We start from the raw sequence: 141632 nt of genomic DNA on the forward strand, positions 1-141632 counted from the left end.
AAATTTATCGATGTATCAGCTGTTAAAGAAAATTATGACCTTAAAGGGGCCTAAACTCAAGCACCTTACCTGCTACACTGGTCACTGGCAAAAGCCCAGTCAAGCAACTCCAAGGATCTGTAAGAGCCAGTGTGGTTGCTCATGAAGACAATTGGGTATCTTTATATCTAAGTCGTAACATGCAATGTAGATAAAAACTAGACAAAAGCTCACTCTGTCTAATGTAGAAGTCACAAGTAACAGTCACTTCATGACAATCATTGAAATCTTACCTTTTGTCTTGTGCAAAAGAGTATGATCAACTTGAGTTCACCAGGATCAGACCCAATAAACTAACATTTAACTTATCTTAACATTATCAGATTAGCAGAAGCGAATATCCAGGCCCAACATTACATCATCGAAGACACTATTGATTGAGGCCAAGACTAGTTTGCGAATTGTGGAGTCAAGCTAAGGTGGTAATGCAAAAGCTCATTATAAAATGTTAGAATGATACTCCTATCAACTTGAGTTTCAAAAGAGGTTAAATGTCCAAACATGATATTAAAGCTAAACCGAAAGTATGAGGTCAAAATCTGTGCGCCACCCATTAATAGAAGTTTCTATGCGTAAGGCTTTAGACAAGGTAACCTGCTTGCACATAAGAGGGTGTGATGAAGATAGAAAGCTAAATGTCAAAGTATAGTGTCTGCTTAAGCTTTAAGACGAGGTGCTCATTAGACACAACACTATATGACTTTATTTTCAGGAGCATTAAATGCCAAAGAAACACTAACCAAAAGCAAAAAAAAAAAAAAAAAAAAAAAAAAAAAAAAAAATGCAAACATAGAAGCCATGTTTGACTTGATTTAATCTTTCTTTGGCCTAACATGTGCGTACGTATTATTGTGAATAAACTTTCTATGACTCTTTATGTTTTCACTCTAGGTGATGACCAGACGAGAATGTCGAGATACAATTTAGTTTAAATAAAAACCACCAAATAATGTATACAGCTGAGCATGCGGTAAACTTCACATTTGTGGGATATGAAACCATAAAATGGATTCTCAACTAGTTAGGCCCATGAAGCCTCAAGTATGCTGGTCAAGGATAAGGCAAAAGAGTAAGCAACTCAGAAAACACCACTGTAAAGAGGAAGTACCAGAACACAAGTATCAGTGTGGTTGCTGTGAGTCAGATTCTCTGGTAAACAGTTAGAGAGGAGTTCCATAATGTGCCAATTAGACAAGTATGGTGACAAGTTCATTGAAGGCAATGAAGTTTTCAACTCCTCTCGAAATCGTTGAAGATCGGGCATATGTGGCAAGGATGGGAGGCAAGTAATAAGTTCTGCATGCAATTTCTGAAAATCAGCATTTCTAAGCGCACTCGGCAAGTTCAGATCCACAACATTTGGAACCTTCATAGCAGTGTAAATGGTTAGAGAGAGGAAAAGGAAGAAGCCAATCAAATGCCTGCACAGAGGAGAGAGAGATTGAATGAATGATGGGGAAGATTCCACAAAGATCTAACTATAATAAGAAACTAAAATGACATCAATACCACTGTAACATAAGCCCATAGTTATGATAATAATAATAATAAAAGAAGGGAAAGCAGAAAAGATAAACGAGACATCCAAAAAATCAATATAACGATGACTTTCCAACACAAAGTCAATGCCTGATAAGCCTATATGTGGTAGTCTCTTATCAAGCTCTTTATTCTAAAACCAGCAATTAATATGAAGCCACACCTCAAAAATAAAAGTTAGCACAATGTCACCCAACATCTTTTATACACTATCAAATGCAAGGCCATCAAATAGTGAAACATGAACCCATTATATTGTTCCTTTCAAAGGAATTATGATTATCTTTCATCACTTCATGTTCCTCTCCAGGTGACTTTTCAGGCTTACACAGCATGAAGGTGTCCAAACATTGCAAATGATGGTACTAACCACAGGTCCACAACACTGATGAAGCTTTGTAATTAGTCCTACTAACCACCAATATCAATGTAGAAAGATGGTAATGAACATTTTGAATAAACATTAAAGGCTACCTTTCAGCAGGATAACCTTAATACATCAACTCCTTTACCAATTAAAGCATTTCTTTTTTGATGTATGATGTCCCCCTCTGTCATTTGTTAGTACTGGAATTAGATTGAAGAATTAAGTTCAGATGAAAACTAAATTACTTTTGAGTGCATAATGAAACAGAACGAGGTAAGATTTTGAAGGCAGTAATTCATAAAGCTCATTTATTAGCTCTGAAGGTACTAGCTAGATGATTGTGTTATGAGGAACTTGGCTTCTTGTTTGAAAATAACTAATAAAAAAAATGTCTTGCCCTGTACCAACACCCCGGAAGGAGAGTGAATACCCTGAGCTCTGGCATTGGCAAACTAGATCTAATGACACTTAGTCCCCTCAAATAATGAGGGAAAAACTTGATGTTGCCATCCATGGAACCAAGGGTCATTGCTTTACAACTTTCCGGTTCACTATCTTTCGTGACATGAAAAACATGAGGTTCCATGATACAGAAATATAGTAACAGTGAGAAAAAGAAAAGCATGGCTGAAATAAAACTCTTACGTCCAAACGTTGAGGGTCTCATTGTGAATGGAGAAAACGCTGAGCAGGGCCTGCTTCAAAGGCCATTCAGCCCTGTAATGACCAAGGATATACTCATTATCCTTCAAATATCCGGGCAGCGCGTGGTACTCCACCAGCTGGTATTTCACCTTCTTCCACAATCTCTTTCCTTTCCCGTCTCCCGACGAAGAACGCGATATCAAATTCTCATCCGATCCACCGCACGATTTCACCGCACCACGATTTCCTTCATTCTTACCCATTCTGTGTCACCAACCACGAAATAAGCACAAAAATCAGGAAATGCACACAATTCATCAAGAGCTAATATTTCAAATTCAGCCAAAGAAAGAAAATTCAGCAATTTCGGTTGCGTAATTAGAATGAGAAAAGCTACCTAAATTGCAAGGAAGAGAGATTGTGCGAGCAAACGTGCACGCTAACAAATATACATGACAAGATTCAGTGTGTATGGCTTGGGTTGAACGAATCAAGAGCTCTTGTTTTGTCTTCACGGCGGATGCCACGAGAAATTACGAGCGGAAAAAGTTAGGAATCGAAGTAGTGGGAGGCGCTAATTAATGATGCAACAGAAATCTGCAATTGAGCAAATTCGTTTTGGCATTTATGGAGATGGAATAATAATTAATTGTGAAATGAAAATAAATACGTGGTGAATGGTGATGGAGGAGAAAAGTGACGCTTCACAAAAATGCGGAGATGCTGAAAATATTCTGTGTTTGCATTCCTCGTTTTGAATTTCGCACCATTTCTAAGATATTTTTCTCGGCCGAGGGCCAAAGACCGACATCATCTAAGACGCGATTTTAAGGTACTGCACACAACGACTCTCTCACCTGTGTAACACAAGACTTGGAGGTGTCATTTGGACTGGGTCGACCCAACTCCAAGCTCGGCCCAAATCCATACTACCTACACCAATCTGGCCCAGTTGGCTTTGCTCACCTTAGATTTTGACATAACTATTTTCAGTCATTAGATCATTAAGATTTACGACTCATTTATTATTTTATTAAATGAATTTAAGGTTTTGAGTTTAAATTTCATATGAAATGAAATAATTTTCGAAATTCAAACGTGTTCTACATATAATTTAGACATTTTTACTAGTTCGTATTTTATAATTTAAGAGGGGTTTATAGCCTAATTCATCTCCATTTATATATGTAGAGAGGGGTTCAAATGAGAACGAAAATTTAAAATAAGATTATTCTGAACTCTTGGATAATGAAGATTTACTGTTTATGCAGCACAGCATCTTGATGGATGAGATGTATCATTTGGGTTCGAATTTTGGAGGAAGTGTTTTTTTTTTTTTCATTTTTTTCAAAGCAATTATTTGCACAAATAATAATGCAATAATATTATACGTCAGTGCAATGTTCTCAGTTCTAATTTTAGATTGTGATTTTCACATAACAAAACTATTTTGTGTTAGCATGCGAGTATTGTTTCCTTCTTCAAAATATATATGTGTGACCATTTTGAAGAAGGAAACACAATATTTGGCCACTAATTGAAAAAACACAAAATCTGGTCATTTTTTTTAAGTTTTAGGACTGTTTTGCCCTTAATTAGGGCGGACCAGATTCGGGTCGGAATTGGGTTTGCGCGTAGGCTAGGCACACATGGCACTATTAGTGCCATATACATGTGTACTGATATTATTTAGATGGGTACAGTTATATGACCATTTTGAACACTTCTTCGTATGGTTTAGATTATCCATTTAGGGTTTAGATTCCTCATTTATGGTTTAGATACCCATTTGAGTGATGCACGAATGATACTTATGGTCATATTAGTGCAATTAGTGACATATACTCTCTTATGTATTGTTGCATGAATGATACTTATGGTCATATTAGTGTCATTAGTGCCATATACTTAGATTTTTTTTATTTGTCGGTTGGATTAGTGCCATATGTGCCTAACCCGCGCGCAAACCCGAATCCGACCCGAATCTAGTCCGCCCTAATTAAGGGCAAAACAGTCTTAACACGTAATAAATGGCCATATTTTGTATTTTTTTTTCAATCAGTGGTCAAATATTATGTTTCCTTCTTCAAAATGGCTGTTTCAAAAGCACTATATATATATATATATATGGGAAGGCTAAAATAAGAACGCTTCTTAAAATATAAATTAGGAACCATTTTCAGTCCTTAGATCATCAAGATCTACGGTTGATTCATCACCTTGTTGGATAAATTCATGGTCCTGAGTTCGAATCCCAAAGGTAGCAAAAAATTATTTTTCGCAATTCATGCCTTTATACAGTTTATTCATGCGTGTTATACATAAAATTCATGCATTTTTGCTGGTTCGTAATTCTTAAAATAAGGGTGGTTTATTGAATAACCGCCCTATATATATATATATATGAATGAGATCATGTAATACCCAAGCTTTAGGTAGTATGCCGTACCAATTCTGGACCATACATTTTGTCCATGTGGCACACCAAGAACGCGATTCGTTATCGATGCCTTCTAAGGCAAAATACAAATAGGGGTAAAATGGAAATAAAAAATTTGGATCGCAAATAATTAAACACGGATATTCATAACATTGCACACAAAAATTGCATCACACTATACGAACGGTCAGGTACCTTTCGTCACCCCCCCTCTTCTAAATGATACATATAATTAAATACAAATATGGACATATATGGATGTCAATCTAGCCCGAAATTCGTTGGCTGGTCCAATTAACCCTCCAATTTGAGAGGGTTAGGGGTGAAAATTTTCAACCCGATAAAAATCACAACCCGATTAGCCCGTGATCAAATAGCCCGACATCCGATAGGGTCGGCCCAAAACTAACCCGGAATCCTGAAGGGTTGACCCGAAAATAGTGTTTACTTGATTATGTGAAAATTTTCTCGTTCTTTGATTTTCAATTTCATTACCTTGCTTATGAAAATTAGTATATTAAGATTTTTTTTTTCAAAAATTTGTGAAATGTATTTTGATTCAATATTAAAAATTCAATATTAGATATTTATACTCATCATTTCATTTCTCTATATTTTTAATCTAATACTTAACATAAAATAATTAGATGTAAAAATTAAAAAATGATTCTTATTTAATAAAAATATTACATCTTTATATCTTTAACACTTGCATATTAGTTATTTTGTAAGTCGATGTTGAAATGTTATATATTTATGCGTGTATTTATTTATTACAAATATAATAATATCGAAAGAAATATACTCCCTCCATCCCCTTAAAAATGTCCCACTTCCATAATGGGATGTCACATTACAAATGTCTCATTCATTTTTTAGCAATATATTCTCTCTCTATACCTAATATTTAAATAATTTTCATCAACTCACTTTATCTAATTTCTACGCATTTCTTAATCTGCATGCCCATTTGTAATGGGATGGAGGAAGTATTAGTTATTTTTTTTTAAATAAATTTTTTAGACCGACTAGCCTGATGGGCTATCCCGAAACTCGAACATATAGGGCTATGGTTGAAATTTTTTAACCCGATTAGCCCGCACCCAAATAATCCGTAACCCGATAGGGCTAGCCCGAACTCGGTGGATTGGTTCGATTGATTTCCCTATGCACATATATAAATACAAAAATGCATAACTTTTCACACAAAAATATGCATTATGCTTCCACAACACAATAAATTTTTGTGTGCAAAGTTATACATTTTTGTGTTCATTTATATTATTAAAAAATAATATTTTTTTTAAAAAATATCAGAATTTTTTTAAAATGTCCTTCTGCCATGTGTCGCGTTCGTGGTGCGCCACATGTACAAAATGTGTGGTACAGATTTGATACTACATTTTACCTAAAGACACGGTACTATATATATATATATAGGGAATGGATCAAAAAAGAAGGCTAAATGTAGGGAGAATGAAGAATTAATGCTATCCGTCAGATTTGATGTATCTTACGGTTCTGATTTTTTTTAGTGTTATAATTTTCGAAAATTAATTAAGGTCATTTAAGTAATTTGCTTTATATTGTAACCGTATCAGAATTAATGTAGGTATATAATTGTTGACCATATCTGCACTATTTTTGGTAGAAGTCATGCATATCTTTATTTTATATTAATTAAAATTGCGGTTTCCTTTTAATAAGATCTTCACCTAATTAATATTTTTGTTAATCCATTAATTAATTACGCATGCAGAATTTAAGTCTTAAATAAAATTAGCAATTCATATTGCATTTTTGCGAATAATTATATTGTATTTAAATATTGTTCAAATAGTACCTAAATAAGAATTATATTTTTGCGAATAAAGATATTAATTATATTGTTAAATGTTAATTCAACAGAGTCTGTATTTCATATTTTACGTTATTTATGGGTTTTTTTTCACAATTATTTTATATACTCGAATTCATGAATTCATCCAAATTTTTTATTTGTTCAAATTATTTTAATGTGTATTCACAAATTAATATTATATGAATAAATAATAGAATCTTCACCTAATTTATATTTTTAGTAGTCCAGTAATTAATTATTCATAATTTAACTCTTAATCGCTTAAATAAAATTAGTAATTCATGTAGCATTTTATTTTTTTCATTATTTCAAAACCTGTACATATTAATTTGGTTCTTTGTGTGATAATAAATAATTATATTGAATATTGTTCAAAACGTACCCAAATAAGAATTATATTTTTGCGAATAGGAATACTAATTTGCAGAAAAACGTAACTGTTACTCATAAATTGTGAGTAAAGAAAATATTTTGTTGAATAAAGTAACGTTATTCATGAATATATCGTATTCGAATATTGTTCATGACGTACTGAATAAAAATCATATTTATGCGAATAAGGATAATTGTTTGCTGAATAATTTATATGATACTCATAAATTGTGAATAAGGAAACTATTTTGTTGAATAAAGTAGCATTTTTCATGATAAATCGTATCTGAATATTGTGCAAAATTTAACGAATAAACATCATATTTATGTGAATAAGGAATCAATCGCCTACAAATGTGTAAATATGGACGAAAACATCACATAAGCTAACTGCATAATTCACTAAAATTATAGTGAATAATATTGAAAATTCATCGAATACCACTTTGTTATAAACCGAATAAGTAAAACAAGAAACTGAATAAATTAACTAATACTCTTGTTGTTATATATGCTTATTATTATTTTGAATAAGTCATGAAACTTAATGAATATACTTTAAGTTTAATTGAATATTACAACACGAGAACGAGTCAATAACAATACTTGAACTTTCACCCGAACTTTCTTCCCCAGACGATCGTTCAACACCCCCTCAATCATGTTTGAGTTCCTATGCAAACCTCCTCAATCAGTGAAAGAGATTACCATCATCAGGATTTGTGTTTGATGATTCGCCAGATGTCATTTTGCTTTTTCTGTAGCTTCGAACTGCAAGGAAATCTTCATAAGAAAGTATTTTTTTTATGAATAATGGTATAATAATTAATTAGTATACATATATTTTACTCAGATTAGTACCTTGTAACGTTTTCTGTTTTCCTTTTCCATTTGTCATCTATGGATCAGCATTTCAAACATCACCATTGCACGATGGGATAGACATTAAAAATAAATTCGAATATTAAAATTTCGAATGAGATAGAAATGCATAAACCATGTCAAATATGTATTTTTTAATCTTAAACAAATCTGTTTATTTCTTTTTTAAGCATGCTAGATCTGGGTAGATGCTCGTGTGATTTTTTGGGGGTGTAGGGGGAGGGGACCAGATGGCTTAAAAAGTTAAAAACAATGAATTCTTTCACTTTCGAATGTTCCGTATAAGCCATTGATTTGAGGCCCTCAATTGGAATTTAAGCAGTATAAATAGATCGAAAATTCAGTGTAATCCTCAAGTTCAACTACTATCGCAGAAACAAAATTGAAATTTTGAAAAAAACCCTAAGATTTACAGTCATAAAATTACTGTGGGTTTATTTAACATCTTGTAAACAAATGAACAGGTAACAAAATATATTATTTCAGTGAATCCCAAAAAGTTTCGAACATACCTTTTCGGCCGTCGTCTTCTTCACTTCAAATGTCAAAAAATAACCCAAAACTGGTAATTCTTGCTGATAATTCGTGATTTTTCCGATTTCCTCTTCGAAGTCGCTTCAGAATTTCAGAAATCAACTGAAAACCCTAGCCTACAGGAGTTGCAATGGCGAGATTATGGAAGAGTAATAATCGGAACTACCCGATTTACCTTTGTGGTAAATACCCCAAAATGTCCTTCCGTATTCGAATTCTTTTAATTTCTGTATTTTTCGTGTTTTTTTTTTTTGCTTTTATTGTTTATTCGAATTAATCTGGACCGTGTGATTAGGTAGATCCTAAGGCTTAGGATTATTCTTTATTCTTTATACTAAGGGGATTCTTTGTAGATCTCCACCCTATATATATATATATATATATATATATGTAGAGAGAGAGAGAGAGAGAGAGATGGGTTTAAGTAAGAACTATTAAATAAAATAAGAACGCATAATCATTTTCAACTATTCGATCATCAAGAATCTGTGGTGGATGTATCATTTGAGTTTGAATACTAGAGAAAGCAAAAAAATTTATTCTTTTCAAGTGCATTAATTTAACAATGGATACACTGATTTTACATTGTATTCAATAATTATAATGGTTCTCACAAAAAATATAGTTATAATTAGAATCACACTAACATATATGGAAAAGTTCTATTGAGAAATTAAGACAAATATTTAAAGAAGTGAGAAACAATCTCATCCATTGATCATGATCCATCAAACGGTTCAGAATTAAGAATAAATTTTGTGTCCAGATTTTGATGAACATATCAATATTTGCGATCAACATGTCAGTAATTTTTTATGAACGGATGTATTTGTTGAAAAAATGTATTGTTTAAAATTTTGCACTCCAGGATTCAATCTTCAAACGTCCCCAAACGTTCAATTAAATTAGGGTTAATTATCTCTAAATTCTTAAACTATAGTCAATTTTCGTTTTTCCCCCAATATTTGAACTTCCTATTAAAATCCACCAACTATCGATTTTTTCCAATTTCTCCATGGCGACAATTTCCAGCCAAATCCGATATCAGAATTATCCTATGTGGCAAAACATGGCATCGACGTGTGCAATGTATGTCATATAACCCTATACGGATTCCATGCATGCACGCACGCACCCCCTTCCTAAATCTGTCTTCTTTCTTATCTCTCAGCGGACAGCCGCCACCTCTTTCTCACCAGCGACAACAGCCGTGGTAACCACGGCATCGCCGCCCTTTCCCCATCTCCAAACTCTCTCTGATGTAGAAGGGAAAAATCCCCAATTTGTCTTATTTCTTCTCTCTCGCCGGACAACCGCCACCTTTTTCTCGTCGGCGACAACAGCTACGGTAACCACGTAATCGCCACTCTTCCCCCTTTCCAAACTATCTATGACGCAGAAGGGGAAAATCCTCAATCTGCCAAATCCCAAAATCCTAGGCCCCATCTGCGTCGATTTCAATTGAACGGCAACCGGCCCATCCGCCTTACTCCTCCGTCGACCAGCTGAGAACCCTAATTTTATTAGGTATAGAGGGAGAATGTGTTGCCAAAAAAGAAATAAGACATTTGTAATTGGACGGAGGGAGTAATTAATTTCATATTTTTTATATTATTTATCTTAATTTTATTAATACACCATTTTGAAATATAAGTTAAATGCATGTAATATCATGAACTTAAGTTGAATTCCAAATTTAGCACGGACTTCAAAAGTTTCAATTTATATGACTAACTATACCCTGTGTTCAATTTTAACGTCGTCCCCCCCCCCCAAATTGAATCATACGTGTCAATGACGTGGCTTGCCGGCACAAGTTTCCGGCCGGCGAGCAAAACACTGCGTTTTGCTCACCGAATTCTGCTCATCTTCTCTAACACCCCTTCCTCTCCTCGCCAGCGAGCGCCTCTCCTCCTCCAAGCACGACGCACAGCTCGCCTCGCCTACTCACCCTTCGCGACCTCCGGCGACGACACAGCTCAAGTCGTGCCTCTGCCCTTCGACCTCCCTTCTTCCTCATTGAAAACTCTTCCTTCTCTAGCTCCAATTTCGAACGGCAAAGGGGCCGCAGCCAATCGGAGCCCTAACTCCCCAAACTCACCGCCTCTGCAAACCCTACCCCCAATTCAAGACAAGACGATTCCGGCGACTGTAACGCTGCCGGTCGACGTCGCCTCTCTTATCTCTCTCCCCTCTCAATCTCATCCCCTCAAGTTTGATTTGTATAGCAGTAAATTAAGTTCGATTTGTATAGCAATAAATCTTCTTCTTCCCTTCCCAGAAAAACCCACCTTCCCCGACTATGCTTCTCTCTCTCTCTCTCTCTCTCTCTCTCTCTCTATTCGGTGCTAAAATTAAACATGGAGTAAAGTTACACATTTAAATTGAACACGAAGTAAAGTTACACATTTAAATTGGACGTTTTTAAGTTACAAATTATGACGTGTCATTTGGAAGACACGCCATTTCCATGTGGTTCTGCCGGAAAACAAATCGGTGTTAAAATTGAACACGAGATATAGTTAGTCATATAAATTGGAACTTTTAAAGTTCGTGCTAAATTTAGAATTCGACTTAAGTTCGTGTTATTATATGCATTTAATCCTTGAAATATAGATACCAAACATACACTAATTAGAGCATATTTGGTAGCACCATGTAAGTCGGGATAGATAAAATTCAAGATATGTAACCAATTTGTTAGCATAAACCCTTTCTTTAATCTTTCCCCGCACGCGATCTGTCTCTACCTGCACCCCGTCGTTGTTGTCGCTCGCCTCAATTTAAGGGGGTGTATTCAATTCAAAATTTAAAGATTTTGACAGACTTTTTATAATACATGAATTCTACCAAATTCCATAGATTGTTCAATTCTATTAAAAGTTTAGGAGATTCTATTAAATTGATTTATCTCTGTTTTCATAAACTTTATAAATCTATAGATTGTTATAGTAATAAAAATATCCAAAAAAGAACATATGATACAATAATAACTACAAATTGAAACAAACAGATCTACGTAATGACTTGTATATGCAACCTACTTGTACATAAAAATAATTATCCAAACTCCCTAACCCCTATTAAACTTTTTAAAATAATAATTAAAAATGCAAAATTATACGCAATGACTATTGGCTATTGCTGCTTAAGAAAAAGTGTTTTTCAAGCCTTCTGTCATGGGCCGATAATGGGTCCCCAATGACTAAGTAATACTCCCTCCGTCCCAAACGAAATGTCCTATTTCTTTTCGGCACGGAGATTAAGAAATGTGTATAAAATAGATAAAGTGGGTTGGTGGAAATTATTTAAATATTAAGTATAGAGAGAGAGTGTATTGCCAAAAAAGGAAACAAGACATTTCGTTTGGGACGGAGGGAGTATACAATGCCAGAATACCTTCATAAAGACTAGCAAGTAATTTCCTTTACCAAACAATCTTCCACAAGCATCACAACAAGTGTAGCCCAAAGCCACCTACAGAATTTCAATTTCAAAGTCATGTACAAATCAGAAATAAAATTTTTAATTTAAGGTCATGGAAAAGACTACATTTACCATATCTTTGACACATGAGAAATACAAAGATTAGCATAAATATTCACTTCATTAGGCCCCGTCCAGATTCTAAAATCTGCATAGTATTAATTATGAAAAAATCTAATCCAACCTCATGAGGTATTCACACGAAAATTGTCCTAATTATATACAGGTGTTTTATTCACACTGAGAATGGGCATTCGGCTATTTACACTTATAAATATACAGATGCTTCTAAAGTGCAGCTTTTAAATATGCATAATTGCACATAATACATGATAGATACAAGTAAGGATGTCAATTCAGCACAAAATCTTTGGGCAGACCCGATTAATCCGTCAATTTGAAGGGGTTAGAGTTGAAATTTTTTAACTCGATAAAAATTACAACCCGACTAGCCCGTAACCGAATAGCACGACACCCGATAGGGTCGGCCCGACTAACCCGATGGACTAGCCCGAAACTCGAAATTTGATGAGTTGACCCGATTGACATCCCTAAATACAAACTTCAGAATAAAGTAACGATTCAAGCAAAACATCAAAAAGCACTATAACCCAAAACCCATCAGTTGATTGAATTTGTTCAAAACCAAGAATGGTAAAGAATACCACATAAAGCAAATAATGAATCCAAATAAAGAAGACCACGTCAAGAAAATAATGAACTCAAAGAAATAAACAAGGGAACACAAGCTGATAAAATTAGGGCTGGTAATCGGTTCGAACACGGTTCGATTTTAATCGAATCAGTTTACCGGTTAACCGAAACTAGATAAGCCCCATATTCTTATAACCGGTTATTCGGTTAACCGTATTAACCGGTGAATAATTCAATTTCTAAATTTCTTTGAATTAATCGGTTAATTCGGTTAACTGCTAACCGATTAAATTTAAAAAAAAAATTGAATTTTATAAGATGTAAACAATAGGATTTGAACTTTTAACCTTTGGAGAAGAGGATGGAGTTTTATCCACTACACCAACTCATGACTTATGATTATTTAGTTTTAAAAAAACTTTTATAGAGACTTATAATTTTATAAAATAAAAATATTAAAATATAAATTAATTAATTAATTTAAGTATAAAATAAATCGGTTAATCGGTTTAACCGGTTAACCGATTAACCGGTTAGTGATGAACGCACCAACCGATAACCGAACCGAACCGATAACCGAAAATCGGTTTTTTCGGTTCGGTTACGGTTAAAACCGAATAACCAAAACCAGTTTACCAGCCCTAGACAAAATAGCTGGGAAATTTGACATACCTTATATGTCTTCTCACCCTTGTCCAAATTAGTTCGTCTTCTGCTTTTGTTGATGTTTTATCTTGTAGTGGAGATAGGCATAAGAGCATCCGCAATGGGGTTACATGATAGCTTACATGATAGCCTACTTTATGATGGGGGACCACATGGTGTAAAGATGCTGCAGTGGGGTTACATGATAGCTTACATGATAGAATTAGTTATAAAGAGAAGAAAAATTGAAAAAAAAAAAAAATTCAAACGGTTTAAAGGGCTACACGATAGAACGTGTAGCCCTCGTGTAAATCTCTCCCGCAACGGTTACACGATAGCACATTTACACGATAGCCCTATCGTGTAATGGCTATCGTGTAACCATTGTGAATGCTCTTATATGTCAAAATTTGATATGGAAAGATGAGATTTTTGGTAGAATTTTACATTTATATTAGGGCATTAAGAATTCTATAAAGTCCATAATATATTAGAATCCTATACATTTTCAATATCACAATATTCCGATGAATATTCAAGAGTCATAATTGAATATCAACATAATTTTAAAATTTTAAAATCTAAATTAATACCCTTGAATTTTGGAAATATAAAAAATTCAATAAATTCTAAATTGAATACACCCTGCTTCGGCCAATTAGCCCAAACACCTATTTATCAATTGTAGGTATTTTTCTGTGCAGTACTTCTTTTCCTCGTTTGCCACATCCCCGCTCTTCGCCTGAGCTGAAATCTTGATCAATTGTAGGTATTTTTCTGTGCAGTTTCCAATGGAGCATATTAATCAAGAAGATTCTTGCTGTTTCATTTTTACTCTTTGATATCTAACCGTGGGCTCGTGAATTTTGGGAAATTGATTGAATATGAAGGGAAGCTTAAGAATGGCGGATTTAAGCTTGGGCATCCTCATAGACATTGTGGACGAGGAATGGATGAGAGATACTCTACCTGATGACGGTACTTCTCCATTTTATTTGAATGTTTTGTTGGTCTATTGATGTGTCAATTGTGAATTTGTCTTTCATTGTGAATACTAGGGTTTTGATTTAGTATTTATATCTTTCTCTCAGATCTTCCTTTACCACCTCTACTTGATTCTAGGACCGATGATGCTGAAGATTCAAGTATGTCCCTTACTCTTTGCTATCTTCAAGTGATAGAAATTGGTAGCCGTGCAAAGTAATTGGTTTTATCTCCCCCCATATGGATTGAATTGTGTTGAGAATTAGCTTAAACTCGTTTAGGAACAGTTTAGAATGTAGTATCTACTCTAGGAAGATGGCCTTGTTCCTGGACCCCTTGAGTTAACTATGTAAAGCTCTGAATTTGGAATTATTCTTACATTTACTTTTGTGGGATTAAACAATTTAAATATAAATGCCAACAAACAATATAACATGACACTGCCCTGCAATTGACTTTCAACTCTATGTCTCTTCTGAACAAAGTCTAACTAACATGATGCTACTGCAATTGCCAAGACTCATATTTCTAGGACTTCATATAAACCAACTACTTTTAAAGGGTGTTTGGCTGAGCTTAGCTCTTGGAAAAGTGTTTTGCAAAATAAGTTCCTAAACAGTTTATAAGCTGTGAAAATAAGCTTCAACAACTTATAAGCAATGATCAATTTACAAAAATAATCCTATTATGGTTTGTTATTTTCAACATATACCCTTCCAATTTTGTATCTTCTCAATTTTCTCTCTAACTAGAATTTTTTGTCTCTAACTTGTAAGCTTAACTATCCCAACACTTTCACAAAACATTACAACATTACATCTTATAAGTTCTTCAAATAAGCTGTTGGAGTTTTTAAGTTGTTTAAAAATATGATTAGCCAAACACCCTCTTCTTGCTGCTTCTGTAGATTATTGTTCATTTCTTCGATTATGTTTGTCGTTTGGCAACTTCAGTCCCAAAATTGTATGTATTTACTGATCGTAGACTCGTAGTTTATTCTGTATATGCTAGCATGATGATGCTATTGCTGTGTTTTACAGAATGTTCAATGAGGTTGTGAAATTATGCTATTGGTTTCATTGAAGTATTAAATGATTTTGTATGATGAGATTTTTGTTGCTTAACAAAATGTGAAACTGAAAATAACTTTGTTCTTTCTTTCTTATTGGCTTAAAGTAAACTTCATTACTGAAATCATCTCAATTCAAAGTCAGTACTCAATGATCATTTTAGTTGAATGGTTCAGCATGGTTTTACCGATTGCCCACTCCTACTACGAGCTTGTAGACACCCTTTAATCTAAATGGTATTCCATTTCCGACCTTACCGTAGGAACTATGAGATGATATCAAATGATTAGAAATATCATAATTCTTGATTGTATGTTGTTATGAGCATTGAGTTGAGAGTTAATCTTTGATGAGTTGATATAAGCGTGCATATGATGATATGTTTTATGTAATCAGACCAGGAAAGCCAACCAGTTGAGGCTGATGCTTGGCATGATCTTGCACTGGGAAACCAATGAGGCATCTCCAATATGAGAATCACCATCTTCATCATTTCGTATCAGCTATTTTTGCTGCTTATATATATCCGGAGCATGTATTGTAGTACTCGGATGTAAGAGGTTTTTTTATATGGTTATTCGATTTCATGCGCCGTTTTTTTTTCTTTTTGTAAAATTCAATGTGGTTGGTGTTTGGATCATACAAGGAATGAGCAGTTTGATCTCCAACCCCACACGATTCAACATATAACTGATCGTCACATATAAGATCTTTGGAGGGCCATGATTGCCAGAGTTTTGTTGAGAAATAAATAAAAATTGGATGTAAATTCGTTTCATCACCTATCAGGCCGCAAAGGCGTAATAGGGCATAAAGGCGTAAGAATTCATTAAGAGCCCTTAACCCACTGTGGCCTCCTTAACCCAATGTGGTCCCCCATTTATCAGGTCACCTCCACTATGGATGCTCTAATTTGTATGAATTTTCATTCCAACTTATCAATAAAAGAATCTCTTACACTCTTCACGTGGTAGTCCATCACAATTTCTGTGCTATTTTACATGCATATGTTCATCCAAATTTATTAACATGAGATTCTCTGTTATTTCACATGCACATGTTCATTCAAAATTGTCAAAAAATAAAAATCTCTGACATTCTTCACGTGGTAATCCATCACAATTTCTTATACAAAATATATCAACATAGAATTCCCTAATATTTCACATACACATATCCATCTAAATTTGTCAAAAAGATAAAAGAGTGGTTCTCATGCATACGTTAGATAAATTAAATTTGATTCAATACTATCTTATTAGGACCTAGGTCACTTCAAAAGGAGTATAAACCTATTAGGAGATTTAAAGTGAAGTGTCTTAATAGATACGGCCAAAATTGGCCAAAATTTTAGAAGTTTTTGCCAAAAAATTGTGCTTGAGTTTTATGGCCCCACCAGCTAGCCTTAAGCCTTTCACCAATCCTGTGCTTGGAAAGAAAATGGTTGGGACCGCCATAAAATAGTACTAATTCAAATGAACAAATACTAGTATGATTTTCTGAAATAGCACAACTACCCGCCCAATTCTTCCGCATTTCAAATTTCTTCATTCGATGAGCTATGGCTACTGTAACTCCACCACTGATTCTATGGTGTATTATCGTCTCGTATTTGGTGGTTCTCTCTGTGGGCGCTGCTTCTGAGTTCTCTTTAGGTAAACGCTCTCCGTAATTAGGGTTATCTTTGCCCCTCTTGTCATCTGAAGGAACATATGTAAAGTTCGTAGCTTTCAGGGTATATGCCTGAAATGAATGCTTTATATACCTGCGAGCTTTCACCGTTATGGAAATTTTGGATTATGCTGGTTTGCTCTCCCGGGTTTGATTTAAGTTGCATTATGGAGATTGGATTTTGATTCTGTAAATTGTTTCACATGCTACCTGAAGTTGTTAATTTTTTTTAAATGAAAAAAAACTTTAAATCCTTTTCAGTTTTTGACCCTTTAGAATCCCAACAAGACTCTTTCAAGCCCCTTAATACGAGACACTGATATTAAGGGGTTGAAGAGCCTTGTGAAATCTCTAATTAGGAATAAGAATTGCTTCTCTAGATTCTTTTGAACGTAATTCCTGAGAAGACTTGAATTCGCAAATTAATCTGTGAATTGGATGTTGCCTTTTGGATAGCTAACTTGCTTTTTCAGTGATTACCCATATTTTAGCTTATGGCTTATGCATTGTTTGTTGCAGCTGTTGGTGGGCCTGCAGCATTGCAGCTATTTCCAAGCTTCATAGTGGAAAATTCTCCAGGTTCCAGGCCTGGAGCTAAAATTAAATGTGGGAGAGTTCTAATTCAAGGTTTGCCAAGGATCAAACATTTAAATAAGTTTGCAAATTCCATGAAGGTAAAAGTTTCACATGCAACCTCGAGTGGCCGTCCACCAAATATAGATGTCTGCTTTCATAGGTAAGTTGCTTTGATGAGACTTTATTGCTCAAGTGATAGAAAACCCTAATTGCTTTGGTGTTTTTGGCTGTCTCACTGTATTCCAGCAATCTTCTGTCAGAATAAATGTAGTTGCTTAATATGACTGAATGTGACTGCTGTATTGTTAACCTTAATCCCGGAATCTCCTGTCAGTTTTTTCTTGGAAATCCATAGCTAGCTAAAAGTTTGATCTACTATTGGTTGCCAAAGCATTGCTTTATTGTTTTCCTGATTGAATCTCGAAACACCATAGTTGCTATGAGCTAATAAAGGCATTGAATATCCTGATTAATCTTTGTGAACACTTGTTGAAAGAACGTTTGAATTCTTGAAGTGATAATATAAACTTATCTCATCTTCATCTCGTTTTGCTTGGTAGGTGCCAACATATTTTCAGCAGGACAACATTTTCACTTATTTCCTTTTTTTATGTGCTGACACACACACATACACACAGATAAATATGTTTGGGAATATTTATTGGTTTAGGTACTTAATAACATGGTTAGTGACTGCAGGAATGAATCTCTTGATATAGGAATGTGCACTCACGACCAGTGGGAAAGACTTTCAAATGGGTTATGGATTAAACCAATGTCTCCTTTTGATCACAAAGTCTTAGACATAAGGATGGGGGCATCTTATTCAGAAAATATTGAAGTCTCTCTTGATGAAGGTTTATTGTCTAAGATCACATATTATTATTTCTTGTTGCCACTATTTTCTTTTCTTTCTGTTATTTCCTTTTGTTTGCTAGTTAGTGGTTAATAGTTTTCTAAGCTTTGTTTGTACTTTAGACTGTTGATTGCAAAAAACTTATAAAGCTGTAAAAATGATTTTGGCTTGTGCTCATCAATTTTGAGTGCTTTCAAACTCAGGTTCTGCTAGCATAATGTGGTATAAGCTGAAATATTTAGAAGCACCAAGGTAGTTGCTTTTTCACATTCTTTTTTTGTTTTTTCCTTTTTTATAATTTTGCATTTTACTACTCTTAATTTCAACTTTTAGCATTCTTTGAATTTTCCCTCAAAATCTTCCTTGCACATATTACAAACGTGAAGGCTAAAACGTCATTTCACATGCATTAATGGTTTTTGCCTAAATTTTATACTGCATTTGGTATTCTTTGCAAACACTACTCACTTTTACTATGAAGCAATTACTACAATCTATATGCATAATCACTTTCCCAATAGGGGTTATTTTTGTAAACACTCACTATAGTTGATGTCCTATTGCAGAGTTCTTTTTGTATAGGATATTATTCCTCGTTTCTGGAATAGTTTTGATGAGTTTGGCTTCCGTGCTCAGCAAGTCCTTAGTTTTCTATTACAGTGGTGCCATGGCTGCAGGGGCTTTACTTGTGATATTAATGGTCCTTTTCCAGGTAAGTATATAAGTTTTCTCCGTTCAGATTCTCTTATGTAAATATTACTAGTATTGTAGGTCATCATTAACAAATGAAAAGGCCTCAGTCCCATTATTTAAAAAGGGACAATAAACATTTCCTGGTATTCATCTACTACTAATCATCTTTTGCTTTGGCACAGGGGATGAAACTTCTTCCAACTGGTCGAAAAAGCTCCCTTGCAGTGTTTTTGTACTCCTCCTTTGTATGTGAATTTGCATATCGTCCCATCCTATTGGCTATTTATGTGCTATTATAACTTCATCTGTTCATTCTATTCAGGTCGGCCTGGGAACCTTCCTACTTCGCTATGTGCCAAGATTGTTACGTTCACTATTGGTCGAGATTGGACTTTCAGAAGATATGTATGATCCTGTATGTAAGTTTCTTATATCTGATTCTTTTAGTTTGTCTTCCCCTGACAGTGAAATATAATAATTACGAAGCTGCAAATTCTCCTATAGTGCCTATATTGGAATCAATTTTTGTGTTTTTAAAAATACAACTGCTAAATGCCAGTACAATACATTAAAATTCTGATTCCAGATCCATTCCAAGGTTTCACATTCAAATCCCTCTGCAAGTTATTTGAGATTTAATTTTAAGAGTAAAATCACAACCACTTACATGCTACTAATGTGTTTATCTTGTATGATTAATTCATAAAATAGAAAATTGTAATCTATTTTTTAGATGAGAGTTACCCATGGCTCTGGATGCTTGATGTTGCCATATAATGTCCCTGTCAAACTTATGATTATGATGGGTTCAAATGCAACCTTAAAGCAATTATGCTTCTGTTTTTCTCTTATTTGTTTTCCCCTCAAAAGTTAGCCAAACATGAGATGTGTATTGGAGAACACTATAGTGCTGGTGTCACTCTTCCCCTTCCTACTTCTGCATCATATCTTTCCGTACTTATCTAGTCCTCTTTCGTGGTTTAAAATATCGAGTTCTTTTTCTTTATGTAGCCCCTAGGCAAGGATTTAGTATTTTATTTTGAACTATTTGTCATAAACTAGGTTGTCTCCCGATTTTGAACTGATGGTATGATCCGCATTGTGCTAATGCATGCTATTTATGCCTTGCAGCTGCTAATATTTCTGATTGTTTTCCTTCTAATCACTGGATCTTGGTTGGGTTTTTGGGTTGTGCGCAAGCTTGTCATCACAGAGGATGGATCTGTTGATGATGGTGTATCTCTCTTTGCTACTTGGTCGATTCGTATTATTGCCTCTGTCCTGATCCTTCAGGTTTCTCGATTCTCCATATTATTAATGTATTCTGACCACCCCTATTTCAAAATTATTTTTATGTGTCACGAAAAGTGATCATGGATTTTTTTTTTCAGAGCTCTATAGATCCTTTATTGGCAATAAATGCATTGATTGGTGGAATTTTTTTCTCTTTGGGATTGAGGTCCATCCAACCAAAGCTTGTTCGCCGTGTTTACAAGTAAGCCAATGACATGTGTGTTTGAGTAAAATAGTTCCTACATTTAAGTGGAGAAGAAAGCCCTCTGGTTTTAAGCCTTATTAATGTAACTTTTGAGCATGCTTCCTGGTGCATTGTGATTTTCTTTTACTTTTTGGGTTTCAATTTCTTTCTGTGATAAATCATGAAATATCCTGCAGAAAGTTGAGTAGACCGACCAAGATCAATGTCAGAGAACCTGTTTATCCATATGCATCACCAGTTGCCAATGCTTCTGTCCCCAGGCCTTCAACAAGAGCTTCATATACTCCTGTCCAAGGTGGACTTCCTTTAATTCAAATGTTATGAATTTCAGCCACTGCAATCACTTCCTGACATTTGACTATTCTTTCAGGTCAAACTAGTAAGTCACGAATAACAGATTCAGAGACTTTCTATTCTACATTCCATGATACTCCTGATCGAAGAAAATTTGCGAAGGATGAATGGGAATCGTTCACTAGGGAGTCCACACGGAAAGCTATGGAAGGGCTGGTTGCCTCACCAGATTTCAACAGATGGGCTGTCTCCCATGCGGATAGGATAACCCTAGCTCCAAAGAGAGAGGATGCATATAAGCAGAGGAGATGGTTTCAATGGTTTTAAAGATTCATTCCCAACTCTATTTTCTGCTTCACAGCCGTAAACCTGCTGGACTATATTATTAGCTGCTTTTAGTTCAGGCTTACCTTTTTACTTGGACATTGGGTTGTTATGTTAACGTGAGCCCGGCTTCTGACTAACCCTAGTTTTAGCTGACCAATTGCTCTCACTGATTTGTTACAAGTGACTATAACAGTCGCTGGGAATTGACTGTGTGATCGATGTAAATCTAAATATTTTGATGATTATTGCTGAGTATTATGCATGTTTGAGCTGTGTAGCTATTGATAGGAGTCCAGTGCATTTATAATTGCTTTTCCTATTCCAACAATAAGAAAATTTTGATCACTTATGCCCCATGGGGTTGTATTCAAATATGTCAAAGTCTGAGTAATTAATTTGTGTGATGTTGGTGTCAGCAAATGTATGTCTTTCATTGTCACACGTCTCTTTTTCCTGGACAGGATATGATATGAAGTTGGAGATGTCAAGTGTTTTGGGATTTCCTGCCTTACATGATCACATTTTGTAATCTATTCATATCTGTGATGTACAGTTGTTTATAGATGAAGGGATTGGAAGATGGAGCAAGCTTATCAAGATTTGGATTAAAATTAGCAGCTAAGATCTGAGTCTTGACAGACAACAAAGAACCTCCTTTAATAGTAACATGCATGGTAATAAATCTCTACATATATTTGCAATGTGGAAATGCATTTTCATCATGTAGTTCTCAAAGCCTTTTGGGTGAAGCCTAGTTTGTCAACCACTTTTGCCCTCTGATCAGGAATGAAAAATAGACGAATCAACGGTTAGTAGGTCGAGGCAACTCAGCTCATCAACTCAATCAACAGCCACACTGAGCTGTAGCAAAGAGCTAGGCAGTAGGCTCTTCTACTCTTGGTGGGACAAATTTAATTTAATTAAATTAAAAACCAAAACTTGAAGAAATAAGAAAAATACTTGGTCATAATTCTATCTGAGTAGACAATTTTTGTTTTTACTATTTCAATTTGGATATTTTTGAAATCCACGATGACATTGTAGATTATCATATAAAAGATAGATTATTGAATTATATTTTCCAATAACATAAATAAAATGCTTTTGTTATGCATTTTGTTGCCATGAATTAAATTTGCCTATCAAGTATATATAGGATAAGATTTTCCGTTCTTTAATTTATTATGTCCACTTTGAAATAAACCTAAAATTCGAAAATACATGAGACAACTTCAAAGTGGATAGCCTCAGGGGTCAATGTCTCTTCAGTAAGTTGATGATAGTCAGTGATGTCGCGGATAACACTAAGGAAAAAGAATAAAAAATTAAAAGATTTAGTGATTTTCGAAAATTTAGATTTTTAACTTAGGCATTAGTTTTTTTTTAGAATTATAAGAAATATCTAATATATAATTAAAAATAAGTAACTCGTACGCAAGAGGGATCTCTACACCATACAAAAATAGAAAAATAATTGCACGCAGACAGGATCACTATACATACAAAGGTGGAAAAACTACCCGTACGTAGGCGGATTAAACCCAAGACCTATCACAAACGAAAATTATAGTATCATTTTATTATTTAATCAATACGCATATAAAAAAATTTATTAATGATTCTGAATGTAATCAAATTTTTCATATTGCACCTTAATTAACCTTTGTTCAATTGAGTAATTGTTGAAGAATTTGAAGGATGTAATTGATATTTATATTAACACGTCCATTTATTTTGTTCACCTGGACGTGTTAATCTAATTACTCCCTCCGTCCACTAATTCAAGGTTTAGGAGAGGAAACATGAGTTTTAAGAAAAAATGTATTTTTATTAGTTAAGTGGAGAAATGAACCATATTTTATTAAAGTCAAAGCAAAAAAGGTATGAATTGAGTAGAGAAAGTGTACTTTTGTAATTAAAATATGAATAGATACTTACTAAATATAGGTAGGCCTTGAATTGGTGGATTGACCAAAAAAATAAATAGGTCTTGAATTAGTGAACGGATGGAGTATTATTATTCGTATTTATGACATCAATGTAGAAAATAAAACCTCATTTATGAAAAGGAAATTTGGCTGTCGAATCACATGAAAAAGCCGTTCACGTAAAATTGTGTTTGGGCCTTTCCAGGCAAGACATCATTTCAAATTATTTTGATATTGAACATTTGTATATGCTGAATATTAGAGACACTTACGCAACTTGCATATGTAAAATTGAAATTTGAAAGGTAGATAATTTGGAGTGAAATTGCATGGTATCTTGTCGCATATGTATGCAAAAGTTTGATGTTAGTGTAGTGCGGAGTCGTCACGTCAGACTAAATTTAATAACTTTGGGAAAATGAAATAAACACGTGTCATATAAAAATCTAGCAAGTTGATCAACTCCACCACCCCCTTCTCTCTTGAAACGCGCGACATGGCAAAATCAAGAGCGGCGCTTTCTCGGCTGCCGCCGTCAACGGCGTCCAAGGTCAGACTGCCCGATCTCATGGGCAGAATCGGCTTCTCACGTACGGCATCGACGGCGAAGGCGCTGAGGTGCTGCATTGACGGAAGCGGTGCGTGTGCATCGAGTGGTGGTACCTTGGTGGAGGCGATGAGGGAGGCTCAGCCCTATTTTATGGCGCATCGGGGTAGTACGTTCGTGCTGCTGCTCTCCACTCAAATTATTCATAGTCCCCACCTGCCGTATATTCTTCAGGTGCGTCACTTCCTTTCTTCTTTTTACCACTTTATTTTTCTTATTTTTTAAATTACTTCACTTTAATTAAACTTTATTTTGATTTTTTAATTACAACATTTAAAAAAAAAAATTAATACTCCTATGATATTTCTATTTTATGTCGGACAAGGTTTCCCGGTTTGTCAAAAATCCAAAAATCATATTGTAAATGTTTTTATATTTAAGATAATTAACTTTATTTTATTTAAAAGGTGGGTAACTTTATTTTGATTTTGTAGTATTCATTTTTACACATGGATTTAGAATACGAGCCACACAATATTTTCTATGTAGGACCAAATTACCGAATCATGAGGTATAGACGTTATTAAAAAAAGAATTCAGCCCTCAAAAAAAAAAAAATAGGAATTCAACATTGCGCTGCAGATTTTTTTTCTTCTTTTTGGCGGGATTGGAAAATTTGCAAGAACGTACAAAACGTGTTACATTTGAAGGGTACATCACTAAATTAAAATATTAGCCTCGTCGAGGCTACACCTACCCGAGCTCCGTTGGCGCGGCACTCATGAAAATAAGCCCGTGTATTCGGTTCCATTTTTTCATTTGAAGTGTCTTGTTTTTTATTTTTTTGAATTGTTTCACTTTAAATATTTTATTTTTATTTTATAAATAAATTAACCTCAAAAAATGAAAATCTTTGAAGCACATTTCCAACTCTGTAACTACACCACTTAAACATTCTAATAATGAGTCATGACATATAAAATTACCCTCCCGCAATATGTGGTGACATCAATAATAAATTTTATTGAGGATATAAGTCTTTTTTTCAAAATCTTTGAGGATACAAGTCTTAAGATCAAATAAACTTCATATTTGCATGAACCTTAACAAATATGATCATAATTATGTGCGTGGTAGGAGATTAATGTTCAAGACCTTAGATCATAGGTTCAAATCCTCCGTCGCACGATCTTTAAAATTTCTTTATTTGCTTATGTTATTTATCAAAAAGAATGATCATAATTGATTAATTCATTGATTTTCACTATGAACTAGTACGTTCTCCCGTGCGATGCACGGGTCAAGCTACTCCCCCGTCCATAAAACAATTTCTTAGGGGAGAGTGACACGAATTTAAAAAAAAAAGGTTGTTGAGTATATTGAGAGTAGAGAAAACGTTGTTGAGTGTATTGAGAATGATGAAAATGTATTGTAATTAGTATTATGAGCGGTGAAAATATGAAAAGTAAGACTAAATGGAGTATTATAAGTGGTAGAACATAATCAAAAAATAGAGACGAGCATTTTTTATGGACGTTCTAAAAAAAAGAATATGAAGTTGTTTCATGCACGAAGGGAATATATTTTATAATTTTTAAAAATTTTATATTATATAAAAGTATCAATATACCACTATTTATGAGGTAGATCAAGATAATAGCAGATATGTTTATATAAATAAATAAATAATTCGTACAAAAACAAAACTACAAATTAGATAAATTTAGATCATTTGAGAACTTCTATTTTTAGATATATACTCTCTCCGTCCTAATAATGAAGACACACTTCATTTGGGCACGAAGATTAAGGAAAGGTAGTTTAGATTATAAAGTGTTGTGGTCCACATCATTAGTGTAGTTGATTAACTTTTGTTTATTGCATTTATCTTCAAATTTATATTAAAATTAATACTACAAATTTTATTTGTGAAAATTATTTGCTTAAAATTAAAGAGCTTTAAATGAACGATATAATTGCATTCTTCTTAGCTGCATTGATAATTATTATAAGTAAAAAAATGTAAACACAAAACATAAAAATTGATATATAACCAAAAATATAAAAAAAGGAAATAAAAATAATAATGAAAAAGAATGTAAAGAGAAAATAAGTGTATTCAACATTAAAAAAGAAAATCCCTAAAAAACGTTAAAAAAAAAAAGAGAAGATATGTGAGCGAAAAAAGTTTGCTTCCAAATTTTTATGAGAAGAGAGAAAAAAAAATATACTTTAAATTTAATCTATCATAACTTATTTGTGTTCAATTTTTTGTCTATGATTTGTATAACAAATTAAAGATCATGTAATGATATTTAATTTAAGATACATGTTGAATATTTTCTATGAATATAATTTGATGATTTTTAGAAAGAATCTAAATAAAAGTAGAGAAATTTAATAACATAAGATAAGAAAAAATTAGTTGAAGTAGAGAGAGAAATTTAAAAGAAGAAGTTAAAAACGTGTAGAGAAAATGTGAAAAAATAAATTATAGAAAAAGAGAGAAAATTGACGATAGTACATAAAGTGAGTTGGTGGAGATAGAGAGAAATAAATTGAGATTTGTAAAAGTAGGTGTAGATAGATAGTATAGGTGGTGGGCCATTAGTTAATTACTAGTATTTTAATTATTTGTCAAAAAATGAATGAGATATTTGTAATGGAATAATCTATTATGAAAATTGTGACATTTGTAATGAGATGAGTGAATATAATTTTAAACATCGTTCATACTTAGTATTTACAAAAAAATCACTTCTTACCTTTTCATTTTGGTGGACGCAACAACATTAAAGGACAAGAAAACTAACATTTGTGGAATATTTTTTATATTAAAATATGCATTTTCTTAATTATTAAAACTCATGCTCTCTATTTCACCATATAATTTTGATGGAAGGAGATAGTATTTATATAAATGTTTGTATAATTGTAAAAATTGACGATGATTAATGTTGCATTACATATAAAGAAGAATGCATTATTATGTATTTATTGCATTTTCATATCTATATGTCACATTATACAATTATTATATTTCTATATTAAATTATTCTAATTTGTCATTATAAAAGATGTGAACACTTTTTAGTTTAGAATTATCAATGAAATAGCGTATATGATGAGAACATGAGTACGAGAGAGAAGATCAAAACTCAAAATAGTCAAATTTATGTGAGCATATTTATTCTTTTTCTTTAGAGGGGAAAATACAGTATCACTAATGGCAAAATTTAAATAAAAATGTTAGGTGTAGGCGGGTTCCGGCCCAGAATTTTTGTCGCTCATTGAAAACTAAAATTCAAAGTTTGAGAAAGGGAGAATCGGCGTTACCAAACCCCATCTCATGAAATGGGGTTTTGTTGATTCACCGTATTCATATCACCGGCGGCTCTCAATCCAATGGCCACTCTATCTCCGACCAATTCTACTCCAATTCACGATTACCAATGCCTTCGTCAATCAATTTGTTTTTCCCGCTCATCTGCAAGGCCGAGAATTAATTTTGGAGGGATACAATCCTTGAGATCTCCGTATTTTGAGGCTAAAAATGGCCGCCGGATGAAAATTAATGTTTTTGGGGAAACAGAGGCTTCGGAGAACGACGACGGCAATGCTGTTAAAGACGAGTTATTTGTGCGCTTCTTCCGTGAGGCGTGGCCTTACTTTCGGGCCCACAGAGGCAGTACTTTCATTGTAGTGATATCTGCTGAGATTGTCGGCACTCTTCATTTGGATCCTATTCTAATGGCACGTTTTTCTCCATTGTTTTTTTTAAATTATTATTACTACTTTTGATTTCGTTATTGGCTGAACTGCATTTTTGTTGCGTTTCTCAACTGATGGATGAGTTGAAGATTGGAGTTTGGATTTTTGGTTTGTGATCACTCTATTAAGCTAATACTCAATCCATGATTTCATGTTTAGCACAATTAGTAATTGAGATAGGTGTGCAGGATATCTCTTTGCTCCATGGGCTCGGAATCAAATTTGTACTTGTTCCAGGAACACACATCCAAATTGACACACTTCTGGCTGAAAGAGGTTGAAAATTTACTATATGTCTTGTTTTCCTTGGTTCAGATTCAAACTCCTCTCTATGATGTCACTGCTGCAGTGTGGTACATGATTGGCCTTTCATCTATCAAAATTTTCTAATTTTAGGTTTCTGCTCATTGTTTTTGAATGTTAGTTGAATCTTGCTGAAATGAAAGCTTTCGACCTTTTGGTAGCTTGTTAAAAATATTTTTTGTTTCCTCAGGATCTGAACCCAAGTATGTTGGTAGCTTCAGGATCACTGACTCTGACTCGCTTAGTGCTGCACTGGATGCAGCAGGAAGGATCCGTATCATGATCGAGGCAAAACTATCCCCTGGACCTTCCTTAAGTGGTATCTATCGTCATGGAGATAATGATCGTTGGTATGATGGAGTCAGTGTTGCCAGTGGCAACTTTCTGGCTGCTAAGGTAAGAATATTGTCTCACTGGAGGATTTCCAACTATGTGCAATGTAATATCAGTTATTTTATTTAACTTTAATTTATTTGTTTATTACTGTATGATGGGATCACATACTTCTTGTGCAGAGAAAAGGAGTAGTTGATGGAATCGATTATGGAGCTACTGGAGAAGTTAAGAAAATTGATGTTTCTCGCATTCGTGAGAGACTTGATCAAGACTGTATAGTGCTTTTAAACAACCTTGGTTATTCAAGTTCTGGAGAAGTACTAAATTGCAAGTATGCTATATTGCTTTTATAGGTATTTTTTGTTGCCACTTGCACAGGATAAGTTTATGGCCTAATTAACAACTCATGAATTCTTGAACTGATAGTTCTAGATTGATGAGATGACAATTTGGTGGCAATATGCCGATGTCGAGTTAACTTATCAGAATATTATCTTACATGATTTATGCTTTTACTTTTGATTTTTGGTTACATAAAACTTTTCTGGAACAGGCTTTAGTGTGCATGTTGATTGTGATGGAAACCATTAATTTTGATTTATTAGTTATTGAAAACCACCTTGATTTTGAAGTCCTAAGGACCATTTTTCATGTCTACATTGCAGCACATACGAGGTCGCAACAGCATGTGCTTTGGCTCTTGGAGCGGAGAAACTCATCTGCATCATAGATGGACCAATTCTAGATGAACATGGGAGGCTCATTCATTTTTTAACTCTTCAAGATGCAGATTTATTAATTCGTAGACGAGCTAAACAAAGTGAGACTGCTGCAAATTATGTAAAAGCTGTGGATCAAGAAGATCTTGCCTGTGCAGTGTACAACGATGCAAGTGATACAGTACCTTCTCTGAATGGGAAGGCATTTGGTCGAGCCAAATTTCAAAATGGGGTTGGCTTTGACAATGGGGATGGACTTTGGTCTGGCGAGCAAGGTTTTGCAGTTGGAAGCCAAGAAAGATTGAGTGGGCTGAATGGCTACCTTTCCGAATTAGCTGCTGCAGCTTTTGTTTGCAGAGTAAGTTTCAACAGTTGGGTTATCAATCTTCTAGTATGCAAACAATCAAGCAACTTTTTTAACAAAGTGTTTCCTTGTTTGATACTGTTCTTACTTGTTACCTATTTTACTGTCAAAAGTTGGTGGTGGCTGAAATCCACTAACTTTTCTAGTTATATATTTCGGATATGCTCCATGAAGATTAAATACAGCAGCATCCTTCTCTGCTTACAGGATTCATTCATTTTTACTTTCCCATTCTCAGATGGGGGTTTTCTGTGAAACTGTGTTTTGGCTATTATAGCTCTTACTAGTACATCATTGTTTGCAATTCTTAGTGCTGGTTTTGGGGTTCTAAGATGGTTCTATGATCACTTTCATTTTGATATTAGGTGTTTATGTTATAAATCCCAGAAAAGCTCCATGTTTCACCGATCCTTCATTTTCCCTTTCGGAATATAGCAAAGCCTGAAAGCTTTCTCATTATATATGTGATGCTGTTTGTCATCAGGGTGGTGTCCAGAGGGTCCATTTATTGGATGGCACAATTGGGGGAGTGTTATTGAAGGAATTGTTTCAGAGAGATGGAGTGGGTACCATGGTAGCTAGGTATCACCCTCTTTAACAGATACTTTCTCAAACTATATTCAAGTAATATTTGAATTTCCCTTGAATATCATTTTTGTAAGATATAGGTCAGCAACAGATGCCCAGTTAGGTGAAGAGATCTGGAATATACTTATGCTGTCAGTAGCTTGTGCCTGTTTTTTCAACTCCAATACTGCAAAGTAACTAATGAATTAAAATCCCTGCCTGTTGCAGATATTTCATCTTCTATTCTGGTCGATACCAATATTGATGATTTTGATTTGTCTCTACATGATTTAGCCTGCTTGTTTCACCATGGAATTTCTTGTTCGCTACAAAGTTTCATTCGCTTTTCCCTACCATCTATGTATGCTTCAGTGGTATCCTGAGTCTTCCATCTTTAGATTGCTAAATGCCATCAGGCATCAAGTATGCAGTTGAGGCTTACTTACAAACTCGTTGATATTCTAATCACCTTTCAACTTTAGCTGCTGCGTTGAATTCATAATTCCTTTGATGTATTTGAACTTTTATAATATTTCTTGCTTTCCATCCAAGCATTGGGATATTATTGATTGGGTTCTGTTTATTTCTGCCCTAGGAGAATGAGTAGAAATGAAATTTTAGGAGTTTATTTGGTACTTGATTATTTTGTCTGATTCCTTGCAGTGATCTTTATGAAGGCATGCGGATGGCTGCTGTCAAAGATCTCCATGGAATTAAACAACTTTTGCTACCTTTAGAGGAATCAGGCACTTTGATAAAAAGGACAGAAGAAGAGGTTTATACATGTGATCTAGCATATTATTTGACGTTGTAGGTGTTTCATGTAATATGCTTGTAAGTTTGATCATCATTCCTGCAGTGCAGCTACTTAAGGTACTGGATTCATTCATTGTCGTAGAAAGAGAAGGTCAAATAATTGCTTGTGGAGCTCTTTTCCCTTTCTTTGAAGAGAAGCGTGGAGAGGTAGCTGCTATTGCCGTTTGTCCTGATTGCCGTGGACAAGGACTGGGAGATAAACTACTTGGTATGGTCAACGGTGTTTACGAGCCTCTTCTATTGTTTTTTATCCTTGTTGGATATGAAAGTGCATAAATCCATGTAGAGTTCCATGGGTATCTTTCTGTCTGATGATTTACTTGAGATTTAGATTAACTTCGGTAAATTTTTTTTATCAATTGCAGCTAGTATAATTTCAGTCTGTAGTAGCATGACGAGGATTCTGTGTAGTTAGTAGTCTAAACATATAAGTCGGATCCCCTATATGCAATATTTTTGTGTATCTTATTTTAATGCTATGCTGTCATCCATCAACCTTTCACCTGCACCACACTGATCTTCACGACGAAAGAAACATCTAGAAGTACCTGCACGTTCATTGTCCTCACTCCCCTTAAAATGATAAATTACCATCATCAAAGTTGGAATAAGAATATTTTATGAAAATAACTAGTATATTTTCCGTAAACACTTGTTTTATCTGCATATAGCGTAAGAGCCATATGTCACGTATATAGTCCATTTGTTTCATTGACAGCTACACCTATGCATTTATGATAATTCCTTTGTTGAACTTGAGCAGATTATATTGAGAAGAAGGCATCATCACTTGGACTGCAAATACTTTTTCTATTGACAACTCGCACAGCTGATTGGTATGCAATTCTTCTCCCAACACTATAAATTTATAATATCACTTCATGGCAAGAAAACTTAAGCTATTCAATTTTCTTTGTATTTCTAATTTATATTATTTTACCTTTTTTAATTTTCTTTCTCGGTCTTGGATCTATAAACCTGAATCCAATATTCACATTCAGTTGCACTATGAAATATTTGCTAGCTTTATAAATAGAGAAATCTCGATGAGTGGTTCGTTGCAGGATGTTTGAATTAGACCATCATGTGGTGAAACTGTCTATATTCGTGCTTTCATAACTTTATGAGGCCCAAATGGAAAAATTTCTTATAAGGGCAAAATTTTATATCAAAGAGTGTAGGTTTGAAAGTTTGAAACTGTCTATTTATAGATTTGCTATTTCACTTCTGTTTTCACTATTAGCTCCTAGTGTCATGTGCCAGTAATATCCCAAACCAACTCTTACATTGGCAATTAAACGAGTGAAAGTGGAATGTTGAGGCAAAATTCCCCGTGATGCATTGTTCTGGAGAAATAATATAATTTCTAGGAAAGGAAGCAGGTTGAGAATTTCTTACAAAATCCTGGTGAATTCTGCCTACTTGAGCCAGCAGAAAGCTTTTCATGTTATTTTCTTTCTGATTTTCCTTTCTCTGTTACTATGAAGGTACAAACCCTATGGTGTTTTGGCATTTGGTTTTGGGTCAAAATGTTGTCGAGTAATCTGGTAATGATTGTTGCATTTGATAGGTTTGTGAGGCGTGGCTTCTGCGAATGCTCAATTGAGTGCATACCAGAGGAGAGGAGGAGAAGGATCAACGAGTCACGTAGATCCAAGTATTACATGAAGAAACTTATACCTGATAGGAGCGGTATCCGTCTCAATGGCGCTTGTGCATAACAAGAAAAGCAACATTACAGCAGTAATGTTGTATCATAAGAAGACTGCATTCAATCTCTTATGCTGTAGTTATGTACATCCAGATGCCATCGGCATCAACTTCGTGTAGCATATTACAATATAATCGAATTCATATGAGGCCTTCTGTCCTTATTTACTCAGTTTCGATTTCCATTTTCAATTGAGAGAACAAAGATTGTATTGTATAATCTCGCATGGAAATGAAAATTTGTTTAGAAACCTCAATTTCGAATCTAATATGAAATGTGATGGGTTATGATACAAGCATTAAAAAAAAAACCCCCACTTAAAAAATGAAGGTGTGCATGTCCAATGAAAATGAGTTGAAACCAACAAGATGTCAGTGTTTGACACTGTAGTGTAGAGTTGGGAAAATCCCTTCGGAAATGTAAACAAACAAGGTCTAAATTATTCCAATCGTCTACTGCTCTCTTACACAAAAAGTTCTTTTCTTTCTAAAATCGGGTTATCATTCTGTAATACACAAGCATCTCTTGTCTTACAACAAATGAAACAAGTGCAAAGTGGATTGAACCTCTGCACAAATAAAGCAAGCGTGAAGGCATCCAAATGTTGTATGATTTATTCACTCAAGGATAACAGAAACTACTGATCCTTGGGCCTTCCTAAGCTAAAAACCCCAAGTAGAGGATTAAACTCGAATTAAAATTTTAGCTCGCCTCAGACTTAGGAGGACCCTTCCATTTGAAGTTGTCTGCATATGCCTTAACCTGCAAACCGAGTAGGAAGAATACCATGCATGAGAGACCTCAAATATCGTTTTGCATATATCTTTACAGGAATTGTAATGGGGGTAGGGTGTACGCATGTCTCCTAGAACAAAAGAAAGAATCTCTAACAAGACTAAGACAATAAGAGATCAGCAAGAGAGCCAATCATCAAATGTATGTAAACCTCATGACAGAAAGTAATGGTCTCACAATCACCACTCATCACAATTAGTGTATAGAAAAACTATCACAATTTTAAATAGAAGACCAGTCAGAGCACCTCCTTTCCTCTCCATTTCAAATATGTAACAGACCACTAGGAAACCAATTTATTTTTTCAAAGTTTCTTTAAGCAATTCTGCAAAAATGACTTAGAAAGGAAGTAAACCAAGGTGGTAAGAGTAACTTTCATCCAAAACGTAAGACATTCCTCGTACCATCTACCAGTTTACCTTGGAAATTTAGAGTGTACAGTGTGATATACATTAAAAGAGAATGTGTCCATGTGTTGGTCTAGTGGTAGAGTGGTTAATGCCTGAGGCTAAAGGTCTTAGGTTCAAGTCCACAATCACACGATCTTTAAAATTATTTGTTCAACAACAACAAAAAAGTTAAGAAAAAGCATGTATTTTGGTTTCACAAAAGTATGGTGCTAAAATCAGCTAGTACTCGTGATAAAGAGGATTTTTAATGTGAGCATATATAAACCAAACTATACCAAACATGGAATTCTTATTCACCACAAGACAACTAGACTTAAATGGAAGTGAAAAGAAGATTTAGGGCATAATATTTTGTCATGTTTAGTGAAAGCAAGATCACAATCAGAATAACAGTTCAAGTCTCTAACAGATTTATGCTAAATCGCTTCAAGCATTAAATTGTCAAAATAAAAATCTAACCTTCAATAATGGGGTGTGGTGCTTCTTGACCTGTGAATAAGAGGGAATATGAAAACATGAGGGAAGTTGGTTTCGGTCAAACATATAAGACAAACACTTTATATGTTTAAACTGGTGAAAAGAGATATATAAGGAAAATGGTAGTATTATAACAATTACAAATATATAAATGGATAAGAAAGTCAGAAACAAAATCATCTAATATAATAAAACTTCAGATAAATGACCAGTACATGCCAAACGATTCAATAACACTAGAAGCCACTCCTGTAATGCCATATTGAACCAATCTCAAGGAGTCTGATAAAAAATGGACAGAGTACTGATACCCATCAGCTGCCAATTAAATAATTTTTAGTGGCTGCAATAGTATGGCCAATTTCATTAAATACAGGAAAACCAAAAAGATATCAAACACTAATATAACATAACTTTTAATAGCATAGTCCATTGAGATAGAATTTGAAGATTCCAGCTGACAAATATGGATGACTGTAAGTTGAGATTAACAAATGGCTTACAAACTAATATCTACCCCTTGAAAAAAGGGCCTAAACATAACTACATAAGTGCAAAAAATTAAAGTTAGGCATTTTGATCAGTCCAGATCTCAGTCCAAGGAGACCATACCGTGTATTCCCAACCATGTCTCTCAGCAAATGATACTGCAGCTTCTTGACTGTCAAAGCTTAGAGCAGAATCACCAACATTTGCATATGGGTCTCCAGTGGATGTCCAGCCCATAAGTGGGTTCTCCCATCTGAAAAACAGCAACCATATATGCTTATTGAATGGCCATGATGATAAAACAAACGGTGAACAATTGTCCAAGCAAAAGAATTGGCAAGTGAATCTGAGGAATAGAAGCAGACATATAAACTTTTATCCTCCTTACTGTACAAAGTGTCAAATACAGATCACCAGTTATGAACAGACTAGTTTACAGAAGCAGTATGACCAGTATCTATTAGTTGATGATTGAAAAGCAAATGGAGCATTTAATTTATGAAAAAATGCCATGTAAGGAGCCCCAATAACTGAAACATTACATCGAAAAAGTGCTGTATGCATGCTGGGAAAGCTTTACGACACATTGGGCATGCAGAATCATCCCATTCCTAATCCCTTGATTGGTACTCCCTCCGTCCCATTACAAATGTCTCATTACTTTTGGGCACGGAGATTAAGAAATATGTAGAAAGTAGATAAAGTAGGTTGGTGGAAATTATTTAAAATTAGGTATAGAGATATATTGGCAAAAAAGGAATGTGACATTTGTAATTGGACATCCCATTATAGAAAGTGGGACATTTGTAATGGGACGGAGGGAGTATAATTTAAACTCATAGATCGGCAACCCTGATGGAATCTTGATTGCCAAAAGCATAGAATCAACCATTCATTGTTTTGATTATTTTTACAATATCCCCCCAACATGTCAAATTTAACCAAAATTTATAATATAACCAACAAACTATTTGTCTAGATACTTGAGCTAAGAGATTATCTAATCATTATGACTATTGACAATTTCTTTAATCATAAGAAAATCAAGAAATCCATTCTTTAATTTCTTTAAGCAGACCAAGCACTAGAATCATCATATTTTTAGCATTCCTTTCTCATCTTCATTCCGCTCCTAGTTTCATCTCATTCCTCTATAATAACATTTCTTTACACCTATATGTTCTCCTTAGTGGCCACAATTTTCCTTGCCATAAACATCTATGTTTTACCTTCTCATTGCCGGTCAATTTGTCATGTAAAGTTATCAATAAAGCGTAAAGAGATGTATTTGAGCTGATGAGCACTGATCCTCAGCCCCTGTGTTACGATATCCAACTTTGGTTCCACATGAAAGTATGGAATGGTATATAAGAGGGGGTCAACCCTTCACCTTTGCCCATGGTTTTGGGTTAAGTTAGGGCTCCCTAACTTATATGCCTAACACCATGATTCTTATGGATATAATAGTTCAACACATTCAGAAGACCCTTCCTGCTCCGAAAGAGCACTGATTCAACAAAGGCAAATTGAATTGATAATATTGGAAGCAAAGAAAAGATTTGGTGGAGTCAAATAATAACTGGCATTATCCAGTGCTCATAGCACCCATTAGGCCATTAATTCGAAAACAGAAAAAAATGTGTCAGCTCAGAAGTCTAGCATCCACCAGTGATATTCATTCTTCGCATAGATACTGGAAAGTATCCAGCTCAAATTTGACAAAGTGAACACTTTGTCCAATAAAGATTATCAGGTTTAGTTGTGCCCAATCTTAAGAAAGGTAAACGAAAGTGGATCACCAGTTCATCAAAGATATAATGCTGATTTGGCCAAAGCAAAAATGCAAGAAATCAAGAGATGAAAAGCATACTTTTGCGTGGACAGGAAATTGATTTTCCATCTACCGACCTTCCCGGCTCCTTGCTGAGTAGCAGTTCGAGCAGGTGAGAATATCATAACCTATTCGACGCCAAAAGAAGTACAGAGAACAATATCATGGATCTTTCAAATAAAGTATGCAAATAATCAGGGAGAGAGATGGATGTCCTAAACAAAGTTCATATGCATAAAAACATGTATAGCCACTAATATTTAAACTCAAACCAGAAATTACAGAGTAAACTACACATGTCACGAAACAAAGTGCCTCAATTTTCTCTGAGGAACAATATGTAGTAACAGCATATCGAATCGACGAGAAAAATGGGAGGGAAATGAAATCAACGAGGAGATGGAATCCATCTTCTGTTTTAAAAAATTCAAAGCAAGTCGCCGAAATGCAAGTGTACCCTTCGCCGGAGGTGCTCTTGAGGGATGCCCGAAACCGCACCGATCTCGCCGGGTTTTGTTTCGACCAATGCGCTTTCCGTCGAGAATGCTCTTGAAATTGGAGCCAGAGCAGATCGAGAAATCTTGGAGGAATCGGTCGCCAGCCGCCGCAGAGAGCTCGCCATTTCGCGATTGCTAGAATCACTGCACAGAAATGGATTCCTGGTTTTTGTTTGGGAAATTGGGAATGGAAGTTTTTGGGGCACTGAAAATATATCAGCTCCAACAGAGGGCCAAACGGAGAAGCTTTTTTTGGTTTTTTCTTCTCCTTTGTATAGGAAAAGGTACGATGCGATTTTAGATAAGAGTAGTAAAATAATTTTGTCCTACATTTGCGTTCTTTCTTTTTAGGCATCCTACGCATGATTTAAATGAATCAAATAATTTTAGTTCGATTTGGTATTCGATTCGAATTTTTGATATTCAAATACGAAATTTTATGATTTGAATACAAATACAATTATTTTTTGTGATTCATTTAGTTATCGAATACAATTCGAGAATCACGATATTCGATTTGGTATTCGAAAATATTCAATAAATAAATATATATATATATATATATACTAAAAAATAAATACTAATAAAATAGATTTAAAGTAAAATACTAATATTTATTAAAAAGTGAATTACAATAATAGCATTGTTGATAGCATTCGCATGCTTGCTTTATTTATTTAAATAATTCTAGTTAATTGAAATGCTATAACGTATTTCTATTTATGGAAATGTTATATAAGAGTTCTTATTGCTTGCTTTATTCAAATGCGTACTTATGCTATCCAAACTTTTGAATATTAGGTTTGTATTATAATTTGGGAGTTAGATTTTGAAACAGAAGAATATGTTTTTAGCATATATTATTGAATTTTTAAGTAAATGTAATGTGTGTGATCTCCATATTATTTAAAATATTATTTTAGATTTTTTTTATTAAAATCGCAAATTTGATATATTCGAATTAAACTAAATAGTAGGAATTTTCGAATAAAATATTCGATTTAAATTGTATAACATACACTTGTAAACAAATGAAACGAATATTCGATTCGATTCAAGTATTCGTGTATCAGTATACGAATCGAATACAAATAGTAAAATATGATTCGAAAGATATTCGAATACCGATTCGAATATGCAATTACTTTTACGAATATGAATCGAATCCAATCATATTCGATTCGCTTCGGTTCGTTTACATCCATAATCCTACAATTGCATTCTATTTCTACTCATCATGTATCTAAATGGCTGAAAATAATGTCTAGTTACCGATTTTGTCACATAATTTTTAGGAATAGTATCACTTTTTAGACTAATATACTATTTTTTCAAATTTAGATTGTATGTAAAAATATAGGGTAAACAAATTTAAAATGCTCATTTTATGTGAAAATACCCATTTTTACTCCTATTATCTCTATCACAATTGTATTTATGAGATAAAAGTCTTACATATTCTTATACTTGTATAATTTTTTGAGCAAATGATTTAGAAATTTCATTTATATTGACCTAGAATTATGAATTTTTTTCTCTTTTTCAATTTAATGCCCACAAGGTGACAAATGAACATCTCACACTTGAAGGTAAGGGGCAACTCACTTTTGAATGAGTTGTCACCTCACAATGCACGGCTAATTGATGAACTTCAATTAATTTCAAGTGTTATTGAACCTAAAATAATTCAGCTTTAAATTACAAACTTCAATTAATTTCAAGTGTTATTGAAACTAAAATAATTCAGTCTTAAATTACAATTCGTTACCAATTAAGCATGTTTGTATATTTTTGGATAAATTAACCTGAGATTTCACATGTAAATTGTGAAATAAGTCATCTAATATAAGTAGTAGCCGGTCGATTTTTTCACCCTAAAAAAGGTAGTTGTTTGACGGCTACCTCTACCAAGTGTTGCTCACGAGCCGAAATTGCCGATTTCGGACCTGAATCGGCGATTACGGTTCATCGGGAAGGTGAACCGTAATCGGCCCATAATTTGCTTGGCTGCCTGGTTTCGAGCCTTGAACCACTCATCAAGCAACATGGCGACTTCCAGACTCCAGTAGCGGTTTTGAAGGGTGGGCGGGGTGGGCGATCGCACAGGGCCCCCGATTATATATAGGTCCATATATTTATATATATTTAAATAGTTGAAAAATAAATAATTCATTAACTAGTTCAGTGGAAAGATGCTCTCTTCAAGTTGATGCGCATCACGTTGATGTAAGTTCGATTCTTAAGAGTGCCAATTTTATATTTGTATTGCTTTGGGGCCCTTTTCCTTCATTAAGTGGCGTGTGAAATCAGAAAATAAGATATAATTCCTTCATTAACTTGGGCATTGGCGTAAAATCATAAAAAAAATATCTCATTTTGTGATAAGTATATTTTTTTTACCAAAAATAAATGATGAATTCAACGATTACAAAAAGAATTACTCTCAAAGTATGGGGTTCATGCCTTTCTCTCAAAACTTGAATATTGTTTTCCCAGGTTCTCTTCCAACCCCGACGACTACACCGCCCATTGTTGAAGCCGAAGCCGCTGAAGACCCAAAGCCAAAGTCTTCCAAGCCCCACACCGGGTACACGTCTGCGTAGACTGAGCTCATCTGCATGTTGTGGTATTGTGATAAATCAAAGCAGTGCATAATAAAATCTTGTATGCTCAACAATATTAATATAAATTAAGAAATAAGCTAATTTTATGACTTAGATACTTTAGTTGTTATCAATAAATTACCTAAATTTATTTAGATTGTGAACTTACTTTATTCTATAATAGATTATCCATGTGATTTTTTGTGATCGTTGATCACCACATGATTTTTATATATAAAATATGAACATATTGCAATATAATTAATTACTAAATATAATACAAATTATGTGATAAAATAATTTATTCTTATAAATAAGGAGATAAAGTTTATACAAATATATAAGCATTATGCTTTGCACTACTATATATAATCCTAATATTTTATTTTTTTTTGTAATGTAAATATGAATGTTATATAACATCAAATAATTATAAATTTTATAAGGAAAGTAATTCAGAATTCCAAATGGACATGTTTGGTGGACCCATCCTTTGATTTTTAAGTAGTCCATATATTAAGCCATAAGCATGCTTGGAAAAAAGAAATGGTTTCGTATGTAAGCTGCAGATGAAAATCGAGTGTTGTTATAGGCATAGGCATAGGCATAGCCCTCAGCAGAGTGTGTGTATAGCTGGCTGATTCTTCCAGAACAAGAAACTATGCGACGAATAACCACAAACTGCCATCTAAACCGGGAAATTACTCTCTAATTCTTCGTATTTGCGGTATCCTGCCAATTAGGGCTTCAATCATTCTCAATGTGTTGATATTCAATTACATAAATCAGACTTCTCCTTAGAACATTTGTCGAGGAATCATTCGCCTCTACTCCGGGTATGGCTACTGTATTCAGAGCTCTCAACCACATATTGCGTTTCCTTTGAAGGGCCTTTCCCTTTCCCTTTTTCTTTTTAAACACAAAATTGCGTCTCCCCTTTTCATGGGACGTCTCCCTTTTCATCTGGGCATGTGATTCTATGGAATTTTTGTGTTGTAGTTATGCTATGGTGTGTAGATTGAATAAGATTTTTCTTTTCTTTCCTTTTCTTTTTTGGGGTGGGGAAGATAATGATCTCGACTAAATTTTTAATTAGCCTCAAAAGGTTTTCTTTTTTATGTTGCCGATGATTTTGATGATTGACGTGGAAACGAAGCTGGTCTGTTCACTATCTTGGACAGCTGTGTGTATGAGTGTGAAATTTGAGTGAAAAACTTGAACCTTTCAAGACTTTTTTACGTAGAATTTTGACTTTCATATTAGCAGGACGGACTAGGGATCGTGTTTTGTGTGATATTTCATTTTCTAACTTAGAATATCGAGATTCTGTATTTCTTGGTACCAGCTAATGTTGGCCTGAATTTGAGTATATATGGGTCGGTAGGGATAAGTGGTTTGGTACATTTTTCCGAAACCCATTGTACTAGGGAATCACTGCTTTCGTATTTGGAATTTGTTTATGAGCTGCTTATAACTTGTTTCTGTAATTTTCTTTCTTTTTGTGGTTGACTTATGATCAGTTGCAAATGCTGCATTGTTTGTTCTTGATCTAAATCATGTACATAATAATTAATTATAACCTTAGGCTGAATTTGTTGATTGCAGTGTTTTGACTATTGTATGTCTCTTGCATATTCAAATTTGATATGCAAAGTATAATAGGCGAAAGTTCGTTGCTTCTACCAACTTAGGATGCCATATTCTTTTGGTTGATTATAGTATTCCTTGTCTTGTATTGGGTGATTAAGGAGTCATTAAATGCTGAGATAATCATCTTTTAAAAAATAAAGAAGTTCCGTATGATTCATCTAATCTTAGTAATGATTCCGGGCAAATACGAAATTGTATATAAAGAAAATGCACTGTTTCTTTTGTTTGTTATTACTTCATTCTATTATTGTAGGCGTGAAAATTAGATCTCTCCTCTAATTGTTTGATGTCTCTGCATTGGCAGGTTCAACAAAAACTAGCATTACTCACTAGGTCGTTGTGTGAAAGATTTGGAGTCTGTAATGGGTGCCCCTAAGCAGAAGTGGACATCAGAAGAAGAAGCTGCTCTTAAAGCTGGCATTCAAAAATATGGAATAGGAAAATGGAGTACAATACTTAAAGATCCAGAGTTCAGCACAGTCTTGCGGTCACGCTCTAATGTGGACCTTAAGGTATTAATTACTACATCTTATCTTATCATCTGCATTTGCAGAAATTAATTCTTTCAGAGGACTTCTTCTGGTCTAGGATAAATGGAGAAATTTGAATTGCATGGCAAATGGTCTTGGATCCCGGCATAGGGCTAGGGTTTCAATCAAAAGCAGCCAGCTTATCACCAAGCAAGATGAAGACACTACGTCTAGTAGCATGGTGGTTTATAAGGATATGGAAGTTCTTGGTATAACTTCCCTTGCTGCATCCAATGAAATATCCCAGGATGCAATATCCAAGAAAAAGATATCAAGGTTGGATGATCTCATGAAGTGCATATTTTAAATTTGTAAATTAATATTCTGCTTCTTCATAACCCACCTTTCCTTCGAAATTTATCACTTTTAAATATCTAAAACTCAGCCAATGAATTAGAGAAGGTAGTACAACAATAATTATGTAATCAATTTTTGAAGGCTCTGTTGAATTTGCCTTGCAATATTTCTTAAGGGTGCTGGAATTCTCTAATGTCACAGCATCTGTAATCGTACAGGAAAACGCCATTTTTTCAAAAATTTATTATCATATATCCAGCTTAGGTGCTTCGGAAGATCAATTTGAATTTACCAGGCTTTTTCTATGTGTATGCACTGTTGGGGAACTTGCTCCTTGCTCCTTGCTACTTGGTTGGGGAAGATGATTTTTTGTTGTTGCTCCCTATCCTCGAGCTATGGTAACACATGTTCTGGTCCATTACATAATTTAGTTATGATAACAAGCTCCATATAATGAGTTGCTTCTGTTCTAAATGTGTTATAACTCATATTACATTTGGAAATCATAAACAAACTAGAATTCATATGAATCTATTATAGGTGCTCCTCTATTGAGTCATTTGATGGCTTCCGGCAATGAATGCAGGCTGGACCATTGTCGTAATCATACAGGAAATGACATTCCTTTTTTTTTTTTGGATCTGACCGAGTTGCTTCATAGATGAATTTTGCAACTTCGATGGTTTTTCCAGTGTATGCACATTTAGGGATAAACTTTCTACTTGATGGTGGAGGAAGAGATTTTTTTTTTGCTTCCTATGGTTGAGCTCTGGTTACACATTGGTCCATTGCTTAATTTAGTTACGATAATAAGCTCCATAAAATGCGTTGCTCCTGTTATAAATGTGTTATCCTTGTATTTGATTTGGAAATCATAACATTTGAGGCTTCTGGCTGTCAATGCAGGCTGGATGATGTTATTCTGGAGGCTATAACAAAGTTGAAGGAACCTCGAGGATCTAGTCGGCCTGCAATTAATCAATACATAGAGGTACTCGTTTTCTGGTTTTTGATTATATAATTTAGAATAAAATTAACTACAAAAATCAATATGTTGAAAAATGCGGAAGTGCTGGTGTTCAATAATTTCTTGAAATTACTAGAGTTTCAAAGGTATAACAGTTTCTTTGTCAGTAAACTTTCATGCAATTTGTTCTGCAAAGTTTTTTTGGCTTCTCTCCACGCGTTTCAGTCTGCAACTCTCATATCAGAACAACCACCATACGATTTAGTTGAAGCAGAAGTTCACTTATAATCAGTCTTACCTTTTTAAGTGTTTTCTTATATCTGCTATGAGCATGACTTTCTGAATCTGTCATCATATATGGTATATGTGTAGGACAATTACTCAGCACCTCCCGAACTTGAGAGGACTTTGGCTGCAAATTTGAAGATTTTGACTGAAAATGGACGATTAATTAAGGTAGCCCTTTAGAAATAAATTAGTTTCCTTTTCTTTCTACTTTTTTCCTTTTCCTTTTCTTTCTGGGAAATCTCAAATTTACATGTTTTAGTGTGTAATATATTCATTATTTTCATGCATGCTGCTTCATATATGTCCTTGTAACGTAAACATGCCATCACTGGTGATCCAAATGATAGATCCTTAATACATAGTGATCTAATCACTTTAATTAATATAGCAGAAAATTGGGAGGGTGATTATGAGACCAACCTGCCTATCTGGGTTTATACATGGTGGGCGAGGGTGAACCAAAAAGTGCTGGCTGAGATGGGCGGGGCTTATCTCGGCATTGGCTTGTGCAAGAAGAGTTGCCTTGTATTTCTTAAATTTAATCATACATTTGTTAGACTATTTAGTACTCCCTCCGTCCCACTTATAATGGCACAATTTTTGGGGGCACGGAGATTAAGAAAAAAGTGTTAAGAGTGTAAAGTGGGTAGGGACCACATTCTATTTTTAGAAAGTACCATTATAAATGGGGCAAACTAAAAAGGAAATTGTGCCATTATAAGTGGGACGGAGGGAGTATTTGGGTATGGGTATCTGCTAGTTTTTGAATAGGGCTTAGGCCAGTAGTTAGGGTTGCTTGAAGATTAGTTGTTTTGGCTGCAGTAGTTTGCTTGTCAGCTTCGTTTCCAGTGAGCATCATTCCTGTTGTTCTTTTGTTTGCATCTTTCTTGAATATGAGTTCTTCTATAATTCACCATTTTTATTTGAAAATCTGTTAAAATTCGGGAGCAATTCTTTCACCTTGTCAGATGGTGCTTAATGCGGTGTCTTTGATTAGCTTGAAATACTAATAGTTTGTCCCACTATACCGAGCACCTTTTAACTCTGTGACCGAGCTGAATTTTCAGCCTATCTCTACTAGACATTTCTATGTTAGATCATTAGAGATTTCACTGCTTTCCAGTTTGGTGGTTAATTGGACAATATTTCATTAACTTCATATTGATTAAATTTATCGTTATGCAATGAGCAGGAGATATCTGAGAGGCCGGGGAAGAAGAGGGTATTTTTGGCGCTATAATTGCGTCAGAGTGAAAATCATTTCTGTGTTGTCGTATCAAAATTTTGAGCTTCGGTTATGGAGTCATATATACAATATGAAATCAAATTACCTCCAAATGATAGCTAGATGGAAAAGGAGGACTGAAAAATAAAGAGGTCTTATGTCTTCAACTTCATAATTTGTAGTGTCTGATTGACAGGTGAAGAATCAATACAGAATTGCACCAAAGTTGATCACTTTTGGTGCTGAGGAAGAAGCAAAGTTGTTGGTTGAAAATGGAGGTGGAGCTAAGAAGGATCCTTTTCAAGCGGAGAGAAGCGGTGTTGTACTTCTTAGTAAAGCCAAGATTGATGCGGAGCTAGAGAAAATGAAGAGCATGAGCGCAGAAGAGGCAGCTGCAGCTGCTGCAAGAGCAGTCGCCGAGGCTGAAGCTGCGATTGCAGAGGCTGAAGCGGCAGCAAGGGAAGCAGAGGAGGCCGAGGCTGATGCAGAAGCCGCACAGTGTTTTGCTGATGCTGCTCAGAAAGCATTGAACTATCAAGCTATTCGTGTCTGGTAAAGTTGAAACTAAGTATTTTTCTGGTTCAACTACTTTTGTGTCTGATTGCCTTGTTTGGTTGTTTCTGTGCAGAACATGGAGGATCCTGTGAAGAGCTCATCTCATCTTTTGCAAGCATATATGTCCATGTATTGTAGATAAATGTGATCTATGATTTTTGTCAATTTCAACGGCTTGTTGTGGCCCATATCTCCAAATAACTTGAAAGAAAGTATTTTCTTGTAAAACTCCATGAGAATTGAGTTGGCATTGTGCAGTGGTCATTGGTGCTCATGTTAAAGTTAAAAAAAGTAAAGATAAAAAGCAACTAGAACGAGGATTGAGTCATAACACCAGTAGATCTTTATGGTGTCAAAACAGACCTCGCAGAATAAATCCACTTTGACTAACAACTGGGATGTCATTATATCTAAAGAAAAAAGAGAAAGAAAAGCATATGCATCATGCAATCTTCCATACGCTTGAGATCGTTTAATAGTAAGAAACACAAGGCCTCACATCAGAAGAAATCAGATAATCACAGATACAAATATCCAGTTTTGTAATAATTTTAACAAACAAATCCATCAAAACTCTTAAGTTTGCAAATACTACAAGAAACAAATCGTGGCTGCTGCTATCAGCAGTCATTCAAGGAAGATGGCCACCAGGCCGAAACATCGTGTAAAAAAAATCAACAGTTTCAGACATCAAAACAAGAACGAAAGAACTGGCCTCATAAAAAACCTATACAGCTTAAAAGAAAAAAGAAAAAAGAAAAATAGGAGATTCATAAGTATCAGCAGATACTAAACTATGGTGGCTGCCTCTCTCATCTGGACAGTGGATATAAATCTTGGTTTTATTTCCGAGTTTGCAAGGAATTTATCTCTTTGAGCATAACTAGCATATGTCTTCCGATATTTAAGATATCCAGGCACACTGCTTGGCTTGTTGCACAGTAAAACTCTACCATGTTGTTGAACATTATGGAAAGAAAACATACTAGACTTGCCAATGCCACCCTTGGAGTTCACCTGATTCTAGAAACATCTTAGTTTTGAAGCAGAAAACAATGTAAGAGATGGGGATTACCTGACTTAAATCACTTCAACAGTTAAGTGTGCTTCAACACGAAGAAAGATGTTTACTAAAGCTTTCCATATATATCATAAACATCTGGGAAAATGTTACTTGTATGCTCCTGCATTAAGGCCACTTTGAACACAAGAAACGTAGCAAAACCAATGTTATTTCACAGAACAAGTTGACTAATTCAGGACAACACAGAGGCTCGAACAATAATAGGAGGAATTACCTTCCACTACTCTTAGGATTAGCTAGATAGACAAAAATAGAAAGGTTAAATCCATTGATTACTAAGATGTATTAGAACTTTAAAATATCCCGAGGCCCTTGATAGTTTCTATCATTTAACTAATTTTGCTTGATTCATATCCTATTGAAAGTGTGGAATTGATCAATTATGGAAAGTAAACGGCCCCTAGTCGTCGGCTGTCTACCCACATAATCTCTAGTTATTTGTGTTATCACGAAGAAACAAGGAATAGTTGGCAATCTCTCATAAAGCAATGCAACAGGGAGAAAACTCTACTATGCAACACCAAACAATTGACATAGACAGATCGAAAATTAAGTCACAGTGAAAAAAAAAATACCAAAAACCAAAGATGATGAATAGTAAATAGCAATAGCAAAATCATGATTCTTAGTAATGCATCCACTCATACTCAAGATATGATCTCGTCCAATATCTCATCTTATATAACTAAAAAAAACTTGATCGAATTTATATGCTATTGCTTCCAATAACTGAGATACCTTTGAAGCAATGTTTCATTTCTATTCACGAATCAGAATGATCTCAATCAAAATTAGTACTGAAACTGCTCCCAAGGAAAACTAACTATTCAAATCTAGTCTCATTCCAATACCACAGTGGCGCCAATTTCCTTGAGCTTCGCCACGATCTTGTCCGCCTCTTCCTTGGTAACCCCCTTTTTCACCACGGCGGGCGTTTTCTCCACCAAATCCTTCGCCTCCTTCAGCCCTAAATCAGTGAAAGACCTGATCTCCTTAATGACCTTTAGCTTCGCCGAAGCCTCGAATTTCTCCAATTTCACATCGAACGCTGTCTTCTCTTTGGCGGCAGCAGGGGCAGATGAGGCGGCTGATGAAGGCGATTGGGCGGCGGGTGCGGAGGCGGCGGCGCCGAACCGATTCAAGCCCATTTTATGACGAAATAGTATAACGTAATCATGGCGCTCGATCTTGTTGAGGCCAATCAGCTCCTCAGCGATTCGTTCGAGCTTTTGGGTTCGAGTCTCCGCGGCGGTGCAGAGAGCCCGGTGGAAGAGCGACCGAGCGAGGGAGCTGGAGGGGATTTTTGGAAATATTGAGGCCATTGTGGATAGGGAAATTTTGGGGGTTTTCAGAGTGGCATTTGAGAAACGAAGAGGACTGTGAGCTACCAGTTGGGTTTAAGGTTCTAAAATGGACAGATGTGGTTTATTATTTTATTTATTTATTATTTACTTGATGAAATTATCATCGTCATCCAACCCTTAAATTCAAACCCAATTAAATTCAAATTCAAAGTTTATTGGGTAATTATATTCACAGCCCCTAATTTACTCATCACAGCCCCCTTATTTAAAAAATATTAAAATTATCTAATAATTTACTATTTTATCCTCATATCCTTCAATTAAGAATATTAAGAAATTGCAATGTCAGAACACGAAGAAGACAATTGCCTCTCATGCGAACTTTAAATTGTTACAAGTTCAAGTAATTTTTTTTTTGAGGGAAAGTAATATTCTTCTATGAACATCAAAATGAATAATTTTGTAGAGAAATATAGATTTACAACCAAAACATTTAAAGGAGAAGAAAAGAGAATGATGTGCTAAGAATGATGAAAGCTTCAAATTATTACAAGTTCCAATTACCTTAAAAAAATCAAAACAAATAATTTTGTAGAATAAATCTAGATTTACAATCAAAACATTCAATGGAGAAGAAATAAGAGCCAAAAGTTTAATTCGGCTCTGACACGCTTTACCCAGAATCGCAACAAGAGGGATGTGAAGCCATTCTCGAATGAGCCGAGTCACCATTTCACAATTCTTTTAAAAAACTCGCAATCACACACAGAGCAATATAAAACAATTGAAATTCAGGTTATAAATTGAAAAAATTTGGATGCAAATTAGCTACTTGCGCTCATCCTGCCCCCACAATTTCTCTAATAGTAAAAAGTGAAGTTGAAGTTTTCTTGTGGCTATCACAATAAATTTGACTAATCTTTGTCATGCTGACACATAGAACTATTGATTCTCTAGAATTATGTGAATTCCAGTCAATCCTGATAAAATGCGCAAAATGGCAATTGTCTTCAGCCTTTTCTTTTTGGGGCTATACTCAGCAAGATTTTGGGTTAGAGAGTGAGTTATCGTTTAGTTATAAGGATAAGATGGTAAATTATTAAATAATTTTAATATTTTTTAAATAAAGAGGCTATGAAGAGTAAAATGGGAGCTGTGAATATAATTACCCTAACTTAATTAACTGTACTATAAAAGGTAAAAATTAACCTAATTTTCACATTCTTTCATCTGAACGGTCCCTCTCTCTACTCTTCCTCTTTTTCCGCCTCCAATCCCTCTACTAGGGATGTCAAAAAAGCCCGAAACCGACTGGTCGACCCGAATAGACCGATAAAAAAAAGAGGTTAGGGTTGAAATTTTTTAGCCCAAAAACAATTTAGCCCGAATGGCCCGAACCGAAAATAGCCCGAGCCCAATAGGGTTGACCTGAAAATCGAGTGGGTTGGCCCGATTAACCGAACACTTTCTTAATAATTGATTTTTAAACTTTAATACTTTACTTTTTAATTCGATAATAACATTTTGATGCTTGTAGAATATGTTTTGATTTTTTTCTACGGCTAATAACAAACATATATGATATAAAATTCAAAGAAATATAGTCATTATGTTAAATCTATATATAATTTTTATCGGAAACGAAGTTAAAGTTAAATATTATGTAAATTTACGTTAAAATAACACTAATTTTTGTATCTAAACCAAGACGAAATGTCTTGATTTAAAAAACACGACATATTTTTATTGCAGAAGTATGATTATCTATTAAAAAATTAAACATATAAAAAAATCGTAAACTTGTTGGTCCGATCGAGCTAGCCCGAAACCGAGTGGGTTAGGGTCGAAAAATTTTAGCCCCAAAAATAAAAAAAACCGACTAACCCAAACAGAAAATAACCCGAAACTGAATGGGTTGGCCCGAAACCGAATGGGTTGGCCCGATTGACATCCCTACCCTCCACCTTCCACCGCCTCCACCACCCTCCACCGCCTCTACTGCAAACCCTAGAATTTCCCTTTATAGAGGTTTCACGGCGACAATGACAAGGCAGGAGGCAGAGACGAGAAAGGAGATTTTTTTCTTGATTTCCCTTTCAAGGGGTTTCACGGCGACAAGGGGTGAGTCAGCGACGTTTCTTTTGAACGCGTATAAACGTTCTAGAAGGTCCCATTGTCATCACCTCAAGAACGCTCAAAATCGAAAGACTCATGAAAGATGATGACCAAACAATCTGTGAGTCAAAGAATTCCGCAAAGTATACAAAATTAGTCAGTTTTATTAAATTCATTTAAATTGGATGAAATCAAACACAAGGGAAATTGGCCTGTGAATACTCGAACTTTTACCATTTTCTGATTTTGCACCATCGTTGTTGACATAACAGTCGGATTGAGAGTGAAGTTTGAAGTGCAAATGAAGCAGATAAGTTTGTTGTCAATGTAGGATATAGAATATGTAATTGTAGGGTTTGAGATGTCAATTCGATTGTCATGTTAGCAACGATTTGAGGGTAAAAATTCACCATGTGCAAAATAAATAAAAAATATATAAAGATTCAGGTATTTATTTGCCCAAGTAGAGCCTCTGACCATATTATACTTCTTTGTCCTTTTTTTGGTTTGGTGTGGAAGAAAATTTGCAGCTGACTCATGATATCCTTCCCTTCCTCGCTTTCAGTCTTGGAACACTTCGTTGAGTTTGTTGAAAATGGTGAGAACAGTATGGGAAAGATGTTGTTCAACTACATCTGGCAATGCGTTTCTTGGAAGATCTGGAAAAGCAAAAACGAGAGAATCTTCAATGGTAAATCTCTTGGTATCACTGGAGGTGGATGCTATTATTTTCTGTACATGGAGATGGATTAAGGCAATGAGCCCTATTAACTTCTGGTACATAGCTCACGAATGGTCTATCGACCCAATTATATGTTTTTCGGCTTAGTTTTTGTAATTTTCCTATGTACTTTTGGCTTGTTTTCCCTGTTGTTCTGTATTGGCACTCTGTTTTGATGTTTGCCTTTGAGTACTCCTTGTACTCATTTTCTAAATAAAGTTATTTTACTTTTCAAAAACAAAAACAAAAACAAATAGAGTGCAAAACTAGAAAATTGAAAAGGTTCGAGTTTTTTTTTTGCCAATACCTCTCAAATATAAAGCAATAAAAAATATAATAAAACGAAAATAAAAGTACGAGACTTCCTTAGAAATTTATTTTGCCTTAAAATATATACTATATTAAAAACTCAATATTTTAATTTGAAATCAATTTCAAAATTAAGTGACAGTTTTGTAATTATAATAAAATTTACTTTTCCTTTCTTTTTATTTTTGTATTTTATTTATTTTTAAAATTATGAAATTCGAATAATTATTAAATATTTAATATGCATATTAAATTAAAGATCACGTTAAGAACTTTAACTTGATATATTTTATGTAAATATTTGATTTAAAATGCAAAAGTTATATTTATTTGAAATTAAAGTTAAAAAAAATTCTATCTCATCTCTCATTCTGTTTCGAATAAATCTATTTTTTAATAATTATTTTTCATTTTTAATATACTTTTTATTTTATTTTATAAGGAAAAATTAGCAATTTAGCCCCTATTAGTGAGAGCCCTATTGCGTATGACACCCTATAATCAAGATTCAATCAATCAGGCCCCCGATGTCCCAATTTTAATGCAATTACACCCCTTCGTCTAACGGCGACCAGACGCCGTTAGACGAATGGACTTAATTTCACCAATATTGGAACATGGGGGGCCTGATGTCATTAGACGGTGGGACTTAACTACACCAAATTGGAACATGAGGGCCTGATGACGCTGTTTGCATTTTTTTAGTGAAATGCACATCCTCTCTTCGCTTCGAGGATCAGAAGATGATGCGAGACGTGAGAGCAAGCGATAACTGACTCCAGTGATAAGCAAGCCATCGGGCACGACGGCAATGATGGGTGATTGTGCGAAACATCGTGGACTCTGTTGGCTATGTTGAATAATAGCGGGTCCGAGCCGGAACACGAGGACCCAAATGTTGCCGAGGCTGAAATTTTGGACGATGGCGACTGCGACCTAGTTCTCGTAGAATGGGCTGAATTTGACGAAGTAGTATGAGACGTGCATCACGAAAATATCGCGCCCACAATCGGCCAACCGTAAACCATCGCCACGATCCCGTCGTAGCTCATCACTTGATTGTACAACATGGTTATGCCTATGATGACTGAGATTATCGAGAATGTCACCAAGAAGTTGGAGATTGCGTTGTCAATTCGGAAATTTCACGAAGATTTTTTTTAGGGGAAATGGATTGAAAATGATGTGGAAGAGGAGAATATGGTAGAATACGTACGAGAGAAGGAACGAAAGTCACCGTAATCCCAACTGCGTTGAGCTTCTTCAAATCATGTCAACTTAGGAGAAGTGTAATTAAGCTCCTTCGTCTAACGACGTCAGGTTGCCGTTAGACAGGGGGTGTAATTGCAGCAAAATTGGGATATCAGGGGCCTGATTGGTCGAATATTGAGTATATGGTTTCATATGCTATGTTGCATAGGTACGGAGGTGCGGATGCGGGGGCGATACGATACGAGTACGGGAATACGGGTTTTTAAAAATTATAGGGTGCGATTCGGCAAGGATACATCTAATTATTAAAATTTTATGATATATAATGCTTATAAAGTATATACAATTTAAATTTTCTTAAATTAATTATATGTAATTTACATTTTATTTTACCCAAAAGTTAAGCATTTTCAATTATATAAGTTAATTGAGCAACAATATAACGATTCAAATATTATTAGTCCAATATATAAGTCATAACTGAAAATAAAAATATCAAAATAACCTTGTGTAGGCCTTTCGTGCACGAGATATGTGAATTTCGCCTATGGAATTTGCGAATCCGATTTATTTTTATAAATTATTTTAAAAGATACGTCACGTGGTGAATCGGGTGCGAATCCGACGAGAATCCGAGAGAATCGCATCCTAAAAAATCCGATTCACCGTACATGTTAATTTTTTAAGAATCCGTGCATCATAAGTCATAACTCATATGTCATAGGGGTGTCACTGATAGGATTAAATTGCTATTTTTCCCTTTTTATAATATTAATTTTTATTATTGTAAATTGTTCTTTATTTTTTCAATATTTAATTTAAATATATTTAATTAAGATTAAATTTTTATTATATTTATAAATTTAATAATTAAATTTATACCATTTTTATATGAATATAAAAGTATAAAACGTTCTTCGTGAATTAGCCAGATTGCAAATCCTACTAATACTATCAATAAATCGACTCAATAGTTAACGAATAGAATTTTGAAGAAGCTATTCGATCTGAAATACGATCCCAACTGCGGGAGAGAATCGTAAAATTAGAATGCTGCGAGGGGTTAATAGCAATTTCCCCTTTTAAGAAAATAACACATGTTCTTCATACATTACTCGTTATGCTCGATTCAGAAAATCGATTTGAGCGAGCTGTGAGTTGTGGCGGTTAGCTGTTCATCGTGATGATCTCCCAGTTCTTCGTGCTTTCGCAGAGAGGCGATAACATCGTCTTTCGAGACTGTATGCTCTTCTCTCTCCCCCCCCCCCCCCAAATTGCACAGATTCTCTTGTTTAAGTTTTATGTTTAAGGCGTTCAATGTTCGGTAGTTTCTTCTTTACGCTTCAGCTGTCCGATTATATAATTATTATTATTTTCATCTGGTAATTGCTTTGAACTTTTTGCCATACTTTAGATTCAGTTTACTGTAGGAAGGTGATGTTCGTTGGATGTTTGAATTCGATGTTTTCTAAAATTCTATGCAGATCTGTTACTTAGACAGGAATCAGAGTGGTGTCTTAGTTAATAGGTATAGGCGAGGGGGGGCTTTATATTTGCATGACGATAATTCTTTGGAGTTTCAAAGAGCTTCTAAGGAATGTCTTGGTGTTGATTAATCTCTAATATATTTGGACCTGAATTATTGATTTGATCTTCTACTCGCACCTGATGGTAGTTAGTTGTAAAGTATGATCAGTCCATCTGATTGACTACAACTTCTGAGGTTTGTAAACTGTGTCATATTTCATTAACATTTCGTTACTGCTTTCCGCTTACCTTTTGTTTTGGATTTGTTTCTCTGTTTTTTTTGCCTGATTATAATGTTGCAAAGCTGCAGACCGTCGTGACGTACAGAAAGGAAGTGCAGAGATATTCTTCCGCAAAGTAAAGTTCTGGAAAGAAGATGGCAAAGAGGAAGCACCACCTGTATTTGTGGGTATTTTTAGTGACATGTTGGGCTGGATGATACAAAATGCCTTCACGGCTTTGGTTGATTTGCTTATGAAACCATACTTAAATATATTGATGGCCTACTTTCTGTAATGCGCCATACAAATATCAAGACTTATCACTCCCAACCATAGCCTTTTTAACTAGAATGAGTTGAACTGTAGCACGTGAAAGTAATGCTAAAGTTGCATTACTGATTTTATTCTGTTTCACATCTTCTTGTACAGAATCTGGATGGCGTAAACTATTTCCATGTGAAGGTTGTTGGCCTGCTCTTTGTTGCAACCACAAGAACCAACTTGTCCCCTTCCTTAGCTTTAGAGCTTCTGCAGAGGATTGCACGCGCCATCAAAGATTACCTTGGAGTTCTGAATGAAGAGTCTATGCGAAAAAATTTTGTTCTTGTCTATGAGCTGCTTGATGAAGTGATAGTAAGTATAAACTAAAAATATGGTATTGTAGTTTTATGTTGCAATTTTCCCTGAGAATAATATGCTATGGACATTTTTATCCTTGTTATTTGATTTAATTTTGTCTAGTTTTATCCAAAATGTAGAAGTTATAAATCCATTTTATACCATATTGAATTAAACGGGAGGTAGTGTGATTCTTATATGACATCCAGATGAATTTTCCTGATATTTGATGATTTTTGTTTGATAATTTCTTGTTCATTCTTAGAATCTCTGATACAGTTTTATTTTCTGGTTATATGCCAATACCTATCCTTGTAATTGCAGGATTTTGGGTATGTTCAAACAACATCTACTGAGGTATTGAAGTCTTATGTATTCAATGAACCAATTGTGGTTGATGCTGCACGCTTGCCGACTCTGGGCCCTGCAGCCTTATTTATGGTATAAAGTTTTATGATAAATGTGTAAAAAATTCAAAAAACATTTTTAGCTGTTAAATTCTCTTACTAAAGCTTTTATATTTCAGTTCAATATGGCCTAGTTTAAGTATTCATGATCCTGATGGTAACTGTTTTGTTTTATGCAGCAAGGAAACAAACGAATGCCTGGTACAGCTGTTACAAAATCAGTCGTGGCAAATGACCCCGGGGGTAGGAAAAGGGAGGAAATCTTTGTTGATATCATTGAGAAAATAAGTGTTACTTTTAGCTCCAGTGTAAGTGAAAGTTTCATCTTGACAACTTGCCTATGTACAGATTCTCTTGTTGATACCCTTGGCTGTTATTTTTTCGGAGCATCTTGTGAACACTTTACCTTGAGGAAGAAGTCTTATTGTCTAGTGTAATGTTGTAATTATTGTAGATTGCAAATTTTGTTTAATACTTTTGCTCATCAGTGATATAATTAGTTAATCCACTCTCATTTGTTGACGGAAGGATAGGGGCTGCCTAAATGTATAGTTAAAAAGAAATCATAAACTTGGCATTATGGATTTATGGTAGAGAAATAGGTAATCATCTTTCCTGACTTCCAATTTGTTGCATTTACGTCCCATATCAAAGTTCAAACAATCCTGTTTTTCATATCCCATACATTTATTTGAGGAACTCTATTAACATTGCAAATACATCTTTTAATCAAGTGATAAAATGGAGGGCTAGGAGCCAAGAGACACCTAGTCCTCCAATCTCTTTTCCTTTTCTTTTAAACATACAATTGGAATGACACCATTTTTCTTCTGTTTTCTTTTTATCTACGACTTCTCAAATACAATGATGTATTTTTTCCTTTCACAATGACACTTTTACAAATACTAATTTTCATACAAATTAGAAGTCCCATAAATTTGACAATAACATATAGTATCGTTTTACAACTCAAACTTTGTGAAATAAACTATGAGTTGTATGACATTTGAAAGGAGAAAGTAAAGACGGCAGTACTGAAAATACTTATGAAATCAATAATTTCAAGGCTGTACAGTGCCCAAGGCACTAGGTCATAGTATGCTGTCATCCTAGCATTTCCATCCTCTTTTATTATAGGTTAGTTTGGAAATTTGATACAGACAGTTTTGCTTTTGGTGTCCTGAAGCAAAACTTGAGTTTAACCATTAAAGATAACAAATTGTTATGTTATGCATTAATGTGCTAATAGGACTTTTAAGACTATATTCTGAAATGGATCTTGATATATATAGTGATTTTGTTGTGGGAATTTGAGCTCTAAAGGATGACACAATAGAGGCCTAATCTTGTACTTCTTTATTGGTTCACATTTAGTACATTTAGTATCTTGTTATAAGGTTTTATCATCTCTTGTTCAATGTGAAAGTCTTTAATATGTTATGTCACTTAAGTATTGACCTAAACTAGATCAAAATGATGATGAACAGGGATACGTATTGACTTCTGAAATTGATGGTACTATTCAAATGAAGAGTTATCTAACAGGAAACCCAGAAATCAGATTAGCTCTCAATGATGACCTACACATTGGAAGAGGCAGCGTGCCACATTTTGGTATTCTCTTGGTTAATCTTTTTGCAATACCACCGTCTTGATTTTATATATTAAAACTCACTTTATTAGCCATATCTAATGTCATCTGATTCATTCACAACGTAATCTTATTTTGGCAGTCAGCTTTTTATATTTTTGTAAGTCAGAACCTTCATGCGTTGTGAAAGTCTGTGACATCAGAGCATTCTGCTTTTTTTTGCATAGGCTACAGTGGTTCTTCAGGATCAGGAGCAGTTATTTTGGATGACTGTAATTTTCACGAATCTGTACATATGGATAGTTTTGATATAGACAGAACACTGAGTCTGGTGAGGGCTGTAATATGTTTACAAGATTTTCCTGTAATGGTGTGGTCTTTCGTGTTTATTTTCCCTAAAGAAATGTTGTTTTTGATTGTCTGATGTTACTTAGGTACCACCCGATGGGGAGTTCCCTGTAATGAATTATCGCATTACTCAAGAATTTAAGCCCCCCTTCACAATTAACACCTTAATTGAAGAAGCAGGATCACTTAAGGTATAGTTGATTGAAACTGTATTATGTTGAGGATATATTATTTAGATGCATTTAGTTTTGGAATAGCAATAAGATTTTATTTTTTCTTGCTTCTACTCTTATTTATAGTGGCAACTGTTCAACCATTTGAAAATGGAAAGTTCTGATATTATTTGTAAGTGGAGGTAACTACTTAATTTATCTTTTCTCTCGTTCTTAGGCTGAGGTGATTCTGAAGATCCGTGCTGAGTTTCCTTCTAGCATCACTGCTAACACAATTTTTATAGAGATGCCATTACCAACTTATACAACGAGGTGAAATTCATTAATTTTCTTGGTTATTGCTCCATGCATTTTCTTTTGGTCCTCCAGTTTTAGCATTTACATCCTAAATTACAATTCTTTATCTAGATAAATGGGATGTTTTTACCTCACTGATCAATTTTCTCAGTTCTAGCCTATCTAGAAGAGTTGCAAACTTGATGTTTTATATGTCCTGGTTTACTCAATACTTTTGCTTGATATCTTGATCTTTATCAAGATTGAATAGCAAAGGAGGTATGCACGACAGACCCAGGTTAACATCAAATCAGGTTTCAAGCTATAATTAAAGAAGCTTTTACATCTAAAGAAGCTTGTGTTTTTGCACAAATCTCTCTGCTGTTTGAGTTGTGGTTCTTTTTATATGCATCAAACATATTGATATCACACTTATGTCTAAAATAAAATTTACACAATTGGTTTCCATAGTGATTTTCCTGCAGGCACTACGTGCCCCTATAAAGAAAAAAGAAAAAGAAAAGAAAAGCAATCTTAATTGAGATGACACTTGACTACTTGAGCTCCTTAATTTTTCGAGCTCGTCCTGAGATTAAACGATCCTCATCGCATAATTCGTCCAGCCTTAACTTATTGTTACCCGCTGCTTGGTCACTTTGATCTCTCACGTCCACTATTCCTTTTTTACATGATTTAGTGACTGTTCAGTATGATGATTATTAGTATCCAGATGCATCAGGAGTGGATTCTGTATAGTCTACTGCTTATCGAACAAACCCTAAATGTTCAATAATAATTTCAGTTGAATCTGTACAATAACATGGATTTTTAGGCCTGGTTGTTGGATATTTCCTTGACCTACTTCTGTAGAATGAATTTCTGAGCACTGCTGCTTTCATACAGATTCAGTCTTTTTTTGCTCGTGAAATACTAAACAGATTATTTTGTGTATTGCATTATAGAGTCAATTTTGACCTAGAACGCGGTATAGTTGGTCAGAATGCCGATTTCAAAGAATCGCAAAAGAAACTCGAATGGAGTGTTAAGAAGGTAACATCTCCTGCAACTGCATGCTGCTGAATGATTCGTGTTTGAATTATGTTTTAGTGTTTATTTTTACTAGTAGTAATATCTTTTCAAAATTGTTGCTAATAAGTGCTCATGTTCAAAAGATTGTAGGGGGATCAGAACACACTCTACGAGCGAAGTTAAACTTTTCACAGGAATTGCATGGTATGTTTGCAGAGTTTGTAAATTTATGCCTGATTTGATTGCATGAAAATGTATTGCCTCTTGCCTGTATGTCCAATGTTATTGTTGCTTGGTTTCACAGGAAATATCACTAAAGAAGCTGGGCCTGTGAGTTTGACCTTCACAATACCTATGTACAACCCTTCAAGACTACAGGTAAAGTAGATGTTACATTTAAAATCGAAATGATTGCTGGCTGGCACCCATTCCACTTCCTCCTCTAGTTGTGGGACTCGTCTTCGTAACTGCTTCATGCTAAGCAATTTTTACACAAAAATAAATATATAAAATAAAGCCCAAATGGATTACATTGATAAATTTCTTGTGATGTAAGAGTCAAAGCTCAGCAACAAAACAAAATAGATATTTATGAAAAAAGTTTGGTGGACTTCAGTTCAGCAAAAAGTAAATAAAAATGAATTAATTATCGTTTTAACCTTCCCCAGCATGGTCATTGGTTCAGCGGTTACTTAAATATCCCAACCCATGCATACAAATTTGCTTATTTGTTGTTTCTACTTCCTTCAGCGAACTTAAATTATGTCTTACGATAGTCTTTTTAGCATTTGTTTTACTAAATTATGTACCCATGTTCTGTGTTGTTACCTGAGTCACTATTTTTAGTGTTGGCTTGTGATGCAGCATTCTTTCTCAACCCAAGCGTTATGATTGTTGTACATAATAGATGATGTAAAAGGTGGTAAAGATAATAAATGGGAAGTATGTTGTTTGTAACCGACTTGATGTGTGAATGCAGGTGAAGTACTTGCAGATAGCAAAGAAGAGCAAAACTGCCAACCCGTATCGGTGGGTGAGATATGTGACTCAGGCTAATTCTTATGTTGCTCGCATTTGAAAATAGTCATGCTCCTGTTCATTTCTTCATCGCATGTTTACTACAATTGAGATCCATTTTATAGATAATTTTTCCCTTACGTTCTTCCTTTTTGTCGCATTGTATTTAGAATATTAGTAACCTACCAGGTGTGGTTACTTATCGACTTATTGTGCTACCTATAAATCTATACAATTTGCCATTTGTGCTGTTGTACATGTAAAGTGATAAACTGCCTGAAACAAACTCGTGCGTATAAAAAATCATACTCACTCCATCTTACAAAAATATGAATAATTGAGAGTAACACAGTTCTTAAGAAATGCTAGTTGAGAGTTATCGTGAATGGAAAATGAATCATAATTTATAAGTGTTATGAGAGTAATGAGTTAATTGATGAAAAGTAGTGGTGGGTTATGATGGTTTTTTTGTGAATAAGTATAAAAAAGAAGGATAAAAAAAATAGTGTACAAAAATAAAAATGTTCATATTTTTGTGGGACGTTTTAAAATGACAAATTGTTCATGTTTTTGTGAGACGGAGCGAGTAAGACAATTAGATAATTTACTGTTGGAATTCTTGTGTTCTTCATGCAAAATACTGTATATTGTCCTAATGTATACATATCGTTTCAAAAATTTAAAATCTAATTTTATACTCTTTCTGTTCCACCAATTTAGTCCCCTTTTGTTTTTCACAAATATTAAGAAAATGCATTTAATCTTCTTTAAAAGAAGTACTAATTTTATATTTTTATTTTTTTATATCTTTATTTATTATTTTCACACATTAATTTCGCATTTAAGTGAAATATTAAATAAGATTAGTTTAATAAAACGATATTTTTATATAATATTAATTAAAAAATAAATTATCTTTTTAAGACATCCAAAAATAAAATAGAATAAGTGATTTATTTCGTGGGAGACCGAGGGAGTATTTAAGTGTCACAAAAATGTTTCCAAAGTAGATTTCCGGGCAAATTCCGAGGTGAATGTGCTTACATATTTAAATTTTTCTTTATTTTTATTAACTTTACCTTTATTATACTCCCTCCGTCCCATTATTGAAGACACACTTTCCTTATTGGGGTGTCCCAATAATAAAGACACACTTCCAAAAAAGGAAATAATTAGGCAATTTAATTGGTAATTAACATAGCTTAAACCATCTCTTCCCTCTTCTCATTTCTGCCTCGGTCTTCTCAAACCATCTCTTCCCTCTTCCCTCTTTCCCACTCCTCTCGGTTGCACCGCCCTCTCATATTTCCTCCGCCGCCCCTCGCTCGTCTCCGGCGACCCTCTCTCGAGTGTGGTGTGTTGGTGTGTTGGGGGTACGAGGTGGAGAGGAGCAAGCCGGCGGCAATTCCGCCGAGGAAGGAAGACAGCGTCGGCGGCGAAGAGTGGTGGTCGGCGGAGATTTAACTTTCCGGCGGTGGACTAGGGTTTGCGGCGCGGCGCCCCTCCCCCTCTCTTCTCCTTCTCCGTCGCCGCCTGCTTCTCCTTCTCCAGCCGACGTCGGCTCTGGGGCCGCGCCGCGACCGCCTTCCTGCTTCCCCTCGCATCTCTCTCTGTCCGACTCCTCTCGGTTCTCCCTCATCTCTTTCGCTCATCTCTCTCTCCCTAGACTCTGTGTCTGCCGCGATTCGATTTTTGGGTTAGGGGCTAGGGTTTGCCGCGATTCGATTTTTGGGTTCGATTTTGCAGGTTCGATTTTGGGTTTGATTTGGGGGTTGAATTTCTGAGGTGGTGGTGGTTGTCGTAGGCGGCGGCGGTGGTGGTTGTCGGAGGTGGTGGTCGTTTGCAATTTGATGCTAATTTTGAATCAGTTTTTTGTGCTAATTTTTTTGGAAAATTTGCGATTTCTAGTTTGTTTTTCTGGGCTCCATTTTCGGCAGCATAGCATAGGGAATCGGTGGTGGTGGGGGTGGTCGGCGGCGGCGGCGGCGGTGGTGGTGGTGGTGGTGGGCAGTGGTGGTTCCGAGAAATGAGAGTTGAGAGTTAAGTCCCTAATTAAATACACACCACAACACTTTATTCCTTAAACTACCTCGTCTTAATCTCCGTGCCCAAAAGACCTATGTCTTTATTAATGGGACGGAGGGAGTAGTTTTTTTGACTTTGGAGAGTTGGGGAGGGGAGCAGTGGGGTTCCAACCTTTATTATAGTTAATCACTCATCTATGGTTAGAAATTATACCTATGATTTCTGAAAAGCGACAACAGGAGTCTCCATAATTAGAAATTATATTTTGAAACATAGATGGGGCCCATTTTCCCATTGCCACTTGGCTTTTCCCTGTGTTCTAACTTCTACCAATGTTTCCTTCTCTTTTGTTCTTATTTTTCTCTGTCCAAATTTCGCAGAGCCATTTATGGATTTTTTTTGTAGTTCAATGTGGCTTCTTTATTAATTTATAGAAGTTCTGTTTAAAATATTTTAGGGTGATATGAAGTTTGATTTGACTATGAAGTTGGGCTGAGTTGGAGTTGCCTAATATAATTAGTGAAGAAGATAGAAGTGCCTAATAGAATTGCTAAACCATTTAATCTTTTCTTACGATATATACGATCTTAAATATGTCTTCAACAATATTAACTTTGAGAAACTCCTCTTAACTAAAGCTATAGTAATATACATAATCAACAAAATCCTATAAGTTATAGTAACATTTGGATAACAATATGCAATTTTCAGAACTTCAATAGTTGACATTATCTTATTTGATAATGTTATTTATAATATTTGTAATTCAGTAAATAAATTATTTAAGTCAACATCGAATATATTATCACGAGTAAAAGTAGATTTCAAATTTACGCAACAATGTCTTAATTTTTCACTATTCAAAGATTTTAAAATTTTCGAATCAAACAAAAAAGTAAATATATGATCAAATTATTTCATTTATTCAAATCTACATTTTAAAGAAGCAATAGTCATATCCACAACAACTACAAAATATTCAAACCTAAATGACTCTTCGAGTGATAATGAAACTTCAACACTTTCTCCCTCATCAAATTATTCCCTTCGTCCTTCAAACATCTTTCTCTTTTTTCATTTTAATCCGTCCCCAAAACATCTTCCTAACCTACTTTTGAAAATAATTGCACTCAGTATTACTCTTACAATCTTCATTTTTTGTGGAACTCATTCTTGATCACTAATTTCTTAGCAACAAATACCGCAACTAACACGGTGCAATTGTAGCAAATAATCAGTAACCGAGTATCGTATCCACAAGGACTGACACAACAAAATAACTTTAGCTATCTCCTAAACAAACTAAAACAGTAGACAGGCAAACGAAAATAAAGAAGGTTTGATTAACACTAAACTCAAATAGTAATAAATCAAAACACGTAGGAAAAATCAAATATTAAAAGACAACTGACTAGGGTAGTAAATTCATTAACTAAATCTACGCAATCAATCTATTAATCCTATGTACCAGTTTAATCCAGTTATGATGAGAGATCACTTAATTAATCAATTACTCTCGCTAGAGCAACAACGATCGTAGATTAGTAAATTCTCTATCTCCGTTAGGTCTCAAGAAAATCTACTAACTCCCAATAGCTCCTAAGAATAGCTCCCTATGATCCACCTATCTCCGCTAGGTCTCAAGGTTAAAATCATATCATACATTCCTGAATTCGCTAAACAGTTATCTCCGCTAGGTCTCAAACCGAATAGCTAAACATGCAAACTATTGATAAGATAATTCACAAGAAATTAAGCACCAGGAATTATGAATCATAAACTGGAAGGCACAAAGGTATTAACAAATAAATCACATAAATTCAATTAACTATTTACAAACACTAGAATCAGCTAAAGGAAACTAGCCAGACATGCTAAAAGAAAACATAAACATAATTAAGAAGAACACAATAAAAAAAAAACTGAATTATATAAAAACTGAATAAGAAAGATTGTAGCGGCTTGAATCTTCAATCTTGATCCAAGCCTTGAAAACTAGAAAACAATAAAATTCTAAAAGCTAAAAAAACTGAAAATATGAATGCTCGGGTTCGGGGGTGTGTCAGATAGGTCAAAAGAGGACCTATTTATAGTTTTCAGATTTCCTTCGATCACCATGGAAGTTGCCATGCAAAGTAGAATTCTAATGGTAATAGAATCGTGTAAAATAAGGCAACTCTCCAGCTGGATGCGCGCTCCGGAAAATACTCCTACTCTTGCCGAATTCGCAGCTCTCGCCAGAGGAACGCATGTCGCTCGCCAGAGGAACGGGTCACGCCAGAGAAATGGCGATTTCTCTGGTCTCTTCACTTCTCTGACTATTGAGCGCTGGGCTTCACTTCTCTGATGCTGGCGCTTCTCTGCAGAGGAATGGGTGATTCCTCTTTCCTCTGCTCTGGCTTCTTGATTTCTCTGGCGATTGATTCCGCTGCACTGGACTTTGATTTCGCTGTACTGGACTTTGATTTCTCTGGCCTGGCTTCTCTCCCCTCTGCTCTGACTATCGACTTCTCTGGCGATTGGTTTCTCTGCTCTGGTGAGTTGACTTCGCTACGCTGGAGATTGATTTCTCTGACGCCAGAGGAATGGTGATTTCTCTGCTCTGGAGACCAGAACACCTAGAAAATGCCAAATTCATCCTAAATTCTTCAAAATTGCATTCTTCCATCTCGAAAGCCTAAATCTCCTGCAAAGCATAGAATACACCATAAAACGCACCAATTTCCAGAAGATTATCTTAAAACACGCACAAACAAACCCTTAAAAATAGAGTAAATTAAGCATAAATCAATTCTCCACTCATAAAACACACAAATAACTTTTATTAAAACTCGTGTTATCCTCCCTTAGAAAGATGTTCGGGGGGACGAAGGGAGTATTATTTTTTAGGGTTAATAGTGTTTTATGTCTCGAACTTTCAGCGTTTTCCACAAAATGTCCCAAACTTTCATTTTCTCCTAAAAAACCCCGAACTTTCAATTTTTTCCATAAAATGTTCCATTATACAAAATTCGGTGACAAAAGATGAATTATCTAGCCGAAAGAAATATTTTGGGGACCACCATTATTGAAAAATCATATTGAGAACCACAATTGTTGAAAAACGCTGAATGTTTGAGGCTTTTTATCATCTTTCCGTCATCGAATTTTGTATAACGGGACATTTTATGAAAAAAATTGAAAGTTCAGGATTTTTTATGAGAAAATGAAAGTTCGAGACATTTTGTGAAAAACGCTAAAAGTTCGGAACATAAAACACTATTAATCCTATTTTCTAGTAATATAACATTTTGTTAGAATATTGGCTATATATTCATATTAGATGCAAGATTCTTTAACAATAGTCAAACTTGTATCAAAACCTACATTCCTATACTTTTCAAAAAATGATATTAGACCTTTTAATTATTTTATGATAGAGTCAATTAACATAGATTTTTATTATAACTTATTACTCACCATGTTTATAGCAAATAAAATGTCATGCCAAATCATCATACCAAGTAAAAATTCAAAATTTGTAATTAATGCAACTAAATTTTCAGGTTCACTTTTCGACTTCGCATCATTACAATTATCACATAATTTTAATAAACATCTCTCAATTCAACAGACTGAAATCTAATTGCTTGAACACTTTTAATGCGACTTTCGCAACGTTTATTTTTAACAAAAAAAAAAAGAAAATCTAATCATGCTTACTACTCAAACCACAACAATTACATAAAATAAAAACTTGATATAGCTCAAATCAAAGAATCAATAAGATAATAATCGATTAATAAAAGAACAACACCTGGATAAATTTTAAGTCTATAATAATAATGTATTTACTCCCTTCATCCACGATATCATTTTCACTTTTGTTATTTTGGTCTGTCATTATCATTTTTTACTTTCAATCATAATAGTAGGGCCTACAAACTCCACTCATAACAATAATGGGTACCAAACTCCACTTACAACAATACCCACGACTATCCTTCACTTTCTTAAAACATGCGTCGTCCACAAAGTGAAAACGATATCTTGGACAGAGGGAGTATAAGAGGATGTGAAAAAATTTAGGTCTCCAAAAATAATAGGCCCTGGGTGGCCCGCCCTCAGAGATGGCCTTGTCTGTATGTAAGTCTTTCAGCAACCTCTGTGAGTGAAGGGACAAAGGATGGATGTTTGTAGGAGAAACAACTCATTAGATGCATTTGTTTGTAAGTATAAAGAAAGAGTTGAGGACACGTATTGCCTATGGCTAATTCGTTGCTCACACATGTGAATACTAGGAAAGTATTCAGATGTTTTGATGAAAATGTAGAGGAACTATTAAATGTTGTAGGTTCACGGATTAGTTGAAGAATGTGAATGTTATTCTAGTCTTTTATATTGAAAATATGGACCAACAAGAATACATGTTTGTTAATCAAATTATGTATTGCATGGCATCTTCAACGAACGATTATCCAAGTTAACAGCCAAATGAGGCCTTCATGGATTATGAGAATATCTTCAGTTGTATCCATTTAAATCTTTTTTCTTTTTTTCTCTCCCTTGAGGTTGAGGATACTCTCTATTATAATACACTATGAGCAATAGAAGAATCCAACGCAGTGCAGTGACTAAAAGTAAATATTGTGAGACACCTTACCTTTTAAAGGAAGAAGAAGAAGAAGAAGAAGAAATGCTTCACTTTTTCTTCCAAATTTGGAGTATCTCATAGGCTGAAGGAGTATCTAATTCTTCTGAATCATCAACTCCACTGCTCGGGATGATAAGTTCCGAGTTGAACTCATCACTGTCTGAGTCCCACTCTCCATCTTCAGACTCTGTCTCATCTGAATATGTCCTATTTCTTGATACCAAATCGCGGTCGAAATTCTCTGCAAGTCGGGCAGGATGAGCCCTCGTGCTATCTTTTTCATCACGTAAGTCAGACGTAGACGCCACACCTGTCTCCATTCTGACGCCATTCGACTGGTAATCGAGCACTCTGTTCATACAACTGCCTCTGCTTACGTCAAGCTTCAAAGTATCATCAAATCTTACATCTTCAGGAACCTTCTCCACTGTTGCACTGATGGAAGCTACTGAATTTACCGAGTCCTCACAAGACCCGCACATGTATTCCAACGCTCTTGACAGATTCAAGACTGTGACTTCTCTTCGTAATTCGTGTGAGACGAGTTCCTCCTCAAGTTCTATAAGAGAAGCCTGATCCAACCTGTCTCTATTTCTCTCGAAGAAGTCGACCCACTCTTGAAAAGTGACTTGAAACGGAGCATGAGCCATCACGTTGAAAATATTCACCGCTTTTTCATAGTCACATTGGATAATGGCTTGACAAGCCATTTCAGTGAAGAATGGTAGAGGAGGTATCTCACCAGCTTCAAGAATCGAACCAAACGCATGTTCCAGCAAATGCCACTAAATCACGACAGATAAACGACTTAATTTACAACAATCAAAGTTAGACAGTCACATAATTCAAGGAAATGGATTTCAGCAGAGAGATTCATGGCTTGATAAGGTAAAGTGAGCATGCTGTACCTTTCCAGCTTTGGATGCTTCAACTAATAGAGCAGAATGTTTACGTTGATCAACTTGATGACCCGAGAGGGTCATCTCTTTGTACACATACTCAAAGTACTCCCACTGGAGAGCACTTGCAGATGTCTCGAGCATGGAGCCGAAGGTGAAACTATCTGCTTTTGCGAAAGAGCAATCACCACGTTCACCAACTTTAGAACCTGAATCATTTCTTCTGGTCTCTTCAAATATTTCTTTAGCTTTAAGAAACATATCATTCCGGCCATAAACTTTCAACATAGCATTTATCAGACCAATATCAGGAGCCATGCGCGTTTTGCAGTGCTCATAGAGGGATATACAATCTTGAACATGTCCACCATCCATGGACGAAAATACCATGCCTGTAAAAGTAACTGCAAGAGGCCTTTTTGGACGAAGATTCTTTAACTTCTCAACCTGCAGATAACATTGCACAAGAACAAATTTTGTGATGATAAGATTAAGAAATTATGTGCAACATAAAAAATATTGAAGAAGTCTATATGGGTTTTGTTGTAGCCCAATGCCCACAACACCAAGAAAAAACAGATTATTACAAATATGAAATTCCTCTCTGAGAGGAAAAGGATTATTCTAAAATAATTTGTAAGAAAAAAGAGGAGATAAAAGAGGTTGAATGTGCCGCCCAGTACAAATTCCCCAAGTTTTAGTTCAAGGTTTAATAATTGATTTTGAAGATATTTCATAATCTTTCCAGAAACTTTATAGAAAATTCAAAGCTAACACAGCAATGTTAGGGCATAAAAGAGCCAAGAAGCATATAAATAAGAATTTGCATTCGTGTATGATTCTCATATTTATTTGGCTAAACCAACACCATTTTATTCAAATGCTAACTCATATTCAAAAGATACATAAAATCCTTGTGAGAACTGACCTCGAGTATTGCTTCTTGCCATCTGCCATAGAAACAAAGGCAGCGAGCTAGCTCATAGTATACACTTCTTGTTCCAATTATCCCTCTTTTTTCCATATCCCTGACAGCTCGAACAGCATCATCAACTTTACCTTCTTCCCAGAATGCTCTGACAAGAACTGGTGATGCAAAGAGAAGATAATTCAGTTATTACAACTTACTAGGAAAAATGTTAGTGATGGACTGATGGGACAATAATGCTACCTTTGTAAGTCAGGGCTTTTAAAGATTCCCCATTTCGTTTCATTTTCTCAAAAATTCCATGGACGAGGTCATACTTCCCTGATTTCAGCATTACCTTAAAAAAGAACCACCAGTAAGGATCGACTAGAAATATACTGGATCATAATATTTAATAGGATATTTATCTGGTAAGTAAAAATAGAGCTATCACAAGTCTAGGAGGAAAAGGGACATGAAAAAAAAGAGTACTTTAATGTAGTTGGGCATTCAAACGTTTTTCACAACTGCTTTTCACTTTTATTCATTTTATTGAAATTCTGCCTTCATTCTCCAAATGTAAGATCTTGACATCAGCAAAGAAAAGAAGCATAGCATAAAGAATAATCAAAGATCCAAGCAATAATATTGACTACAAATGAAATTACATCACTCAGTTTGCATTTCTAAGAGCCACACATCCTTAGAATCTGCATCCAGCAACAATCTTTTGCTAAAAATGTTCAATTTAATCAAAACAAAGCTCGGACATAGCTTGTCTGATAGTTTCACAAACAATTACCTCCATTGCTAGCCCATAGCTTGCTCCATTAGGTCTGAGACCATTCCTTCTCAACTGTTGAAAGACCCACGATACTCCCTTCCATTGGCAAGTCGGAACACAAGCATTTAAAACCTAGGGATCAGCCAGTTCAGCTACACAGTTATATACATAGAATCTCTTAGAAAGTGACAAACTCTCTTACAGCATTAAATATAACAATGTCTGGTTGAAGTTCAGGACTCCAATTTTTGCGCCTCATATTTTTGATGTTTTTTGGTTTCTCCTTCATGGATTCAATAACATTCAGCAGCTCTTTCAGTAAACCAGCTTGGCCCAGTATAACAGAAAAACAATGAAATGCTGCCATATCTGGATATATATGTGCATCTCCCTACAAAACAGCTCATGATTAATCTTCCATCAACACAGATTTCTATTGCAATCCAAATAAGAAGAAAAAAAAGAAGCAAGAAAACTAGTACACGCATCAGATTAAAGACTCGAAGAGCTTCACGAGGCTTCCTGGCTCTGCCTAGCACTGTCAATAACTTCGTATACACGAACCTAAACTTGCAATCAAACACAACAAATCAAAATTGAAGAAACTGCAGCAAGCAAGCACTTGGAGGGAAGCAAAGGCGAGATGCGAACCTGCTCTTGAAATGCCTGTGCTCCTTGGAGCTGTACAGCCACTCTACAACAGAGCAGGCGTGTCTCCATTGCCCCTTGTGCCCAAGCCCTTCAACTATCTTCAACATTTGCTTTTCTGTATACTGCAAGCCCGAGTGCCTCATCGTCCTCGTAAACTTCCAATCCTTCACACTCAGCTCAGTTGCACTCAGTCTACCAAACACAAACTCATTCTAGTTCACAATCAGAAGTTTATTTTTTTATTCTTAAAAAAAATTAGGGTCGCAATTGAACCAACTGAAACGAGCAAAAAGCAGAGGAAGAGAAGCAGAAATCCAATACCTGTCAATGAGAAGCTTGATTGCTTCGGCTTCAGTCCGCTTCCGCGGCGCCCAATTCCTCTCCTGAAGCAATCCTTGTTCAACCTCAACATCGTCATCCAAGAGCCATGAGAACCGGTCCCTCTCACACTCGATTATGTCACTCAGCTCCCTCAAATGCTCGGGATTCAGGTGAGCCCCGTCGTGCTCTGCGCCCTCTCCGGCGAGCTCTCGCAATCGGAGCCGGTCCAACCTCTCCCACGGCCGGCCCACCAGCTTCGCGGTTTGTTCATTTCTGGTGAATTTCTTGTACTCGGACTTGATCGTTTGGAAATGGGATTCTTCCAAAATGGTTTGGTTTTGGAGGTCGGTGAGGGGCGGCGGGAGCTTGGAGGCTTGTTTGGCGTCGCGGCGGTTGATTTTCTGGAGTTCCTTTTTGCGGAGGTTGTGGAGGATTTTGGGGGTGGGGTGAACGCCGTGTTTGAGGAGCTTGCGGCTGATCTTTTGGAGGTCTGGTTGAGGCGGTGGGGGTTTGGGGAGGCTTAGTGGAGCTGTTGAAGCTTCCATGGAAGTTGCGAGTCAGTTCGATTCTAACAACTGCCAACGATTTCTATTTATCTTTAACAATACTCCATCCCCTAAAAGTATTCACATAATTTTTTCATGGTGTATAAAATTAATATCAAATTAATTCTTATATAAAAAAATTATAAATATAATTAAAAAATATAATTTTAATCAAATATATTTGAGATGAATATAAAAAAATTAAAAAAAAATCACAATAATAACAACTAATATTCTTAAAAAGCAAAAAAAAAAAAATTAAGAAAAAATTAGTTACAAAATGAAAATAAAAATTAAAAAATAAATTTATTTAATAGAAGAGGAGAAAGGAATAAGCCAAATAATAAAATTAAACAAAAAAAAGGAGAAAAGGCAAGTGAAACTTTTAATCTTTGGGGAGCGTTTACTTTAGTTGTGAAAATTTTTATTGAAAAATGATAAATAAGAAAATACGAGAATATATTATATTTTCCACCCTTTTAATCATGTGTATACTAGAGATGAAAAAATACTTATCATATACTATATTTATGGGTTAATTACGCTAAAAATCATGAAATTTGGGTGGATTTCCGAACTTTCCTTAAACACTTTTTTTTTATTAAATATTCTCTGAATTTAATCGTCTGAACAATTTTTCCATTATTTTTCCTCCTGTGAAGCTCTGGGCTGAGCTGGCGCTTACGTGGCATTAAATGAAACTACGTCGTTTTGAAACATTATATTAAAAGACGTCGTTTTCGACTCAATTACGCATCAAACGACATCGTTTGATTGTTAGGGTTAAATCAGATTGAACCCTAGACAAATTTCACTACCCTAAATTACATTTCACCATTTTTGTTTGACTGCAACTGTTTGGTGAGAAATTGACCTAGGTAGATGACGAGATATTGCGAAGAAGGCGCGAGAAGAAGACGTACGAGGAGATATTGACGACGAGATTAGACGAGATTTTGCGAAATGGGGGATAGGTATCTCGCTTTGCCATTGAATAGAATTTGTCGCCCATAGTTTTTGCCGCCCTTAGCTCACTGAAAAAATGAGTCTTTAGGGGTCTGAAATCTGAAGTTTTCATGCGTGTGAATCTATGAATTTCATTGTCCATTGCATTGAATTTCTATTTTTTTTCATTTGCAGTGACGAATTTGGGTTGTACATTCATCATGGTGGGATGTTTGTTAACTTAGGCGTATGTAGATTATACTCTGGTGATGAAGTTGTAGGTAGATTCAGTTTAGATAAGGATAGGTTTGGGTATCTTGACTTAGAAGACGAAATCCACAAGCTTGGGTGTATTTTTTGGAGGAGTTTAGCATTTAAGATGTATTTGAAGAAGAGGATGTGGAATCAGATGATTCTTTAGGTGATAAAAAAACTAGGGTCAGGTGATGAAGAGTATGAAAAGGCAAGGACAAATATCAGGGAGAGTATTGGTGTTATAGGTGATATGGAATCAGACTTGGGGAATGAAGAAGATAGGCTATCTGAACATGAGGATTCTGACAAAGAAGGGTCTGTTAGTAGTGACTCAGATGGTTAAGTTGTTAGGAGCAAACACCCTAAAGCTGTGTATGATCCGAGGGGAGATATTTCAGACTTCAAACTGGTTTTAGGCATGCGTTTTGAGGATGGTTTTCAGTGCAAGAAGGCACTTATATCATGGAGTATTGTTAAAGGTCATCCAATACACTTTAGAATGGTAAACAATGAGCAGTGTGAGGCTTATTATGAGGATCCTTGTCAATGGAGAATCTATGCCAGTACAGTAAAAAATGAGAGGTCTTTAGTGGTGAAGGTTTTAGGTCAGGATCACATTTGTACTTTTGCAGTTGGTAATAAACAAGAAAGTTATAAGTGGATTGGAGAACAATACACTGAGGTCTTCAGAGTTAGGCCTCAAATGTGTATTGAGGAGTTTAAGAATGATGTTAAAAGACGATTTAACATAGTTATTCCTAATGGTAGGTTGTATAGGGATAAGGCACATGCCTTACAGGTGCTAAGAGGTAGTGTTAAGGGGTTTTATAACAAATTGAGAAGTTACATTGCTGAGTTGATCAGAGTGGACAAAGAGGGCAGGTTTGAGCTCTTATGCGGTGATGGTACTATATTTCATGGATTGTACATTGAATTTTCTGCTGCCTTGAAGAAGGGTTTTTTTTACAAGGATGTAGGCCAATTATTGGTCTGGATTGGTGTTTCTTAAAAACACACTTAGGGGGTCAACTGTTATGTGCCATAGGGAAGGATGACAATAATCAGATGTACCCCATTGCATAGGCATTAGTAGAAGTGGAGAATGAGGCTTGTTGGAGATGGTTTCTGGGATTGTTGCTCGAGGAGCTTGGAATTAATGATGGAAATGGTTTTACATTAATTTCTGATCAGTAAAAGGTTAGTAACTGATATAGACTTCTATTCACTGATATGAACATTAGTTGCAGTTAATATGCATTGTATTTGAAGATATTTGTGATGCTATGAAATGATATGAAGTGATATAGACTTCTATGCACTGATATGAACATTATTTGCAGTTAATATGCATTGTATTTGAAGATATTTGTGATGCTATGAAATGATATGTACTGATATAGACTTCTATGCACTGATATGAATTTGTTTGCAATGATGGTGCTATGAAATTATATGAACTGATATAGACTTCTATGCACTGAATATGCACTGATATGAGATAATAATGGTGCTATGAAATGATATAAACTGATATAGACTTCTATGCACTGAATATGCACTGATATGAGATAATAATGGTGCTATGAAATGATATAAACTGATATAGACTTCTATGCACTTAATATACACTGATATGAGATAATGAGATCTGATATAGGTTGATATGAACTGATGTAGGGCCTAACTAATGCTGTGAAGGAGTTGGCTCCATTGGCAGAGCACAGAAACTGTGCTCGCCATGTCTATATGAATTGGAAAAAGCAGTTCAAACGAGTGGCATTGAAGAACATGTTCTGGCAAGTTGTCAGGGCTACATACACAGAGCAGTGGGATGCAGCAATGGAGACTCTGAAAACTAAAAATCAATTGGCATATGAGGATCTGATTGAGAGAGATCCTACCAGGTTTTGTAAAGCCTTTATTTCTACATGTTGTGTCAGTGATATGGTGGATAACAATGTGTCAGAGACTTTTAATGGGTATATTCTTAGGGCTAGGGGAAACATATAATCCATATGTTAGAGGAAATTAGAAGTGGGTTGGGGGAGAGACAATATAAGAAGTTACAACATGTGAACGCTGTTACTGATTCAATTACACCTGCTGTTAGGAAGAAGCTTGAGAAACTTAAATCAGATGCTAGGTATTGTACTTCTCACCCTGGTCTAGGAGGTAAATTTGAGGTCTCTAACAAAGATGATAGGTTTATTGTTTCTTTTCATGAAAGGACATGCAGTTGTAGGTCTTGGAAAATCACGGGTATACCTTGTATCCATGTTGTTTCTGCTATTCATTTCATGAAGGAGGATCCAGCCACATATGTGCATAAGTACTTGAGCACATAAACCTATCTGAAGGCCTACTCATTCCCTCTTGAGCCAATCAATGGTGAGAGGCTATGGCCAAAGGCTCCTGGATATCTAGTGGAGCCCCCACAGGTAAGGATAATGCCCGACAGACCAAAGAAAAAGAGGAGAAGAGACAAAGATGAGAAGGACCCCTAAAATCCACAGAGGCTGAGAAAGACAGGTACAATGATGACATGCCAAAGGTGTTTACAGGTTGGGCATAATTCAAGAGGATGTGAGAATGACGAAGTAGAGAAACCTGATGGTGAGAAGAGGAAGCCTGGAAGACCAAGAAAATACCCATTCACTGAACCCACAGACCCTATAGAGACCAGAGAGCCCACATAGGCTGCATCAAGAGGCAGGGGCTAGGGCTGGGGTAGGGGCAGGGGCAAGGGCAGGGACATGGATATTGCAATGGAGAGACAAGAGGTAAACCCCAATACTACTTAAGTTTGTTACGTTATTTCCATCAATTATTCCAATTTCTAAGTGGATTTTCTTTAAATCATTGTAGGCAAGCAAAAGAATAGGACATTACATTGGAGAAGAAACATGCAACTCATATGTTGCAACTGGGAGTTCAGTGCAACAAATCCCAAGATGAGAAGAGTTATCCATCCAAGGCCCTACACAAGAATCCCAACCCAACATTTGAAGAAATTCTGAAACTGTTTCTTGAAGTTTTTTATGTTTTTTTTGCAAAGACATGTACTTTGAAGTTGGATTAAGATCGGAGAAGTTGAACTTGCACCTACATTTTGGATTAAGTTATGCATAACTTTTGTTGTTGTATTTGAGCTTTGATGTCCATTTTGGATTCAGTTATGCATACTGATGGATTATAAATGAAGTAGATTATTGATCCATCTACACTACTTTTGAATTCAGTTATGCATAAGCTTTCTTCCCCAAAAACTTGTTGTTAAAATTGCACAGATAATTGCAAAAATTCATTGTCATTACCATTGTCAAGGAGATTACAAAAGGAATGACAAAAAACACCATAAACCCTAAGCAGCAAATGACTGCATTACAACATAAACAACTCCAACAACACAAGCACAAAACAACATATTCTTCTTCAAAAACTTGTTGCTCTTCTCCTTCTCCATTCTGAGGAGTCTCAATTCATCATCCAACAATCTAATTCTGTTCATATCTTCCTCCACATATTTCTGTAGGCAATAGCATTCTCCAATCCATAAGTTTAATTTTGCAGCTTCATCATCTTGATTTCTAGGGTTTATTTCAAGATCTACCCGCTCAAAGAAATAACATTGTTTCAGCAACAAAAAAGATTGTTTCTTTAAGGAAAACTCAAATACAGAAGTAAACTTGAAAGAAAATAACATTACAATCACCTCTTTGTTGAAGCATCTTAAGAATCGTCGCCAAGGATTGAGGTGCGTTCTTGACGTTTTCATCTCCACACGACTTCCGCATGTACATTCAGGAAATGAAAAAGATGTAGCCATGAAAGAGACGCCTGAAGATGAAGATGCCAAGAAATTCATTTCCCACCAGCTCAAACCCTAATCGACGAAATATTTGTGAGAATTGACAATTTGCCCAAATCTATACCTAAATCGGCTATTAAAAAAAGTAAGGGATCAAAACGACGTAGTATTACGTACCTTTGAACAGCGTCGTTTCTTATCAACGCCGACGAAGCCATGTCACTTTTCAGATAACTTAAAGGGTGCCATGTCAACACTCAATTTGGGGCTTCCTCAAAATCATGGAAAAATTGTTAAGACGATTAAATTAAGGGAACATTTAATAATAATAAAAAAGTTCGTGGAAAGTTTGAAAATCCACCCAAAGTTCATGATTTTTCACGACAACTGCCAACAATTTCTATTTATCTTTAACAATACTCCATCCCCTAAAATTGTTCACATAATTTTTTCATGGTGTATAAAATTAATATCAAATTAATTATTATATAAAAATTATAAATATAATTAAAAAATATATAATTTTAATCAAATATATTTGAGATAAATATAAAAAAATTTAAAAATTTTCACAATAATAACAACTAATATTCTTAAAAAGCAAAAAAAAGTTAAGAAAAAATTAGTTACAAAATGAAAATAAAAATTAAAAAATAAATTTATTCAATAAAAGAGGAGAAAGGAGTAAGCCAAATAATAAGATTAAAAAAAAGGAGAAAAGGCAAGTGAAACTTTTAATTTTTAGGGAGCGTTTACTTTAGTTGTGAAAATTTTTATTGAAAAATGATAAATAAAAAAATATGAGAATATACTCCCTCCGTCAATGAAAGAACTTCCTAGGAGGAAGTGGCACGGGTTTTAAGAAAAAATATTGTTGAGTGTATTGAGAGTGGATAAAAGGTAGTTGAATGTATTGAGAGTGGTGAAAATGTGTTATAATTAATATTGAGAGTTGTGAAAAGTGAAAAGTAAGAGGATTATAAGTGGTGGGGTATAATCCAAAAATAGGTAGGAAGTTCTTTTGTGGACGCCCCAAAAAAGAAAGATATGAAGTTCTTTCGTGGACGGAGGGAGTATTATATTTTCCACCCTTTTAATCATATGTATACTAGAGATGAAAAAAATACTTATCATATACTACATTTATTCTAGACACTTGTTTACTTTGTTGGAAATGAGTAGATGAATTATTAAATTTACCATATTACATGAAAATACACCACTACCCAGAGATAATATTATCCAATATTGGAGAGAAAATAAATATAAATGGTTGCCCAAGAAAATATTTCACAATGTCCGATTTTTATTTTTATTTTAAATTTTTATCATGCCACTCCCCCAATTGTTTCAATATTTATCATAAATTACCTCCCAAACATTCACATCCTTTTGGACACGTTGAAAGTACAATTTAATTTATTTGTTGTCGTGCGTTGGTGTGCCGAAAGGACAAGAATGAGTGTAGCGGTTCGTGATTTCGCCCCAATAGAGCGCCTTTTGATCGGCACCCTTGACAGAGTTGAGGGTGCCTCAGGCCATGTCACCATAGGGAGCAAATGAGCTTGGTCTCCGAAAGAATGTAGTCGGTGCACCGCCGTGTGGCCTTGGAAAGCTCAAAAATTTCGACGACTTCTTCATCTTGAACGAATTGTGATTCGTTCAAGTTGATACCCTTAAAACCTTGATCGAAGAACGCATCGATGGACAAATAAAATTGCAAAAAGTCGAGAGGAAAAGAATTTGAAATTGGTGGCAAACCCATTTAATTGGCGAACCAATTATTGAATTCACGATCCATGTTTTTAAAAGAAAAAAAAAACAAAAACATAAAATAAGCGAATTAAAAGAAAATTAGAAAAAAAAAATGTAGATTTGCTGTAAAAAATATGAAAGTGGATGTATTTATAGGAAACATTTAGTATAGAAATAAGTCATTCAATGACAAACAAATATAAAAAAATAAACTCCGAACAACAATTTTAAATTTAAATTTTGCTTTTTTTAGTTGACTTTAAATTTTGATTTTTTTAACTAAACGCGTGCAATACACGCGCCTCACATTTTCAACGTCGAGTCAGGCTCGTGAAATCGAGCCGCTGGAGTTGGGGAGGCAGCAACAATGCAGGGCTCACTAAATTGGGATTAAAGCCCAACACAACACAACACAACACAACACAACAAGGAAACACAACAAGGAAACAGTGGACAAAGATGTAGAAAGCAATAAATTGGGATTAAAGCCCAAAGAAAGAGAGAGTGACATAAGTTAGAGAATATAAAGCAAATGTGAGTTGACATATATTACACAGATACTTTAAATAAAAAGCAGGCAGCAGCAACCCATCGGCCACAAATAAATTGGTGCACAACAATAGCAAACTCCAGACAAAAAAAATCTATAACACAACAGGTTGCACTTTCAGTTGCAGTCGACACCTTGTCTTATGCTCAGCTCTTTGACTTTGAATGCTTCACCAGCCAGTCAATTACTTGGTCGATGTTGGTTGAATTCTTGCATGAGATCATGAAGCAGCATACTTCCCTGTCCGTGATCGACTTCAAACCCCTGTGCACCACATCAAATTAAAACACAATTCGACAAAATGAATGTCAATTCATCTCATGCTGTACATACATTTGATCAGTCAATGCTTGTTTGGACAGGGCCATATTCTTGTCAATCTTGTTCCCCAAAACCAGCAATGGAATCCCACTTAGTGATGGTTTGCTCAACAAATCGTGAAGTTCGCTTTTAGAGATACTGATATTATCAGGATCAGCAGCATCAACAACGTAACTGCACCAAAATGCATGATATTAATGACAAAATTAACATTTCTAAAAGAAACCAATCAGCTGATAATCTTGACTAAACTCAAACTAAGCTAACTTCCATGAAGTAAAGCGGACCCTATAAGGTGATAATCTTCACTGAACTCAAACTAAGCTAACAAATCAATCAATTCAAACTTAGATGCTCAAGCTCAGCCATATTCTCACACTCAAGTAACTTGACTTACCCTCTGCCCGGACAAGCAAGGTTCGGTTTACTCCGTCAAACATCAGAATTTTACCATTGATAACAAAGCGTTGGGGTTTTACAAATAAAGTTTTGAGGATGAACATAATTTAAGGTGCTATATACTGAACTCTAGCATTAAAAAAGAGTTTTTCTAAATAAAACACACGGCGTAGAAAAGAGATAAAAGCATATAATAAGGTAGGTTTATATAAAACTAATAGGCTTATATCATATATTAGGCAACTTCCAATTATGCAGACCAGCATAAGAAATGCAGCTGAGAGAAAATAAGCAATGGATAAAGAGTAACTGGTAGCATACACAATTGCAGAAACTGCACGGCAATACCGCTCCCACATACTCCTAAATCTGGGCTGACCTCCAAGATCCCACAGCTTTATTGTGACATTGCCTTTTGTGACTTTCCGCATATTAAATCCTACCTGAAGTAGGATGACAGAAGTTCATTAGTAAAGATGAATATCCTAGGTGTTCCAGGATGAAAGAATAAAGAACCAGATACTACAGAAATCAAAAAAGAAATAAACTAACCGTAGGGATCATATCTTCACTGTATCCACCAGTCTACAGAAGGAAAGGGAATAATAAATGAATAATGCTTGAGTAAATAAAGAATTTATCAAAGAGAACCCACAAAGATTTATCCCAAAGAAAGGATACTATATTTACTTACAGCGACAACATTTACAAGCGAAGTTTTTCCAGCATTCTGAAGACCTATAAGTGACAGTTCCATTTCTTGCTTGAAGAAAAGGCTGCAGCACAAGATTGTATGTGAGTCAACATCCTTAAAAGTAATTCATGAAGAAAAATCCTGAGATAACCACAAGAGATTTATCCTAAATTCTTCTTTAAAGACCTAAAGACACGTCTTGAAGACAATTACTTAGCATACATCTGTTGGATCAACACACATGGCTAAAAGAGTATCAACTTAAGGTGCAAACAAGATGTTTGCAGTGCTTTTACAAGAAAACACTCCCAAATAGCATGTGTTACAAGAATTTGCCAGACCACCAAACAGTTTGCCAACTAATGCTCCAAGAGTAAGTTAAGCATGCCATTAGATAAATTCGTGTGATTTAGGGACCAAAACTCATTTTGGAACTTCAATGAGTATTAGAACCATCAATCCTCTTACTCGTGAAAGGATTTATGGAACGATATCCCCAATATCCATAATTGCATTCATTATCACATTAGCGAACTTCACAACGCAGCTCTATTAATTAGAATGATAACTTAAAAAGTTAAATCTTTCGTGTGATTTAGGGACCAAAACTGGTTTTGGAACTTCAATGAGTATCAGAACCATCAATCCTCTTACTCACGAAAGGATTTATGGAACGATATCCCCAACATCCAAGGGATATGAGCTATATATGCATATATAACTTTCGTGTCAATTGCAGACATCATAGTTTAGAATATCCAGGAAAGAAAAGTACGTGATCGCATACTGCATTCGCTTCGATAAATTCTTGTCTAGCACACTAGATTACTCGACGGAGTAATTGCATACCTATCGCAATTGGCAATATAAAGATCATAACAAAACTGTCGTCGAGACATTGAATTTCAAAAACAGAAGCAACATAATTATAACACTCAGACAACTGATAACGCGATCAAAATCTTAACAAAAGAAACAAAAGTATAAAGAGAGTGAAAAACAAAAAGGCCACAACACCGAGCAACAACCAAGGCGGAAGCTGAAGTCTAAGAGATAAAAATCCTCAATAGCAAGCCAAAGAAAGAAAAAGAAAAAAAAATGTAGTTTTTCAGCAAAAACACACAGACGCACAACCCAACGATCAAATTAACACCAGCCACACCAAAATCATCCACAAACGCAAAGCAAATTCATCCACGATTCACTAGCATATTTTTTCCACATCTGAAAAAAAAAAAGGCCCGAAAGTTTGAGAAAAGCAGAGGCTCGCGCGCACACCTTCTAAGCCAATTGAGAAAAGCTTCCCAGAGACCCATTGGTACGATTGACGGATCGCGAGGACTCGAAAACGAAACAGATCTCTAATCTGTCTTCTCCCAATTGACCCCTCCCCAAATAAATTCCTTCCCTTTTTTGTTGTATCCTAACCTAAAACTACAACAATTTTCCGCCTTCACAGCAACGATTTATGGGATTCTTTGTGTACCACAACTACGACCCAAATACAACAGCCAAGCGCCACAATTTATTCCAACAAATCGGAATGCCCCTCTATTTCTCCTAAATTATACTTCTGCCCCGCGGATTTTTTGGGGCGGGCAGCTATTTCTCGCTGTGTGATTGATTATCGGTGGACCAATCATGAAAATGGGGTGGCAAAAAGGCAACCCTCCAGTTTCACTCGCGCTGTTAACGCGTGTGCCTCAGTGCTAATATATGTTGGAGTTGTGTATGTTGCTGATTGGGCGGTGATATCCACGCGCTACTGGTCGTGGCTGCACGTTGCTTGAAACCTGACGTGTGCCCCGTGTCTTATTGGCTACTCCTCATTGGCTGTACCATTATTTTAATGGAAAGGGTGGGCCCACAACTTTCTACTCCTTTTGCTATTGGGTTTGAATATATCTACTGGTTTCAAATTTCGAACTTATAGACTCCTTCTACTTCCACAGTGTCAATGATAACATCCCAAATTTCTTTTTTGATTGTCTCATTTATAATGTCATAATTTTAAAAAAGGAAATAATTTTATCTTTTTTCATTATATACTTTATCTATCTCTTACTTTTTTTTCATTACTCTATTTATCTATCTTTTCATCTACTTTATCTCTCTCTTACTTTATTTACATTTTCTTAATTTTCGTATCCCATTTTTTCTGGAATATCATTATTGGAACGGAGGAGTACTATGTTTATCAACAATTTATTCCAACATAATTTTTAATAAAAAATTCATTTCTCTCTCTATCACATATACTAATACAACCTATAATTCAATAACATTTATGTTTTATCAATGACCCGTTTCAACTTAAAATATATTTCTTATACTATTATTTATTAGTCCCTCCGTCCCGCTCCAATATGCTCATTTTCCTTTTTAGGTAAAAAAGTTGTACTTAATTGATGTGGATCACACCACTTTACTACCACTTTCCTACTAAAAAATAAGTTTTCTTAATCTCCGTGCCCAAAAGAAATGAGCCTATTGGAGTGGACGGAGGGAGTATTATACTTTTTAAAATTGATTTTTATTCTATTTATATAATATAAAAAATATATAAAAATTATTTATATTCGTAATTAGTAATTAAAAAAATCCTACACACTTAAACGAAGCAACAAAAGTTCGAGTATTTTGCATTTATTCAATTTGATATTTTGTTTTTATTTTTATTTTTTGTGAATATTTTTAGTTACAAAACTAATCATGTAAAATGATTATAAAATTAATTAAAAAATCATTAAATTGTGACACATGAAAAGTTGGTGCCATATGTCAAAAGAATAACAAGAGTTGTAAACAGTTGATCTGCAGTCTTTTGCATGACCTGCCGTTAATTTTATTCTATTTTAACATTTTTTTTTAATTTTGATTTTGTCTTTTAGCTACTACTTCATATAATCGACTGTGAATAAAGATAGTCTTAGCTATGGGTTTAATTTTAATTTTTATTATTGAGTTGGTCACTGACGAAAGAATTTTCTCATTGTTGTGAAGGGGTGAGGATCCTCTGCTGTGCACCTCTTTGTGTTGTGTCATGCTGTGCCCCAAAATAAATTCCAAACAAATCCCCAACATTCTTAAAATATCAAATCAGCCCCTTAACAATTTACTAGAAATCCCACACTAATTCAATAAAACCAGAAATATTTTCATAATTATAAAATCACAAATTTCAACAGATATGGCCCAACATGCTTCCGTAACACTTCAAAATAATTCAAAACATTAATCAACAGTATACCTTCCGTCAACTGGTCACTTTCAGGAGCTTTTGTTGCGTTTTACGGACTTCCTGCCTCCTCGGCCTTTCGTCCAACCACGCACTCGCAAGAGATGGTTGCAATCTTCCTCCTTCACTGTGTTTCGGCACAAGCCGATTGGTCACCTTCAGGAATCAGTTTCCCTCCTTCACTGTGTATCGACGCCTAATATTTTTGTTGATAAATGAAAAGAAAATATTTTTACTCAACCGGATTTTTGGGCAAAACAAAGCGTTAAAAGAGGAATTATAAAATACTTAATTTATTTCATAATAATCTCCCTAACGGAGGAGACTAACTTGTTTAGCTACTCATTGGTAGCTAATACTTGTATACATAAAATAAAAGAAAATAAAACTTAAAACTAAAACTTTGAAAACTAAAATTTAAAAATTACAAAGATAATTTTCTGAAGAGAGAGTGTGTTGTGTGAGAAGTGTGGAGAATTTTCGATGATCTCTTCTCTCCAGAGCCTCGGATTATATAGAGGTTTGATCCCCTCTATCATTGCTTGGTAGTTGGCCTTGGATTCCTTCTTCGTGGCCAGCTAACTTGGATGGTGACAGCCACCTACTTTTGTCGGCCATTATTGCCGACACTAGTTAGTGCCTTCACATGGAGTTGAACCTTCATTTATCTTTTTTTTTGTGATAATGGTTGGTGAGGTCCAGCTACTTTTCCCTCCACTCGACCTTGTCTTTTGCTTTCGGTAAGTGGTGCTTTCCTGGTCCCATGCTCCATTATGTTGTGAGGGGCCAGCCTGCAACTTTTCCACCATCATTTGTCTTCTTTTGATGAGTGGAGCCTCTGTAGAATTACCCACTTTGGTCAGTGGGTAGTTGGCCTGCATTATTGTCCACCCACTTTCGTCGTTTCTCTTTTAGTGGGTGGTCCTCCTGTCTTGAGTCACATGACTCCCTTTTCTTTGTCGGGCCCCTTACTTTTTTGGTGCCCGAGATGCTCGTCCCCGTGGAGTCTTGTGCTCCTCGTACTCGTCGGATCGGAATTTCTTCTTGTTAGGCTTTGGGAAGAAGCCTCTGCCGAACTCCGGTTCTTTCTGCGTCGGACACTCCGTGCAGATGTGGTCTGTCCAATGGCCCAAATGAGCCATGTTGCAAAACTTGTGACGAGTTTCCTTGCTTCCCGCCACTTTGTTTCGCCAAAGAGTCTGCCTTTTCTCTTCAAAGGCCTTCTCTGCGAAGCTTGTAGTTTTTCCCGTCATAGAATTTAACAGGAAAGATCCAAGTCCTGCGTTATGAGAGAACTTGAACTGGTACTTCACTTTGTCCATCTCTGTGAGATAGACACATAGTCCCCATGCACGTCTCGTGGAAATTTGATCTTCCGTGAATGTTGTGACAATGGAAACTTCATGATTAGGTGCCTTAATTCGGTTTAAGGCCTCCGTGTCGGGTCTCCGAAGCTTGATAAAATGGAAAGCTTCATGATTCCCTTTGCCTGCTGGTTCTAAAGCTGCACTAAGAAAATATAGCTCCAGGACATCTCCCCGGTTGAGGGACTGGTTGTTCGCCCAAGCATCATAGACTGTCTCTTGGATCCACCTGGGTAGACCCTTGATTTCGCTAAATGTTGGCGAAGTGGTATAGACTGAGGCTAATGCCCCGAATTCATACCACTCTTTGACCTCCTGAGAATTGGCTCCGGTGGTCATCCATATGCGAGGATATTTTCCCCGCAACATCAACCCAGCAATAGCCCGGATTAAGTCCTTTTCTGGTGTTGAGTTTCTCCCATCTGGATTGGTAGATCTGCCAAACAGGAGAAATTTCAATCATGTTAATATCAATCTTAGATTTGCCTGTCAACGGCCTAAGACTGATCTCTCCCTCTTTTTTCCCAGAGGTGGAGGGTTGACATGTTGGTTCGGGCGGTGAAGCCTTAGCAACATCTTTTTCTCGAGGATCCGGTTTTAACACCTTAGCCTCAGAACTTGTGTTAGGGGTATTTGAATCCCCTGCTACAGGTAATCCGGCCTGTACGGTAAGGCCTGCTTCGATCATGGGAGCCATGATCCCGCGCAGGAGCGGCTTGTGGGTTGCATCATTAAGATTTAACATCTTCTTGATACATTCTCGTATACGGTTGGTTACTTTGGATTCATCATCCATTTGTATCCTTCCCGCTTGTTTGGCATGGAGTAAACACTCTTGCCATTCTTGTTGTAGCATCTCCAGGTTGTCCAGGAGCTGTCTCTGGTTCTCCATGATAGAGTCAACCTCAGTTGGCTCCATCCCTTGTTAAGAAATCTGAAAGAACATTTTGATCAGATTTCAAGATGGCAATATCATAATCATAATATTGGCATTCTGCTTGCCATCTAAGCAATCTAGCCTTTTCAGGTTTATATTCAATCTTTTTTGTTAAGAAAGCTTTAACATTAGTGTTATCAACTTTCAAAACGAATTTCTTAGCAAGTAAGAAAAGCCGCCATTTTTTGAATGCCTTTCTGACTGCATAAAATTCTTTCTCGTTTATGTGCCATCTCACAGCCTCGTTGTCGGAGAAAAGACCGCTACACTATCTGCAAGGTTCTTCTCCAAATGGGGTGATCTTTGTGAGCACGGCTGCCCACCAGGAATCACTCGCGTCAGTGTAGAGGACCAGGTCATCCTCGTCTTGTGGTATTGAAAGTTTTGGGAGATTTTTGCAAATCTCTTTCAACTTCTTCATACCCTCACGATGCTCCTCCTTCCATATGAATGGAACATCTTTCTTCAGTAGTGGACTGAAGACTTTTCTTTGTTCTGCAAGGTTTTTGATAAACATCCCTGCAAAATTGACAACTCCGAGAAAACTTTGGAGCTGCTTCTTTTCCTTGAGATCCTCCGGGAAATTCTGGACTTTTTCCACAATATGGTCTTGTAGAATAATTCCAGATTCATCGATCTCAATACCCAGAAACTCCATCTTCTGGGTGGCTATGACTGCCTTCTTTTCAAACAGCACTAGTCCTTCTTGTTGACAAACATCCGCAAAGGTCTCCAGATGCCTGACATGTTCATGAATGTTCTTTGATGCAATAAGAATGTCATCAATATAAACAAACATAAACGAAGAATAATCCTTGAAAAGATTATCCATCTTTCTTTGGAATATCTGAGGCGCGTTGGCTAACCCCATTGGCATGACATTCTAGACATAATGCCCTTGTGGAGTTGAGAAGGCTGTGAACTTCTTACTCCATTCCTCCATGCGAATCTGGTAGAAACCTGACTTGCAATCGAACTTTGAGAATACCCTTGCACTTCTGATGCAGTTGATAAGGTGTTCTCTGCTCGGGATGAAGTATCCATCGAACTCAAGAATATCATTAATCCCTTTATAATTAATGACCAATCTTGGCTTTCCTCGCTTGATCTCCCCATGATTTCTCACCAGAAATCCAGGACTGTTGTAGGGTGATCTTCCTTCTTCAATCAGCTTTAAATCAAGGTGTTCCTTGATTATACTCATCATATCCTGTTGATCTTGAGGGTTCATCAGGATAGGTCTGAACCTTACGAACTCATGCTCCTTTCCAGTTTTAACTTTTAAGGTAGCTTTGAGCTGGTTCTTGTCCCACCATGCCAAAGGATTCTCATGGTAACACTTCTGAATCATCCTTTTGACGTCGGCAATGGACACCTGTTCATCTTCTCTAATATCTTTGTGCGATATTAAAGATACTTTGAGGATTTGAATTTCTTCCTCGGAGAGATCTGGGAATCCCTCAGTTCTGCATTTAAGCAAAATATCTCCGAATCTCCATTGATCCTTCATTTGTGGTCGTCGGAGTCTGCCATCATCACCACGCTTGCTGCGGAATTTCAATGGCATCGAGCGATTAAAAGCTCCTTCGAGCCTTTGCACAATGATCTTGTGGTCACAAATAGTTGTGAACACCAGCCTCCTGGCTTCATTGTCCTGCGTGTTTCGCTTGAAGGTTTGCAGAAAATTATTTCCAAATAATATATCCGCTCCAGTATCATGGAAATATATCGGTGGAGTCTTGACCTTGTACCAAGGTGTCTGTCCTGCGCCTCCGATTAATATTTCCGTCTGTTTTACTCCCTTTGATAAGAGCAAAACCTTCTTGGAGAAATCCCTTCCCGCAATTCGAGGTAGTTCTTCTTCAACTTCTGCTGGAAAGACTCCTCGTTTTGCCGTACAGATTCCTGCTCCCGAATCAACATAAGCAGCAAAATATTCTGCTTTGAACTTCTCATATAACATCCCAATGGAGATGTATATCGAGAATGGACTTGTCATCAAATCAGCAACCTCTGCCTGCCGATCGTAATCTCCATTCCACTTGCTTTCCACGACCATGGTTGATATTTGTCGAGGAAATTGCGTTGAAGATCAGAACGTCAGTTTCTTGTCCGGCTTGGCCTTCAACTTGGATTTCAAAGCCTCCGACCTCCAGAATTCCGATATATCGGTTGCTCTCTGGATTTGCCAAATAATACAACACGTTGCAGGGAAACTTATTTTCCTTTTCAGTTGTATTAAATCTTGTAGAAACCCATTTCCAACCTTCGGGACATTTGAGCTTAATCCTTATGTCTGGAACTGGTGTTTCCTGAATCGCCCTTCTCTCATAAAATAGAGAGAAACTTCTTGTTATAGGCCCTGAAGTTAGCCTATTTCCCTGGAATGATAGCCTTGGTGCTCCCAATCTGAGACTCTGGTCATGGCTTAGCACCTGCTTGTCTCCTACGTCGATGTCGATTTCCCTGATCTGGGGAATCTCCACTCGGTTTGGATTGACTGCCTTGGCTACTTCTTTGAATATTTCTGGAATTTCAATAAATTCCTTTCCCAGAAATAACTCTGTATGATGGGAATTGGATAGAGCATACGAGACTTGATATGTCAACGAGTATGGCCTATTTCCTCCCGTCATCAGATCCTTCCTCTTATAGTCCTGATAGAGTGTCAGGGCTCAGTGACAAACATGGTTTTCGTACCTCAATATCGCATGAATTGTTGTCATTTTCCCCCATGAATTGATTGCTAATATGTATTTGTATCCCAATTTTGAGTTTTGTTGAGTTTTGATTCCTTGGTGTAGTTTTGGAGTGATTTCAGGGAAAATCAAGGATTAATTGAAGGATTTTGAAGATATGAGATCGAAGTACGTCTCGATAGAAATTCGTGAGCGCAAACGGTGACCAAATCCGAGTCCGGACGAGGGAGAACGGAGCCGAACAAGCTGACTACGCATAAAGCCCAGTCACCCGCGGTCCGGGCCGCGGCCACGGGCCCGACCGCGGGCCTCTGCTCCAAATTTGCCCAGTAACCCGCGGTCCGGGCCGCGGCCGCGGGCCTCTGCTCCAGAGCAGTCCAGAACGTTTTTTAGAGGCACTCGCGGTCCGAGCCGCGGCCGCGGGCCATGACCGCGGCCTCCCCTGCTTCCAGCCGCGTTTTCAGCCGCGGTTCATGCCGTGACCGCGGGGAAGAGGCGGGGATCCGCCCTTTGGTGGGCCCAGACGTGATTTTTAGCCCAAAACTCCATTTTCCCCCTCTTTTCTCATATAAAACATCACACACACCCACTCCATCTTTCCCAATTCTCCAATTCCAAACCCTAGCCTCCATTCTCTACCATTTTTTCTCTCTTCCACACACAAAAATCAAAGAAAGAAGGGGAAGACTTGGAAAGGAGCTCATCAAGACCACATGATTGAAGATCAAGATTATAGGATTTGTCTATGAATCTCTATCTCTCTATATCTTTATTTATGTTTTCTTATGACTTGAGATTTGCTTTTATTATGAATATGCTTGGCTAAAATCTCTTATCTTAGGGATTAGATTAGATGGATTTGTAATGGATTGATTTCTTTGTTCTATATATATCTTGATTGTGCTTATTGTTATCTTTTCAAGCCCTAGATTTATCTCTTGTATGATTGGTTGGCCACCTTTTGTGCATTTCTAATTTGTGATTTGAATCGGGAGAGGATAATTACAATAGATTAGGAGCTTGAAACATATCATCTCAATAAACCGGGAGGTTGAGAGTTGGGTGAGGGCTTGTTGATCTTTTGTGCTCTTGGGAGTTATAGGTTAGAAATTGACCGGGGACGGCAATTATGACCCGTAATCTACTGTTTTAGTCGTCCGGGAGGGGGCTAGAACTAGTGGGGAGATCGCCCTAGATAAGTTGGCCATATCAAGATTAATATTGCTTTAGATTGAAGTTCATTACGATCCATCGAAATCTAGTCCCTAGGATAACTTTCCTTCGAGTCATTCTCCAATTTATTAACTAAGTTTATCTTGTTGTTATTTTATTTACTTGCTTTATTTAGCTATGTTTTAGTTCTCAACACCTCTTCATCTTTGGTTGTCTAAATAGATTGAAAACAACTCATTAATAATATTTAGAAGTTTAAATTCACCAATCCTTGTGGAATACGACCTTGCTTCCCTATATTGCAACTACACCGTGCACTTGCGGCGTAGCGAAAATAATAGCGAACACTCGGCTGAAGGATGAATCCTGTAGATTATAAGCGATTTGTGGATACATCTCGGTTATAATCTTTTTGGCATAGAGATTGCCCGAAAAAGCTCCAAGAACAGCTTCTTTAGCATCCCTAATTCTTTTGTCACATAGTGCAACATCAATCGGTTGATCTGTCCCGGGAAAGATGACAGATTTGATCACCAACTGAATTGCTCCAATATGAATCCATTTCATCGTACTGGCGACTTCTGGCTTCATTATTTTGAGATCCCGCCGTATATCTTCGGCTGGAACAAGTTGGATCTCCACCTGATTACTTATAATCTCGATTGGAAGCGCCATTTCTCGGCTGGTAACACCGAAATAAACATGATGCCTCATTTTGAATGGACTCAAGTTGTGAAAGACTTGATTCAGTCTTCCATTAGAAAATCCTTGGTATGTTTGTACTTCCTCGGTTTCCTTCTTGAGTTTTTTCACGAGCTTCTTCACCACTTCTTCTTGTGGGATTAGAAAATGACTGGTAAATCCATTCTGATCCTTCTTCTGGGTGTGGAAAACCTCGTTCTCTTCTTTAGTCTGACTCGTTCCCGGTTGATCAATTGGTCCAATCTGAACTTGAATCTTCAGAACTAAAGACTTCTTCTTGTTCGTATATACTTCCTTCAGAGGATATATCTTCAAATTGATACACGGGTATCAATTTCTGGTAGTAGAGGGCATCTTCGATATCCTGTGTGGATTCAAATTTCTTTATCCCTCTTCTCTCGTTGTCTGGCAATTGGTAGAGATATGCCCTTTTGCACCGCATGTCCAGCAGTTGCAATCTTTGAAACTTTCATTTGCTTTGGCTTGAGTACGCCTGAAAGTTTTTCTCGCCGGGATTCTCTTTTGAGATGAGAATCGGTTCCTGGATGGTCCGCTCCGTTGGCCTGATTTGTAGGAGCGTGCCTTCTGTCTGGTCCACATAGTTCTTGGCTTCCAAGAACTTCTCCTTGACCTCTTTTCATAGGGTTGGTACCTATGTTTCTTTCTGCTCTTCCGTTGATACAGCAACTCAGCACCAATCTCTGTGGGAAGATCAATGTTGTCGCACATCAATGGAGATTTCTTGTTGAGTTTCCTCAATCTTTTGAGATTCCTTTGGTCCGCCGCCTTCTGGCACCATTCGGACAGCTTCCTGTGAACATAGGACATCCTTCTTGACGCACTGTCAAGTGGATACTCTCCTGGTGACACGTACTCGTTGATGAGCATCTCCCTCCATGGACTCGGAAACTTTGTGAAAAGAGGTCCTTGGCGATCTGATCATCAACAACCCCCATATGGGCATATAGGGTGTATAGGCGCAAAAATTCATCAAGAGCTTTTGGCTCTAGCACTACCAATCTTAGATTGTAGAGTGCCTGTAGATATTTCTTGCGCTTCTCCTCTGCGGATCCTTCGAAAAAACCCATTCCAAGAAAATGGATTTTAATTTGTTTAGTAGCCAATTCAAGAATTTGAGAAATTGACGTGTGGCTAAACAAATCATTCTTTCCCTGGGCATCGGCTCTATCCCAGAACTGTTTTACCATGCCAGAAAAACTTGCTTCGAAGATCTTGGCAAATTCTTCTTTGTCATAATCTATCGTGGCAATCACGATCTTTAATGATGAAGCCCATTCGTCGATGAGATTCTCCCAATCTTTGAAACTGGCTTCATCGATGTTGAGAATCAATCCGTATGGATGGATTGGTTCTAATGTGGCCTTTCCTACAGGAGTATCCCGCATCTGAGGCCGTCGTCGTCGGGTTCGTTGAAACTGGCCCGCATTTTCTTGAGCCGCACCTTTCTTTGACGACTCCCCTTCTTGATGCTCAGTTTTGGGCACCTCATCTCCTTGGTTCATCTTTAGATCAACCATGTTGAGGTTAGCAAAAGATTCTGCTAACTCCTGTAAATCTTCTAATCCGATTCGATCCAGGTTATTCATTTGCCTTTCATGATTCGGATTATGTCCTCCGGTTGCAACTCCTTGGGTGCTGCATCAAGTGGTAGTGGATACGTCGGGTCTTTGGACCATTTATTCCGAATTCTTCCGGAACATGGTTTTCGCCGTTCGATGTCCTCCACTCTTTTCTGGATATCACGCAAGAGGGTTAGTATTTCCTCTTGTTTGAGTGATATTTTGCTCATCTCCATCGGTAGTTCATATAGCTTGACGCCATAATACTCCACTGTTTTCTGAATCTCCCGCAAGTTGACGTTGTCGGAAGAGTTTGGCTCGATCTTGTGGTAGCTTGGATAAGCTACTCCAGCTTTGTCCTTCGGTTCCATCAAGTATGATATTGATGGAGGTAGGCTCTAGCTTGTCTGTTTGCCGATTTGGCCTCGGCATTCTCCAATAGGGCATCAAGACGCTCCTGGATGTTCGTAATGATATCACGAACAGTCTCTTGATCCTCAGTAATATTGAGCATAAGTGCTCGCCAATACCATCGTAATTCACCCATTAGGTGACTAGCCTCTCTTTCCAGAATTTGGAAAGATATCCTGTATACAAGACATCTCGGACATTCGTCCGGATCCATACCAATTCAATGGAGTCTCCTCCCACATAGGTTAATCCCAAAGGTAAATCATAAAATAAATTAAATATAATATAATTCCTCAATTAAAACCCGCTCTGATACCATTTTTGGCGAGGCGGGCGGATCTACAAATTATAGCAAAATTTCTGTGTTCTTTAAAAATATAGGTGGGTTTCTAATATAAAATCAACAAGTTAAAGGGCTTCAAATGTAAATATTGGGAAGTCAACATCAAGGGGTTTTAGGCAAATAGGCACAGCAGGGGATCCTTTCCCGTTGTGAAGGACTCTCCGTACAAATAAATTTATAAGTTTCTTATGCCCACAGCTAGGTTCCGCTAGAGGTAAGTACATGGTCGATCCCATAAGGAGTTGGTGTATTCTTCTCTCTTGTCACAAACTTCACTATCAATCACTTGGGTTGTGCCCTGGTCAGAGCGGTGAGCACGCTTTGGTCAGAGCCCTCAGAATAAAGAACCTGAAATAAAACAAAAGAAAAATAAAAAATAAAAGCAACTTGGTTTAGGAATGTGATAATTATTCAGCCGATTCAGGAATGCATGATATAGTGTTAGCCTTGAGTCTTGAATGCGATAGGTGAAGCTATAGGAAGCTATTCTTTGTGTGTTGTTGGGAGTTAATTTATTCATTTGAGTCTTGAATGCAATTAGGGATTTATTAATCTACATTTATAGGTGTTAGTTAGAGAAGCTTATGAATAGTGTTGTGATCTTTCATGAGGGCTTAATTAAATTGGTAATTGAATCAATAGGTTGAATATATGTGTTTGATTAACAACAATACATTCCGTAGGGTCAGAGTTTTTTACATTTGATTTTTGTTTGCTTTATTGATTTTAGTTTTAATCATTCATCATCTTGGTGTTTTGCCTGAATATTGTTAGAGTTCTTACTAGGATTATTAGAGTAATTTCATTTATTAGTCCTCGTGGATACGATACTCAACTTACTGATTATTTGCTATAATTGCACATAAGGGTGAGCAGACCCAAATCGAACTCGTTGAACCCACCCGGACCGACCCAGGACACATGTACGGTCCGGCCCGGGTCAGATTTGTAGGACCAAATTTTCGTCAGGTCGAAACCCGCTCGAACCCGCTGAACCCGGACTGACCTATATATTTATAAATTAGTTATTTAATTTATATATTTAATATTTATAATAATATTAATAAAATTTAAATTCAAATTTCTAACCCTAACTAAGTCTAAACTAAAGTCTGGAACTTGAAACTGAAAATTTCTATTTGCAAAAACTGAACCTTTCCCTACGTCTCTAACCCTAGCCGCCGTTGCCACCCTACCCACTTAAACTCGCCGCCCTACCTGTACCGAACGAACCTGACTCGGCGACTCCCGCCCCGCGACTCCCGCGAAGCCCACTATCACCGCCTCTTCCAATAGTCCCGCCGCGAAGTCCAAAATCGCTCAGTCGAGTAGTTGACAGTCGCGTCCGCAACAGGCACCCTCGTCGCCTCTTCCAACAGCTGACGACCGACGTCCCTCTCTGTCTCTAGACTCAGCTGCTTGCCGCCTCGCCACGACCTCCTCCGGTAAGAGTCGTAAGACTTGAAATTTAATGATGAACGATGTCCCTCTCAGTGTATATTTGAAATTTAAAATTAATTTGCCTTTTGTAACTAAATCAGTATCTCTAACTCTAATCAATGTAGTAGTGGGAGAGTAGCACACGATATTAAATATGATATTATGGCTGTATATTTGATATTTCAATGTGCATGAAATCTGATATGGCAGCGGGCGAGTGCATAATATGATATAAATCTTGTCATGTATAGTATGGTTGTATATTCAATGTGCATGAAATTTGAATTTCCATGTTATGATTATGTGTATCAGTATCTGTATATTAGTATATATGTAAATTAATTGGTTATTGTTGTGGGTGAATCTGAAATTTGTAGGTGATAAAATATCGACAACAAGAACTAATATGCCAGTAGAAGCAGAAGGTGAAGCTATTACTCCACCTGAGGACGAGGATGTTGCATCAAAAGAAATAAGAACCGGGAAAAAGACTTTTGTGGTTTGGCTGCACTTCATCCGATTTATGGATGAAAACGGAGCAGAAAGAGCTTATTGCAACTATTGCAAGCAGGATTACTGTGCAAATACCTCAAAAAACGGTACGTTTGCTATGATGAAACACTTTAGAAAATGCAAAAAAAAAAAAAAAAAACCCCCCAAGGAGTCGGTCCTAAACAACAACATTTATCTTTGCACCCAATTGTTGAGGGGGATGATGATATTGTTGGTGAGCTTGTGAGCTAGAAATTTGATCAAGAATTGTGTAGGAGAAAGTTATTTGAGATGATAATTAATGATGAATTGCCTTTTAAGACTATTGAAGGTGAATGGTTTAAGGAATTCGTTAGGACCTTGCAGCTTAATTTTAGGCTTATCTCTAGGTGGACAATCTCAAGGGACTGGTTTCAGTTATATCTTGATGAAAAACATAAGCTACATAATTTTTTCGTTGAAAATGGTCAAAGTGTTTGTATTACTACGGACACTTGGACTTCTATTCAACGATTGAATTTCATGTGTATTACTGCTCACTTTATTGATAAAGAGTGGAAGTTGAACAAGAGGATAATCAATTTTTGCACAATATGCATAAGGGTGATGATTTGGGTAGGAAACTTGATGCTTGTTTGCGTGAGTGGGGATTGCTAGGGTATTTGTTGTGACTGTTGATAATGCTTCATCAAATGATACTTGCATGTCTTTTTTGAAAAACAAGTTATCTGCGAGGGGTTGTTGTCTATTGAAGGTTAAATTTCTACACATGCGATGTGTTGCTCATATAATTGCTTTGGTGGTTCTGGATGGGTTGAAAGAAATAGGCATTTCTGTGAAGAGGATTAGAGAGGCGGTGAGGTATGTTAGGCAATCTCCCTTAAGGTTGGTCAAGTTTAGGGAATGTTGTATTGAAGAGAACATCTTCACTAAGAGTCTTTTATGCATAGATACACCTACTAGATGGAACTCAACTTATCTAATGTTGAGTGTGGATTGCAAGTTTGAGAAGGCTTTTAAGGCTTATAGTGTGAAAGATCCCTACTTTGGGATTGATCTTGCTCATCATGATGGTGTTCCATTGGGTGAGGATTGGGTTAATGGGAGAACAATGTCTGAGCTTCTCATTGCTTTCTATGAGTTGACAGTTAGAGTCTCAAGCACAAATTATGTTATATGTAATGAATTTGTGCATGAGATTACTTATGTTAGTACTATGTTGAGTGATTGGATGCTAAGTGATGATGAAGTAGTCAAATCCATGGGCGCCAAAATGAGAAAGAAACATGCTAAGTAATGGGGAGATCCATATAAAATGAATCACATAATTTTCTTGAGTGTGATTGTTGATCCTAGGTATAAGTTTGAATTTCTTAAGTATGTACGAGTTCAAGAGTGGGGTGAAGTACTTGGAAAGAAAGTGGGCAAAGAGGTTTTGGCTAGGTTGCATTAGTTGTATGATGTATACAAGGAATTCATTAATTTGCAACCACCGCAATCACGCAATCTCAATCTACAAAGCAAAATTAATCATCTCAAAGCTATAAAAAATGGGTCATGGTTGAGTGATTCAAAAGGCAAAAGGTTCAAGTTGGATCAATCTCTACAATTGATGAGTTGGATGTCTATTGCAATGAGCTTGTTGTGTCTACAGATGATGAGAGCTTTGATATTTTGATGTGGTGGAAGATTAACCAACACCGCTTTCCAGTTTTTTGTCATCTAGCTCGAGATTTGTTGGTTGTCCCAATCTCTACAGTGGCCTCAGAATCGACTTTTAGCATCGGAGGAAAAGTTCTCGACCCTTTTAGGAGTTCTTTATCTCCTACAATTGTCGAGTCCCTCATATGCACTCAAGATGGCTAAGGAAGGCAAAAGAAAAGATCACCATTGAAGAAACTATTGAAGACATACAAAAGCATGAATAAGGTAACATTTTAAAGTATTTTTTCATTATTTATATATGTATTACTTGTGTTATTAGATGTTTATTAATTTGAAATTTTAAATCTTATTATGTAGGTTTGAAGAACCTTTCCATCAATGAAAGTGATGAGAGTGTGAGTCAAACTCAAGGGATGAGTTCTCAAACTCAATAAAGCTAAGTACAAATGATGGACACCAATGCAACTTAGGATTGGATTGAAGATTTCACATTTCTTTTTATGAACTTCAACGCTTGGATTATTATGTAATAGATTGATTTTGATTTATGTTTTTTTGTTGTGATTGTGGATTGCGAATATTTGAGACTATGATATGTGTTAGTATCTTATTTCTTATGTTTTAGATCTGAAAATTAAGTGCAAAACAGGAAAAAAAATAATTAGATTATCGGCGGGTCGGACACGGACCGAACCGAACCCGTTGCTCTGGTTCGGTCCGGTCCTGGGTCGGTCCACACGCAGGAATCGGTCCAACAAACCCGGCGGGTCGGTCCGGGTCCGACCCGCTGCTCATCCCTACGCTCACAGACGGGATTGAACCCAGGACCTCTCACAAAGGAAAGTTTTTGAATGTTTCAACTTCGTCACTTGAACTAAGCCTCATTGATCATAATTTTTTTTTGATAAATTTACAATATTAAATAAAGAAATTAAAAGGCCGCGCCACTGGGGATTTGAACCCAAGACCTTTGGCCTTAGGCATTAACCCTTTACCGCTTGGCCAACACACGCATACCATTGATCATAATATATTATTAAACGTAGGTTTCATGCGTCTTCGAACGAGGACGCTTTTACAGAAGGAATTTTCCATTTCTTTTATAATATTTCAATTGAAGGAGTATTGTTTATGATTAGGGTTGGTAAAATTGGTCCCATTCGATGGCTAGTACGTGACATTTGAAATTAGGATTGGGTTGGGGTGAGATGGGCTATGAAATAGAGTTTATAAGAAAATGGGTCGAAAAAGTTTTTCGAATTATTTAATTTTGGACCAAAAAAGTTTAATGTTTTGGACTAAATAAACATGGTAAATTTATCAAAAAACTTCCTACGATGGAGTAACATAAATTTTGATAAAATATTGTTGAGTGTATCGGTAATGATGAAAAAATATTTTAATTTATATTGAGAGTGGTGAAAACATGCAAAATAAGGGTAGATGACATATTTATAAGTAGTGGATATAGTAAAAAAAAAAATGTGTAGAAAGTTCTTTTGTGGACGTTCCAAAAAAAAAGTAAAAAATTCTTTCATGGACGGAGGTATTACTCCCTCAGTTCTAATATAGATGGCCTATTTATTTTGACATGAATATTTAGGAGAGTAAAATTAAGGGAAACGACGTATGATTCAAATGTTTAGTGTTATTTTTAATTTCTTATGAGAGTAAAATTAATACTTTCGTATGAGAAGTAGGAAGTATCACATTTACCAAATATATTAAAATAGGATATACATTAAATATATATTTGCCTATCTTATTATTGGTTTTTAATCCAACATGTATTTATAGGGGTGAATAGAACGAGAATTCACCTTATTTTGAGAAATAAGATGATTTATAAATGGGTTAATTGCATCAAAATACCTGACCTTTTCTCAAAATTTGGTTTTTTTACAAACTTTTTAATTGTAGCAAAAATTTTAGCTACATTTCAATTTATTGCAATGTCCGTCCCGCGTATATTTTCGGCCAAATCCATTCATTTTCGACCAATTTATTTTAGCTATGTTTCAATTTATTGCAATGGATTTGAGACGACAATGTTTCATTACCCGGCACGACATGCCACCTAAGCTTTACGGGGGTCCACCTCAGCATGGATTTGGCCGGAAATATACACGGAACGGACATTGCAATAAATTAAAACGTAGCTAAAATTTTTGCTACAATTAAAAAGTTTGTCAAAAAAATCAAATTTTGGAAAAAGATCAGGTATTTTGATGCAATTATCCCTTTATAAATTATAGGATATAGTTCAGATCTAACAGGTACTAGATCTACGAAAAAAATCAATGTAACAAATATAGTTAATAAAATTTACGAACAAATCAATATAATATACGAATATTCGTATTAAAATAAGAGGCGAAATTTAAAGTGCCCTTTCTCTTATGAATAATTTGAAAAATGCCCTCTCTTACTATGTAAAGCACTACATGCCCTAAATAAGTGAAGAACCGAAAATGCCCTTTGAATGTGATGGATGTGCATTGTTTTCCGCAAAAGTTCTTACACATCTATGACAAAAGTTGTTAAAGTGTAAGAAAAACATCAATTCATTAATTTAAAGATTAAAATCAGTCAAATAAGTGTTGGAACATGTGAAAGACTGACAGAAAAAATAATATTTATTTATTTTTGAATTAAAATCGAAGGTTTTACAAGTAAATCGTAGGCTAATTAATCAATGGAATATAAATACTAAAAATTAACACAATCGATATTAGCACTTAAAACACACATTGGAAAAAAAAACACTGTCCGACCGGAAAAACAACGTGTCCGACCGGACATAAGGTTTCATCGGTCAGACGCATATATGTTCCAGTCGGATAGATATTTTTTTGGTTCCGATTTGTGTTTTGAGTGCTAATATGGATTGTGTTAATTTTTTGTATTTATATTCCATCGATTAATTAGCCCTCAATTAAGGGACATAATTTTTTTTTAAAATTGATGATAAACGACAAATATGCTGTGAAATAGTCTTGTCAGTAAAGTATTCATGTCAAACACTCTAATTTCATTGAAATTCACGTGAATTGAAGGAATCTTTGTTTATATATGAGTGAATTCTCTCATCCTCTCATCCGAGCACTCAAAGTGAAAAAAACTCAAACTCATTAGAAATTCTAATATTTTCCAAGTGGTGAAGCTATTATTTGTGAATTCTCTCATCCGAACGTTTAAAGGTATGTCATTTTACGTTTGAAATGTAATTTAAGTTGGTTATTGTTTATTTTCAATGTTTTGTTTGATCCTATATGCTTATGTGAATTATTAGCATATTATAGCATACTATGATTTAAAGCCACGTTTGAAGGAAATACATGTGAATTAGAGCACATTCTATCATGTTTTAAAGTATTAATTAGTAATTATTAGTTGCATTTTAGTTCTATACATATATATTGCTGCATAACTCATGTTAATATGCTCGAAAATCATGTATCCGCCCGGACAAGTGTCCTTGAAAATGTGTCCAGCCGTGTGTAATTATATATCATGTAATACACGGCCGGACACATTTCCTCGGAAACTTCCCCGGTCGGATAGATGTTTTTCGAGTGTATTAACATGTTATATGTTGTATTTTAACATTTTATTCCCTTTACATCATTTATTTATTTATTTATTATTTTTTCTGTAGATGAATGAATATGGGAGATACTTTGTGGTTAATTATGGAGGTGCCTTCAATGGTTATGAGTACATCGGCGGCTCTTCTAAGAATTTGCATATTTTTGGAGACACAATGGCCAGTACGGTGTACATGATAAATCACCTGATGTTGGAGAATTCATTGAGCACTAATTACAGCTTGTATTATTTGACGAAGAGATTAAATGGTAGGGTATACAGTAAAAATCTTCTTGCCGATGACAATGATTTGCTTCAGTTGCTGGCGTCCCAGCCACATTTTCCTGAGATTTATGTTGTCGAAGACGATTATAGTGGAGGAGTGTATGTTCCTTCGTTCGATCTCCCTCAATCTTCCGGGTATGGAGGTGAATCCAGTGCAACATTCGAAGGTGGGGACGGATTGGAAGCAATCCAAAGATATGCTTATTTAGACCTATCAGCCGGAGATTCACCGGCGCAAGAAATTGTTGAACCGTTGGTCACTTGGGGTAATGATCAGTCAACGGGTTGGCCTTCATGGGATGAGCCAAATCCGTACAATTACGATCGCCTAACAACTGATCGTTGTTGGGGTCCAGCTGATGATCAATATACGTACGAGCCTCAGTTTGTGGAGAATGTTGCTAATGTAGATGAAGATTATGTTCCATCGTCTGAAGCCGAGACTGATACAAGCGCCTCTGAAGACTTGTCGGAGCTAGAGAACGTGAGAAGGGCGGGGATTGAATATGCAGGGTGGCAGAATTTGCAGATCGACGACGATGATGACGAACAGGTTCCTGGAGCAGATGAACTAACTAATTGGTTAGTTCCGGTTATCCCGTTGGACGCTGCAGCGGCACTTGTGGATATTGAAGATTATCAGCTACTGCCTCGGGAGTTGTCAAAGAACATGTATTTCAATAGCAAAGATGATCTGATCGTTGCAATCGGTCTGTGGAACATGAAGCAGGGCAAGGAATTTTCTGTCAGCAAATCAGACAGCAGACGAGTCTACTTCAAATGCAAGCATTCAGATACGTGCCCCTTCAAGCTCCATGCATCGTCACAAGATGGAGCCATTTGGGGAGTGTATAAGTTCACCAATGAGCACTCATGCGACGGTGAGCTAGGGCGCGTAGCGCGAATAAAGGCCCCCGCAAAAGTCGTCGCAGCATATCTAGCACAGAAAATACACGACGATTGCGAGATCTTGAAGCCGAAGGCAATCCAGCTGGAGCTGCGACGTGAGTTTGGCGTACAGATAAAGTACGATGTTGCATTACGAGCCCGTAATCGAGCCACTGAGATGGTTTATGGTCGACATGATCAGTCCTTCGAGATGCTGCCCAAGTACTTATACATGTTGAGACAATCCAATCCCGGTTCGATAGTGGAGTGGAAAGTTGACGATGATGGCCGATTCAAACACTTATTTGTTGCTCTTGCAGCTTCGGCTACCCCTTTCATGTTCAGCTTACGGCCAGTGATTATCGTCGACGGCACACACTTGAAGGGCAAGAATAGGGGTATTTTGTTTATTGCAGTGACGAAGGACGGCAACGAGAGTTTGTTCCCACTCGCGTATGGTGTTGGCCCGAAAGAAAACGATGAATCGTGGACTTATTTCATGTCACGCATTCGACGTGTTTATGGCCAAGCCGATCCACTTTTGATTGTCTCTGATCAACATATCTCCATTGCCAATGCTATCAGGAATGAGTTACCAAATGCAATCCACTTGGTTCCCGAGCACATCGCTGAGCAGGTTGTATTACCTCTGATTGTAAAAGGTCAATCGGGGCGCCCAAAAGAAGGAAGACATCGAGGTGGTGGTGAAGGCAGCAGCACACAAGCAGATGAGTCTTCTAGTATCAGGCGTCGTAAACCAAAGAAGTGCAGCATCTGCCATGAAGAAGGACACAGCAAGAGAACGTGCGCTGGCAGGGCGACTGAGCCCAGGGAGTAGTGGTTTGTATTTGTGTGTTGTAACAGTTATTGATATTGATTGAATTATCTTATTATTCGATAAGCTGAAATGATTAACTGGAAATAAAGTTCTTTGAATAACCAAATAGAACCACAGATGAATGTAACAATATAGAACAATATCTAATGCCAAGGCGATCGCATCGGGCCTTCCAAGTTTCACACAACGAAAATATAGATCTAGAAATCTTGCTCCTATATGCCGCCACGTTGCTATTACCCCACTCAATGGATGGAGAGCCAGATATCAGTCGTTCAGCATACATGCAGACGAAAGGCCCGCAACTGACAGAGTCCTGCTGGTGAAACTGAACCTCCGCTGGAGCAAACTCTGCAGTCATAAATGACCACTTGTTCTTTGCCACTGTCGAATCAATGGATGTGTCGTCTAGCCACCTCGACACCTGAAGGACAGCTGGCAACAATCTCAGTAAAGGTAGTAATTCACCAACTCGAGCATCCTGTTGTCGAGGTGTTAGCTTGTGGAATACTGGGTCATAGACCTCGCAAACGGCTTCTCCTAACCGAATCCGACATAGGATAAAATGGTGGCCAATTATGACTGGCATGAGAACCTATGACAAACCACAATGAATTGATAAGAAACAACGATAAAGCACAAATGACAAGTAACAATAATTGTTTAACTGATAACCTGTGTGGCATCCATCCATCCTATATGACCAGGAGGAAGTTCATGGCCCTTAAGTGATTTTCCACGTACTTGGCAGATCCAGTCTATCTCAGGCTCCCAATCATCAGCCATTGCTGTACTAGTCAATACATGAAACTCCTTGGGGCCGAACTCACTTCCTGCCCACTTATCCAATAGAGCGCCCCACTCTTTCTTGAGGTATATCTACAGATCAAATAAGTAATTATTAATTTATATCAGCACCAATGAAAACATATAAATAATTAAAGTTTACTTACAAACCAATCCGTGTCTACTATGACTGTGTTATTCATATCTACGTCATCAAGTAAATCCAGGGAATCTCGAAGTCTATTTCTCAAGGTCAAGAAATACAAGTCAATATCCTGCAACAAAGGTAAAATCAGAAAGTTAGTAGAAAATAATTTAACAATGTTAAAATCAAGAGATTATTTACCCCAGTTGTGAATTCCTGGCTGACATTATCCACCCGCGCGAAGTCGTCGTACTCCCGCAAACCACCACTGGCCCTGACATACACCTCACCACCCTTACCAGCTCGACATCTAGCCATCCACTTCTCATAATGGTCACTACAGTATTGTGTCACTGGACGTGGCATTCGGCTATTGACCCAAGGCGATCTCTGAAAGTTAGACGGACGCCTCACCCTCTGACTGCGACGCAGGGGCTCCTGCTCTGCCGGCGGCTGCTCTGGGTGCTGCAGCAGCAGTGCCTGTGGCTCAGGCTCCTCCGTCTGATACGGGCCTGCAGAACTAGACTGTCCCCACTCATATGGTGCAATAGAAGTGAGGGGCTCATCAAAGAATATCGGGGGCTCTGTCCTATACTTCGGCTTCAGGAATGGGGACGACCAATGAGGGTAGACATGGGTCGAACAGTCAAAAGTCTGCTGTGCCGGTGTGTAGTCGCCCTGACCAGACTGCATCATGGCCCGCCACTGCTCGTTGTAATCCGGGGTCTCTGCTGGGCGAGAATCATAATCTGAAGGGCGTGCAGCAAAATGCTGGGTCTCTGGATGGCGTGGTTCCTCATCGCGGGGGTCATCGTCGCAGGGAACTGAAACGCTTGGCCCTGAAGCGTCGGGCCCTGAAGCACTGGTTGGGGCTCTGTGCTTTGGAGGAGACCGTGGCTGGTAATCATCAGGGGACCGTCGCTGGGCATCATCATCAGGGGAGTCGGGCACTGGGAAATGTTTGCTCTTCTTGCACCTATCCTTTTTACCCTTGCCCTTCAGTTTATCCAGTAATTTGCCGAAGGCCTTCTTAATCTCCTGACGGATCGTCTTCTTCACCCACTTACGGTCCACCTCACCCTCGCTGGGACTGGATACAGCCCGAGATCCGTTCGACGATGAAGAAGTATGCGGCGTTGGGCGCTTGCCCGTATCTACTGAATGACGAGCCGACTCGTGGGGTCGAGCATCCCTCACAAGGCCCCGAACACTGTGACTGCGAGTCGTACGAGGTTGTCTAGGTACATCATCCTCATCACCGCGCTCCTCCACAAAACGGGCTCCGGTGTGCTGTGGAAATTGGACACCCCGAGCTAATGGGTTGTCGGGGGGCCTGAAGCTCACCGAGAGTTCGCCCGGTGTCAGCGTTGTTATGAAGTAGTGACTCGACAGATCGTCACCATCGGGCTCCAGTGGCAAGACACCACCCTAGAAAGCAACAAAGATAATATATTAGAACATAAGTAAAACCAGTAACGGTGAAACACTAAATCTGAAATAACTGATTACCTGTCCCTCAAATAGCTCGCGCAGACCGTGAAGCCGGGGCTTACCCCTGAAAGTTCATCTCAAAAATCGAGGGTGCACTATCGGATCACCGCTAGATGCTGCGACCATGTGTCCGAGGCCCGGGACGCGCTCCAATGCCCAGACATATAAAGCCCACGAAGGACCGTAGAAGTGATACTTCTCGCCCTTTCCTGTCTCTGTCGTATAATGGCATAACATCTTATACGAATACGCGCCCCAGGGGAATCTATCAAATGCAGCCAGATCATCCACCAACACCCAAAGCCACGGCTGTACCCGCGCATCCAACCCAAGAACAAGGGTGTGAGCCACACACACGAGGACATCACGAAGGTACAGGCTCCCATCCTCATCATCCACTCGACGATCCAAATCGCACACGCGTTTGATGAGCGACTGTATGGTCATGCTTCGGCCACCGCAGAATCGTCGGTATGCCTCCACGCGACTGCAGTCGTGCTGTAATGTAGCATCGAACCTCGATCCCCCGAAATTGAGCCCAGTCACTAATGCGTAGTCCGCTGGGGAAAATCTGACTCGTGCTCCGCACAGAAAGAAGCACATCTCATCGTCTTCTGACACAATCTGCCTCGATACAATCTGGTGTAAGGCTTTATTGCTCTTCGGGCCGGGCCTCCAATCAGTGAAATGCCCAAAACATGATGCTCTAAATCTTCCCAATAAATCTGAAATGCACTGTTCGCCGACCACATTTAAAGTTTCAACCAGCTCCGGAAAATGTGAATCCCTATAGTAGGTGCTGATAGCAACCTCCGTCTGGTCTATAGTGTCGCGACGAAGATATGGGACATTCGCCTATTCATTTACAAAATGAAAACATATTAAATTCAGTAAAATATTAAAAAATAATACAAATAGGCATAATTAAAAAAGAGGCAAAATTAATTAATACCAAGCAATTTAATTAAATAATATTTAAATTCAGTAATTCAGTAAAATATTAAAACAATAATTTGAGTAATATTAAAATATTAAAATTCAATAAAATTCAGTAATATTAAACTGCAATTAAATTCATATTAAATACTGAATTTAATATTAAATTCAGTAAAATTAGAGTAATTCAGCAATTTAATATTAAATTCAATAAAAATTCAGTAAATTATTAAACTGCAATTAATACCAAGCAATTTAATTAAATTCAGTAAAATATTAAAAAACTGCAATTTAATATTTTACCAAGCAATAACAGTTTCAATAATTAATAATTAAACAATTATAATTAAATTAAATTCAGTAAAATAGTAATAATTAACGTAAACATACAGATATATTTAATAAAGTATTTTATGCCTAAAGAGCAACTATCCGGCCGGTGAAGTGTCCGGTAAAATGTATCCGGCCGGGAACATTTCAGATTGAAACTGTTCCGGCCGGACGCATTATTCCGGGCATAGTGCCGGCCGGATAGTTGCTCTATAGGCATAAAATACTTTATTTTATTAAATTGCACAAAAACCACATAAACAATGCAATGTAATACCCAGCAAAACTCGCAATAATAATTCAATAATGATTACTTAAACAAATATAATTAAATTAAATTCAGTAAATTACTAATAATTAATATAAACATACAAATAATTAAAATGGAATAATTTATGCTAAATCACGATCGGTCCGCCTGGTAAAGTGGCCGGATAAATCGATCCGGCCGTATGTTTCATTTAAATAATGTACTCGGCCGGATCGATTTATCCGGCCACTTCACCGGCCGGACCGATCGTGTTTTAGCATAAATTATTCTATTCTATTCAATTTCATGAAAATTAAAAATAAATACCTCTGAAGAAGATGCCATGGATGAGTCCTCCGTAGAAATTCTAATATTTTGAACTCTCTCTCTCGGTGGGTAAAAAAAAGTGAAGAAGCCGAGCCGATAGAGGTGAATGGAGAAAAAGTGAAAAAACCCTAGTATTTTAAAGTAAATATAGTGTTAAATAGAGAAGTGAATGGACCGATTGTATCGGCTTTATGTCTATCAAAAGGGAATCAAATTTTTTAGAAAGATATTTTTGACCTTTATGTATCGGTTCTTGCAAAATTCACTTGGTAACATGCATGATTTTTTTGGGTAACAAGCATGCATTTATTTGGGACGGATTTTGAGTATATATATATATATATATATATATATATATATATTTTAAATTTAAAGATATCGATTGATTAACACGATATATATAGTGTTATATAGTACTATATATCAACATTCAAGAATAACACAATATATATATATATATATATATATATATATATATATATATACAAATAATTTCAAAGAATATATGTATTGAAATTAAGATATTAAAGGGAAAAAAATAAAAAATTTAAGATAGATACGCATGGATATATATTATTAGCTTCTTGACTTTTTTTTTATGAAATTGAATAAAATAGAATATTTTATGCCTAAATAATATCTATCCGGCCGGTAATTGTCAAGGAAAAATGTATCCGGCCGGGTCATATTTTACCTGAAATGTACCCGGTCGGATACATTGATCTGGCCATTTCACCGGCCGGATCGATGCTATATCGACATAAAAGTTTGTATTCTATCTATTTGTATCTTTATATTAATTTTTACTATTTTGCTGAATTTAATTTAATATATTGTTTAAGTGTTAATTAGTGTCCGGTCTATAATATTTTCAATTTAAACATATGAACACTATATATATATACAGTTTAAAAAAATCATTTCGGACACTCAATGTGTAATCATTTCGGTCAACATCACAAATTATTGTACAAAAATGCATGGGAACTTAAAAATGTGTAAGATTGTGTAAGAAGACCGAAATGATTACTTAAGATGTTGACCCACTTAAGGGTTAATTAGTAATTTAGGGCATGGATAGCTTTGCATGATAAGGGTGGGCATTTTTCAAAATATGAATAAGGAATGGGGCACTTTTGCCTATTAACACTTAAAATAATATGGTGGAATTTCGTAAAAATATTGTTTGTATGTTACTTTGATTTTATCGTGAGACTAATTGACTCAACTCAAAACACCTGTTGAATTGACTCGCTATCGCACGAGGTCATTCTAGTGAAGTAAGCTAACCCAAGTAGTCTCACAAGGAATGCTTAACATGGCGACTAATCATGCTACGCACAGAAAACAATAAATCCTAAACACTATAATAAAAGGTTTGGGTCTGGCACTCGCTCTTTTATAACTAATGCGTGATTGAAATAAAGCATGTAAAATTACCTAGGCAAGAATCGAATATAAATAAACAAAGGCTGTAAACATATCGATATGCAATAAACATATAATCTAAGCTAGGGTTCTAGAGGAAAAGCAACGATTCAATAAGATAAACTAACATCAAGAACGATAATTATCTAACTCACTTAATCAATCTAACATCATTAATCTAACATCAACAATACTCAAACAAGCATCCAAATCCATAGAGAATACTAATCACCATTAACTCTTAAGAACATGTAAATGAAATCCACAACACAAAATTCAACGAAGAACTAAACGAATGAATCGAACAACAAGCTAAATACGTTAACTAGGCGATGAGATAATCAAATGCATCAATCAACATCAATTTATAAGCAACAAAGGTAAACAATCAAGAAACATACGTAGCAACTAACCAACCAAGGAATTCTTACAATAGTTCAATGTAATTGACAATCCAATGCGATCCAACAATGTTTAGAACAAAGTTTCAATCTCTCAAAACTAAAGAAAAATAGTGGAAAAAAGCTCTGGAGGCTATAGGAGCCGAAGGTCCCCTCAAAACCCTAGAAAAATGGTTTAAATAGCAATTTTCGTAACTGCAGTTCTTCGCGCGGGCGGAGGGCGGCGCAATGCAGCGGGCGGCGCGGAGGCGGCGGTGGCCATGAGTGGGCGACGGTTCTCTTCAAAGTGCGTCCAAAACTTCACGAAACACCAAAAATACCTCAACACCCTACAAACCAACAATAGCGCGCACAAAGCCAACGAGCAAGTATAAAATAACACAAATAAACGCAGAACATGCTCAAAAGTGCGCCCCAAAACCCGCAAATATAAACCAAGAATGAGGTAAACACTAATGAATGTTGTTCGTATGTTACTTTAAAATCAGTCTAAAGGTTTTCGTAAGAAATATAAAAATGCTATTTTGTGTTGAAGAAAATTATAAAATTTTGATTTTATACCAAAACCTCTAGATTGATAATCTATGCCAATGGTGTATCTTGTAGATTTCCACTTTCCTGTTAGAGAGTGTGCATTTTGGGTTCTTTTTACAGAAACCCAGACTGAAGGTTCAGTTGGACAGCTTGTTGGAGACAACATCCTGAAGTGATAAAGATTTCGCTAAGTATGGAACGCGAGCTGATGGAAGAATCAGCTTACTCAAACTAACTGAAGGATTGAAGTTGACACATACCTAGAGTTACTTATGCCATGTCAGCCCTACAGTCAGAAGTTTAAAAGTGAAAGCAACCTCAGAAGCGTATGAAGCAAGAAGAACATTTAATGCTATGAATTCTGAATTTAATGAAGATCTCGCTTTTTCAGAGGAAAGTACAACATAGTACGATGATATCACAAGAATGTCAATATGTGCCTAGTATAGATCTGCAGACTACTGACAACACCTCTCCTTAGGATTCAACGAGAAAATTTTAAAGGCGACCACCGTGATTTGAAGGTGAGCTTTCCAACGGAACTACTCAAAAATCGGTCTATAAACACCCCGAGGTATTCCAACGAGAAGACTATAAAAAATGCTGCTAATATGAACTCTCAAAACATTCAAGCATTTCTAGCAAACACTCAACGTATTTAGAATAAGGGAATCAACCGGTGTTTATAAGCTTTCATCTGGAATTACAGAATCTATTATTTCAGAGTTCACATGCAAACATTCCCTTATTCTAGGTGATCTTAATCTCTGTAATCTTAGCCTAGATCCGAGCACACTATCTTCAAACCATTGTTCTTATTGTAATAGTGTGCTCACAGTTGGAAAGCCTACCTTGAACCGTTTCACCCTCTGTAAACAGTTAGGTGTTAGAGTTAGAATGAAATCAACAAGTAAACTGTGTGTTTGTATGTAGTCTGAAAGTTGAAGGATTGTAATTGAAATTGCAACCGTGAAAATTGCATTTAACGGTCATGGCCGCGTAATCTGTGGATCAATCTAACATAATTAACTAATCAAGCTGAACTTGCAGCTATAAAAACAAAGAAGCCTAAATTAGTGAATTCTCCTATAAACTAGGAGCGTTGATATAAGAGTTAGCTTCGAACCACGTAAAATTGATTGTGTCATTTACTTACGCATTTCTCTTTCCGTTTGCATATACTGCTTAAACTGTTCAGTATACTGACCTACACAATCATCAACACAAGCATAAACTTAATTTTCATATTTCATCAGCTAACTCAAGTCACTCATTATAAACTGAATACTGATAAGCTGAGAAGTTAAAATTGAAAAGATTTTTCAAGCGAGTTAAAATTTATCGTCACTTCTTAATTAACTAATTTGTAAACCTCCACAGTATAGAATTCTGAGATTTGAATCTTAGACCTTGCTATTTACATTATTACATATTAAAGTCTGTACTGCTTAAATGTTTTTATTATCTTAAAACTGAGAGTAGAAATGATCATGCTAACAAAGTAAGGGTCGGAAAAATTATAGATCAAAATTTTATCAACAGTGAACAAAAAAAAAAAAACGAGTATTTACTCAATAAATTCACCCATAATTAGGAGCATTGGATAATCAACCTGAAAACATGTGTATTTATCTTAAAATTTCCAAGTACAATTATTACCCTATTGCTAGAGTTACTAAACATCACAAAATATTCGCAATCTTTGTTTTATTTACCACAAAGAGCAACTCTTGCTCTGTGTAAAAACTACAGTCACCTGCTAATTGCTATAGTAAAAACTACAGAGAGAGAGAGAGAGAGAGAAGAGTTTTGTAAATTGTAATTGTAGGTCATGATAGAGTCGCCTCCATGATTATTGCGATGAGAAGCAAGATCCAACAAATAATCAATCCCAGCTCCAACCTTCTCTCTCCTTCCACTTTACTCATTAATTAACTTCGATATTCCCTTCTTCTACACGTCTCTGCTCGGAATAACTCAATGCAATTCCCGTGAGAATATTGGGGACGAACATTTAGTTCAACAGAATTTAATAACTCAGGGCGGTCACTTGGATTATTGAATGAATGGTTGGCAAATCAGAAGAGTGAACAGCAGCAAGCTCATGTCAAGGAATTATTTCCCGTATTTAGCAAGGATATCTTCAGGTATCTTTCTTTCAACTTTACTAGACTTCATCGAACATTAGTTTATGCTGCTTAATTCTTCTTGCTTCCGACCGAATTGTATTGGGGCTATTGCCTCATCGGGTTGTCGATATTTTCTTCTTCTAGATCCGTTTATGTTTGTTAATTTTGCAATTTTTCATAATTTTTATGTTAGAACCGGGTTTGAAGTTCACTGTTTCATCTGCATACGGGGAATTTATTTGTTCTAACTTTGAAATTTTGATCCGGCCAAGTTTTGAGTGGATTTTGTTCAGCTGTTGAGAGGCTGCGCTTTGTAATGATCTTGTTTATTTTTCAACACGATTGACCTTTTTTTGATGGATTTTCCAACTTTTTGTAATGAAGAAGATTTCTGGGGGATAACATAAACTAATTAATTGATTGTTGTGTTTGCAAATCTGTGTAGGAATATTACTATGCTAGTTTGCCGATCGACCTGTTGCGTGTTTTAAAATGCAGCATTTTCTTGAAGATAAAACGACATCAAAATGAGGATAAGGAACAAATACAGGAAACCAACTACTTTACGTTGCATTGCAGGGAGCAGATGCTCAATGTCGACTGCGGTGTGGAGCCTAGTGGGGTTCCTTATTATGCTTCACTTGTACACCCTAATTTCACATACAAACATGCAAAGTAAAGTGGCGCTCAAAAATATAAGCCACAACCCACTAATAAGTGAACTTGAAGAGGTTGAGGAGGAAAATATACAAATGCCTCCACCAAGAAAGCGATCTCCACGTGCTGCTAAAAGGAAACCTAAGCGGCCTACTACCTTGATTGATGAATTTCTAGACGAATCTTCCCAAATAAGGCACATATTTTTTCCTTCTATGAAGACAGCTGTAGATCCCATGAGGGTTGTTGGAAATGACAGTTTCTACTATCATCCTGGGCGAATATGGTTAGACACTGAAGGAAATCCTATTCAAGCACATGGCGGTGGTATTTTGTATGATGAAAGAAGCAGGACTTACTATTGGTATGGGGAGTATAAAGATGGTCCAACTTACCGCGCTCACAAAAAAGGAGCAGCACGGGTAAATTCTAATTCTTAGTACATTTATGTGTGTCTGCATCCTAAATATCATTGATTAGGAATCATCACTAAAATACTATTGCACATTAACGTTGAAGGAATCACATTGGGCTTTTTATGTTATTGTTTTCCTTACACGCGATATGGTATATATCTAGTTTTGTTTGAGCATATTTCCACATGAATGGATCAATGATATAGCGATACATGATGTTTACATTCTTCCCTCTATTCATTGACTATATCTATGCTCTATTCCTACACTTTCAATACTAATTGTGCGGCTGACTCTGTGTAGAATGTTAAAATTTGACTCAAACTTAGTTCTAGGAAGTGTTGATGTCTCTTGATGAGATTTTTTGTGAGCATCCTGTTATAACCACTGTAATAAAGAGCTGAACAAACAATCCTTCTGGAGGTTGTAATGAGAATGCATTCTCATCCATCATTTTTAAGATCCCTCCAGTTTTGGAATGGATCATTGTTCATTGTTTATGTATTGGCCCAAATTGAGGTAAAAACAAAATGAATGCGCAGGCTGACATTTCCATCACATACTGATAAGTAATAATTTACCCTTGCACATTTTAGTTCAGCCCTCATTGGTGTAGCATTTATCCTTCTTTCTACCAAATGCATCCTTATGCTTTTTTTTTTTTTTTTTTTAAAGCCTTATTATGCCTTCTTGTTATTTGTTCATTGTTGGAGACTCTGTCAAATTGTGCCTTTAATTCAATATGTGAGTTTCTTGTTATTGGACTACTAAATAAGGCATGTATCTAGTGAGTTTACATCTTTTGTATCATCTTTAACAGTGGAATGTCTACTTATGCATTAGACATTTTGTCATTTGATTCCTTTTCCAATAGAGTGACCCTTTTATAAAGAATTACAATTATCTTTGGTGTTCTGACTGTGAATGTGCCTGCATGCCACATTGAATATTGCAATATTTGAAGTGCCTGTTCTGGCACATCCATTACTTGAACATAGGAGGACGCAAAGTGGCTTGTGACTCGTGAGCCTAGTTAAGTGTGGAGTGCTTTTATGCATAGAGTTCAAGTTAGGCTAGCTGATGTGCATACACTGATTTTGGCATAATGAATTATGAAGTTGGCGAGCATATGACAAATAAGTACAGAATGTACTATATCTAGTTGTATGAGGTTTTAGGTCTTACAAGACACATTTTGCATCTTCCTATTCAAAATTTGCAATTCTTTCCTTTCTACTTCATATTTTCAACAATACTGTTTTTTTTTAATGCTAAGAGTATTTACTTGAAGACGTTAAATAACTGTGATTAACTACATACATTAGTTTCAGGTGCTGATTCCTAATATGTTGAATCTAGAATTTGAAATTTTGGTGATTAGATGTTGAGGCTATCTAAAACAGTTCGGAATGATTCTAGTTGGACCAGCTTTTGTAAAACTGGGTGCTCGTGGAAATTGCAAGTTCCTTCTCTTAAATTTTGTGGAAATATATTGGACCCACTAAAATGCTCAAATTCATTCCTACTACTTAACGAATGACGGTTTCTTAAAGCCCATGCTTATTCTGAATAAGTTGTGAAACCACAAATTTGGTGGGTTAGCAAGCTAACACGAAAATTAGGTTCACCACTTGAGTGATTCTGCGATTACGCATTTCCTTGAGCTTGCTTCTTGCCCAGTTGCACGTCTGGTATGAAATATTGATTTTTGAAGCAAGATATGATGTATAAGATTGTGCTATAGAAAGATTGTGTTGTTCACTTTAAGTATTCAGCTTCCCACTCAAACAAGGCTTGGGTTTTATCTATCATGCTCTTCCAAGTGGAGACTTGGGATGTCAACTTGATTTGACGACTAATCTGCTAATAATCATTATGTGACTTGTGGTCATGGCAATAGAAATACCTTAGGTGGAGTTTGACAATGGTGGGTGCAAGATTTAAAATACAGTGTCCAGGCTTGTGTGAGTGAAAAGTAAGAGGAGATATCTGTATATATACTCCAAACTGGAGAATAAGAAGTGCAAGAAAATAAGTAAATGTGTATTAGGTCAAGTAGCCTCTTTGCCAAATTAGACACAGAACTTTTTCACGATTCTAATGTGTAGGTGCAGAAATATTCTTTATATAGTTCATGGTCAAGTAACTTCTAGAGGATTCATGGAAAAAGTTCTCAGTTATGAAATTTTAGCATATGAGAACATTTATGCAGATATGAAAAGCCAGTCTAGCAATTGTTGTAACTTTAGTGGCATATATATGTGATATTAGAAAAGGTGAGGCAGCTGCATAGCTTTTAGTTTTACTTGGTCTGTGTGTTGATATATAGCATAATACACTTCAAATATTTTTCCAGACTTCTTAAGGCATCAAAGCTTGTCTGGGCCCAAATGTCTGATTTAGGTTGAATCAAACAAACAACTGATTTCGTCTTAGATATTTTTACATGAATGCTAGACTACCTTGACAGTTGGCATTTTGCAGTAGACATGTATTAACCATCATCTGTGTATAAAAGTGTCTTGCTTAATAATTGCGAAGTTCATTAGGAATTTATTTTCATGGATTTGTCTTCTGTAATGTTTGCACATATGGTTGCTGATTTTGATAAAGGCAACAATGGTTCTCATCTTTTGGTGTCTCTAGTAATTAAACTCGTTTTCTTTCATTCAGGTTGATGTCATTGGTGTTGGTTGTTATTCTTCAAAGGATCTTTGGACGTGGAAAAACGAGGGTATCGTGCTTGCTGCAGAAGAAAATGACGAGACTCATGACCTCCATAAGTCCAACGTGCTCGAGAGGCCAAAAGTAATTTATAATGATAAGACAGCGAAATACGTAATGTGGATGCACATTGATGATGCTAACTACACAAAAGCCTCTGTCGGTGTAGCCGTTAGTGATTCCCCCAGCGGCCCATTTGATTACCTCTTTAGCAAACGTCCCCATGGATTCGAGAGTAGAGACATGAGCATCTTCAAAGACGACGACGGTGTTGCTTATCTCATATATTCGTCCGAGGACAATAGCGAACTTCACATCGGGCCACTCAACGAGGGGTATCTTGATGTGACACATGTGATGAGAAGAATCCTCATAGGGCAGCATCGAGAGGCGCCAGCTCTATTTAAGCACGAGGGGACGTACTACATGATCACCTCCGGATGTACTGGCTGGGCTCCGAACGAGGCTCTTACACACGCAGCTGAATCAATCATGGGTCCATGGGAGAACATGGGGAATCCCTGCATAGGTGGAAACAAGATATTCCGTGCCACAACGTTCTTTGCTCAGAGCACGTTCGTGGTGCCATTGCCAGGGCTTCCCGGTTCCTTTATCTTCATGGCGGACCGGTGGAACCCTGCTGATCTACGAGACTCGAGGTACGTATGGTTGCCATTAACAGTAGGAGGAGCTGCTGATCAGCCACTTGATTACAGTTTTGGGTTTCCTTTGTGGTCGAGAGTGTCTATTTACTGGCATAAGAGATGGAGGCTTCCTGCACGCTGGAGTGCCTAGAAGTTTTCTCAATACTTTGTAACATAATAATCCTTTTTCTTCTCATATCATTCTTTACAATGCATTATTAGAAACACTTTAGGCTTATAGGATTAGATGTAAATTTTGATGTATTGTTAATATGGTTCGGGAGTTAAATCATTGGACGCCAACAAATATGACGCGTAGCGAACTAGCCAAATCAGCGTCAGGTCGATTTCGAATTGGAGAAAGAAAAAAAAAGGTCAAATTTTATGATAAAAAAAAATGAAAATTTTAAAAATCACAAACATAACGTATTGTAGAGCAAAATTTATAGTATTACGTGCATTTAACCTAATAAAACAATAAATAAGACTTATCCCTTTTTTATACATTGAAACAATGTCACCTTAGATAGATTAAAAATATAATGACATCATTTGAACGATATCCTTTTTCAACGTAAGGTTACCCACTTCACTATATTAGACCATTAGAAAGGGAAAAAGCAATCCTTTTATCAATGACTTCACAATCATGAATTCGTCATGAGTTATTGATAATTGCACTATCACAAAATATCCGAATATCAATTCCAATCTTGAGAAGCAATAGCTGCGGTTCGTATCCAAATACTCCCTCCATCACACGAAGCATGACGCAGTTTCCTTTTTAGTCTGTCCCACGAAACATGACACGTTTTTAAAAATAACAAAAAATTTATCCTTTATTCACATTTTCACTTTTTCACCTACCACACTTAACACACAAAATACCAATTTCCTAATTCCTGTGCCAAAAAGAAGTGTGTCATGCTTCATGGGACGAAGGGAGTACCATTTTATGGATCCAAACTGTCGCCGTTTCTTTTATCCTCATTTTATATACTCTCTCGGTCTCGGGAGGATTTAATTATTAAAATAAAATCAGAATTTTTAATGTTTTTAAAAAGAAAATTATATGTTACATAATTTAAAAATGAGGATTATAAATTTTATTTTTTATATTTACATTTTTATTTTGGGTTCAAAATTAATTGTTTAAGCTTTTGATGACACCTAAAGCACGTTGCTAACGTGGCGTGCCGTGCCATATCACATTTTTGGTATTTTTTTTCTTCCTTTTTTATATTATCATTTTTTAATACATTTCAATCTAAAATCAAAATAAAATTATATTTTTCCTTTTTTTAAAATTACGCCTTTAAAAAATATATTTTTTTACACTTAATATTTATAAAAAAAATCTAATTATTTAACACATCAATTATGTTAAATTGTCTTAACATTAATGCAAAGAAATCTGATATTCGTATTTCAATATAGTGCCAATCCTCTTCTTACTTATTTTTTATCTTAATTAAATTAATTAATTAGTCCTAATTAGAAAATTCTAACTGAAAATGAATTAATAAATTTTAATTTCACATTGAAATGTGCTAAAAAATCGATAATACAAAAAAAAAATACCAAAAAGGTGACATGGCATGACACGCCACATCAGCAACGGGCTTTAGGTGTCACCAAAAGTCTAAATATTTTATTTTTGGCCCGAAATATGAGTGTAATTAAATGTAAAAAATGAAAGTTATAGACTTATTGTCCTCATTTTCAAATTCTGTAACATATAGTCCTCTTTTTGAAAACACTAAAAGTTATGGTCCTGTTTTAACAATTAGCTCTCTCGGAAGAGTATGCTTAATTTGTTCTATACGAATTTTAATAAATATTAGGTAAAAGTATTGTGAATTGAGAAAGTGATTCACTCACTACAAGAAATTGGGTTTTTACCCACACATAATTACCCACACACAATAATGTGTGGAGTGTGGTAGTTTAGCCACACATAATTTCAAAATGTGTAGGTAATTCACACAAAAAAAATTCATTAGTTATTGACATTTAAAATGTGTGGCAAAAACATTTTCGTGACATTTATGAGTGAAATAAATAAATAACGGTGAACCATATTGGTAAAGCTGTAAATGAAAGTAGGAATTACAAATAAGAAATTAATAGTAGAGTTATGTCCAAAAATTAGTTGTACACACTTTTATGGAATTGACGAAAAAGGAAAATGAGCATACTCTTCAGTGTTGGGATAATCTGTGCATTTAATTGTAATTGTTAATATTTAGGATTAAAAAATAATAATTGTTATATTTAAAGATTAATTGTCTGTAAATATGAAGTATACCTAAATTTTAAGTTTTAATCATTACTATTCTCTCCGTCCCACGAATCTTGACACGTTTTCCTTTTTGGGCCGTCCCACGAAATCTTGACACGTTTTCATTTTGGGCAATAATTATTACTTTCTTTTTCCTACTTTATCACTTTTATTACTCTATCTCTCTCCTACTTTATCACTTTTATTACATTCTCTCTTCTACTTTATCACTTTTATATTTTATTAACTACACACTTAAAACTCTAATCTACAACTCCTTAATTTCAGTGCCGAATCCAAACGTGTCAAGATTCGTGGGACGAATGGAGTATTTTTTTTTGGTCAATTAATACATAAACTTTAAACCTTTTAGAATTCCATCCAAATTAAAATTTCGGACACATTTAACCAAAATGGACACCAAAATTTTATTGTGTGACATTTTTATATGAGCTAACTATGACAAAAAAAATAGGGAGATAATGTTTCGATGTCCATATAATAAAATTCTAGCATACCGATTATTAAAACTATATGGATGCAGTAAATGTAATTTGTCTTTGATCAATTATTATTATTATATTTATGATAATATTACATACCGATTATTAAAACTATATGGATGCAGTAAAAATCACAGAATACTTTTTATTTTTTTCATTTTTGGACTTTGTAAAATTATTAAATTGATGAATAGTCACCATCCATAGCCGAAAACATAAATTGACCTTAAGAAAAAGACAATACTATTGAAGAATGCCTCCTACAAAAATTGCAGTATATATTTCATACGGGCCCCAAAATGAGAAAACAAAATGATCTAATTCAAAAATTCGTGTTATGCACTTACTGTCAACTTGCAGCACACACACACACACATATATATATATACAGTGTGGAACAAGCCAATAGTCTTCGTCGTGAATGGTCGAATAAGACGCCTATTTTTTTATAATCAATTTAAAGAAAAAGTGTCAAGGACCATACGTTTATGTAAAAACTAGATTACAATTTGAAAATTTCATACAAAGACAAGTACTATATATGTATTATATACAAATAATTAAAAAAGAGAATGCAAAAAAGGCGTAAAAAAGATAGTGGGTATGCTAAAGTGGAAGGAGCAAGTCTCATCAAAAGATTAACATATGTGACTCTTAAAAGAAGTTCCCACTATAATATATGTGGGCCTAAAGCATTACCCTTTTTCCTCTTCTTGTTTTATGATGCAACGTCACCATGATAAAGATTTTTGGTCACATAACTCTCATGGGACATACATTTTATTTTATTTTTTTAGTATTAGTGGAGAAATTTTAAAACTTTGATTTTTTTTTAATGAACATTTCATTCAAACGTTCAATTGGGTTGATCATAATGCATTATATAGGTTAAGTTAGGTGCAACTGTTTCAAGAAAAAACTATATATATACTAATATTCTTGAAAGAGGGAGAGAGAGAGAACCATATCTACTAAGTGTGTTTGGCACCAAAGCTATTACACCACTAATGGCTAAACACCTTTTAAGAGATTCCCAAACACAGCCCAACTCCACGGCCGTCCTAAGATTCTATGGTCCCAAACGAGATAACGACCCTCTTCAATTCTAATTTATTTTAAAATCCTTTTTAATACTCCTATAATATGATGATATCAACTCTACCCCACACCTAATACCAACTCCAATATAAAAAAAATTAAAATTATATATATCTTGTACAAGTTAATTAGACTAGATGTCAAATCATAAGTAGAAACAAACCAAGGATATATATGCAATCAAGTAACCATAATGCCAAATGATGTTTTTTATTTTCATCAATATGGGATGAGAATTTGGTTTGTCCTAACATTTTCACACTTTAGCTCAAAGAGCTATTACAATCCTACTTCATGAAATGGACAGTCGATCATATATACATGATGTGGCCAAGACATTAATATATATCAATGTGGAAAATTCATTCACTTCTAATTAGCAAAAAATTCGAATCTAATAATAACAAATCTTTCTATTTAGATAGAAAAATGATCATAAATTGGTAATTAACAACCTCAATAAGATCAATTAGTCACTTCAATCCTATCAAAATATCCAAAGGGGAGAAAAATAAAAGAAAACATATATAGCAAGTGATGATAATACCTTGTTTTTTTTTTTCCTTGTAAATTTCCTCCGCTTCACCAACTCCACTTCGCACGTGCGAGGATTGTGCTCGGTGGAAGTCCCAATCATGAAGGCTTCCATGCACTCGCCCACACCACCGGCTGATCCTTCCACGAAAGGAATATTCCGGCGGAATCCGACGACGGCGCCATCGACCACCCCTCCTTGTACCTCCTCAGCAGCGAGCGCACGTCGTCGCAGACCTCCTCATTCAGTGGGAATGGGGCGAATCCGCCGCCATGCATGCGGCGGGACCACCGCGCCGCCGTCTCCCGCCTCTCGACGGACTGCTGCGGCGGGCACGCCACGAGGTCTACGATGGCCCTCCCCGCCGCCCTCTCCAGCATCAGCCGCTCATTGCTCGTGCGCGGGAAGCTCTCGTCCAACGCCTCGAAATAAACCCTAAACCACCTCAAGCACTCTCGAAAGCCATTCAGGAATTCAATCCTGTCAACTCCTACGTCGAGATCGGCCTCTTCCTCCACCACCGTCAAAACCCTAGGCTGCAGCCGGCGGAACACCGAGATCAAATAATCCCTCCGGTCGCCGATGGCCGCGACGGAATGCAGAGTGCCGACGCAATTGACCGCGAGCGCCTCGTCGTCTCTGATGTCCAAATCGGAGAGATTGAGGTCGGCGAGATCGCCGTGGTGGTGCACGACGGCGAAGGCGAAGGGCACCCCCATGAGGCGCGCGAACTTCTCCATCCGGGCGGCGATCTCCTTCATGACCCTGTGGACGGCGGGGCCGCCGCCGGCGAGGACGGTGGTGATCCGGAGGTGCGGCGTGTCGTGGGCGCGGGTGGCGATGGCCTCGAGCAGCGTGGGCCACTGCGTGCAGAAGGTGTTGCTGACGTCGACGATGTGGAGGCGGGTCTCCCCCTCGAAGGCCTCCATGATGGCTCCATTGCAAGCCACGTGGCCGAACATCATCCACGGGCTCACCTCCTGAAACTTGAGCACCGTCCTCCTGGTGGAGTCGAAGGAGCAGTTCCGATCGGAGGCGGAGGAGAGGGTGGCGTAGGTGCGATCGCCGGAGTCGGTGATCCGGCTGAAGAGCGCTTGCAGGAAGTAGGAAGCGAGCTTCTGATCGATGTCGCCGTAGGGAGAGCTGAGCTCGTTGAGCATCCACATCAGCTGCTGCACGCGCGCGCTGTTTCTCTCGGTCATGGCCCTCGCCGCTTCCACAAGGATGTCGTCAGACCACTTGGTGTTGTGGCCGGAGAGGGCGGCGGCGAATTCCAGAGTGACGTCGTGCTTGGAGGAAGAAGAAGAAGACAAATCCTCATCATCCATGAAAACGTTGAAGCATTCTTCGTCGTAATTAGGGTTTTGGTGCTTGGAGGATTTGGAGCTGCTGCTCGACTGATCAGCTTGGAGCAGGCTCACTAGTCTGTACAAGGTATCCATCTAATCCACATCAAATAACAATTCAACCTCCTGCTTTATGATGATTCTCTTTCTCTTTCTCTTCCAATAATACTATATCATTTTCTTGTTTTTTAACTATGGCTGTGCAATCTCATTAATTTTTCAACTTGGACGCTGGCTAGATAATTAACCTTCTTTTTTTAATTAACATTAATTAATGAGAGAGAGAGAGAGAGAGAGAATCTGGATGAGGAAAAGTGACGGGGAAGCGATGGATGATCTTTCTTGATTAAGAAATGTTTTTGAAGGGGTCTTTTTGGAACAAGAAGGGATTGGCTGAAATTAATATGTTTTGTTAAAACGTAGGATATATGTTGGCATGAGACTAGATAGAAAAATTTGTCTGACAAAAAGACCAAGAAAGTGAGGAGAAAAAAGAGGCATGTTTCCATATGTGTATGTGTTTTGGTTGTTTGTGGTAGTAGTGGGTGTGGCTTTGTAATTAAGCAGAGTATGTATGTGAATTGTGAATATTGTATTGTGATTTGTGAGTGGATGAAAAGCTGCGGGAGGGGCGTGCACTTTTATCATCATTATCAAATGCACCACCAACTAATTAAATATTTTTAATTTTCACTCTCCCAACAATATACATACCTACACTTCATAACCTTATACACTTTGCATCAATGCATATATAGTACATCAAGGAATAAGGTTCGTATACCATTAGGGGCGTTTGATTTGTTACATGGGCCGGGATAAATAAGATTAATAAAATTAGGGGAATAATTTTTTAATTGCATAATTAAGTAGTGTTTGATAAGCCATATTACCTAAGATAAATAAATAATCAGGGGTTTATATGAATATTTGATAGCCCTGATAAATAATAAAAAAGGGCCCGAGATAACCTCATGGTCCGTATTATTTTTACTATTATATTAAGTTATTTATTTTATTTTTTATATAAAATTAAAATTGTCATTTAATAATTTAATTTCCAATTGTATCATTTCTACCAATAACAAAATTAATTATCCTAGAATTATATCTTACTTACCAAACATCTCTCACTAAAAGTGGCCCGTATTTTATTTTGTGCAATCCCATTATTAGTGGCTCATTTTCATAAATGGAAAGGTTTAACCTTTTAAAAAGTGTGGGTCATACCATTTTTAATAAATTTATACATTTTTCTTAATTTTCGTGCTGCAAAGTTTTAAGTCACTTATAATGGGACAGATGAAGTACTCCCTCCATCCCAACGAAGATGCTACATATTCCTTTTTGGGCTGTCCCAACGAAGATGCTACATTTCTAAATATGGAAAAAATAAGGGATTTTAATTGCATAATTACAATTAATTAATCACTCTCTTATTACATTATCTCTCCTACTTTATCACTTTATTACCTTCTCTCTCCTACTTTATCACTTTATTACATTTTCTCTCATACTTTGTCACTTTTATACTATAAACTTAAAATACTAATCTACAACTCCTTAAATCTCGTGCCGAAAAAAAATGTATCATCTTGGTTGGTATCAATTGCATATAATTCATACTTATCTAGATTTTATTCATCACCATTTATCAAAACTTAACTACCAAACACATTCTTAGAATGTGGGTTTAGTTATCCATCACATGCGCAATCATGCAAATCAAACAATTGATTAAGTTGGATTATTTTATTAATTATGCCTTATAATTCAAACCAAACGCCTCTTTAGAGAATTAAGATACATATTTTCATACTTATAGAGCTTGTTTGCTACGTGATATGAGATAATGTGTAATATCTTTGACTGAAATATCTATTAATTTATTAGATATCAATGTCATATTTGATAAGATATATAAAACGACATTACACTATCACATTTTTCATGTGTGATACAGAATTAAAAAAAAATGAATAATAAATAACAGACCATTAATTTATAAAAAAGACTTTAATTTTTAAAACAAATACTCCCTCTGTCCCCCAAACATCTTTCTAAGGGAGGATGGCATGGATTTTAATAAAAGTTAGTTGCGTAATTGATAAGTTGAGAACGGGTTCCATAAAAAATGAAATTGTAAGAATAATAGTTAGTGAAATTGGAAAATGGGTGCAACAAAAAGTGAAATTGTAAGAGTAATAATTAGTGAAATTAATTAATTAATTCTAAAAATAGGTTAGGAAGATATTTTGGGAACGGACCAAAATAAAAAGAGAGGAAGATATTTAAGAAACGAAGAAAATAATATATTAAAATATTATAAAGGGTTAAGTATCAATTTCACCCCTAACGTGGAGGCCCTTGGAACGTTTAGCACCCTATGGGCAGGGGTGTGTCAACTAAGCCCCTGAAGTACCTATTTTTCTTCAATTAAGCCCTCCGACTTAACAGGGAGTTAACACCGTTAACTATTGTTATTATTTTTATTTTTTTATTTTATTGGTGGTGGGACCCACACCTTCTTCACCACCAAATTCGCCGGAAACGCGCCAGAAATTTATTTCAACCTCAAGAGTATGGAGCTCGTCGATCGTTTGAGCCTTCATCGGCTCGTGCGGGTACGGGAACCTCTACAGCCAGGGGTACGACACGAACACCGCCGCGCTTAGGGGTGTAAGTGAGTCGAGCTAGCTCGCGAGCTACTCGGGATCGGCTCGAAGATTACTCGAAATCGACTCGATGTTAGTCGAGTCGAGCTCGAGCTCGAGCTCGAGCTACTCGAGTTGGTACCGAGCCCGAGTTCGAGTTTCGTGATACTCGACTCGTTAGGCTCGCGAGCCTAATCGAGCTCAAGTAATTAGTATATAATATATTATATATTAGCCCAAAATTAAATATATTTAAAACCTACAAAATGGCCCAAACGAGCTCGAGTTCACCGAGTTTGAACGAGCTCGAGCTCAACGAGCTTAAATGAGCTCGAGCTCGAGCTCAAACTCGAGCAAGACTCCACAATCGAGCTTAACCGAGTCGAGCTCGAGCTCACAAATATGACATCGAGTCGAGCTCGAGCTCAAAAAAATCAAGCTCGGCCGAGTCGAGCTCGAGCTCGAGCTTCATCAAAATAGTCGAGCTCGAGTCTGAGCATGGCAATACTCGACTCGACTCGGCTCATTTACACCCCTAGCCGCGCTGACCACGGCCCTGTTCAACAACGGCCTCAACTGTGGCTCTTGCCACGAGATCCGGTGCGCCAGCGAGAAGCAGTGGTGCCTCCCCAGTTCAATCACGGTGACCGCCACCAACTTCTGCCCGCCGAACAACGCCCTTCCCAACAATACCAGCGGCTGGTGCAACCCTCTCCTCCACCACTTCGACCTCTCTCAGCCCGTCTTCCAGCACATCGCTCAGTACAAAGCCGGAATCGTCCCCGTTTATTGCCGAAGGTTCTTCCCCAAACCCTAGATTTCAGTTTCCCCCAATTTCAATTTCAATTTCCCCCAAAACAAAACCTAATTTTCTGCAAAATTGGAATTATGGAAATGCAGGGTGGCCTGCAACAGGAAGGGCGGGATAAGGTTCACCATTACCGTGCCTTCGCCTCCAGTTTCGACCTCCGGCAACAACAGCGAAAGTCGTCGCCGCTTTCCCTCTCTCTTCCCGACTCTCTCTCTCGCCTCTCCTCACAGATCAAAATAGGGGGGTTAAGGCCGAAAATCGCCGGTAACCTCGCTGAAAATCGCGTGGCTGGGGAAGGAGAGAAGAGGGCCACAGAAAAAAATAAAAATAAATAATAATAATAACACTGACGGAGTTAACTCTCCGTTAGAGTGAGGGGCGAAATTGAAGAAAATTATTGATTTCAGGGGCTTAGTTGACACACCTCTGCCCATAGAATGCTAAACGTTCCAAGAGCCTCCATATTAGGGGTGAAATTGATACTTAACTGATTAACTCTATTATAAATATCTATCACGCTCTTATAATGCGTAATAAACAAGTCCATAATGTAATATATTTATAATGATATCACATAGGAAGTGCCCGTACACTAATTGAATAAACTAATGTGCAGAATTAATAATTATATTAGCACGTCTGTATATGATTCCACCCTATGACCAAAAGGGAGGTACATAAAGTAATTATATTCGAGTCAGTAAAGAAAGTGAGGGTAATCAACGTTATTTAAAAGGGAACAAAAAATAAAGATGAAGCTACTTTTTTCTTTTTTTCCTTTTAGATTTAATCTCTTTTTAACTGATTCTCTTCTTTTGAACCTCGAGACTGTTTTTTTTTTTTTTTTTTTTTTATCAATTAAAAATCTATTAAAAAACTGTGGCGGTACCAGGAGTACCAAAAACATTATACAAGTGGTGCGTACTCGTTAGAGCACCACAAGGTAAAAGGAACATTGGACTCGACCACATGGAAGATTTTGTTCCAGCTCCAAAGCCTCCCTTTGACCTCATTAACAAGATTGAACCTCGAGACTGTTATTCACAAAATAAATAAATTATTATTTTTTATTTACTTTGATGAATTTAAATTTTAGAATATTCGAATATCATTGATTATTTCTATCATTTAAATTAATTTTACTTAATTTATATTTTATTTAAAAAGTGAAACTAAAAAATTTTAAAACAAAAAATATTCAATCAAATATTTTATCAATTATATATGCAAATAGCTGGAGTGAGTGAGCTATATTGACTCATTGAGCTAGGGATTGGAAGCCCCTCCTAACCAATTTTTTCTTTCTCATATCTTTATAAAATCGTTACATTGCCGATATTTTATAATTTTGGTACAGAAAGACCCAATTATGGAATCGTAGAACATGCATGACAAAGAATTTTCAAAATCTATAATCAAAATTAAATATATACATATATATATATATATATAGGGTGCGGTTCTAGTGAGAATCATAATTTTCGTGAGAACATGAGAACTATTAAAATTACTGCATCTACTATACAAATTAATGCATCCGCTATTAAATTTATTGCATTCGAATAAAATAAATTTTTTGCTCCCTTTTGAATTCGAGGTTCTGCATTCATCCAGCAAAATAGCAAAATGATAAATTCACCGTAGATCTTGATGATCTAATAACTTAAAATGATTCCCAGTTCTTATTTTATTTAATGGTTCTTATTTAAATCTCTCTCCCTCTCTCTCTCTATATATATATATATACAACTTTCACTGCTCATTTTTTTTTTTGCCCACGCCTCTGAATAGTTTAGTTGGATTTATTATATTACTAGTACTTATATCAAGGCATTGACACGTGTTAATTGTGTAACTTAGAAAAAATTATCCCACTGACATGGTGCTTTACACCTTTTTCTACCCATAGATTTTGTTTAGATAATAGCAGCCTTGTTCATAAAAGGCTTATATATCCATTTTAAAAGGTAGAGATCCTTTTATATCCATTTTAAAAGATAAAACAGATGAAATATCCAACTTTATAAAAAAATAGGAAAAATTGCATGTATAAATATACAAGCATTGCTCAAAATTCATATTAGACGTGAAGTTAGGATTTTATAAATAAATACATTAACTTTATAAGTTGTTCAATTTTGACGCCGATTTCATTTTCGATGATCGGAAAAAATGACGTGAAATTAGGATTTCATTTCATTTCGTTTTGTTGGTTCGAATCTTGCCATCTTTCTTGTGGATCATCCTGTGGTTACCGGATGATGGGAATAACAAAGCAGAAATTTTGAAATGAGCACGAAATGTCAATATATGAAAGGCATGTGTCGGCGAACAACGTAGGAGCTACGTCATTTTAAAATTTGAAAAAAATGAAATCGGCGTCAAAATTGAACAACTTACAAAGTTGGTGTATTTAATTGTAAAATCCTAATTTCACGTTAAATATGGATTTTGAGCAAAGTTTGTGTATTTACATGCAATTTTTCCTAAAAAATATAAAATTACGTTTGATTAAAATTTTATTACTTTTATGTTGAACATTAATGCCTCGCTGATGCTCGACTCGAAGTATTCGACTATATTAAATATTAGGACATTTTTTATGACTATTCGACTTGTAAGCATGTTGAGCATTGATATACTTATTATTAATGTTTCATTTGTAGAGATCGAGCATATCGAATAAAGTTCGCAATTTTGAATAATATAGAATAGCAAGATGAATCTTCCAAATTCATTAAGGGCAACTTCTCATTTCAAGCTAAAAGTACGTGGTTTTTATAATTTTCTTTTGTAATAGGTAGTATTTTTTATCTTTTAATTTTAAAAATAGATAAAATCTACAATTAATCACATATAAAAGTATTGTGTTAATAGAGTAAAATACCCACATTGATAACTTATGGAAAACACAAATTCTCCAGTGCACCCGGGTGTACAGTGTCATTTCGATAACATGATAGTGTCATTTCGATATAGTGTTAGTGTCATTTCGCAACAGTGTTATTTATATAACATGCTAGTGTCATTTGTAAAACAAAATAGTATTAGTGTTAGTGTCATTTAATATAAGTGTTAGTGTTATTTTACACCCAAGTGCACGGTGCACCCAAGAGCACAAGAGACCACCTCTATGAAAAATACTCATTTCTATAAAAACATGTACAATTATTAGTGGGAATCTTACACAAATGCTGAAAAATAGGCCATCATGCCACTTTTTGGTTATTAAATTGTGGAATAAATTAAAACACATGATTCGATTTTTTTTTTTTAGTACACGTATATGCTAAATTAAAACATTAATCTAAAACTAAAAAATATAAATTGTATAATCTGCTCTGTAATTTAATTTTATATAAAAAAAAAATCAACTACTCACCCTAATACTAGCAGGCCATCTTTTAGCATTAGCCGTTAGTGTAATTTTATAATTTTTTTTAAGACAATTAAATGGTGTACATAATTGATGTGAAATATAATTCTGGTGTAATTTTTACTATTGTGACATTCACTCAACGAAGTCAAGGAGGCGGCGGTGGTGGGAAAAATCCTGATTGTGCGCACAATTACACAAGAAACTCATGTTAAGCAGTCATATGAGCTTTCATTCGCTCCTCCGTGTGTATGTGCTCCTCTCGTTCTTACTGCAGCTCATCTCATGCTACATGAACTGCTCTCTAAAACCCACCAAACATTTCTTATAAGTTGCGGAGTGGAACCACTCGAAACATTACTTTTAAAGCTCGTTGAATAAGATTAAAGGGTGTGTAAGATCACAGTGCGTCTTGAGAGTATTCGCAGACACATGAGGTTGAAGTAGACTACGGTCTACCTAAGTCAATATCAAGTTTATCTAGAGCTCAATACTTCTTGATTTAATTGTATGCTCTGAGGTGTCCTATTGCATGGTTGGTCAAGATGGTTTATTGGCATAGGGTGTCCCTTGCCTTTGAACGCAAGTAAGGGTAGATTTTATTACACAATGAAAGTGCACGTGACAAGTGAGAATGGAGGCACAAGCCATTGGTAATTTATAATTAGTAGACACATAAGTCTAATGAATATCTTCACCAAGGAGCGATAGTAAGTAATTATCCATAGATTCGGCGTCTTGACTAAATTGCTTTTTATTATTGATATCTCTTGTTTAGTGTTTTCAATTTATTTTATTCAAGTTAAGTTGAGCCGTGACGAGGACGATAGTCCAAACCATTATTTTCATTTTTTGTTCGTAACAATCGAGACACAACTACACCAACTTCATGTGGGATCGACCATAACTTATCACTGGCACTACGCATGTTTTGAACAAGGAGTTTTATAAATTTATTTCTATGTAAGTTGGAACGACAACTTCGATTAAACACTGAAGTTCAGCTTCGTTAAATTTGCGTTGTTGCCAGGGAGTTACGGTTCCAGAAGTTAAGTCTCATTTTGCATTTGTTTTGTTATTTTGTGCATGTTCGTTTCTAATCCTGCAGGTCAAGACGAAGAATTGTGGTTTGACCCAGAAATCGAAAGATCCGCAAGGGCGAGAACTAGCCAAAAGGGCAAGACATGTGTATCAAGCTATCCTGGACGGAGGATTTTTTTACGACGAAAGCCAATCGGCGAGCCCTATCCGTGAAGGCAATCCACTCGAAAACGCGGTTATACATTTCAATCCTGAAGAAGAAGATATGGGTGACCAAGAAGCAGAGAAGACACCTCGAGAGATGGTATTCCCGACGAATATCAGTCTGATACTATTGGGCATCACTTTGCCTACGATAGAAGAAAACTAGGAGCTAAAACATTCTTTCATCCAAATCTTGCCCAAGTTCAGTGACCTACCTGGAAAGGATCCTCAAAGACTTCTCCAGGATTTTGAGATGGTGTGTGGCACGGTCCGAAATGCAAGAAATATTGAAAAGTATGGTAGATTATTCTCATACCCCTTTGCATTACATGATGGGGCAAGAGAGTGGTTGTATATATTTCCAACTGACAGTATCACAACTTGGGCACAACTGCAACAAAAGTTTCTTAAGAAGTATTTCCCAACTGCACGAGTCCAGAACATTTCCAATCGAATTTAATTTGACCTTTTTAACTAGGCTAGCCAATTGGGCCAAAAATATATATTAAAATTAGGCTATACGAATTTCGCCCACTACAATATCTTGTTATCATCGGTGCATTCGAAATTTCAGTAGAGAGCATAACTTTTAATATGATATGTTACGGTTATCGTAGGCTATGCGATGCACGGTATTAGTATTTTCTATAATAATGTAATCCATAAAATAATTTCAATTATAAAGAGTAATATTAAGATATAAAAATAGGAATAAATAGCATACTAAGTACAGAGATTCATCCATAAATAACATAAATGATTTTTATTTATTTTTTTATATTTAGTTTGAGTGTTAGGTATATTTTTCTTTTAAAATTACATAATTTACTAAATTATACTTAATTTAATTGTTAAAAACTATAAATAAAATAAAATAAAATTATAACACTAAATTATTATAATAAAATTTGCATTTTTATTAAATTAATTAGGGTTAAGTACCAATTTTCTCCCTATCTATGGCGTCCCTATCGCGTACAGGACCCTATAGTCAGGGTTAGAGCTGTTTACTACCTCAACTCAACGTGGCAAAATCGAACCAATTTTCCCCCCGTGTTTTAACGGACACTAACGCCGTTAGAAAAAATTTTTTTTTTGTTCTTCACCATTTTCATCTTTGTTCTTCATACACACACACACCACATCAAACACACACACACACAGATTCCAACGAACGTCGTCGGTTCTCGCCGCCTCCGGTGCGGCGAGGCCGGCTTCTCTCCACCCCCGTCACTTCTTTTCTTCTCTCCTTCCCCATCACTTCTTCTCTTATTCCCTTCCCCCAAATCAAAATAGATCTAGGGTTCTTATTTTTAAATTTCTCTTTCACTCGTCTGTTCAATTATACACACAATTCATTCTAAGCTTCCTGCTCAATCCATTTTCCCAACCTTGAGCTTCTTCTCAATTATATTTCAGAGCAAGTCTTGCAGCCGGTAAAGAAGAAAGAAAGAAACTTCAGTCTTGTTGTTGTGTGCGTGCGTTAATTTTGGGAGCAGTTGTTGTTGTTCTTGGTAGGTTGAGTCGGGTGGGAGATGAAGGGGAGAAGAAGATGTCGTTGAGCCAGGAGAGAAGAGCCGAGGATGGCGGTCGCAGTGCTGTTGTAGTTTGGTTTAGAGAGAGAAGCTAGAGGAAGAAGAGAGGGGGAGAAGGAGGGGAGGGAGGAGGCGCTGAGGCGGTGGCCGACAGCGGCCCTCGCCGGAGAGGCAGAAGACGATGGTGAGGTGTCTGTGTGTGTGTATCTGTTTGATGTGGTGTGTGTGTGAAGAATAGAGGGGAGCCATTGGATGGAGGGTAGGAGGTGAGAGGGTAAGGAGAACGAGGGCGGCGACCTTCGGGCTGGCGATGGTCACTTGTCGCCGGAGAAGAAGAGGAGAGACGAGGTAGACGGTGATGACCCTCGCCGGAATTTTGAGAGAGAAGGCGAGTTGGAGTCCACTATAATTAAAAATAAAAAAATTAACGGCGTTAGTGTCCGTTAAAACGCGGGGGGAAAATTGGTTCGATTTTGTCACGTTGAGGTAGTAAACAGCTCTAACCCTTACTATAGGGTCCTGTACGTGATATGGACGCCATCGATAGGGGGAAATTGGTACTTAACTCTTAAATTTAATGTAAAACATATTACAATTTATGTATACATAATTGTGAATGAGTATGAAAGTGGAACCGTGAGAGATGGAGATATTTGTAGATAAAAATGAGAGAAAATTTTAAATAGAAATTTGAAAATAAAAAAATATTAAAAAAAAATCGCTGATTTGGTCTTATAAAATCGGTGGTTAACTGACGGTTCAACCCACCAATTAACCGCTAGTTCACAATTTTTGGCTCCGTAACCGATTCTTACTTTTGACGGTTTCAATTTTAGAATGTGTTTACTTTGAGGTATAAGGGATGGATAAGCTACATTTACCACCTTATACTTCGTTTGCTTTGATGTATAAAAAAATTCGGGCAGGTTGTATAATTTTTTGGGCAGCCCGTTATCTCTTGGGAAAAGGATAATTTTATACCTAAGAGATATTGGTATAATTTTATACTACTTTATAAGGAGTGAATAAATATATTATCATTCAAATCAAATATAACAAATATGGTCTCCACTTTAAGTACTAAATTTATACCTCACTATATTATCCATCTATTTAAAGAGATAAAAAATAAACACAGCTACACCACTAACCCATGATCAACGATTTTGAGCCTCAACCGTTAACCGTCAATTTGATTTCGGTGAATTTTGACATCTCAGGACCGTGGATGTTTGTAAATGAATACTTCATCCCGCGCATGAGTGTATTAATTATGTCGTTTTCAAAGTAGTACAAAATTTATTTACTAATTTTTAAAATAAAACAAGCAATAAAATACGGAGTCCAGAATTCTTCGAAATCAAAGTTCAAAGTTTTCGATTATCTTTAAAGTCGGCATGATATGATGACTTTTCACTTTTTATTTTTTTTAGGCAATGATTTTTTCATTTTTTTTTTCTTTCAAAATTAACAAATCAATGAGTAACTCAAATGAGAAAAGTTGAGGCATTCAAAGATTCTCATTTATGAGAAATTTTGGGTTCAATTTTACATGCGTGAGATTAATTTTTTTCACCTTTTATGTTGATAGTGATCCCGTTTGCGTGCGATTATTTTCTCACCTTTGTGTGGTGTAGCGGTCCCATCAATGTGAGGGTGACTTATTTAATTATATACCCCCTCCATCTCATTAAGAAATGTAAAAAAAATAGATAAAGTGGATTGATGAAAATTATTTAAATATTAGATATAGAAAGAGAATATATTGCCAAAAAAATGAGACATTTATAATAGGACATCCCATTATGAAAAGCATAAAATGGGACATTTGTGTCATGGTGGATTCAAACTCAATGTCTTGGGCATCAGTCATACTACCATCACAGAAGGCATGACTTTTTCATAAACGCCTACGAAAAGATCGCTTGGATTTAAGAAAGGGTCGTTTGGATTTATCAGAAAATATCCAAACTCTTATTTTTTTGATTCTGGGCCCTTTGTAGTTGTTAATTCTTTCGATAGTCTCAATAACTGGATTTGACTAAAGAATCCAAATAGAATTTGAAATCGTTTAACCGGTATAAACGAAAGGGAGTAAAGACTACTCAATAAATGAAATTCACTAAAGATTTTTCTTTGAGCTATTTTATGTTTAGTCATACAAGGACAAAAATGTAATCTAAGAAACGCGTTTAGGAATTTCTGTTGCATCTTATCTCGTCATTAACAGTTTCGCTTCATGAATAAATCAAAAGGAGAAAGGGGTTCCGTACTAGAACTTTTACTTTATTCGATTATGATATTAGTGATATTTGTCATTCAAATCACAAAAAAGATTCTAACTTGCAATTTCAACAAAATTTTTAAAACATGCTTCCTTCCAGAGATGAATAAAATAATCGAATAATTGAACCGATTCAAATCGAAATATTAAAATATGATTCAAATTTTTAGATTTTTTTGTTCGGTTCGATTTTATTTTTTAAAAGAATTTAATTTTTTGGTTCGATACGATTTGGTTTTGTAAAAACCAAACAAAAAAAATAAAAAATCGAATTATATTTATTTAATAATATTAATATATATACATATATAATATTAATACATATTAATATATATTAATATATAGTATTAAAATATGTATATATATATATATATCTATATATATACTCCCTCCGTCCACGAAAGAACTTCATATCTTTCCTTTTTGGGACGTCCACAAAAGAACTTCCTACCTCTTTTTGGACTATACCCCACCACTTATAATCCTCTTACTTTTCACTTTTCACAACTCCCAATATTAATTATAACACATTTTCACCACTCACAATACACTCAACTACCTTTTATCCACTCTCAATACACTCAACAATATTTTTTCTTAAAATCCGTGTCACTCCCTCCTAGGAAGTTCTTTCATGGACGGAGGGAGTATAATTTTAGTATTAAATACAATTTAATTTTTCTTTTTCTTTTTCTTTTTTCTTTTGTTTCTTCAATTTCTTGGTTCGGTTTGATTTTTCTTTTAAACCAAAAATTAATTTGACTTGGTTTGATTTTAGCAAGAAATCAAAGCAAAAACTGATTACACACCCCTACTCCCTTCATCCCCTAAAAAATGCGTCATTTTTTTGGGCACAAATTTGAAGAAATTTTAGATGAATATTTGTAGAATAGTCAATGAATCTCACGTTATTGTAAGACAATTGAAAAGTGAATTATTTTAGGGACAGAAAGAATAATAAACAAATATCCAAACTTTCATTGTTCGAAATCTTATTCGAATATATGAAAACTAGGGCTTTGAAAGACTCAAGGAGAACATATCACGCAGGAACTGCATCAAAATTCCGCGACAAATGAAATTTCAAATGAGAATAACGTTGATCGAATCAGGGAAGAACATAAAGAGATGTGACTATTGTTAAGGATTTCACCAAAATCTAAAACTGAAGTTCCAAATAATACATACTTTGTGGATTTCACCAAGCAGTAAGCTGAATTTGTTACATGATGATGTGAGTATATGAAGGGATCGATGAGTTGCAAAATAAATACGAAGCTCACCAAGAAGAAAAATCCTTAAGTTGCCCGCCTGAGCCTCCCAGTTTTCTCTTCTTTCCTAGAGACCCAGATGGCAAATCACCATCCAGAGCAGGCTGACTCATCCTTGCTTTCAAGTACTTTCCAACTCCACTGCCAACCGCACCCATATCTGAACTAGTAACTGGATTGCTGTACCATGACCCGATCTTTTCCTGCAAGTGTTCAAAAAGTCGTTATTATGTAACTTAGAAGGCAGATAAACTAGTAAAGCTATAATAGCCATATCATGAGTCTAAAACTAACATTATCTTCATCCTTAATGTCTTTGTCTTCTTCGATTGCCTTCCCTTCCTCCTCATCATCAGATTCAGCATAAGGATTCACAAACACATCGGCACTAATAATCTTGATCTCTTCCTGGGAAGGCAACATAATAACACAAGTATGATATTAAAACTGGGAACTCAAACTATATAGACCCTGATACTTAGTAAATCTCCTGACTCACTTTGCAGCACAAACTGGATTTCAAGATGGTGAACAATAGACAAAAAAAATAGAATGGAAACACAGCACGTAGCACAGGTAGAACTGGATGAGAACAGGGTGGAGAGTGAACTTGTATTGTATAATTCCCAGAAATTCCAAGATTTGTATACGACAAGACTGTCTTAATGTAAATCGAACAGTAAATTAATGACTGAACATGGGAAATAGAGGAAATGAGGTAGATTACAAACCAAAGGTCGATCATCGTCATCAACAGGTACTTTCTCCATTGCTGAAAGCGTTGTCAAACCTCCAACAACCATTCCAAAAACTGTGTGCTTAAAGTTCAAATGCTTTGCAGACTTGTACAAGATGAAAAATTGTGAACCATTTGTATGAGGACCGGTATTTGCCATGCTAACAACACCTCGTCCAGAATGAACTAACTTGGAGTTGAGTTCATCTTTGAAGGGCTTGCCCCAAATTGACTCACCTCCTCTCCCAGTTCCCGTAGGATCACCACCTTGAATCATGAAGTTTCTACATACCAGTGCAACAATAGACAATGTCAAAATCTTCATTCAAAAACATCAAAACTTAGATTGAGCTTGGAGCAAAATAAGGTTCAAGCACCTTATACTTCTATGAAAAGCTACTCCATTATAATAACCACGCTCACAAAGAGTAATGAAGTTTTCACACGTCCTTGGAGTGATGTCACAGTGCAGCTCAATGTTCAAATCACCATGTGTTGTTTGCAGCCGTGCATAACCTTTCTTCTTTGGATTTTTCTCAACTTTAACATATTCATATTCATTTTTGGTGACAGGATCATAAGACGTAGAAGTGAAAGATCGTGAAGCAGCACCAGTTGTGAAACGACTTTTAACCTGAAAATTCTCAAACAAACAAATGAATCAATTGACAGTTCACAGTATTATCTTGCTCCATTGACAGTTAGGTCAAACCACATGAATATAATCAAATATAACTCACTTGTCCTATGAAGGCAACCAATTTATCATGGCATAGTTTTAGAAGTCAACAATAGTAGCATGTGTTTAACTGGCAAATTAAGGAGATTTTCACCAACAAAATAGTCAAGAAAGAATAAACCATAAATTACTAAATTAGTACTAATAATATGGTTTCAATCTCTCATATCAAGTTTCAACAAGGGTGTTCAAAGCCTAACTTTCCATCAATGATATAGTTTCCTTCTCTCATATCAAGTTTCAGTCAGGGCACTCTTACAAAATTAAATTCCCAGCCAATTATTATGTTTTTCTCCTTTTTCATGCAGTAATAACATGTAAAGCTAATTTAATTGTAAGAAAATGGTAGCACTTGTGCATTAGATTTGGCTCTGTCTTCAGAGGGATTGTAAAGCTAGCATTGAACCCACAATTTTAGTAGGTCTCCCCTTCATATTTTTTACTCATTTTTTCGGACTCGGCATTTTCTGTAAAACAAAAACATAATCAGAGTAGGAAACTGGCTAGCCAGTGAACCTGCTTTCTGGACAGATGGACTACAACCATTATTCTGCAAGGCATGAAATATTCTCGTTTTCCAACAGATCACTCAGAGAAATGGTAACAAAGACATTTCAGACAAGAAGCACTTGATACGTTTCCATTAAACTATATTTCTGTTGCCGATTCAGCCAACAAATACAAGACCTAGCACCTATATTACTCCCTCTGTCCCATTTGACTTGGCCTGTTTCCTTTTTGGGTAGTCACTTTACACTACATTAAATATGGGCCCACACACCTTTACACTGCAATCTTACTCTCCTAAATAACCGTGGCGAAAAGAAATAGGCCAAGTTGGCTGGGACGGAGAGAGTATTAGCAAGCAATAGTTACTTGTAATTAAGTACCTTTCAGATACCCATTACATGAAAGCAGAAACTAAATGAATACTCAAAATAGAAGAACTTACCAGCTTTGCGTTTACTGGTGTCCTCTCACCGGCCATGTGCATTGCTATGCGAGCAGCAGTTTTGTTACTAGCATCAGATCTTGCAGCATTAGCGCTTCTTCCATGGACTGATGCAGATGCAGCATCCACAATACTGAATCCCTGCTTGGGCTTCTCGTCACTCTTTGATTCATTGTCATCCTTGATACGTGATCTAGCTTCTAAAATGGCCGCAAGAGCAACAGCTCTCTCATTTTTTGCCTTGCTTCCTCCTCCACCATGTAATGCAATCTCCTTTGCCTTTTCAGTTCCAAGCTCCTTAAGCATTTGCTTTATATCCCCAATAACATTTATGTTGTAAGATGGGTCAGATTCCATTTTCTTTGACTCTATCAATCAACAAGTATAATCAATTTCGATTATAAGCTATATGGTAGTTATAATTGAAGTAAATTTTAAAGATAATTTTCTCACCTTCATCGTCAATTTTTAAGTTCTTCTTGACATGATCAAAGTCCACAAGAACCTTGGTATCCAGTGCATTCGGATTCTAGACCCAAAAAACAAAAGAACAAAAATACATCACTTGCTTCTAAAATTCAACTATGCATGAACCTCAATCATGAATAAAAGGGTGAAATGGACCTTTACCTGAATGGTTATAATGTCTTCTCTAGCAAATGGTTCGTCGGTGAGAAGCTCCTTCCAGTTCTTAGTTTTAATGTTTAACTCCTTAATGGCCTGTGCAAGCAACAGTTGTATTTAATGAAATGAGACGTATTCAGTAAAGAGAACAATTACATAAGACTCACAAAAAGGACAGGAATGTACCTCGTAACAGAACACATTTCCCGTAGTTTTAACAGCAACTATGTGCGTGAACTCCGTAAAAACTTTATTTAGAACAGGGCAATGATACTCTCCTACACAAGGGAAAATTTTGTCAAAATCAATTAAACAGATGAAGCATCCAATACATAGAGAACTATGTATTGATTATCAATCAAGCATAGTAAAGTAGACTTAGAAGTCTAAAACTACATATTGACTTTATAGTCACTTCCCACGTAGACCAGCAGACGTCAACTATTCTTGCCTAAGAGCCAGGAGTCAAGCCGATTTCCCCATGTTGTCTTAGATAGTGCATACCATGAAATCGCATTTTTATCCTTTTATCAATAAAATAGACACACTATTCAAATGTATACCATGTTCATCAATAGAAGGTATCAGAATAAAAGAAAAAAAGTAAATATTTTTCTTCATTTAGTTAATACCTGCCAAGCAACAATCACAATTTATTCTTATTCCAATTTTAATTGTCTTCAGCATAACCAACAAATCAGAAATTTCTAAAATATACACCACACCAGCTGATTTTAACTTCAACTATTCAACTTGTTTCCCATCAAATAAGCAAAACAAAGTAACAGAAACTATCTAGGTCATATAAAAGAAACTTATTTATTAGTGCACATCCCTAAGCCAAAACACGACATCCTACATTTGTTTTGCTTCTAGCTACTTCAAATTCAGGATGACATTTATTTTACTCATGTTTGATAAGATGGGCTTGACTATCCTGATGAATAAATAGGAAGACATATGATGGAAAAGTTGCTGATATACGAACCAGTTGCAGTAAAGCAATTGTATATAGCAGATTCTAATAATTTACTGAAATTCAAATTCTAAACTTTCTTAAATCACAGAGAAAATATAATTGAACTACTTTTCTGCGATGCATTAGCACATGAAGAATAAATAAATTAAGTTGTAGCAACACTGGGCAGTTCAAAGAATCTGCAACTGCAATTCTTGATAAAAGTATGCTAATGAAAGTCTTGATGTGAGTGAAACAAAATGTGGAAAACATTTATAGGTCCGTGTGCAACTATAACTTCTATTTTTTTCAGCAAAGCAAACATAAACTAATTTTAGATGCAATTATGTGTACTGATTATTGGACATAACTTTGCGGGTATCAATTATCATATAATGTCTCCTATTTGAAGCCCCCTAATTTCATCCACTCCAAAAGTTATAATTCCTACATCATCAAAGGCAAGCTTCAAACAGCTCCTATCTCATCCGTATACTATATGGATTGGATTGGCCGAGATGAACAGATGCGAGAAGTTAAATCTCCAACTTAAATTAACAATCAAAGTATAAGTTTTAAACAGCGCATACGAGTACCTTCTTGGTTCTTGTGGAAAGAGAGTGGAATCAAATCCTCCTTCTTCAATGGCGCTCCAGTTACAGGATGTCTCCCGTACTTGTTGATATATGGTATTATGTGCCTGCGTCCCACATCAACAAATCAGCACAAACATCCCATCAATTCCGGCAACCATTTCACAGCTCAATTATCAAAAAACTCTTAACAGCACTAACATGATGTCAAATACACTGCCATCTGAAGTGCAAACGGGAACTTCAAACTGCGTAAACGTAAGTCTGCATCAGAAGTTCATAATCAGTTCACTAATTGAAGAGAGCACGAAAAAGGATAAAGCAAAAGGGGGAATAATTACGCGCAGCAATAGAAAGGGAGCCGTTTGAACGGGGTTCCGAATTCTTTGGACTTGGCGCCGCCCCACTCGGTGGCCCACTCCGTTTTCGTTATGAACATCCGATCTTTACTGTGCTGCTTTTTCCCCATTTTTACAGTATTGAACTCAAAATCTGATCGCTCAAGGACTAGGTTAGGATTCAGTTGACAAACTTGGGAGAATAACAGAGTTCGAATTTGGAATGCTTTGAGAAGAATGTCCGAGAGGAAGGGGGCGGGAACGACAGCTAAAATCTGGTGTGGCGGCCGGCGACACGGCGGAGAGGGGTGGTCCAATATTCAGATTCACTGCCCCAATTTACGATAAACGAATTTTTATCCAAATTCAGATTCACTGCCCAATTTGGTAGCCCTAAAAATTCGTTTATCGTTATTACCTTGCAAATTTTGGAGCGAGGCGAGGCGATTCTACTCTTTACTGTTTAGCTTACACTTTTTTCACGCAGGTTATATTTAATTATTATTAATTATTCATAAAGAATTAGTATTAAGGTTTTTTTAAGAAACTAGAATTATTAAGGTTTATTAGTTTTCAAGTATGATTTATTAATATGAATAATAATACTACTAGTTTCCGATTAGGGGTTATTAGAATTAGATGGACCTAGACTTTTGAGTAAGTGGAGTTGAACTAATCATAATTATATAATAATTTAACAAGAATATTTTAAATTTAAATTAAAAATAAATAAGTATACTATATTAAAAATAGTTGAACATGACCATCTCGTAGTATTTCTTTCATCTCTTTTGAGATTGAACAAGGCTAAGTTTGTTAATGGATAAGATGAAACATACTCCCTCCGTCCCATTATTTATGGGACAACACTGTTGGGCACGGAGATTAAGAAGAGTAGAATTAAGGGAATTAGATGTTTAGTGTTATTTTAATTAACAAGTCACACACGCACAATCACTCCTCTCTCGGCCTGTCTCTCTCTCTCGCCGGCCTGGCTCTCTATCGCCGGACTGGTACACGGCGCCGCCGCCGGCGAGCGCCTCTGTCGTCAGCCCCTCTCCGTCCTCCCCCTGTCACCTCTCTCTCCCTTCCCTCTTCCCTCTCTCCATCTCTCTCTCCGCCTCTCGTTCGGAACAGGGCGTACGCCCTTTGTGCCGGAGACAGAGAACGGCCGCCACCGCCTCCTTCATCCTCCAGCGCCGCCGGGCTCGCGGTGGAGAGTCGCCACCGCCGATGCCTCCGTCGTCGGCCAGCTCGATTCACCAGCATAACCCACAAACAATATGCAAAATCGACAAACAAAAATCCACAAATCCAAATCCACAAACAAAAATCAAAATCCACAAGTTCACAAGTATCGAAACCAAAATCGAAACAAATATCAAAACCAGATCTACCCACAAACATTGAAACCCAAGTATTGAAGACAAAAATTGAAAATCCAGAAACTAGAGTGGAGGCGGAAAGGGGCTACGCCGAGGGTGGAGGCGGACCGCGCCGCTGCTGCGTCTCCTGGCGGTGGGGCTGAAGATTTCGTCGACGACGGAGGAGGCGCGATGGAGTGATCAGAGAGGGAGGCAGGGGCTTGGGCGCGGCGGAGGTTGGCTGTCGTCACCGGGAATCGAGCGGAAAAAATTGGCGAGAGAGGGGAGAGCGAAGCCGGTGGCGGCGGTCTTCAATGGAGAGAGAAAGGTGGAGGCGACGAGAGAAGACTTAGGATTTGGGTTCACTGGTTGAGTGGGTGCGTGAGAAACTGAGAATAGATGAAGAGAGGAAATGACGGTGGTGGCCGGCAGATCGACGGGCGGTGGTGGCGGTGGAGGCGGCAGATCGACGGGCGGTGGTGGCCGAGAATTTTAGAAGAGAAGGGAGGCGGCTGGTAGGTGGGGGAAGGAGAGAGAGAAGAAGAAGTAGGAAATGAGTTTTAGGTGGATAATTAGTGATTAGGTGGATAATTAGCGAATATATTAATGCTTAAATGCCCCCTGATTTTTTCCAAAAAAGGAAATGTGTCATGTAGGTTGGGACAGCCCAAAAAGGAATACGTGTCATGAATAATGGGACGGAGGGAGTATAATTTAGTATTCAAAATTGTTTCATTCATCTAAAAAATAATAACAAAATTCAAAGCTTGTTCTAGCTAGTTTCTATCTTCTAAATTGTGAGGTGAGAATTGTGAACGTAACTTAGCTAAATTTGAACCTCCAATTCCTCACGTGCAATGATATCGAACTAAAATATCTTTTTAATTCATAACACACCAGAAAACAAGATCAAATGCATTATTATACACATTTTTCTAAATTTAGTGTAATAGTGTATTTTGACTTGTTACGTATTTTTATGCTGAAATATGTGGAAATAACGATAAAAATATGCATACCTTATTGTTGCAACTGCATGAGAGTAAGGAATCAAATCCATGTAAAACTCTCTACATGAATAAGTTTTATCATTGAGACCCACAACATAGTGCTTTATGCATTCACTAACCATGAATTTCATTGAGTTAGTTGCTTCCACTGGCATGGTTCGACCTTTCTCGAGTGATTTTTCCAATTTTTTAGTTGCATAACCAGTCAATTCGTGAGTCCTTGACAAAGCTTTCTCACGTCGTTCTATAATCCAATGGCCAATCAATGTCGTCACAAATTCCATCAAAGTGTATACAGACAATCTCCTAACCCATCTCAGTCGACTGTTGAAAGTTTAGGCGCAGTTAAAAGTAAGAAACTCATAACATCTAACTGGACATTGCGGAATACCAGGATAAACAGCCTCAATAGCATTGTTAATGCTACAATGTTTATTTGAGACAAATAATAATTGATCAGGACAACCAAATATTTTTCTCAATTGTCTAAAAAAATCATGTTCAAGAATTGTCGTTTTCTTTGTCGCTAATACCAACAGCCAAGGGAAATATTTGTCATTTCCATCTTTTTGTAGCAGCTACAAACATAATGTTCTTATATTTCCCTTTCAAATGTGTACCATCAACAACAATAATAGGACGGCCCGATGCTTTAAAACCATCAATTGAAGTAAAAAGAGCCATGAAAACAAATTCAAAACAATTAGAACCATCAGTTTCTTCGACCTTTATTACGCAAGTCCATTTGACAAGTGTGTGGGGCGATCCAATTTAAAACTCTCCAAATAGAATCAAGCCCAATTAATGTAGTAAGCATAACGAATGCACATTTTTCTTTATTCTTGCAGACAACTAAAAATCTTGTCGTACAACAATGTTCTACAACATAGTTAACACGATTTTGCAAATGATATAAACCCAAGGCAATATGTAACTTCTCTTTATCAGCATACGTAGAACTTGAACTTAGTGCGTCCCGTCTGTATAGCTCAATCCCACCTAAATCATCTCAAGAAAATATGTCTTGATACACGACACCAGGAATAACCTATTGTCGCCCTCAAGTGGATTGATATTGACGGTCGTCTCCTTCCACAATGTTACTCACTGATGAACTCCTCAATGATTGCACAATATGTCTATTGGACAAAAGAAGAACATCGTCCTCAACATCATCAAGACTATCCACATCATCACTGTCTTCATCAAGACTATCCACATCGTCCTCAACATCATAATCATTATCACCATCCACATCGTTATCTACATCAACATTGTCATACTCCATTCATTCTCCACCTTATGGTAAACATTGTCATTAGTCCTTTCATTAGCCGCCGCTACATTAACATTATCACTCAAAATATGACATTGTGCTACATTTACATTGTAAGCAACATGAGACATTACATTTGCATACAATTGTGATTTAACATTTTGAGCATTTAATAAATGCACAAAATCAAGATCCGTCATAGGTTGATCCATATCACGAGCTGTAGACTGTCAATCTAGGAGCAATAATGACAAAGAATTTCGGAACTTCAAATGCATCCATTATAACCTTCACATCACCATCATCCATTATGTTCATTTTCAAACTTTCCTCTTCAGGAGACTTAACCACAGAGTTCATTACATAATCATATATGTTCCTATCTGCACGAACAATACCTTCAATCTACCTTATAAGACTAGCATATGTATAACTAAGGGTGAGCAGTCGGTCCGGATCGGACCGAACCGAGGAAACCGATGATCGAATTTTCAATATTTTTTCGACCGAACCGGACCAACTGAAGCCCTAGAACCGGACCAAAACCGCCATCGGTTCTCTGTCCGGTTCGATCTAAAATCGACAATTTTTGGAATATTAGAAATTAATAAAAATATTAATAATATTAATGAAAATATTAATAAAAATATTAGAAATTAATAAAAATATTAATAATATTAATAAAAATATTATATATATATATATATTC

General features: G+C 36.3%; 14 protein-coding genes across 30 annotated transcripts in view; 7 read left to right on the top strand and 7 right to left on the bottom strand.

The window, feature by feature from the left end:
• LOC131001836 (heptahelical transmembrane protein 4) overlaps nt 1-3422 on the bottom strand; it is a 4749-nt gene extending 1327 nt beyond the window's left edge. Inside the window, exons 1-3 of one of the 2 annotated variants that reach the window (XM_057928439.1) lie at nt 2988-3422; nt 2591-2854; nt 1148-1460 (exon numbers count right to left, since the gene is read on the bottom strand). In XM_057928439.1, coding sequence (XP_057784422.1) covers nt 1148-1460; nt 2591-2853 — 576 coding nt within the window. In that variant the 5' untranslated portion in view covers nt 2854; nt 2988-3422. Of the gene's footprint in view, nt 1-69; nt 811-1147; nt 1461-2590; nt 2855-2987 lie in introns of those variants that run through there. The other variant, XM_057928440.1, reaches the window with a different exon arrangement.
• A 10644-nt stretch (nt 3423-14066) lies between these two features.
• Nucleotides 14067-16111, top strand: LOC131001837 (anaphase-promoting complex subunit 13). Of its 4 annotated transcripts, none has more exons than XM_057928441.1 (4): nt 14067-14233; nt 14355-14442; nt 14556-14609; nt 15915-16111. In XM_057928441.1, exons 2-4 carry the CDS (start codon nt 14367-14369, stop codon nt 15974-15976), a joined length of 192 nt encoding a protein of 63 aa, XP_057784424.1. In that variant the 5' UTR covers nt 14067-14233; nt 14355-14366; the 3' UTR covers nt 15977-16111. The 4 variants fall into 4 exon arrangements, with proteins under 4 accessions (XP_057784424.1, XP_057784425.1, XP_057784427.1 ...); XM_057928442.1 differs by having other exon boundaries at nt 14083-14229; XM_057928444.1 differs by having other exon boundaries at nt 14117-14148; nt 14250-14442.
• A 728-nt stretch (nt 16112-16839) lies between these two features.
• On the top strand, nt 16840-21710 carry LOC131001838 (uncharacterized). Of its 2 annotated transcripts, none has more exons than XM_057928447.1 (10): nt 16840-17173; nt 17709-17925; nt 18465-18622; nt 19188-19333; nt 19497-19559; nt 19637-19729; nt 20446-20607; nt 20706-20809; nt 20989-21107; nt 21183-21710. In XM_057928447.1, exons 1-10 carry the CDS (start codon nt 17080-17082, stop codon nt 21431-21433), a joined length of 1407 nt encoding a protein of 468 aa, XP_057784430.1. In that variant the 5' UTR covers nt 16840-17079; the 3' UTR covers nt 21434-21710. The 2 variants fall into 2 exon arrangements, with proteins under 2 accessions (XP_057784430.1, XP_057784429.1); XM_057928446.1 differs by having other exon boundaries at nt 16873-17173; nt 18456-18622.
• A 1969-nt stretch (nt 21711-23679) lies between these two features.
• LOC131001839 (probable amino-acid acetyltransferase NAGS2, chloroplastic) lies at nt 23680-32666 on the top strand. Of its 6 annotated transcripts, none has more exons than XM_057928449.1 (10): nt 23680-24142; nt 27868-27955; nt 28173-28378; nt 28498-28649; nt 28984-29395; nt 29886-29983; nt 30632-30743; nt 30833-30992; nt 31548-31620; nt 32355-32666. In XM_057928449.1, the coding sequence occupies exons 1-10, from the start codon at nt 23858-23860 to the stop codon at nt 32503-32505; spliced, it is 1737 nt and encodes a 578-aa protein (XP_057784432.1). In that variant the 5' UTR covers nt 23680-23857; the 3' UTR covers nt 32506-32666. The 6 variants fall into 6 exon arrangements, with proteins under 6 accessions (XP_057784432.1, XP_057784435.1, XP_057784431.1 ...); XM_057928452.1 differs by lacking the exon at nt 23680-24142 and adding an exon at nt 27162-27787; XM_057928448.1 differs by lacking the exon at nt 23680-24142 and adding an exon at nt 27162-27661.
• Nucleotides 32667-32958: 292 nt separating this feature from the next.
• LOC131001841 (NADH dehydrogenase [ubiquinone] iron-sulfur protein 4, mitochondrial) lies at nt 32959-37335 on the bottom strand. Its single transcript, XM_057928454.1, has 5 exons — nt 36955-37335; nt 36537-36625; nt 34790-34919; nt 34160-34189; nt 32959-33257 (listed from the first exon to the last, which is right to left on the bottom strand). Exons 1-5 carry the CDS (start codon nt 37117-37119, stop codon nt 33198-33200), a joined length of 474 nt encoding a protein of 157 aa, XP_057784437.1. The 5' UTR covers nt 37120-37335; the 3' UTR covers nt 32959-33197.
• A 2786-nt stretch (nt 37336-40121) lies between these two features.
• LOC131001842 (telomere repeat-binding factor 2-like) lies at nt 40122-45373 on the top strand. Of its 6 annotated transcripts, XM_057928457.1 has the most exons (9): nt 40151-40432; nt 40723-40756; nt 41552-41759; nt 41836-42053; nt 42981-43065; nt 43414-43497; nt 44522-44551; nt 44751-45106; nt 45183-45373. In XM_057928457.1, coding segments are annotated over exons 3-9 (924 nt in total). In that variant the 5' UTR covers nt 40151-40432; nt 40723-40756; nt 41552-41609; the 3' UTR covers nt 45184-45373. The 6 variants fall into 6 exon arrangements, with proteins under 6 accessions (XP_057784444.1, XP_057784439.1, XP_057784442.1 ...); XM_057928456.1 differs by lacking the exon at nt 40723-40756 and having other exon boundaries at nt 40123-40433; XM_057928460.1 differs by lacking the exon at nt 44522-44551 and having other exon boundaries at nt 40155-40432.
• Nucleotides 45374-46815: 1442 nt separating this feature from the next.
• On the bottom strand, nt 46816-47656 carry LOC131001843 (uncharacterized). Its single transcript, XM_057928462.1, has one exon. It carries the CDS (start codon nt 47513-47515, stop codon nt 47033-47035), a length of 483 nt encoding a protein of 160 aa, XP_057784445.1. The 5' UTR covers nt 47516-47656; the 3' UTR covers nt 46816-47032.
• Nucleotides 47657-52802: 5146 nt separating this feature from the next.
• On the top strand, nt 52803-59319 carry LOC131001844 (AP-4 complex subunit mu). Of its 2 annotated transcripts, none has more exons than XM_057928463.1 (13): nt 52803-53095; nt 53692-53786; nt 54032-54235; nt 54545-54661; nt 54807-54935; nt 56115-56241; nt 56446-56549; nt 56653-56757; nt 56957-57051; nt 57978-58065; nt 58188-58248; nt 58349-58422; nt 59024-59319. In XM_057928463.1, the coding sequence occupies exons 1-13, from the start codon at nt 53038-53040 to the stop codon at nt 59120-59122; spliced, it is 1356 nt and encodes a 451-aa protein (XP_057784446.1). In that variant the 5' UTR covers nt 52803-53037; the 3' UTR covers nt 59123-59319. The 2 variants fall into 2 exon arrangements, with proteins under 2 accessions (XP_057784446.1, XP_057784447.1); XM_057928464.1 differs by lacking the exon at nt 52803-53095 and adding an exon at nt 53181-53577.
• Nucleotides 59320-65539: 6220 nt separating this feature from the next.
• LOC131001845 (pentatricopeptide repeat-containing protein At5g67570, chloroplastic) lies at nt 65540-69857 on the bottom strand. Its single transcript, XM_057928466.1, has 9 exons — nt 69282-69857; nt 68961-69152; nt 68792-68873; nt 68512-68700; nt 68328-68441; nt 67790-67883; nt 67547-67704; nt 66628-67065; nt 65540-66504 (listed from the first exon to the last, which is right to left on the bottom strand). The coding sequence occupies exons 1-9, from the start codon at nt 69824-69826 to the stop codon at nt 65767-65769; spliced, it is 2550 nt and encodes an 849-aa protein (XP_057784449.1). The 5' UTR covers nt 69827-69857; the 3' UTR covers nt 65540-65766.
• A 7194-nt stretch (nt 69858-77051) lies between these two features.
• LOC131001846 (ADP-ribosylation factor-like protein 8a) lies at nt 77052-80388 on the bottom strand. The gene is made up of 6 exons (XM_057928467.1): nt 79832-80388; nt 78554-78635; nt 78412-78444; nt 78181-78302; nt 77473-77634; nt 77052-77403 (listed from the first exon to the last, which is right to left on the bottom strand). The coding sequence occupies exons 1-6, from the start codon at nt 79867-79869 to the stop codon at nt 77286-77288; spliced, it is 555 nt and encodes a 184-aa protein (XP_057784450.1). The 5' UTR covers nt 79870-80388; the 3' UTR covers nt 77052-77285.
• A 28178-nt stretch (nt 80389-108566) lies between these two features.
• Nucleotides 108567-113701, top strand: LOC131001847 (uncharacterized). Its single transcript, XM_057928468.1, has 3 exons — nt 108567-108971; nt 109533-110032; nt 112700-113701. Exons 1-3 carry the CDS (start codon nt 108887-108889, stop codon nt 113543-113545), a joined length of 1431 nt encoding a protein of 476 aa, XP_057784451.1. The 5' UTR covers nt 108567-108886; the 3' UTR covers nt 113546-113701.
• Nucleotides 113702-117671: 3970 nt separating this feature from the next.
• On the bottom strand, nt 117672-119860 carry LOC131001848 (protein SHORT-ROOT-like). The gene has a single exon (XM_057928469.1). It carries the CDS (start codon nt 119251-119253, stop codon nt 117910-117912), a length of 1344 nt encoding a protein of 447 aa, XP_057784452.1. The 5' UTR covers nt 119254-119860; the 3' UTR covers nt 117672-117909.
• Nucleotides 119861-121328: 1468 nt separating this feature from the next.
• On the top strand, nt 121329-122862 carry LOC130998191 (expansin-A15-like). The gene is made up of 4 exons (XM_057923622.1): nt 121329-121332; nt 121763-121840; nt 122351-122609; nt 122712-122862. The coding sequence occupies exons 1-4, from the start codon at nt 121329-121331 to the stop codon at nt 122860-122862; spliced, it is 492 nt and encodes a 163-aa protein (XP_057779605.1).
• Nucleotides 122863-132197: 9335 nt separating this feature from the next.
• On the bottom strand, nt 132198-137762 carry LOC131001849 (peptidyl-prolyl cis-trans isomerase CYP65). Its single transcript, XM_057928470.1, has 11 exons — nt 137277-137762; nt 137137-137199; nt 136939-137042; nt 135571-135662; nt 135391-135480; nt 135214-135289; nt 134761-135128; nt 133447-133703; nt 133065-133353; nt 132628-132741; nt 132198-132536 (listed from the first exon to the last, which is right to left on the bottom strand). Exons 1-11 carry the CDS (start codon nt 137402-137404, stop codon nt 132342-132344), a joined length of 1776 nt encoding a protein of 591 aa, XP_057784453.1. The 5' UTR covers nt 137405-137762; the 3' UTR covers nt 132198-132341.
• Between the last annotated feature and the right edge of the window lie 3870 nt (nt 137763-141632).

This window comes from Salvia miltiorrhiza, chromosome 8 (genome assembly GCF_028751815.1).
Source record: "Salvia miltiorrhiza cultivar Shanhuang (shh) chromosome 8, IMPLAD_Smil_shh, whole genome shotgun sequence".
NCBI lineage: Eukaryota > Viridiplantae > Streptophyta > Magnoliopsida > Lamiales > Lamiaceae > Salvia > Salvia miltiorrhiza.

What these genes read in the sequence shown, in the direction of transcription:
- LOC131001837 (XM_057928444.1), top strand. Translation starts at nt 14,349, where the DNA reads ATGAAGGGAAGCTTAAGAATGGCGGATTTAAGCTTGGGCATCCTCATA. An exon ending in AGATACTCTACCTGATGACG is followed by an intron (nt 14,443 to 14,555) that starts GTACTTCTCCAT and finishes TCTTTCTCTCAG; the next exon opens with ATCTTCCTTTACCACCTCTA. An exon ending in CGATGATGCTGAAGATTCAA is followed by an intron (nt 14,610 to 15,914) that starts GTATGTCCCTTA and finishes TTATGTAATCAG; the next exon opens with ACCAGGAAAGCCAACCAGTT.
- LOC131001844 (XM_057928463.1), top strand. Translation starts at nt 53,038, where the DNA reads ATGATCTCCCAGTTCTTCGTGCTTTCGCAGAGAGGCGATAACATCGTC. An exon ending in GCCCTGCAGCCTTATTTATG is followed by an intron (nt 54,662 to 54,806) that starts GTATAAAGTTTT and finishes TGTTTTATGCAG; the next exon opens with CAAGGAAACAAACGAATGCC. An exon ending in TTACCAACTTATACAACGAG is followed by an intron (nt 57,052 to 57,977) that starts GTGAAATTCATT and finishes ATTGCATTATAG; the next exon opens with AGTCAATTTTGACCTAGAAC.
- LOC130998191 (XM_057923622.1), top strand. An exon ending in CGCCGCGCTTAGGGGTGTAA is followed by an intron (nt 121,841 to 122,350) that starts GTGAGTCGAGCT and finishes TTACACCCCTAG; the next exon opens with CCGCGCTGACCACGGCCCTG. An exon ending in GTCCCCGTTTATTGCCGAAG is followed by an intron (nt 122,610 to 122,711) that starts GTTCTTCCCCAA and finishes ATGGAAATGCAG; the next exon opens with GGTGGCCTGCAACAGGAAGG.
- LOC131001845 (XM_057928466.1), bottom strand. Translation starts at nt 69,826, where the DNA reads ATGGAAGCTTCAACAGCTCCACTAAGCCTCCCCAAACCCCCACCGCCT. An exon ending in GAGTCTTTAATCTGATGCGT is followed by an intron (nt 68,701 to 68,791) that starts GTACTAGTTTTC and finishes GCTGTTTTGTAG; the next exon opens with GGAGATGCACATATATATCC. An exon ending in GCTATGGGCTAGCAATGGAG is followed by an intron (nt 67,884 to 68,327) that starts GTAATTGTTTGT and finishes TTCTTTTTTAAG; the next exon opens with GTAATGCTGAAATCAGGGAA.
- LOC131001847 (XM_057928468.1), top strand. Translation starts at nt 108,887, where the DNA reads ATGAATGGTTGGCAAATCAGAAGAGTGAACAGCAGCAAGCTCATGTCA. An exon ending in TTTAGCAAGGATATCTTCAG is followed by an intron (nt 108,972 to 109,532) that starts GTATCTTTCTTT and finishes GTTGCATTGCAG; the next exon opens with GGAGCAGATGCTCAATGTCG. An exon ending in ACAAAAAAGGAGCAGCACGG is followed by an intron (nt 110,033 to 112,699) that starts GTAAATTCTAAT and finishes TCTTTCATTCAG; the next exon opens with GTTGATGTCATTGGTGTTGG.
- LOC131001838 (XM_057928446.1), top strand. Translation starts at nt 17,080, where the DNA reads ATGGCTACTGTAACTCCACCACTGATTCTATGGTGTATTATCGTCTCG. An exon ending in TGAAGTCTCTCTTGATGAAG is followed by an intron (nt 18,623 to 19,187) that starts GTTTATTGTCTA and finishes GTCCTATTGCAG; the next exon opens with AGTTCTTTTTGTATAGGATA. An exon ending in TGTTTTTGTACTCCTCCTTT is followed by an intron (nt 19,560 to 19,636) that starts GTATGTGAATTT and finishes CATTCTATTCAG; the next exon opens with GTCGGCCTGGGAACCTTCCT.
- LOC131001848 (XM_057928469.1), bottom strand. Translation starts at nt 119,253, where the DNA reads ATGGATACCTTGTACAGACTAGTGAGCCTGCTCCAAGCTGATCAGTCG.
- LOC131001849 (XM_057928470.1), bottom strand. Translation starts at nt 137,404, where the DNA reads ATGGGGAAAAAGCAGCACAGTAAAGATCGGATGTTCATAACGAAAACG. An exon ending in AAGACATTATAACCATTCAG is followed by an intron (nt 135,290 to 135,390) that starts GTAAAGGTCCAT and finishes TTTTGGGTCTAG; the next exon opens with AATCCGAATGCACTGGATAC. An exon ending in ACATTAAGGATGAAGATAAT is followed by an intron (nt 132,537 to 132,627) that starts GTTAGTTTTAGA and finishes GAACACTTGCAG; the next exon opens with GAAAAGATCGGGTCATGGTA.
- LOC131001846 (XM_057928467.1), bottom strand. Translation starts at nt 79,869, where the DNA reads ATGGGTCTCTGGGAAGCTTTTCTCAATTGGCTTAGAAG. An exon ending in CGCTTGTAAATGTTGTCGCT is followed by an intron (nt 78,445 to 78,553) that starts GTAAGTAAATAT and finishes TTCCTTCTGTAG; the next exon opens with ACTGGTGGATACAGTGAAGA. An exon ending in CAAGCATTGACTGATCAAAT is followed by an intron (nt 77,404 to 77,472) that starts GTATGTACAGCA and finishes TGTGGTGCACAG; the next exon opens with GGGTTTGAAGTCGATCACGG.
- LOC131001839 (XM_057928448.1), top strand. Translation starts at nt 27,314, where the DNA reads ATGGCCACTCTATCTCCGACCAATTCTACTCCAATTCACGATTACCAA. An exon ending in CACACTTCTGGCTGAAAGAG is followed by an intron (nt 27,956 to 28,172) that starts GTTGAAAATTTA and finishes TTGTTTCCTCAG; the next exon opens with GATCTGAACCCAAGTATGTT. An exon ending in ACAACTCGCACAGCTGATTG is followed by an intron (nt 31,621 to 32,354) that starts GTATGCAATTCT and finishes TGCATTTGATAG; the next exon opens with GTTTGTGAGGCGTGGCTTCT.
- LOC131001843 (XM_057928462.1), bottom strand. Translation starts at nt 47,515, where the DNA reads ATGGCCTCAATATTTCCAAAAATCCCCTCCAGCTCCCTCGCTCGGTCG.
- LOC131001841 (XM_057928454.1), bottom strand. Translation starts at nt 37,119, where the DNA reads ATGGCGAGCTCTCTGCGGCGGCTGGCGACCGATTCCTCCAAGATTTCT. An exon ending in AAGAGCACCTCCGGCGAAGG is followed by an intron (nt 36,626 to 36,954) that starts GTACACTTGCAT and finishes GGCGTCGAATAG; the next exon opens with GTTATGATATTCTCACCTGC. An exon ending in ACCACACCCCATTATTGAAG is followed by an intron (nt 33,258 to 34,159) that starts GTTAGATTTTTA and finishes CTCGGTTTGCAG; the next exon opens with GTTAAGGCATATGCAGACAA.
- LOC131001842 (XM_057928456.1), top strand. Translation starts at nt 41,610, where the DNA reads ATGGGTGCCCCTAAGCAGAAGTGGACATCAGAAGAAGAAGCTGCTCTT. An exon ending in CAATTAATCAATACATAGAG is followed by an intron (nt 43,066 to 43,413) that starts GTACTCGTTTTC and finishes GTATATGTGTAG; the next exon opens with GACAATTACTCAGCACCTCC. An exon ending in AAAATGGACGATTAATTAAG is followed by an intron (nt 43,498 to 44,521) that starts GTAGCCCTTTAG and finishes TGCAATGAGCAG; the next exon opens with GAGATATCTGAGAGGCCGGG.